The following is a 138,316-nucleotide window of genomic DNA, read 5'->3' as shown; positions in this document are numbered from 1 at the left end:
CCTGCACCAGCGGGTGCCCACAGCACCACGCAGGGCCACGCAGGGTCACTCGGCAAGAGGGAGAAGGTGGGAAGGGAAGACGCAGGGCCACGCTCTAAACCTGGGGTCCTCTGCTCCTCTCCGGTCCTCCCTCACCCACACAGCAGCAGTGCCATGGCTGGCCAGGGCCCCCAGACCACAAACCACCAAAGTCACCCCTCCACAGGGCCCAGAATCATCCACAGCCATGAGGAAGGAGAGCTCAGTCCCTCCCGAAGGACTCCACAGGACACCACCAGCCCTGCCAAGAAAACTCCACACTGCCACTGCAAAACCAAGGGACTGCAGGAAGGGCTGGCCTCTGGAGCTCTTTGTCTCTGGAGAAAGGCCAAGGACAGGTTGACACCCACCAAATCGGGGGGCTCGCACACATGCAAGCCACACTGCAGGGGCCCAAAGGACAGAGCAACCAAATCCAGTTTCGGAGCCAAAAAGGCAGGCGGCCTGCAGTGTGGCAGGCTGCCCTGCATCAGGCCTGGAAGGCCCTGCTAACTTTACGGGGTGCTGGGGTAGGCTTACACCCAGGCAGCCAGCTCGCCTACAGGACAGCCCCATGCCTGACAGCTGACCCCCCCCAAATGAGGGAGGGCCCGTAAACACCCGCTCTGACAGGCAGTGTCCTGGCTTCCAAGGCTGGCCCAGGCAGCTCGGGTTACTGTTTATATAATCTTCTAGGGCTGGGGCTTGACACAGCCAACGTGAGGGCAAGGTTATGAAAAATGCATGTCCCGGGCCTTTGCATTAAAAAAAAAAAAAAAAAATCCTACCGGCATTTTGTATGACTTGGTTTTAAGACCTCTCACACATCCATCTTGTGAAGCAACGGGCCCTGGAGGAACCACGAGGCCCCTGACGCACCCAGGCCCGGCAGCCCCACGTCGCACAGACCGGGGTCAGAAGCAGCCCCTCCAGCACCCCCAGCTGGGGCCCCCACACCTTTGGACTCCAGAGCGCCTGGAACACAGGGCCCCCACACTGCTGCCGCCCGTGCAGACCACCCGGGTGGGTACCGCCGGACTGACGGACACGCCCTCCAAGTGCCCACTCCTGCGCGTGGGCCCACACCGTGCCACACTTGACCGCCACACGCTGGGCGGCCCGACCTCGCCCGCACAGGCGGTGCCGCGCACAGAACGACACGCGCCGCTGCCCCCGAAGGCCGGACGCGCGGCCCCGCGCAGGAGCAGGGCTGCGCCCGGAGGCGCTCGCCCACCGCCCACCGCCCACCTGCGGCCAGCGCCCTCACCTGCAGCTCGCACCAGGCCACCTCCACCCAGGTTTCCGTGTCCAGCCCCTTGTAGACCGTCTTGAACGAGCCGCGGCCCAGTTCGATGTCGAACTTGAGGAAGCGGCCGTCCAGGGAGGTGGCCACGGCCTTGAGGTCGTCCTCGTCGTCGTCCTCCTCGGGCTCGTCCCGGCGGGGGCGCCCAGGCTCCGGCCTCGCCTCGGACGCCGCGGCGTCTTCGCGCCCCGCCGCCGCCGCCGCCGCCGCCTCGCGGGGGCCTCCGGAGGGCGCGGGCTCGGGGTCGGGGCCGGGCTCCCGCGCGCCCGCGGGCTGAGGGCCGGGGTCGGCGGGGGCGCCGGGCGGCGCGGCGGCCCCGGGAGCTGCAGGGGCGGCGGGGCGGCCGCGGGCGCGCTCGGCGATGAGGCGGCGTGTCTTGCAGAGCAGCAGCACCCGGCGCTGCAGCGGCTGCGGGGGCTGCGCGCTCGGCGCCTCGGCCGCCTCCAGGCCCGGCGGCTCCTCCTGGTCCGACTCCACCACGCTGCGCCGCAGGAAGCGCTGGGGCCCGGGCCGCGCCGCCCGCGCCCGCGGCACCGCCGCAGGCTCCGCCATGCCCGCGGGCCCCGCGCCGCGCCCGGCCTCCGTCAGCGCGCGGGGCCCGTCCCGGCGGCCGCCATCGCCGTCCATCTCTGCGGGCAAGGACACCGGCCCGCGTGAGCGCCGGCCCGCCGCACCTGCCCCGCCGCGGATGAGACAGCGTCGCCGGGGCCCGCGCCCCGCCCGCCCCCCACCCCCCGCCGCGGAGGGGCCTGCGGGACTGCCCCGGGGGAGGGGTCTGCAAACTGGCCCTGGAGGCCCCGGCTGGGGAAGGGAGGGGAGGGGAAGACGTCTGCTGGGGCTGCCCCTGCCCCCCCCCGGGGGCGGGCTGCGGTGGAGGCCGGGGGAGGGGCACTCGCGCCCCCCCTAGCCCCGGGAAAGGGGCCTGCCAGGCTGTCCCTGGGGTCCCCGGGACGGGCTCGCAGAGGGGACCGGGAGGTCGGAGAGAGGGAGGTACCGGCCAGGCGGCTGCTCCACAAAGGACGCGGCCCGGGGCGCAGGAGGGGCGCGCGGGGAGGGGGCTGCGGCGGCGCGGCGCGCACACAAAGGCGGCGGGCGGGGGGCTCGGCACTCACAGGGCGAGCGGGCGCCGTCCATGCCCGCGGCCCGGCGGCCGGGGCGGGAGAGGCGGGCGAGGCCGCGCTCCGGTGGCTGCGGTCCGGGGTCGGGGGCCGAGTCGCTCTCGGGGCCGGGGTCTTCGCTCCGGGCCGGGTAGCCGCGCTGCTCCCTCGGCCGGCCCGCTGCGGGGCCGCGCTCCCGCGTGCTGCTCCGGCTGCGTGCGGCTGTGCTCGGGCACCGGCTCCGACCCGGCGCGCGGGGAGGGCGGGGCCTCGGCTGCCCGCCCCCGGCTGGCGCGGAGGGGGGGGCGGGGCGGGGCGGGGCGGGGCCTGGCACGCCCACCTGGCCGTGGGCGCGCGCGGCCACCTGCGGGCCTGCTCGCAGCTGCGGGTCCCCGCCCCGGCCCCGCGGCGGCGGCGCTCCTGGCCCCCAGGCTCGGGAATGACCCGCAGGCTACTGTCTGCGGACGGTCCCGCGTGTCCCCCAGAGGAGGCACAGACTCACCTCCTCACCTGTCCCAGCAGGTGCGCTAGACCTCGCGGCCCTGTGCCAGGGCAGAATGGGCGGGCTAGAAGGCAAGGGCCCGGGGCCGGTGGTCCCCCCAACCCTCAGGAAGCAGCCGGAGACCCCAGCCCCAGGGCCAAACCTGGGAGGGGGTTGGAGTGTCCTTTCCCCCTGTCATTTCAGCAGGACCCGTCAGGACCTCGCCGCCAGGAGGGGGAGTACTGTGATCATCGTGCCCACTCTGCGGTTGAGCAAACGGAGGCCCTGAGATAGAAGTTATCTGCCCTAAATCCCGGAGCCTCTCTGACAGAGGCTGCCCTGGGATGCCAGTGGGTAGGGGCCTGCGGAGGCTTCCAGGAGCCCCTGGGCCCACAGTGTTCTTCGTCCCCCACCCCTGTCAGATGCCACCTATCCCTGGGAGCCTTGACCTCGTCCCCCTCTCCCTTTTCCTCTTCTAGACTCCCACGGAAAAGACCCTCTCTTGGGCATCTTGAAGCTTCTTGCTGGGAGGTGGCATATGGCAAAGACTTGAACTGCTAGTTTCTGAGCCCTGTGCCCTGGGAGGCCCTGAGCTCCTCCGTCCAGTCCCTGGCGACCCTGTGGCTGCAGTGAGGTCAGGGAGCAAAGACACGGGGAGGCAGCTGTTTCAGGGGAGATGCCCAGCGGCTCCCACCTTGGCGCTGCCGCTGGGACCGGCATGCCATCCAACACACGGGGTGCCCGTGGGCTCCAAGCCCCTGGCACAAACTAACTCATGGGACGTCACACCATCAGAGCCACGGGGGAGGTGTGCCGCACCTCAGTTACCCAGAGCGGCAGGACTTCCCAAGTGCCGGAGCCAGTCACGACCGATTCTCCAGCGCTGACAAGCCTTCCCAGCTCTGCTCAGTGACACCCTGTGGTGCTGGGAGCTTTTGCACCGTGGAAACGGGCAGATGCCACAGATCAGGACTTCTCCCCTCAGAGAATGGTTCCCCAGTGTGCTGGCGCTGGGCTGGGCAGGTGGTACATGCCTTCTGAATATACCCTCCAGTCGTCACATCTACCTTGTGTCCAGCCCAGAGCCCAGACAAAGACAACATCCAACACCAGCTCCACTGGCCTGAGACCCTGTGAGGCAGGGATCTGAGCACGACCTCCCAGGGTGGGGGCCGGCCAGGCTGAGGTGGGGCTGCTGAGGATCTTTCTGTCTGGAGCCTAGAGACCCCGAACCTTGCTCTGCCATTTGCATGACCTTGAGTGAGTCCTGCTGTAGCAAGTCTCAGTATCCCCTGCAGAACTGGCCTGGCCATCCTAGTTTGTCTACCTCAAAAGACTGCCAGTTCCTCCAAGACGCCATCAGTCCTGGAGGGCACCCAGAGTCCCAAGCCTGTTCGTGCTGGGCACACCCAGGCCTGTCCAAGGGAAAACTGAAAAGAGGTAGAACTAAGCCTGCTGTGGACAGACTCGAGGCAGTCTGGCCTCCTCCCTGCTTCCTGGGCCACAGTGGCAGCAAGCGAGCATCGTGCCCGTGTGGTGATGGAGGAGATGGCTGGACATTCACAGCATCGCCTGGAGGCTCTGTCCACCCCCAGCTGACAGATATGCACGGCATGGCAGCACCCCCACATTGCCTTCAGGGAGTGGGGAGAACCTGTCCCTGACTGAGGACTACATGCTCTCTGAGCCCTTAGGGGTGGCTTCAGGCAGCCATGCTTACGTCCCTCCAGTGACAGGGAGCTCAGTCCCTCTGCTGACTCATGACCATTGGAGTCCATGGCTAAGCAGCTAGTAGACAGGTCACAATCCTCTTTTGCAAGGACCCTCGGGCTGGGCTCAGGAGCAGGTCCTAGGATCCAGGAAGGACCAGACCTTGGGACCAGGGCTTTGCCAGGATCATGGTTGTTAGATTACTTGGCACCTCTGAGCCTCCTTGCCCAGCTCTGATGGGGAAAACAAGCACCCCTGTCTGCTCTGCTGGGTGTCCTGAGGCTCCCACAAGCCGGGGCTGCAGGACACTGTGCAAACTGCCTGGTCCCGGTGGGTGCTGGCAGTGTCTGTCCCCTGCCTGGATCCGCTGCCTCCATGGCTGTCAGGCCAAGGGGCATCATTACCTCCGTGCCATCGAGGAGTAGGTTGAGGCCCAGTACTGAGACTTTTCGACTTCAGTAGTTTGCTCAAGGCCACAGAACCGCAGCCAGTGCCCCTCCCCTCCACAGCTGTCAACTTGGCTCCCCAAGACTCCAGTGCCAGGGAGCCCTAAGTCCCCCCAGGTGTAGGCTGTCCCGGTGCCACAGCCTGGCCAGGCCAGTGGGGCCCTGAGGCTCACTTCCAGAGCCAGGACCCAAGCAGGCCACATGGCTGTGGCATCACACTGCTCTTCAGGAGACGGACATAATGGCGATGACCAAGGACTTCTGCGAGGGAGGGCAGGGTCTAGCCTTGCCCCCAGAGAGCCCATTGCCAGGTACTTTGGGGGTAGGTCTGCCTCTGAGTGGACTCCAGCAGGATGGAGGTCCTTGTGGTCCTGTGGAGGTCTAGGTGGTCTTGTGGTCAGGCACAGTGCAGCCAGGCCACCTCCCACTGTCCCCCCACCCAGGCCACAGCACAGGGAGGTGGCCCCTCACCACCAGGGGCTCCTCCAAACACCACAGACTCACTCAACAACTGTGTGGGGCCCGCCACAGGTGCAGGTGAGACCTCAGGGCCGGAGTGGGTCCTGTGGGGGCAGGGCAGACCTCTCAGGACCTGAAGGTAGGGTGTTGGGGGCAGGCAGGTGGGGTGGGAGTCATGTGGACCTCTGAGGCTGGGGCTCCTGGTCCCTGTGAAGTGCGTGTGGGCTGGGAGGGCAGAGGGTGGGGCCCCGCTGCCCTAGCCCCTCAGGAAAGCCTCCCCAATTCGATGGGGGATGTGAAGTTCTGTAACATAATCTCCATTTTTGTTCTTCTAATTAATATGATTCTATAACATTTCCTTTACACCCTAATTTTAAAATGTGGTTTAAAAAAAAAAAATAACAGTTTCATTGGAGGACACCCAGGGACTCCATCAGTTGAGCCTCCAGCTCTTGGTTTTGGCTCAGGTCATGATCTCAGGGTCCTGGGATCGAGCCTCGCGTCAGCCTCCGTGCTCAGCATGGAGTCTGCTCGAGATTCTCTCTCCCTCTCCCCTCCCCCTGCTCATGTGTGCAATCAATCAATCATAATTGCATTGGGATATAATTCACATTCCTGAAAATTCACTCTTCTAAAGTGCATAACTCTGTGGTCTTCAGTATATTCAGATGTTGCAACCACCACCACCATCTCGTTCCAGAACACCTTCACCCCCCAGAACAAGATGTCACTCCCCACCCCTATCTCTCAGCCCTGGGCAGCCAGGAATCTGCTGTCTGTGGATTTGCCTGTTCGGGACTTCTCATGTCCCCAGAGTCACGCAGCGCCAGGGCCTCTGTGACCAGCTGCTCTCCCTCAGCACGCCTCACTCCGCGCGGGTCAAAGGTGCATCATGCTCCGCTCCAAATAATATTCTGTCGTACGGTGACAGACAATGATTTTCTTAAGAGCTCGTAGTCAGGGGCGCCTGGGTGGCTCAGTTGTTAGCCGTCTGGCCTCGGCTCAGGTCCTGGTCCCAGGGTCCTGGGATCAAGCCCCGCATCGGGCTCCCTGCTCGGCAGGAAGCTTGCTTCTCCCTCTCCCACTCCCCCTGCTTGTGTTCCTCTCTTGCTGTGTCTCTCTCTGTCAAATAAATACAATCTTTAAAAAAAAAAAAAGCTCATAGTCATTATAGGAAATTTGTAAAACAGAAAAAGTGGAAATAGAAAATTTTAAGCTGTCCCTGTGTGCTACCAAGTAAGTGTGCACCCCCGGTCCCCGCGGCTGTCCACGCAGGAGACGTTCAGCAGGTGCCCATCACAGGAGCCCATCACCATTTGAACCTTTTTCCCCTATGCAGAGTTGCTATTATTTGATTTTCCTCAGGAAGTTTCACACCAAACGCTAGGTCACCTGGCCTGTTGAGTTCAGTCCAGAGAACAAGGCTTCAGACGTGCTGGGTCACACAGGCCTTGGAAACCTTCCCACCCGTGACCCCTCTGTCAGCACCTCTGTCTGTGAGGCCATGGAGCTCAGGCCCTGCTCTTGCAGCCTTTGTCCCCCGCCCGCTTCTGCCCAGCCCCAGGGGGACCCACAGCCCCCCTCGGCTGGGCGCTGTGGGTGTATGTGCAGGGGGGAGGTCAGAAGGGTTCTATCCGCATCTCCTGGATGTGCAGAGAGTGGTGCACAAAGATGTTCACTGACGGATAGTTTATCAAAGGCATTATGAATGCTGTAAATGTCCGGCAGCTGCAAATGGGCAGGTAGACTACATTCGACATGATCAAATAGGACAAAGCCTCTTAGATACTCTTCCTAGAGTGCTCTGACCCAGGAAGTGATAAGAGGTCATGCCCAGTGACGCAGCAGGAGGAGACCTGGAGGGAGCAGAGGGTGCTTCCGCTTTTGTGCATTTTCCTGCACGTGGGACGAGAGGTAGCTCCCCCTAACGTCTGCCAAGACTTTGGGAAAGGTGCCCGGACAGACGGAGGCATGCCCTGAAGGGGGGCTCGCAGAGGGCAGAGTCTGGAGGCGCTTCCTTCAACCCCTGGCACCGCCCACTGGCCGTGACCTTCAGCCCATCATGGGTGGATTGCTCTGAGCTGCAGCTTCTGTGTTAGTCCTCCCGGGGCTGGGGGTGGGGGGTGCTGGAGGAATCAGCTGAAGGACTGAAACGCGCTGGCTCTCCTCCGCTCTGGCCGGCTCCTGCCTGTGCGTCTCTCTCCTTGCCCGTGGGACCTGCCTGTGGAGACAGGAATAGCCCCTGATTCAGGAGGGCCGCCGGCTCCCCATTTCCACAGGCTTCCACAGAGTCTGTGCTCAGGGCCACAGAGCCGGTGGGAGGGGGCATGTGGAGGGAGCAGAGAGGAGGAGGGTGGGAAGCCAGGCAGACACATGTCTTGGCACTTGCCTGACAGGCTGGGCGGGGGTCCTCAGGTCAGAGCCCAAGCCACTGTCCAGGCCGGGCTCCGACCTGTGGCCAAGACACATTGTCCTGCCAACTGGGGCCAGGGCTCGCAGGGCTCTCTTCTGCCTAGAGTCTGCACTTGGCACTCAGCGGGCCCCATGCAAGCCCAGGGGGGGGCCACACACCCTCCGTGTGACCCACAGGAGGCTTTTTCCACCGGCTAGGGACTCGGGCTGTCTACCATGGGGTTTTCCAGCACACTCGGCGCTCACGGCAGCGCCTGTCCCTGGGAGGGCCTGTCCCTTCAGACTGAGAAGGCGCCCGGGTGACCTGAGGCGGCATCAAACACCTGCCAGGGCCACGGTGCTCCAGGTCTGGCCTGCCCCCCGGAAAACGGCCGCATCATGAGGGAGGCAGAGACAGAGGAGGAAGACGGAAAGGCGTCTTTCTCTACAGGATTTGCACGTGGGGAGGAACACAGCTTGGTCTAGGGTACATGGTTGCTGCGTTATTCACAGCCCCTGTGTTCTACGGAGTCGCTGCCAACACTGTGTTGGTGAACATCGAGCCACGGCCCTAGGTGAGACAGGGTCAGGGGTCTGTGACCGCCGGTCACAACATTTTTGTCAGATGGCTGATGCACAGCCTTGTGGATGTGTTTCTATCTAAGGATGCATTATTGAACATGGATTGTTGATTCAGTAACATCGAGCTCTGCCAACAGCACCACGTCTAGAGCCTGAGGGAAGCTTGTCCTCAGCACGTGTCCTCTTGCGCTTAGGAACGCTATGCAGCATGTCAGCACGATGCTTGGGCCATTTTATTTTATTTTATTTTATTTATTTTTTAAGATTTTATTTATTTGCGAGAGAGAGAATGAGAGTCAGAGAGCATGAGAGGGGGGAGGGTCAGAGGGAGAAGCAGACTCCCCGCTGAGCAGGGAGCCCGAAGCGGGACTCGATCCCAGGACTCCAGGATCATGACCTGAGCTGAAGGCAGTTGCTTAACCGACTGAGCCACCCAGGCGCCCCGCTTGGGCCATTTTAATCAGCAAAATCACCAACAAAAGGCACAAAAAGGGACACCTGGGTGGCTCGGTCGGTTAAGCATCTGCCTTTGGCTCAGGTTATGATCCCAGGGTCCTGGGATTGAGCCCCACATCGGGCTCCCTGCTCAGTGAGGAGCCTGCTTCTCCCTCTCCCTCTGCCTGCCATTCTGCCTACTTGTCTCTCTATCTCTGTCAAATAAATAAATAAAATCTTAAAAAAAAAAAAAAAGAGGCACAAAAATACAAAACACAAAACCTGATGCAAAAGAGATTGAGACCAGGACACTAGCTCGCAGCGGAGAGCTGGACCAGGGGGCAGAGCGTCACCTGTCGCACGCGGCTGGGGTCCCACGCAGCCCGGTTGACCGAGCCAGCTGCTTGCTGCGTTCATGGCTCTGTGCGCGTCCACAGGTGACCTGGGAGGTGAGGCGACTGTCGACTGTGGGTCAGAAATAAACTCGAGCGTGTAGGTAAGTTCACAAACACGGAATCCACAAATGCTGAGCGTGGGCTGCGTATAGGGAGAAACGGGTGAAGTCAGACGAGCCTCTGCCTGGCAAAAATCTCAAGGGAGAAAGACAAAGGACGCATTTCCTTAGGGCGTGAAGAGCTCCCACAACTCAGGAAGACCAACAACCCAGCAGAAAAACGGACGAGGGAGGTAAGAGACTTAATAGAACAAGGACACAAAAGCCTCATAAAATACGAAAAAAGTGCCACTCTGTTCAAATGAAGAGAACTGGCGATGGCGGCTGTAACCAGACCCTCATGACGCCATGTTCCAGCAGACAGGCGAGCCGCCGAGGAAGTCCGAGGGTGACGTGGGGCTGTGGGGACACCAGGCTGCCCTGGGCGCGAGGACCGTGTCCCCGGGAGTCTGCTCTGGAAAACGCACCTGAGCTTTCACACATTCGGGCTCAAGGACAGACAGGTCATCAGTGATGGCTTTTCTTTGCCTTCCCTCCCTGCAGCGGGGCTGCCCTGATTCCGTTTCTTCCACATCTCATTCCCTCTGATGTCTGAGGCATGAGGCCCATGGCTCTCGGCCTCTGAGACTTTCAGAATTGGGGGAGATGAGCTGTGTGCCCGGGTGTCCCCCCCTGGGGTCCCCGGAGGGCCCCCGGGGGAGACATCCGCCAGGCCCCACAGCTCACTCCTACCGAGGCCCGGGTGGGGTGCACCCCGTCCCCCTCACCGTGCAGGGCGAAGGCCTCACCGCCTCCCGCCCAGGGCCGCGGGTGAAGGGCGGCCTGGTACGCAGGAGGCGCTCTCTAACAGCTCCCTGCCTGCTGGAGCCCAGCGCTCGGCACACACCTGTGAGGGGAGCCGGTCGCGGCTGCAGCGGCCTGCTGGGCTGGCCGCATGTCTCTCTCTGCAGGGTTTTACGGGACCTGCTCCTCCAGGAACAAAGTCGTTGATCAATAAACCACAGCAGTGACCCTTTGATGAAACAATACTTAGTGGTCTTAGAATTGCCATTTTGCAAGAGAATTGTGCACCGATAGACGCTTTCTCGGCTTTAGAGAGACACGAGGTACTGCTGCTGTCCCCAGGGCACCAGCAGGCACTCCCAGTCTCCTGGGGGATGTCGGCGGCAGCATCATGGAGACGGCCAGGCCGGGACAAGCTCCGGAGCCCACGGGGTAAGGACGTGGGCGGGGTGCGCTGCACAGGGCTGTCCGCAGCTCTGGCCTATCTCTGTGGGGGGCTGGGGCCTGAAGCTGAGGGGTGTGGGCTGGTGCAGACGCCAGCAAGAGCAAAGCAGGCCCTTCGACTGAGGTTCGGAGAGGAAAAGGGAGACTCCAGCGCGCCCAGGGAGCAGGCTGCAGAACCAGGTTCAAAGGAGGCCCCTTCCCAGGTCAGAGGGAGCTTTCCATGAACGTCATCGGATGTGTGCACACGGGCCTCCAAACACAAGAGGAGCGGGGCACCAGAGGAGCTGGGTTTTAAAAACAAAGGTAAACTGACTGAATTTTAAAATATTCAGGAACGATGACAAGATAGGCATTTACTTGAGGAAAAGGGTTCGCAGGAGATATGAAAGGAAAGGGGTATTATCATTACATACAAAGAGCCTGAGGGGCACCCGGGTGGTGCCTTTGGTTAAGGGTCCACCTTTAACGTGGCGTCTTGGTTTCTGCTCAGGTCGTGATCTCAGAATCACGGGATCGAGCCCCACGTCAGGCTCCACGCTTTCCCTCTCCCTCCTTCTCTGCTTCCACTCCCACCATGCATGCATACACTCTCTCTTTAAAATAAATAAAGGGATGCCTGGGTGCCTCAGTCGTTAAGCATCTGCCTTCGGCTCAGGTCATGATCCCAGGGTCCTGGGATCGAGCCCCGCATCGGGCTCCCTGCTCAGCGGGAAGGCTCCTTCTCCCTCTCCCACTCCCCCTGCTTGTGTTCCCTCTCTCATTGTGTCTCTCTCTGTCAAATAAGTAAATAAAATCTTTAATAAAATAAAATTAATAAATACAATCTTTTAAGCATATATATATATACACACACATGCAAAGGGCTTGTGTGAGTCAGTATGGGTGGAAAGGGCCAAATTCCCCAAAGAAAGGAGAGCAGAGGACAAGCTCAGACGGAAGGTCCCGGACACATAAAACCATGGAGTGGTCTCACCAGGAACTGTCTCAGGGCAGGCGAGATGAGTCCCCATCTTCACGAGGAGGCTAGCGGTCCTCGTTTGAAGAACTAGGCCCCGTGCTATCAGCAAGTCAGGGAGCTGTGGGCCAGTCCGCTGGACCAGCCTTTCAGGAAAGCAATTTGGCAAAATCTCACTTACTCCTACTCTTGGAATTTCCCCGAGGCCCACGGTTGTTTAGCTCAGAGTTACTGAAAATGCCAACAGAGACACTGGAAACCACCGGGTTCCAGCAGGCGGGCCTGGGGAACCTCTGTCTCCTAAGCCACGGGGTCTGAGATCCTGCTCCCGACCCTGGCAGATGCTGGCCCCTGCACTCAGCCCCCGGGTCCCGGCACCGGAGAGCAGCACGGAAGCTCAAGGAAGGATCATGCAAGCAGCCGATGAAGGCATGATCTCATGTAAGAAAATACACCTGATTTCAGCCGTGGCTACTTCTGTTTGGGCGATTTACCTTTTCTTTCCTTTGTGTTTGTCCAACGGCGGCCATAGCTGGCCCACAGCTGTGCATTCACTGGGCCCTCTGGGCCGGCCCGAGTCAGCTGCTGGGTCAGAAGTCCACAATTGTAGTTGTGGTACATTTTGTCAGATCGCCCTCAGGAGAGGTTGTACCAATTTACACTCCCACCAGAGATGCAGACTTGCCCGCCGAGCATGTTAATTGCCTTTGGCATGGGGAGAGAAGCAGTATCCTGGTGAGGCTTTAATCTCCGTGTCTCCTAGTATGCGTGAGCTCAGCCTCTGCCCTCGGGTCCTGGGCTGCTCCACCGAGCACCTCTTTTCCGCAACCTGCCAGCACGGGGGCTGGGGCGTCTCCCTGGACCCTCTCTGAGCCCCGCCCTCTGGTTCTAGCACCTCCCTCACCCACGCAGGGCCTAAGCTGATGGGAGGCCACCTGTGCTGGGTGCATGAACCCACCGCGCTCTCCCCGGGTCCCACCAAGTGGGGTCTTGCCCCCAGACAGAGCCAGGGTGGTGGCCGTGAGGCCCCTGGGCTGCCCCAGGCCACACCTTGTCTGTGGGCACTGCCCCTTAGCTCGCCCCTCAGGCCTCCATTGTACGTGGTGTCATGGCACCGCCAACCCCGAGGTCACCGTGGGGGTGGCGGAGGGGACATCTGCAGGGCTTGCCATGGGCAGCCCAGGCTGGAACAAAGGAGGGTCAGTCCCTGAGGCTCCGCACAGCTACGACCCTGTGCCCGCCAGCCTCCCACAGGTCGTGCTGGGGCAGGACCCACTGTCAGCCTGGCCACGGCCACCGCCTCGATGCAGCTGTAGTAACGACTGCTGAGTCCACACCTGGTCCCCACCGGTCTGACCGCTGCCCGCTCATCATCACCAGGCAGGGTCTGCAGCCCGAACCACCTCCCCCAGCCCACCTTGAGGGTGGCCTGAAACGCAGATTCCTGGCCTCACCCCCAGACCATCTGACTCGTGGGTCTGGGGCAAGGGCCTTGGAATCTGCATTTCTGAAAATCCCCAGTAAGCCTGGGGGATCCCCAGTCTTGGGACCCAGACGACCTGTGGGCCCAGGAGCAGAAGGGAGAGGTTTCACCACAAAGTGTGTTGAATTTCCTATTGTGTAATCAGGCTACTTGTCAAAACATAAATAAGGTTTAAGCTTTAGAAAGAATTAGAATTAGCAGAATTAGGTATGTGCAGCATGATGGCTAAGTGCCCTCCGCTCTGCGCTCTCTTCCTCCTAATTCATAGAAACCTGGAGCTTTGCTTGGGAACATGGACGCCTAGAACAGAAAGGGCAACCCCCTCTTCCCTTACATTTAGCTATGGCCATGTGGCTCAGTTTGGGGCTTTGACGTGAGTGCACGTGTCCAGACACTTCCGAGAAGTGTCTTAGAGTGTAGGGTGGACTCTTTTTCTCTCGCCTTCCTTCCTGCTGGGTGGGATGCAAGCACAGTGGCTGGAACCCCAGCAGCAACCTCAGGCCACGAGGGGACGCTGTGTGCTGACGATGGCACGGCCCGGGACAGGAGGAGCCTGAGCTCCTGGCAGCCCTGCCTGCCTGCCTCGGGGCAGCCTCTATGGGATAAGAAAGAAACGTCTTCCTTGCTTAAACCACTGGTACTTTGGGGTCTCTGTCCCTCATAGTCACACTCAGCCCTGAGCAACACAGCATATAAAGTACGAGGCACAGTGCCCGGCCTGTTGATGGCGTCCCACTGAGGATCAGATCCAGATACTCAGCTGCAAATGGGTCAGGTAGAAGGGAGCCCAGGCCTGCAAACCTGGGAGCGGAGCCGAGGTAGAGAAGACCTCCCACTCCAGCGCCCCAGCCCTGGACCAGCTGCTGGTCATCGGCCCTTGGTCTCTGAAGGCCAGCACCCTAACAAGATGGCATGTGTCGACCCACACGCTTTTCTAACCATACACTTTGCCAATTGAATTAGATTTTCCTCTGGTTGGTATTGGAGGGAGTCTTCATTTCCTGACCATCTGCTGTTTGGGTGGCAGGAAAGTCCTCTGAGTGCCAGAGGAGAAGCATCCAGAGCTGCAAATGTTCCACGGATGCCCCAGGAGCAGACGGACCGGTGGCAGCGTTCCCAGGGAGGCCCCAGCAGCCACGCCGTGAGCAGGGGCACTCAGGGGCTGCCAGCCCAGGGCCAAGTCCTCACCCAGAGCCCTTCACTCCAGACGCTTGGAAAAGTAGGGAGGGTCAGCAGAGAGTGAAGGAGGTGTGTGTGTGAGCACACAATTCTGTGTGTGTGCACACACGTGTGAGCGTGTTTGTAAGAGCATGTACTGTGTGCATGCATGAGTGCAATTGTGTGTGAGCATATGCAGGTGTGTGAGCATGTAATTGTGTGTGCGCATGTGTATGTGCATGCGTGTGAGCATGTGAGTGTGTACATGTGTGTGATTGTGCATATTTTTTTGTGTGTGAGCATGTGACAGTGTGCATGAGAGAGGCTGCAATAGTGTGGGGGGAGGGAGCGAACAGCACTCACCCCTTGGGCCCTCCGTGGACAGCACAGCGCAGGCCGGCCCCAGGCGCCAGGCACGCTTGCTTGTTTGTTTGTCTTCTGAATCCTAGGAGCTGAGAGCTTTGGAGGTTCTGCCTCTGCTTTCCCATGTGGCCTCCCTGAGCTTCACCTCCCTGGCTCAGCACGAAGCCAATGCCCGGTCACAACCACCATTATCAACACCCATTGCGGTCATCCACAGATTGCGTCTCACACCCGTGACCACAACCGCGTTCTTCGCAGCAGCGGCAGCTCGCGTGCACAGTAGCCACAGAACGTTCCTCAGCCCGCAAGAGGCAGGACACTCTGACACCTGCCACAGCATGGTGGACACTGACACCTGCCACAGCATTGCGGACACGAGGCTGAGTGCCCGTCCCAGAAGGACAAGCACCGTGTGAGGTCCCTGGGGTCATCAAATCACACGGAGTGGATGGCAGGTGCCGGGGGGAGGGGGGTAGTGCTTAATGAGGACACAGTCTCAGTTGGTGAAGACGGAACATTCTGGAGACGGACAGGGAGGATGGCTGCACCGTGCGAACACACGTAAGGCCGCTGGATTGGACACCTAACAATGGTTAAGATGTTTTTCAAAAAATAGGTAGAGGGGCACCTGGTTGGCTCAGTCGGTGGAGTCTGACTCTTGATTTCAGCCCAGGTCATGATCTCAGGGTTGTGGGATTGAGCCCCATGTCGGGCTCCACACTCAGCAGGGAGTCTGCTTAACGTTCTCCCTCCCCTTTACCCCTCCCTCAATCTCTCTAAAATAAATAAGTAAATCTTAAAAAAAAAAGGTAGATATCCACATATAGATTAGATTAGATATGGATGTAGATTAGCCGTAGAGACATGATCTACGGCTAATCTATGTCCGTACATCAGTCTGCATCCAGTCAGGGACATTTAGGGGGACATTAGTACCATGAGTGAGCAAGTGCTGATAGGATGTAAGAAGCTGCAGGAAACCCTAGGGAGGAGGGAGCGCCAGCTTGGAAGGGACGGGTCTCCCTGGGGAGGGTGTAGCCGTCAGGGAAGTCTGGTTTGCACGCACCAGACCGGTCTGCAGCCACCACGGCGTAGGTGCTACGCCTGATGGCCGGACGCAGGGTGAGCCTAGAGTGGGGAACCGGGTCGAGAGGCCGCAGGGGGGCAGCACCAGGGGACACAACGGGCCCATGGCTGCGTGCCGGAAGTCCTCAGCCCACTCCGCAGACCCGCAGCGCCCTGCACTGGGAGAGCCTGACATCACGCTGGCTGAAGGAGAAGTGTCACCACAGGGCCGGCAGTGGAGGGTGTTCGGAGCTCAGAGACCGCAGGCAAGAGGGGCCTCCAGGACAGGGTGCCAAGAGACAGAATCATAAAACCTTCCGCTTATCCAAAGACACCATCAGGAAAATAGCAGACAGGGCGCAGACTCGGAAAAATACCCACAGGACCCGTGTCCCAGAAAGGACTTGTGAAAGTTAACGGAGGGGAGTGGGGCAGGGGGCCTCGCACCCACCGCCCACGCCAGGTACAGAAGGACCCTCAATGCCAGGAAAGGGGTGTAGCTCCTGGGGGGAACCCACCACCCCGGCAACCCAGCCAGCATGAAACCGCCATCGGGCAGAACTCCCGCTTCTCCCCAGCAACTGGCTTGCAAAACAGTGTCCTCCTTCTCCATAAAACAGCGCTCCTCTCGCTTATTTGTTGCACTAACCTATCCTATGGTTTTGCGGTAGCTTGCGTGTCCCAGATTGCAATTCTCTGCTATTCCCAAACGAATGGGTTTTTGCTGGTAAAATAATAGCAAGTTTTATTTTTCAGGTCAACACTACCCGGGGCCAGAGAAGACGCCCAACCACCCGAGGCTGGCGAGCAGGCAGGTGGTGGCCACAGAACCCGCTGACCTCCCTGCTTCCCTGCGGCCCTCGGGCTTGAGGGGTGTGGCTCCTGGATTTCCAGCTCTCTGCATGCTGAGCTCTCCGGGCTTTCTTCAGGATCTGTTTTAAGTCTTCTTTCTGAGAGTATTAGTTTGGTGTTTGGTCCCACTCCTTTTTGGAACCAAATGGAAATGTGCTGGCTTTGGTCAGATTTCTTTTGGAACAGACGATTCCTGTTCAAAGTGTGCTGTTTAGGGATTTTTCTCTTTGCTCTAGAGAAAAACCTCTAAGAAACTGATCCAAGTTGTCAAAATGCTTTGAGGGTGCCCCCCTTCCCCGGCCCTGAGATCCCGGCCAGTCTTATGTGTGAACACTGCAGGCTCTCCACATGCGCATTTCTAACTAAATGGACCAACTAAACCACAGGATTCTCTTTTATTTTAAAGATTTTATTTATTTATTTATTTATTTATTTGACAGAGAGAGAGAGAAAGAGCTCGCAAGCAGGGGAGGGGTAGAGGGAGAGGCAGACTTTGCTGAGCAGGGAGCCTGACATGTGTTCAATCCCAGGACACTGGGACGACCATGACCTGAGCTGAAGGCAGACATTTCACCGACTGAGCCACCCAGGCGCCCTAAACCACAAGATTTTAGAACTTCAATGGCCATTACAGGAACACGCATCTCCCCAAACTTTTCTCAAAGCCGAATCGGACAACCGCGGCTCTAAAGTTCTACCGGTATTTTCCAGCTTCCAAAAGTGGCCAGGAATCTAAAGCTCCCTCTCTGCAAAATACAATTTGTAGATGGAGGGACGCCTGGGTGGCTCAGTCAGTTAAGCATCTGACTCTTCATTTTGGCTCAGGTCATGACCTCAGGGTCATGGGATCAAGTCCCAAGTCAGGCTCTGCGCTCAGCGGGGAGTCTGCTTGAGATTTTCTCTCTCCCCCACTCTGTCCCTCCACTTGCAGGCTCTCTTCTCTCTCTCTAATAAATAAATACATTTTTTTAAAAAAGCAACAACAATTTGTACACTGAGGCGGACAAACAATCCAAAGAAGTCAAAATGGCTTCTGAGGCCCCTCCTCCACCCCTCTTTTCGGTTCCCACCCGTGGAGCCCCCTGCGTGCCATCCCTACCTCCCCTACACCCTCAGCTTCCCCATTCTGACTCTTAACCAACATCGCTTTTCCTCTGAGCCTCTCCCCACCCCCGCTAAACTCAAGTCTTCTGAGGATCCAAATGAACCCCAACTTTCTGATGCTCCCTGGACTTAGGCTGAATCCAGAGCCACAAAAAGTTTCCTAAAGTGACAAAGGACCCAGCTGGTCTGCTGAAGAATTAAAATAGTTATGCAAACTTACCAACCTGTTTTCTCAGATTTATATCAATTAGGCCACATGTTATTGGTGAGGACTGGGCAGAACACGGGATGAAACTAACTAACCTGAAAGAAATTTAGAGAAACAGACCCCTACCTGGGACCAGACGCAAGAACGCTTGCTGGAGATCTCCACCCAGCAATTACAGGAGCTCCTCCCAAGCCTGCTGATTGGAATAGGATTCAGGTTTGCCCACAAAATCCTGAGGCACCTGCTCATCACTATCACGATAGACTCCAAATGGTCTTTCTGTATGCTAATATTTTCACACACTGTTTGAAACCTGCATTGTCACATAAGAACATGAGTATTTTAAAATGTTATATAATATTCTATAGTATCACTTTAATAGGTGAAAAGTATTTTATTGTATGAATTAACTACAATTTTTTTAGCTAATATTCCGTTCTCACCTTGGACTTCTGAGTTGCTTCTACTTTAATACCATTGTAAGCATTTTTACCTGAAGTATTCTGATGTGTAATTTCAAATCTAATTCTTAGATATTAATTTCAATTTACATAACCACAAGCAACATATGAGTGCACATTTCCATACATCCTTACAAGCAATAGGTATGTTTTAAATGTGTTTATTTGGGGGGTAAGATTTGTAAAATTATGATAAATTATAGTCAACATTTAATGAACACTTTTTGTGGTGAGTACATATTTATCTTATATAGTCTCACAAAAACTTTGTAAATTAGTTACTAATTTTAATCCCAGTTTCACAAATTAGTAAATTGAGGCATAGAAAGGTAATACACATTGTCTAAGTCAACATGGCCAATAGAGTTGATTCCGTGATTAGAAGTATTTATTTATTACTATAAAATATCTTTTATATTGTAAGTCTTTGGTATTTCTTTTTCTTTCATGCATTATCTGTTCATTTCTTCTATATTTTCTTTTTTGTTTTTTCTTCTATATTTTCATTGGAATATTTGGCTTTATATTATTGACTTAAAATAACTTTTAATATCTAAAAATACCGACAATTTAACTGTCATATAGTTCCATGTTTTTCCCCCAGTTTATTTGCTGTTTTTCTATTTTGCTTATGACAGATGGTAGTTTGAAAGATTTTTAGTCAAAATCTTTCAGTCTTCTGTTTTTTCTTTTTTTATTGGAATAGAGATGACACACAACATTACCCTAGTTTCGGGTGTACAATATAGTGATCCAACAAGTCAATTTGTTAGGTTATGCTCACTGATTCCAAATCATCTTTAAAGAAAGTTCTGGTCTTCCTTTAGATGTTGAATCCAACCGGGTAGCACTTAACTCTATGTTTTTTAAGAGGCCAAACTGGGACCTTTCTCTTTTAGTTAATAGGACCAGCATGGAATGTGAAACTACGTCTGCCCCAGATTTAGTCAATTTGGCAAACTAGCTTGCTCGAATCCTGGATGAGTCACCTAAAACAAAGGCTGCTAAAATTCTCAATTTTCAGCTCTAGCAAATGGAGGCCCCCAAAACCAAATACCTCATGGTTTTTACTATTATTGCAAAGGGCCAAGACATTGGGGGAAAAACTGTTACCAATGTAAGTGCTCCAGGCACCTCTGACCCTCTGACCAAACTCGTCCAGTGTCCTCCTAATTCCCAGTGCTGGGGCTCCAAGGAACTCTTGGCTTTTCCCAATCCTCCCTCTTAATCCACCCAGAGAAACCACCCTCCAGACTGGGAGTGAATCTCTGTCTGTCAGTGCTCAGCCCCACCACCACGAAGCAGCCCGTGCCTCGGAGCACGAAAACAGCTCCCAGAGTAGGGTCTCTAATCAACCCAAACAGGTGCCTGTCCCTGAGCCCTGTCCCTTCTGTGCAGGCCCTTTGAGAGATACATGCCCTTTTCTCTTTAGTTCCTCTGCCCCTATTCACTTATTGGGCTGAGATCTCTTAGAAAAATTTCATGCTGGAATTTCTTCCTCCCCAAAGGGGGAAATCATTCTAGAATTTGACAGGAGTCATCAAAGTATCCAAAGAAGTAAATCAAATGGCCCTTCAACATGTTTTCTTTGCTCCATCTCTAAGCTAACCAGAGCTGATTCCAAAGACACTACTCATTATTCCCGATTAGATCAGCTGCCACCCTCCTTATGGGCAAAATCTCCACGGATATCGGCAGAATCCACAGTGCCTACCTTGCATGTCCCACCTGTTCAAAGCATAGTCCGGGGAAAACTGCACTGCTCCCAGACTCTGGACTGCCTTCAGGGCCCCTCCAGTTTGGCAAATGGATCTCCTGCAGCTTCCCTATCTCAGGGATAGAAACACATTTTAGTCGTGGCCTGTATGTTTGTCATTGGACAGAAGCTTTCCCTTCTAGACAGGCCACTGCTTCTTCTGTGGCTAAAATTCTGTGAGAAAGAGAATCCCTGCCTGGGGACCCCTCTCCAACTTCACAGCGATCGGGGAACCTGATCGAAGAACGTTGTCAGGTGCTTCGACAAATCTGTGCTGTTGGGCGGGTGTTACAACACTTGCACAGTGCACACCATCCTCAGTCCTCAGAGTTAGTCACGCTCACTGACGGCATCACGAAGTCTCAATTGGCAACATCTGTGGAGACCGTCCGCACACCTTGGCCAAAAGCACTGCTGTGGGTCCTTCTAAATCTCAGATCCACTCTCTTTGGAACTCCTGGACGCTCACCGCCCCTCCCCCCCAGAGAGTCCCAGGACATCCAGCCCGCGTGGCCCCTGCCTCCTCTGACCCGCAGCTGAAAAAGGGAGATCCAATTCGGTGTTCTCAAGGCCTAGCTGCTTCTATTAAAAAATAACCATGGTTTGGCAGAGCGATCTTTCCACAGTGCGCTCTCGGGGGGACGATGACCTGCATCGCCCCTTGTAACCTGGAGATTTCGTCTGTCGGAAAATATGCCTCCAGAAGGACTCTCTTCAACCTCACTGGAAAGTGCTGCCAAACTCCAGGGAATAGGCTCACGTGATTCACGTGAGACATGCAAAGAAAGCACCAAACCCTGACTGGCCCTGCATGCCATCTGGTGACCCCAAAGTACAGATTTCCCAGAATTGAAGCAGACGACATCTGACCAGACAGCTTTTCCTCGATGTCTGGACCAGGCCAGTACACCTTCTTCTCACTGTTTTCTTCTCTCTTGTAGGAAGACAAGACTGCTTTATCCAAGTCCTTGTGAAAGGGGGAAACTTCTTTTGAGTGTGTCTTTCAGAAACAGCCTCATTATGATCCTGGGACAGGTTCATTTTCACTTGCATTCTTCAAAGGGTTAGAAATTTCAGAATTCACAAAGCCTTCTTTCTTCTGAACAATTAACTGACTTTGGATTCTTATCCAAATTCATGGTCTCTGAGTTGGCAGGCGTACAGGCTGTTTATCCATAGCAGATTTGGTTCCAAACAGTTCTTTTGAGATAACAACACTGTTTTACAACGTCTTCAAAGTTGTGTTTTTGCAAAAAGTTCATCAGCCACTGTTTCATATTTATATCTACACAGTATCTTCCCAAACGTACTTGGTTAATTCTCCCAGCATGCTCTTGCAGTATCCACTAGTCAGCTTTCGTGGCTGCTTCAGGCAGAAACTTCCAGAAGGTATACAGGACTCCAGCTTTGCCCTTGTAAGGAGAACCTTTCCCCTCTAAGTCGGAATAAATGCCAATTAATATTTCAGTTGGCTCCTTTCAGACCTAGATTCCTGGTTTAGAACCATCACACAATTTGGAATTGTCATGTAAGTTCTTTTGTATAATTATCTTGAGTTTTGTATTTCATTGCCCGCCAAACCTGTATAAAAATGATGTACAATAAGGGGATGATCTCCAGTGCTTGCGATCTTGACAAATGTGGACAATGGAAGGGAAGTGCCTGAGAGTTTCTCCCTCCTGACCTTTCTCATTACTCCAATGGGCCTCCAATCTGTACAATTTCCCTCCAACGTGGGACATGACACCCAGGAAAGGTCCTTCCTGGAGCCAAGAGACAAAGGCCACTGAATTCGGAAAACCTCACTCTTGATCAGTGATGCTTTCAGAAAAAAAAAAATCTTGATCAAAAGGGGGAAACGTGGGGGCGCCAGGGTGGCTCAGTCGGTTAAGCATCTGCCTTCGGCTCAGGTTGTGATCCCGGGGTCCTGGGATCGAGCCCCTCATCGGGCTCCCTGCTCAGCGGGAAGCCTGCTTCTCCCTCTCCCACTCCCCCCTGCTTGTGTTCCCTCTTTCACCGTCTCTCTCTGTCAAATAAATAAATAAAATCTAAAAAAAAAAAGGTGGTGGGGGAATGTGAAAATTAGTAAAAGGAAACCTCGGTGAAGCAGAGCCCAGCGGCCAGCAGGGGGAGCTCTCACAGCGCACGGCCCTGTGTCCCCGCGTGTCCCCTCTCAGCGGGAGAGAACCCTCAACTGCAGGCCCCGACAGGGGGAGATGAGCTCTGCGTCTCCCACAGAAAACCCACCAGCCCTGCGGCTTAGCCCGTGAGGAACCGCCGCACCCTGAACTCCCGCTTCTCTCCAGTGGACTTTGATTCAAAACCACCCTCCCAACATCCTCCTTACTCACCATCAAATAATGTTCCTAGCCGGGGGTTTTGCCACAGCTTGCTGGTCCCAGATTGCCATTCTCCGCCATTCCTGAATAAATCCATTCTTTGTCTGGCAAAAGCACTTTTATTTAAGGTCAACAGGTAGATATGTATAATATATAAAGAACGCCTTAAAAAATCAAGGCTAAAAAGATGAATAACCCAAATTTTAAAATGAGCCAAAGACCTCTCTAATAAATAGATAGATGATAGATGGATGATAGATGGATAAAATGAGCCAAAGACTTGAATAGACTTCACCAGAAAAGACCCACGAGTGGCTCATGAGCACGCCCCAGTATCCTCAATGCCACCGATCACACGGGAAACGCTCGTTGAACCTCAGGGAGATGCTCTGCAAACCCACTGGAGGCCAGAAAATCTGCCAGAAACCCCCCAGTGTGGGGGTGGGGAGCAATGGCACTCGGGCTTCACTGGAAGAACACAGGCAGCCCCAGCCACAGCGGTCTGGCAGTTTCTGACACACTGAACAATCAAACCAGAAGTTCCACTCTGGTTGCCCAGGAGAAGTGAGAGCCTAGGTTTACACGAGTCCTCGCACGCGAGAGTGAAGAACAGCTTCATCCAGAAGGGCCCCAAACGGGCACTGGATATGCACGAGACGTTCATTTCCTGTGATTCTAGAACAGGCACCATGAGTCTGAACCATGGTGACCTCTGTAGCCAGGGAGAGGCCTTGCCTGACAGAACTTTCGGGGGGAAGACACCCTTCCAAGTGTTGACATTCCTGATGGTCCATGTATATGCTTCTCAAGATGGGTGTGAGTTACACAATTCAGCGCTGACCTCTGAGGCCCCGAGTGCCACAGCCCAGGCCTGGGACGGGCCTGTCGTGGTCTCACCACCCCCTGAGGGGGAAAGCTGGAGATGGTGAGAAGGTTTTTGCCTGGGGAGGGCCAGCAGCCCGTCGGATGAGCGGGTCAGGGATGGTGCCGTGGGACAGCAGGCCACTCAGCTGCCCAGCAGAAGGCCAGGGCTCCTGCCGCTCCCCTCTTTCTCAGCCAAGAAACTCCAGCGAGTCGAGGTGCAGGAGCAGAGCCTAGGCGCGTGGGCACACCTGGCCGTGGTTAACCTCAAACGTTGAACTGCCGGTTACTTTCCCACCTACAGATGGGTTTATTAGGGAAGGAGAGAGATTTACAGCCCAGGACAGTAAGCAGTGGTGAGACTGTAGACAAATCTGGGGAACAAGGGAGAGGTCCACTTTTTTAAGGAGAAAAGAGGTCGGTTGGGAAGGTGGTTATGAACTAAAAGTCCGTCGGAGGAAACCGGGCGTTCCAAGTGTGGTGGCTTCTCGTTGGCGGAGCTGTTGGTGGGTGAGGGAAGTATGCAAGGTCAAGTCCGTCTCTTCCGTTGGGTATGCAACTGACCACGAGCTAGGGCTGGGACCTCCCCTGCCAAACCTCCCCAACTCCATTTCTGTGGGATTTCCTGTTACTAATTTTTCTACTGTAAAGGAGATAGAGAGATGGGCTTTATTTGGGGTAATCCAGATAAAATTGAGGGGTTCGTTCCTAAAATCAAGAGGGAAAGAATGGGTACACAGTGGTAGTGTCTGCCCCGGGGACAACATATTCAGCCGAGGTGATCGGTCATGATTGGGTCAATTCTGTTCCCTAATTCCGTGCTTCTTTTGCAGCAAAGAATGGCCCTGGGACCTAAAAGGCAGTCTGCTGGGGACATTCTGGGCTTTTGCTTTCAGGAGAAATGGGAGCAGATACGGCTAGTGGCTCTTCCCTGTTTCTCCCTGGCCTACACACAGACACAATGCCTGGACCTGTGGCAGCCATGTTGTGATCGTGAGGCAGCAACCCTGCGGCGAAGGCACAAGCATCCCAAGCTACTGCCCAGACAACACTGAGCCTCTGGATGAGGCCTTGGCTGCCCAGGTCTGATCTAGTGATGGAAGGGGAGAAATCATATTTCTGTTACGTGACACTCCGTCATTCCTAACAGGTGGACGCTTTTAGCTTATAAACTTGTCTCGACAGCTGCCCGCAAGGACCAGTTCTGAGGCTTTGGTGAGAGCCTTGAGTTCCCTGGCCGCCACCTGGCTGCAGACCAGAGGGAAGGACACAGTTGCTGCCACAACCTGTAATGATGTCCTGACCACCTCCCTGACGCCCGGCTCCGGGGTGAGGGCCAGCACCTTCCCGCCCGGATGCCTCCGCGACCACAGGCTCGCGCGGCCCCCGGAACCCATCTCCCACGGGTCAGGGGCCTCCCTCCACTCGCGGCTGGGACGGGCCAGGACCCCAGCATGGGGGGGAGGTGGAAAAGGGTCATCTGCAGCCATTCTAATCAGAACATGTGTTTTAAGCAATTTCTGGAAAACGTGAATGGCAGAACAATTAATGCTGGAATTTTTACTAAAGTCCTAAGTGCATGTCGTTTAGACACCAGGGCAAGGGCAGGCCGACCTCGCAGTCCTTGCTTCCTGCCCCTCACCCCGGGGCAGCGCAAGGACCCCCCGCCTGACCCCCGTGGGCCCGGGTCACAGGAACCTGTCCCAGGACCACCCACAGGAGTCCCCATGTCCCTCGGGTCAGCACCACGTTACACACACACCCCAAGCCCGTCACTGCACGCCCAGTCTCTGGAGGAGCTCAGGGCCACCATGCACCTGGGCTATGTCAGAAGCAGGCGGGCAGCGGCTTCAAAGGGCAGCCACCCCACACAGGTGAGTGAGGGGGCATCAGGGGCGTCTCAGCGCCCCCGACTCCCTGACTTCCCTTCTCCCTGTCTCTCTCCTGTGTCTCTCGGTGTCTCCATCTCTCTCTGTCTCCATGCCTCCCTCCCTCCCCCCGCCCCCCCTTGTTCCCATCTTTCTCTGTGAAGCTTCACCAGACCTCTCCTCTTCCTCAGTGTCCATCTGTGACAGCCAACGCGGCCGTGGGGTGAGGCAGCGATCGTGTGTCCCCTCGCTGCTGGCTCCAGGTTAGAAGGACACCCGACTGGCCACTGACCCCGAGCACAGCGCCTGTAGCCTCTGGCCCGTCCGACACGGAGCCAGATGGACCATCCATCATCCATACGGATGAGGTGGACCTTGGCCCGGTGCCCACAGGTCTGGCTTCGTGCTGCTCCCGGGGAGCAGGCCGCAGCTTCCGGCTCCCGCCACGGCTGGCCCTCGTCGTTCTCGGGCCGCCTGGACCTGCTCTACTTTCCCACAGGCCCTGAGCCAAGGCCGAGCACCTCGGGGGATATTGGGCACACCACGGCCTGGCCACTGTCAGGCAGCTCCCGCTGCTGACGCCCGCGGCCCCCCCCGGCCCTCACTCCTGCCTGGGGCAGGTCAGCCACCGCGTCGCCTCCTCCACGGGAGGCACCCGCCACGGCCCCTGACCCCAGCACAGCGACTCTGGCCACCCCCTACCCACAAGCCTCTCTGAAGTCTGAGCTTTGCCGGTGGCCCTGGTCACGGCCTATGCCCCCGTCCCCATGAGCATGGCCTGTACCCGTGTGGAGCTGGGGACCCCCACCCTGGCAGGGGCCACCCCTCACAGCCACCACATGAGGGCACTCTGGGGACCTCTGGGCTTTCAAGCTGTCCCCTCCACCCACTGGCTCTACCACCCTGTGGGCCTCTGTTTTCTCGTCTATAAAATGGGATAATAGTATCTACAGCTGGGCTTCTTGGGAGGGCCACGTGAGGGCCAGCCCCTCCTACTCCAGGACACCTCTCACCAGGGTCACAGGTCAGTGCTCCTCAGCACCCAGGCTCGGGGAGGTGGCTCCAACATGGGATCTCCCCCACAAGGTTCAGAGAAGTGAGACCATGCCCTGAGGCCATATGGCCAGAGGGCCGAGGCCAGGCTTGAAGTGAGCTGGTCCGTCAGGCTCCCACTGTCCACCCTGACGACTAACTTGTGACCAGACCTCCCTCCTCCTGCCACCACAGCCAGGACAGGGCCTTCCCTGAAGGGTGCATGACAGACAGTGCATTCAAAGGGCTGTGGGCTGGGAGAGAGGCCACCATCAGAGGGTTCCTACTATTAACAGGAGGCCATGGGCATCACAGGGGCCCAAGGCATCATGGGGGGCCATGGGCATCCTGGATGACTGTGAGCATCATGGGGGGGTCTATGGGCATCATGGGGACATGGACGTCACGGGGGTGTGGGCATCACGGGGATGTGGACGTCACGGGGGTGTGGGCATCACGGGGATGTTGGCATTATGGGGATGTGAGCATCCTGGGGGTGCTGTGTGGATCATGGGGGGACCTGAGCATGACAGGGGTCTGTGGGCATCATGGCTACTGTGGCATCATGGGGATGTGGGCATCATGGGGCATCTGTGGACATCATGGGGCATCTCTGGGCATCCTGGGGGCTGTGGGCGTCATGGCGGAGCATGGGCATCATGGGGGAACATGGGCATCAGGGACCAGTGAGGGGGGAGATGTCCACAGCCTTACGTGGAGGTCTCATTTTGGGCTGAGTGGGCAGTGCCTAGGAGCCCAGGGAGACAGGACCAGGAACCTGGTGCTGTCTGAAGCGTCCCCTCTCCTGCCTGGCCTGTGTCCCCATGTGCATCCACACTCAGGGAAGCTTCGGGAGTGCTGGGAAGATGTCAACGGACAGGAGACAGTGAAGCCAATAGACATGCCTTCGATTAGGGGTCAAAACCACCAGCATCACCGTGTAGGTCTCTTATTCTGCCTTTTTTGTCTGGTTATGAGGTACTGTGGTTGGGAAGTACACACACAGAACCGTACGTGACAGATGGAGGAGGAGGCCAGCCGGCTTGCAAAGGGGCCATGTGCCCACTGGAAAAAGCATACAAGTCAGCAGAGGTAGAAGACCCCTTCCCGCCACCCTGACGAAACCTCGCTGAGCATGTCAGTGTTTCGGACATCACCGTTCACGTCACCGCAGTGGTATTACCTGCATCTGAAGTTCCTTGTGATTGCCTCTGGCAGACAGTGCTGAGTTTAAATCAGTACATTCCTGGCCACGTAGGTCCGGGTGTGATCACATGACTAACTCCACCGCTGGAAGGGAGAAGTGACCTGGCATTGCGCCGGAGAGTGCTGGGTCCCTGGGTGACCAGCAGGGAGCCCCCACCCACATCCGACGTGCATGAGTGAGAAACAAATCCTACCGGGTCCACTCCAAGATGCTGACACCACAGAGCAGCTTGGCCTCAGGACCAAAGTACGGTTTTACTTACCTATTGCTGTCAAACAAAGGGCCCTAAAGCTTAGTGGCTTAAAAACCGGTAATCATTCAGTGTCTCTAATAGTTTCTGTGGTCAAGAATCAGGAGCGAGTCTGCAGCGTGGCTCTAGCTCGGGGTCTCTCGTGAGGCTGTGGTCTCACCTGAAGGCTTGACAGGGCCGGGGACTCACTTCCAGGAGATTACCTCCCTGGGGGGCAGCTGGTGCCGGCTGCTGGCTGGGGGCCTCCGCTCCTGCCCACACCGGGCTCTCTGCAGCGCGGCCTGCGTGTCCTCAGCATGTGGGGGCGGCTCCCCCGGAGCAGGTGGCCCAGGAGGGAAGGGCAGAGCCACGGGCACCTTACATCCCGGCCTCAGAGGGCACCCAGCTCACTCCGCAACCGGTCACCAGTCACACAGGCCGCCTGGCTCGCGGGGGGAGGAGACTGCAGAAGGGCGTGACCCGGGATGTGAGGAGGCCGGGGCCATCTTAGGGGTGGGCAGCCCCTCCAGGAGGCCTCTAGCCTCTTGCTTTTCATAGCGCTCAGCGCCCCATCCCTCCTTTGTTTTGTCAGTATCCGGGGACCTCTGTTGGGGCAGGGCCCCAGCTTCCCTGTAATAATCTAGGGAATGGGCGTTCTGCGCCCTCACAGTCAATAGGTAACGTATGCCGTCCAGAAGGGCGCAGCCACTGCATGGCTCTGCCAGCCCACAGCAGACAATACAGATTGCCCACCCTCGGCCCTCAGGAATGAGCCCTGGTTTCATCCTGGGGGGGGGCAGTTTGCCCAGCCCACCCTGGAGCAAGGTGGAGCTGATGAAACGGAAGCAGAATAATATAGATTCATCTGCAAAGCTCCTTAAGGGGAAAGAGACAACTGGAAACCAGCCCCCTTTTGCCCCCTACACCTGCTTCTTGCACTGATGGTGGGATCTCCAGCAGCCATTTTGGGCCGTGAGGCTACTTTGAGGATGGAAACTCCACATTACACAAGGCAGAGAAGAAAAATCCCCAGTGAAACTGTGGAGGAGTCATCCTGGCCTTAGATTTCCTAATTCCAGGCTTGTTTCATGTGAGAGAAAAATCCTGTATTAGTTAAGTCTTTGAACTTTCTGTTAGTAGCAACTGAGCTACTTAGCCTCTTCAGAACATTACTAGCATTGGTTTTAGCACATTAAAGTTTTTAAAATTCTTTATAGGTATCAGATGGGACCTAATTGTTGCTTACTGGTGCATTTTTGGAGAGACATTATAGGCAGAAGGAGCAGCACAAGCAAAGCTTGTGAAGGGGGGGAGGGGGAGAGGAAGGGTAGCCATTTTCAGGGACACCTGAGTCTCTTCCTGGAGTGAGGCCACCTGCTATCATATTACCAAGAGCGCACGTCAGTGAGAGCATCAGGTGAGCTCTAAGTTCTCCGCATTCACGCCACAGGGGGTCACTGAGGCAGAGCGGAGTGACCGAACCACTTCCCCCTTTCCGTTCTCTCCCCCCCTCCCCCTCCCTCCCTCCCCCCACTCCCCCTCTCAGGGTCCCCTGCCCAGGACACAAAGAGGAACTCACCATGAATATGGACCAGGTCGCACAGCTCAGAGGAGCTGGGAAACTGACACTCTCCAAAGCGGAGAGCCCAGCCCTGCTGGCGCTCCGTGAAAGGCTATTTCTGTCCTCCCTGCGTTCAGACGGAGACACCGCATCTACTTCGATAAATGTCCCTTTGTGCTGGATGGGTTTCCATCGACTTGTGAGATGCCCTCAGGGAGAGCTGGCTGCATGCTGTCCTGGGCTCTGCCCAGCAACAGGCCTGCCAGGGCCGGGCCTGTTGCCAGCCTGGATGCACCAGAGCCAGGGACAGAACACGTGGCACTTTGGGGCGACTACCTAGAGACTGGAGCCTACCCAGAGACTGCAGCCTCTCAGCAGCGTGCACAGCATCCACGGGCTGGCCAGGCAGTCAGCCCCACGGATAGGCTAGCAGGTCACAAGCACGTCCAGGTTCTCAGACCTGCCTTGACTATGTGACTGGGGCCCCAGCCGTCGGGTGGCTCAGCCCCTGAGCAGTGGTGGGCCCAGGAGGAGCCCTTGGGGTGGGCCAGCCGCCCCCAGAGCCAGCCACCAGGGCACGCCTGCCTACCTGCTTCCTGGGCAAGCTGCTCTGCACCTCTCCTCAGGAAGGAGCCGCTGTGAAATAAAAATGGAATTTCTTAGCTCTGCAGCCCTTCTGATCAACCTTGGCAGATGGCAAGGGAAGAACTCACCGGCCAGATGGGTCCAAGGAAGCCTGGAAGAAGAGCTATGAGCCCAACATGTTCAGACCGAGAAGCACAGACCAGGTGTTCCAAAGGTGGGCAGATAGCAAAGGGCAGCCTGCTCCCGCCTGGCCCCCTGTTCTGCAGTTGTTCTTAGAAAAAGGTCCTCCAGGACCCCTGCTTGTCAATGACAAATCTTTTACCAGGAGGCAGGCAGCCTTGCCATCTGTTGGACCGAGTTTGCTCATCAACCAGGAGATGTGACCGGTGACAGGCTGGTCCTCAGGAACCCAGCTGCATGGAAACCATGCCGGCCGGCCCTGGGACCAGGACAGACCATCCGCGGGCCTCCTTCTCCCCCAAACTGATGCAGACTCATTCCTAACACACCACACTGACAAGCCTTGACTTTCCTGCACGGAGGGACATGTGCCCCGAGCTAAGTGATGATGAGTGACAGCATCTGTGTGAGGCCAAGGCGGGTGCTCAGAAGTGAGGCCCTCCCTTTCGGTGCCCCTCAGTCACATCCATGACTTGACTTAAATCCCCACCTTGGGGCTCAAACTGGGGTGCACAGACCAGCTGCACAGCCTCCCCGGGACTTGGGGGTGGGACAGAGAGCTGGGTCCCTCACTGGTTGTGACGCAGCCATAGAACCAGAGGCAGCACAGGTATCCTCTGCATGGGGGCCACATGGTGTTGGGCAGGCTTGTGAGCCTCAGGGCAGGTGGGGCAGGAGGGATCCATGCCTCCTGGGTCCAAAGCCCCTCCCCACCACAGCTCCTGGGGTATTTGCAGAGGTCTCCCCGAGGAGAGCAAAGCTGTGGTCAGCATGGGGTCTGAGGTGGGCCAGAGGAAAGGCCCTGAGTCAGCCAGACATGCCTGTGTGCCCCACCACGGCCTCGAGGTAGCTCCCAGCACCCATCTGGGGGTGCTGGGGTGGGCTCAGGGAGTCCTGGGTTCAAGTTTCCCTGCTGGGAGCCTCAGTTTCCCCATAGTAGAATGGGTGTTGCACACCAAGGCCCCAGCCCAGGTCCCTTAGCAACTCCTGCTAGTTCCATCCTTGGCCTCCTGGGGGTGGTGTCTCCACTTGGTCATAACCTATGGGATTCTGGTCATAAGCCATGGACCCCAGTGGCAGGAAGCATCCCGGAAGCTGCCCTGAGCCTCAGTGTATGAGCGCGGTGGGGGGTGGGGGTGTCCCTGGGAGGGGCAGGGAGAGACCTGGGCGTATCCGGAGTCTTCCTGGAGGAGGTGACCCCCAGACTTGGAGAATGAGAAGTCTCTGGCCCTAGGCTGGGCAAGCAGGGAAGGGAGGCTGAGGGTCGGGTGTGCCTGGGCCCCCCAGGTCCCTCGGCAACTGTTCTCTGACCTGGTTTACTAAGGAGGAGCCACTGCCTGCCCAGAGGACCTCCTCTCGGCCTGCAGTTGGGCCCTCAGCCCAGCCAGCTCCCTGGACTGGCCAGGGTCAGCCGCTGACCTTTAGGAAAGGTGGGAGGAAGCCAGACTAGACCTGACCTGCCAGCGATGTCTCTTCGCCAAACCACAGGCCACCTGCCCTGCTGGAACTCCAGACACACATCCTCACCCCGCGATCACCTGCAGCGCATCAGCTTGATGGCCCGAGTCAGCAGTTGATGTCAGGGCCAGGAAGTTGGAGCCCAGCAGCTCTGTCATTAGTGGTTTGCGGAGCACCGGCTGGACAGAGCCAGCTGGGCTGAGGGCTGCCTGCAGGTTGGACAAAGCACACATGGCTAGGGCATGCCCTGGGCAGCACAGGGCGTGGGCTAAGGGTCAGCAGCGCCTGGGGCTTTGTGTCTGGGAGGGAAGGGGCTGACAACATGCACCTAAATAAGCATGGTGCTTTCAGGAGCTGCCCCAGGGCACGGTGAGGGGGGCCGAGGGCCACTGCCAGATGGTCTGTGATCAGGTGAACAGGAAGGAGCCACCCACATGGAGGCCTGATCAGATGGGGTAAATGGGGAGCACAGAGGCCCTCAAGTATAGAGTCCATGGAATAAACAGAAGGGCAGAGGGGAAGCTGAAGGGAAGGGAGGGTGCAGGGGTCTCAACTGTTGGGGAACCAGGAGCAAGGACTTTTTCAAGAAGACTTCAGAGTTGGGGCGCCTGGGTGGCTCAGTGGGTTAAGTGTCTGCCTTCAGCTCAGGTCATGATCCCAGAGTCCTGGGGTTGAGTCCCGCATCGGGCTCCCTGCTCAGTGGGGAGTCTGCTTCTCTCTCTCCCTCTGCCTGCTCAGCTCATGTTTTCTCTCTCATGTTCTCTCTCTCTCATATAAATAAATAAATATTTTTAAAAAGAGAGAGAGATTTAAGCTGGCCAATGACATCATCTTCAAAATAGGATTGGGGGAGTGATTCAATCTATGTTCTGTGTTTAAAGAAGAAAATTTATTTATTAATGAAAAACAACACAATTTTAAAAAATATGATCTAAATCAGCAGTGAGTATCACAAACCCCCAAAATTATGGAAACCTCCAAATAAGATAGATTTTTTTTCCCTTATTCACACCCAAGAAGTCTTGAGGTGGGCAGCCCAGGGAAGGTGTGGGAGCCAAGCACCAGGAACACAGGCTCCTTCTGTCTTTAGCTCTGCTGTATGAGACTCCCAGGCCGAAGTTCCCCTCATGGGCCAGCGTGGCTGCTGGAGCTCTGGCCATTACATCTGTATTCCACCCAGCGGACAGGAGGAAGTAATAAAGAATGGCTCACCCCCTCCATTTCAGGACCCTTCCCTGATGTTGCACGCCCCCTTCCACTGCCAGAATGTAGCCACCCGGGCACCCCTAGCTGCAGGAGAGCCAGGAAACACAGCTTCTCTTCTAGGAAGCCATTTGCTGAGCTAAAAATCAGCAGTCTGTGACAGAGGGAGAAGGGAAGAACCGACAGTGAAGGTGACCATGGACCCTGCCACCTGGCTGCCCAGGACAAGGGCTTTGCTGGGTACAGATGCCTAGGGATGACAAGCAGAGTCAGCCCCACCCTGCTGGGGGGAGGGGTCGGGGCTTCAGGAGGAAGCCACCTGTCACTGCTCTCTCTCCGTGGTCCGAGGCGAGTCCCTCCAGGCCAGCCAGCCTGCCACCCACATGCTCTGTTAATGGCTAGCCAACATTCCAAAACATGGATGGCCGTAACTCAGTGTCTCTTCCATGGTGGACACTCCCTTCATCTGTGTCTGGGGTTCAGAGCCCTCTGAAGCCCGCTGCGTCTTACTGGGTGGCCTCGGCGGGTCACGTCTCGCTGGGGGACTGTGGGAGGTGGGGCAGACACCTGCGTGCGTGCCCACGTCACACTACCTGGCCTGTTACCATCCCTGCCTGGGCACGCCTGCGTGACCTTGGCACACGCCTCTCTTGTCTTTAAAGTGGGGGTGATGGCACAGCACCTCCTCATCGGCCTGGCTGTCTCCCTCTAACCTTCTGGACATAGAGTGGGGACTCCCACCTCCTGGCTCCGAGCCCCCATCTGGTGGGAGCTGTGGTCCCTGCAAGTACCTGACAGACGCACAGAGCCTGGGCCGCACAGAGCCGCTGCCGTGTCGCGGTCCCAGGGTGTGCCAGTTGCCGTCGGCTCTCCCTGACGGTGGGCATGTGCGGGCCGGACCGAGCACAGGCTCGCTCAGCTGGGGCGCCTGGGGCGTGCCAGGCCACATTTCCCCCACCGGCCCCTCCCTGCGTAAAACGGAAACACCGCCCACAGGGATCCGCGCCTCTCGGAGACAGAGGGGCCAGAGACCCTGAGACTGCCTAAGTCTCTTGTTCAGGAAACGTGGCCTGTCTGCACACACGTCCTCCCAGCCCACGGTGACGCACTGTGCTCTCCCCGTGGTAATGCGGGGACACAGCTCTGGGGGGTTGGGGGGTGGGCGAGGCCAGAGTCCCTCCCCACCAGGAGGGATGTTGCTCAGGTGTCCTGGGCTCTGCCCACCTGGGGCATGAAGCTGTCCCACTGCCCGGCTGAGTCATCACTGCTGGGGCCTGCTCCAGGTGATGGAGGCCGGCAGAAGCTCCACAGCCCCCACACGCCGGACACTGGCCTTGGTGTCAAACGGGCTGGGACGCTTCATCTTCACGGCATCCCCATCTGTCAGACAGAAGCGTGTCCCTAGCACACAGCTCTGTGGAGACGCTGTGTGCAGCTGTGTCTGAAGGTATGTGTGGCTTGGGCGTCCCCGCGTCTCTCTGCGGGAGCACGGCCAGCCCACCCCTCCCCGGCCCACCACCTCTCCGGGGACGCTCCCCATCATTACTTGTCCACAGACCCTCAGCTCAGTTCAGCATCCCGAACCCACCTCGGCCGCCCCTGCCGGTCTCTGCAGGAGGATTTGAAACCCTCTTGGTCTATGCTGGGAACAGTCTGGGAAACACACTTCCCAGGCAAATGAGGATGACACAACAGAGCCAGGAAGTCCCTCCCTGAGGGTACTCCAGGGAGGGCAGGCCTGGAGGGCAAGCCCCAGCTGTGGTCCCCGCCACGACCCCAGGAAGGTGAAATGTGGGGGGGCTACAAACCCAGGTGTAAATGCTGAATTGTTACAGCAGAATCCTTCCTGACTTCCTCCTTCTGGACGGAGCAGACGGGGAACCTCAGCTCTGAGCTGCCCTGGGGCCTGCAGGAGAAATGCTCTGGATGGCAGACCCAGCGCCACCCCCAGCCTTCTGCCCGCAGCCCCCACATGGCCCACCAAGACCCTCTCACCTGCCGAAGGGGCTGAGGCTCCCCGGGTCCTCTCCTCTCCCCACCCCTCCCCTCCCAGCCTCCCCTGCACCCTCAGGACCCTTTCTCTGGCCGCTCCAGGAGCTGGCGCCGCCCCTAGGTGGGGGGGGTGCTCCTGTGTGAAAGGTGTTAACATTTAAAACTCGGGGTTTCCAGCGGCGTGTTTGCAGTCAGGTATGGGCTCCGTGAGAAGAACTGCCCTCGGGTGCCGTGCCCATGCCCGCCCAGACCCCGGGGCACTGCACAGTGCCCACTCACAGGCGGGAGGCAGGACGGGGGGAGGGACAGAGGCACTGACCAGGTCCCCGAGCTTCAGTTCCCTCCGCCTCCCGCTGGGCCGCCGCGCCCTGGGACGGTCCCCGCCGCGGTGCCACCACCCAGCAGGTGATGCTGCCCCCCACACCAGGGAGGAGAAGAAGGCCAGCAGGAGGGCCCAGACCTGGTTTAGTGGAAGATCCCTTTTCTTGAGAAATACTCCAGGTGACTTGTGTTTTCCATGCCTTCGGTTTCACTTATAAAACTGCTCTCCCAGCAGGGGTGAGGCGTGGGGTTGGGGAGGGGAGGTCTCAGCCTGGAGTGTGGCCAGGACCCTGGGCAAGGCAGGCTCTGGGTTCTCAGTCCCACGGTGCCCACCTGCTGTCCATGCGGACCTGGGGGAGCGTTCCGTCTGCTGCTTAGACGGCCCACAACCATCCCAGGAGTTCTGAGCTCATCCTCCGGGGCCTCTCCCCAGCTGTGCCTCACTTTCCTCCCCTGCCAGGTGACGGGGAGAGCCCACTTCCCAAGGCTGTAAGACAAGCCATGCACCCGGCCGCAGGCAGGGCCGCCCCACAAGCTGCGGCCCCCTGGGTCTAGAACAGGGCCTGGCTTACAGTAGGCAACCCATGCTGACCAGGGTGAATGAACAAGCCTCCAGCTCAGCGACCTAACTTGCTGCTGCCTGACCTGGGGCACTGCTGCTGACCTTCTTTGATGTCAGTTTATGGGCAGGGCAAAAGATCAGCCCACAGGGCCTAAGAAGACCACTCCCCCGTCACAGATCGGGAAGCTGACACGGACAGGTCCAGCCACCTGCCCCAGCCCACCCAGCTAGATGGTTCAGGGTTATAGAGTCCGGTAGCCTGGCACCTGCTCGGCCCTGAGAAGGACCATGGCATGCCCCAGAGCCGCTGGTGGCCTAGCGCGCGCTGCACACTAGGGGTGCCCGGGGGGAGACATCAGTAGACACTGCGGCAGAAGTGGGAAGAAAACCAGCTGGGCCTGGCTGCGACCTCAGGGTCAGGACCAGAGGACACAGTGGCCGGGTACAAACCAGCCCCGGGAGGTAACGCCCGGCCCCTCCCGCCCCTGCGGCCCCTCCGCACCCGCCTGGCTTCGGATGCCTGGGAGCGGACCGCGTCATGCGGGCGCCCTGGGAAACTGGACCCGATTGAGCCAAGGGCTGGGGTAGCCGACGCGCTCTGGACACCCGCCGCGGCCCGCCCGGGCACGGGGCGCCACCCCAGGCACCGGGGCCTGCCTCCCGCCAGGGGGCACGGAGGCTGCGCCAACAGGGCGGGGGCCGGCACCAAGCGGGCCCAACCCGCGGCGTTGGCCCTCTGCCTCCCCCCACCTCCCGAGCGTGCGGGAGGCCAGGCTCAGAGGCTGGGGGGCCCAGGGTCAGGGAGCCCAGGGTGCGGGCCGGGCTTCCCGGCTTCGCGGCACCCGGAGAACCCCCACGCCGTGGCCGCGGCGCGCTCGCATTCCTGGCACGCCCAGCAGTTTGCGAAGTGGCCCGGGAAAGGCTGGCTCTTGGCCTCGTTTCACAGATTAAAAGTATCCACGACTGGGGCAGAGCGGACGTGCCAACGCCCGCGCGAGGCCCGGGCCTGGGGGGACCGCGCCGCCCCCGCTGTCCTCGCCGGAGCCCCCGGCGGTGGGGGGGGGGGGGTCTTGTGGGTCCCGCGGGCCCCCGCCCCTGCAGGGGGCGGAGTCCGGGCGCAGCGGGGCGGGCCGGGGGCGGAGTCCGAGGCGGGCCGGGGGCGGGCCGGGGGCGGGCGCGCAGCCGGGTCCCCGCGACCCCGGCGCGGGCGGCGCTCAGGCCCCGAGCGAGGCGCCTCTGGCGGCCGCACCATGGAATCGGGCCCCGAGGAGTACGAGCTCAACGGCGACTTGCGCCCTGGCTCGCCCGGCTCGCCGGACGCCTCGGTAAGCCCCGCTACGCTCGCGCCGCTGTACGATCTTGGCCGGTGCCCGCCCTCTCTGGGCCCCGCGCCCCCTGCTCCCCAGGCACCTACCTGGGGGCGCCGGCCGGCTGCGCGCCGCTTCCGCACTGCAGGGTGCTGGGGTCCCCGCGCCCCGTTCGTCCCGTGTCGTCGGTCCGAGCGGTGGCGCCGGGGCTCCGGCCACTCCGGCAGGGGCGAGGGTCCGGCTGGGAAGTGCCCACGCCGAGCCACGAGGTGGAGGGGCCTGGGCGCCACCTTCCCCCGCCTTCCGCGCGGGCCTCTAACTTCGGCCCCGGCATCTCCTCCCGCTGCTGCGCGCCGAGGCGCGCGGGATCCCAGCCTCCGGGCCCCACGCCAGCAGCGGGCAGACGGTTACGTCACCCGCCGTGTCCACCGCGACCGCACTGTCTGCTGCTTGCCCAGGTGGGGAACCTGGGGCGGCTGTGGCCCCCGCTCCTGTCCCCACCGCAGGCCCTGGGGCAGTGGTCCCGACTCCCACTTGAGGGGTGGTTGCGCCCCTCCGCCCCGGGGTCCTGTCCGGGGGTGCCATGCCTCCTTCCCAGGGCCCAGCACTTCCCCAGCGCCTCTGTTTGTGGTGCGGTCCTGGGCATGGCCCTCCGGTGACTTGTTGACTTTGAAAATTCTTTCACTTTCTGACCCCCCCTGGGGATGGGGGCAGGGATGGCCGTCTCTGCGCTGAGTGAACCAGACTGGGGCAGCGCTGCCCGAGTGTGGGAGGACATGTGGGGTGAGTGAGCCCCCCCGGGGGCAGGGGGAGGCCCCCCTGTGTGCAGGTGGCCCCATGCAGTAATCTTGTCATCCTTGCCTGTTTTTGGTGGAAACCTGCGGCTCAGCCTCCGTGCTGACCCATCAGTAAAGCTTGACAGCCCTGGGGTGGCACAGGACGTTTGTCCCTGGGTTGGTGGTGGGGAGGCCTGCACAGTGGGGACGGTGGCACCAGGTACAGCAAGACCGGAGTGGCGGGTGGCATGGCGGTGTAGGAAAGGGTGTCCCAGCAGAGAGGACTGCGACGGAAAGGCCCAAGGGCTGGACCACCAAGGAAGTCAGGGCTGGGGAGGAGGCGTGTGTGACAGGAGGTCAGGCCCCTCCGTGGCTCCGAGAGCCAGCGTGGTGGGCTGGGGGGGGGGGGTCTCCATTCACAGGCAGGGAGGCTCCAGGAAGGTGGGCAGCCTCAAGGCCGCTGCTCCCGCTGCCTGGGGCCGGGACCCCCTAACACCACTCCCTAGCCTCTGCCTTGCCTTCCCATCTTCAGAACCTGCCTTGCTGTGTTTTTGAGTCTGTGACTCTGTCTCAGTTTCTCATCCGTGACCTGGGGTGAGAGCGGTGTCTTTCTCCGAGAACATGGTGAGGACCACCATGGGCTAATGTGTGTGCTGGGCACACAGTAGTCACATTCCTGCCCGCCGTACAGGACCCGCTCCTGGAGAGGACTTTGGGGCAGCACTTCCCCTGTGGACGGGCACAGCCTTCCTTGCACGAGGGTCAGGGTGGGAAGAAAGTCTTGCTGGGGTCCTCAGATGTACCACCCGGAACAGGAGCGCTGGATGGCAGACTGGCTGGGCTAGGTTGGTCCTGTGTCCCCAGCGCACCGCTGGTGGTGGGAGGACTGACTGGGAGGCCCAGGTCCAGAGCCCCTGTCAGTCTCCGGACACCCGCTGCAGGCCATAGTGGGGCAGGTCGCTCACCTTCCAGGTGGCCTGGCTCAGGGAAGAGCCCGACAGCAGGTGAACCCCGCAGGTGCCCCCCGCACCTGTGTCCCCACGACTTCACGAGGCCGGGCTGTCCAGGTTCTCTGCAGGAGGGGCTTGCGGCTGGAGGCAGGAGGAATAGTAAACGTCAATTTTACTGTGAAAAATGGCCCTTGGCTGTGTCATGTCTGCTGCATCTTGGCGTGGAGACACCTGCCTTGGTCTGGCGGTGGCAGACACTGGGGTCACAGCCAGCTGAGGACACAGCAGGGAGGGAGCCAGACAAGGTGGAATGTGGCTCCTGGGCCACATCTGGGCTGTGCAGAGCTTAGCTGCCCCTGGGAAGTTCGCTCTTTTCCTCACTTCTGCTTTCCCGGCAGATCTCGAGACTGGCAGGGTCTTGGCCAAGTTCTGACATGGCTGTGGGGTCACTGCGGGCCAGTGCTGAGCCCACAGGAAGCAGGTCTGCCCAGCCCGTGGCCCAGCTGCTGCGGGAAATCCGCCCCCCTCCACAGGACTTCCTGCTGGGACACTGACGTGGATCCAGAGACTTCTCAGGGCAGGCACGCGCCTTGCGGCCTTCATGCCGCGTCTGAGCGGTGGGCTCTGGCCCACTCTGCTGGGTCAGGTGATGGACACCCAGGCCCTGCCAGACCCTTCTAGGTTCTCAGGTCCCTTCCCGGAAGGAAGGACTTCAAAGCTCCCACTGGTACTCACGGTGCCCCAGTAGAGGGGCCACGATCCGGAGTCCTGGGTCCTGCTCAGCTCACACGGCCATTTCCTGGGCTTGACCTTTCTCCTGTTACGGATTTTTTGTTACACATCTGTGCGGCTGGTTTGGGAGGCTGTGTGCCCTGGCTGGCTGTGCTCCAGCAGACCAGGGGCCTCCACACCTGCATTCGGTCCCATCTGCCCATTTTGCAGATGAGGGAACTGAGGCAAGGAACCCAGGTGTGGGATTCAGGGGTGTTAGAGAGAGGTGCGTGTGGAAGTGCCACCCTAGCTCCTAGCCGGGCAGCTGATGGATGTCGTGGATTTGGTGGGGGCCTAGGTCTCTCGTTCTGGAACCACGAAGGTGCCTCTGGGCAGGGGTTCTTGTCCCACACTCTTACGTGGGGTTTGGGGTCAGTGGCAGGCAGGGCAGGCAGGACCAGAGGGCATCCGTAACCGAAACACCTGGGTCCTGCAGGGGCTCAGTGGGCTCCGGCCTGGTCTCATCTCCCAGGGGAGCAGGATGCTGTGGTGGGCACCCCCATCTCCTCCCATCCAGGCCTGGGCTGGACTGCAGCATCCATTAAGCTGTGGCCAGAACCAGGTGCTTGGGTGCAGCAGATCCCAACCCCCTCCCCGTCTGAGCTGAGGACGCACAGCACAGTGGCCCTGGCCTAGGTGGCCTGAGCCCTGCTGGCTGCCCGTGAACAGCCACGCCAAGGCCCTCTGTCCACAGAAGGGGGCCTCCCTGCTCTCCTCTGGCTCCTTACCCACAAGGCGCCTTCCTGGCTTTTAGGGGGAAAAAACCCAGAACTCACCCAGCTCCTGGGACCACCACTGAGGTTTGGGGAAGTCCCGTGGCCCTGGGGACACATTAACCAGGGTGTTTGCTCCCTGCACTACTCAGGTCACGGGCAGAGGCCTCTGCAGGCGGTTCCCAACGTGGCTCCGGGAAGTCAGTCAGTTCAGGCCAAGGGCTCCTGCCGCCCTCCGACCCTACGCTGGTGGGCTTCCCAGAACCTTGGCCTCGCTGGGACTCAGCCGTCACCCAGGCCCTAAAGTCCCCCTGCCACTCCAAGCCTGTACTTGGGGGGCTGCTGGGCTGTGCTCTGCCCTGGGCAGCTCGCCTGAACCGCGGGCCCCCGCTCTGTGGAGAGGGAGGTTAATGCTCCCTCTCCGTTAGTGGGGAACTCTGTGGGCGCCAGAGCTTCCCAGAGTGCGGCCCGGGGCCTACAGATGGGGAGACCGAGGCCAGCCGCGGGGGAGCGTGTTGTCAAGGCTACATGGCCAGGCTGTGGTGAGCGGGGCGGGCTGGGCTCCCGCTGGCTCCCCCTATCACTGCACGGATTCAACAGGAAGCGGATGGTGGCATGGGCAGGAAGTGCCCTGCCCCAGGAGGGGCGCGTGGCCCGGGCCCTGGCTCGCCCCCTGGGGCTCTGAGGCAGCGGCCAGGTCCATCGGAACCTCACAGGTTGCATGCTCCTGGCCCTCTTGCACACATGGGAGACAGGCCCAGAGGGTGCTGACTGTCCTGAGGTCACACAGCTGGAGCCTAGGGGTGCCTCTGAGTGCACAGCGCCCACAGACTGGCCCTGACCCCAGCCCCCTCTGCAGGGGGCTTCTGAGCCTTGGGGCCTGGGTTCCAAGTGCAGCCCTCACTTGCTCTTGGCTTTGGACAAGGTGCTTCCTGTGCTAGCCTCAGTTTACCCACAGTGAGTGTGTGTGAGGACAGGGCTGGAGGGGTGCCCCGGAGGAGGACACCCAGCTGAAGGATGAGCAAGATAGTGAGCTGCGCCCGGGGTGGAGGAGAGCAGGGACACAGGGCGCTGAGGCGTCCTTCTGTATTCGAACGTGCGTGTCTTATAAAGGACTCAAACGGTCTAGAGGGGCTCAGAAGGGAAGAGAATTCCTCCTCCGCAGAGGCTGGCAGTTAGCCTACACGTGCGTGCGTGCGTGCGTGCACTGTGTACGTACACCTGTGCGTGTCCGTGTATGTGTGCACGTGCAGGTGTGCATCTGGTGTGTGCGCGCGTGCTGTGTACGTACACCTGTGCGTGTCCGTGTATGTGTGCACGTGCAGGTGTGCATCTGGTGTGTGCGCGCGTGCTGTGTACGTACACCTGTGCGTGTCCGTGTATGTGTGCACGTGCAGGTGTGCATCTGGTGTGTGCGCGCGTGCTGTGTACGTACACCTGTGCGTGTCCGTGTATGTGTGCACGTGCAGGTGTGCATCTGGTGTGCGCGCGCGTGCTGTGTACGTACACCTGTGTGTGTATGTGTGCACGTGCAGGTGTGCATCTGGTGTATGCACGTGTGTGCATGTGTGCTTGCTCATGCATGTGTGTGTGTGCTTGCGTGGTTATGTGTTTGTTCGTATGCCTATACACGTGTACCCGTACCCGTGTGTCCATGTGTGTGTGCGGCTGGCTCTTTTCCCCGGGACTGGGGACCGGATGAGCACTGTGGTGGCCTTGAGGGAAGCTGCTTGGGCGCTTCTGGTTTGTGGAACTTAGAGCACACGCCCAGCGCAGGCCAACACCCCGGGAAACCCGCCCCTCTGGAGGAGTGCTCACGGGACGAGGCGTGGCCAGCCCGGCAGCTTTGCAAGGGCAGACCTGGGGGACAGCCTGGTGCTGTGGGAGCCCAGGCCCTAGGTGGTGGGCTGCCTGTGCCCAGACCCCGGGGGGAGGAGGGGCTGTGCCCTGATGGGTGAGGCCTGGGGTGTGGCCCACCCAGCGGCGGTGCAGCTGGAGGCTCGGGGGAAGAGCGGTGGGGCCTGGCTGTGGGTGGAATATTCCAGAAGCAGTGCTGGGGGTTGGGTCCGAGGAGCTGCTTTCCCTGTGGGGCTTGGATCTGGAATTTTAAACCCAATGGATTTGCTACTTAGCTGCTGGTGCTAAGGAAGGCAAGGCAGGTCCCACGCCGCTGTTCGGCACGCCCAGCGGCCCTTCCTCCAGGGCATGTTATTCCAGATTACATTTACGTTTAACAAGACAGGCCGCCACAGCGAGCCCCCTCCCGCCCCCGCTCCTGGAGTTCAGGATTTTCCGGGGTGCGATTTCCAGCTGCAGAAAGTGGAGGGGCCTCTCCCTTGCTGGTTCGGCCCCTCCCTGGCAGCCTGCCCCCGGGCCTGCATCTTTCATGACAGTAGAAACATGAGCTCCCAAGTGCCCCAGGAGGCCGCAGTGCTGGGCCTGTGGACAAGGGGCTGGGGCTGAGGGGTGCGGGCTTGTCCTGCGGGCCTGGGGAGGGGCCGGCCAGCGGCAGCTGGGGGAGGCCTACTGAGGGAGGGGAGCCTTCTCCCGCCTCCCCCCACCTTGCAGCCCAGGAGAGAGGAGCTTCCTGGAGGCAGTGACCTCTGGGTGGGGCCTGGAGGGCGAGAGGAGTGGCCTGCGACCTGGCTCTGAGGCCCGGGCCGTTCCCAGGCAGAGGCGCAGGGAAGCCTGGACGGGAAGTGCCCCGTGCCGCGTGCCCGAGGCACTGTGGGGACAAACTTCATCACAGATACTGAGTAAAGGGCAGGAGGCAGCTTCCAGAGGGGTGGCCTGGGGGCCGCGAGGGTGTCGTGTGTGCGCATTCAGCTCCCGAGGCTCCAGGTGTTTACATCAATCATGTGGTTCAAAATTGTTTGTAAAAATAAAAATTGAAGAAGCAGCTGAGTTCAACTGTAGCCCCGCTTTGGTAGGCGTCTGGGTGAGCGTGCGGGGACCTGGACCGTCCCAGCAGGACGTGGCCTGCACCCGGGGGCGGAAGGCAGGCAGGGGCACCGGCGGGCGCGCAGGGAAGGCACCGGAGGGCCCCACCCCGGGCAGGATGGAGGCATTCTCGTCGCAAACCAGTGTGTGTGCTGAGGCCGTGGCTCCCCCAGGACCTGATTCCCGGGGTGGGTCCTGCAGGCCCCGCCAAGCCCCACACCCCTGCTGGTCCCAGGCTGACTACCCCTTCCCCGCAGCCATCCCGCTGGGGCCGGAACCGGCCCATCAACGTGAACCATTACGCTAACAAGAAGAGCGCAGCTGAGAGCATGCTGGACATCGCGCTGCTGATGGCCAACGCCTCCCAGCTGAAGGCCATCATCGAGCAGGGCCCCGCCTTCACCTTCTTCGTCCCCCTGGTGGTCCTCATCTCCATCTCCCTCGTGCTGCAGATTGGTGTGGGCGTGCTGCTCATCTTCCTTGGTGTGAGCCTGGGCGGGGCCCCCATGGGGGGAGGGCCCTGGGGCGGCCCCGCCCATGATCTGCTGGTTCTGCTTGCATACCCCCCGGGACAGGGTGCTCACCACCTGACAGGCCCCCATCAGCCATGCGGTCAGGATGTGGCTCCCCAGTGCGGCCCTCAGAGGGCCCCCCCATGTCTCTGCCCTTCCACCCACCCAAGCTGAGGATATAGAAAAACGTAACCCTCCAGTGGTGGTCCTGCCCCCGAGCTGAGGGTCAGGGCTCACCTCCACTGCTGGCTGTGTGACCTGGGGCAGGTACTTGACCCCGCAGGCCTCAGTTCCCCCACTTATAACGTGGGCGTAAGGACAGGGCCTTGGGTAGGCGTGAAGATCGCTAGACATCGCACACGGGCACTCAGAACGGGGCTTCCCTGTGTGCACTCAGCGCGTTGTGCCTTACAGTCCAGACCTGCGCCCCGGGTTGGCTCTTCGGCTCCGGCACCGGGCCACTCTGAGCTCCGTGCGTGGAGGAAGCAGGGCTGCAGGGCTGAGGCCACAGGCCCAGATCTCACCCCAAACGAGGCAGCGGGCCCAAGGGCTGCAGGGCCCCCGTGCAGTGTCTGCTCCCTTGTGCCCGCAGTTAGGTACGACCTCAACAATCCTGCCAAGCACGCCAAGCTGGACTTCCTCAACAACCTGGCCACCGGCCTGGTTTTCGTCATTGTCGTGGTCAATATCTTCATCACTGCCTTCGGCATCCAGAAGCCTGTGATGGACGTGGCTCCGCGGCAGTAGGGTTCAGGTGAGCCAGAAGGGCACGGCCCCTGCTGTCCACCGTGAGCAGACTTCTTGCCCAGCGTCTGTCCTGTCTGGGCCTCACAGGGTGGGCATGCCTGGCCATGTGCCCCCCATGCTCGTCCCCTGTCCTTGCTCAGAGAGGTGAGCACCCACCCAAGGTCACCTACTTGGGAGCAGGAGTTGCAGGGAGGCTGGGTGACCCCCGGGTGTCTCAAGGGCCAATGCAGAAGGTCAGCAGGTCCAGCGCGTCAGGTGTCCTGCATCTGGGGCCCTGGCCGGGGCTGCTCACCGCAGGTGCATCCGGCCTTGGGCCTGCCCCAGAGAAAGGGTGGGCACTGCTAGCCGTCTGCCCACCAGCACCCCCACCCCACCCCGGCAGATGATGAGGTGGGACCCTCAGCAGTGGCCCGGCTGGGAGTGTCCGTTCTGCCCACACCATGGCCGTCAGCCCCACCTGGGGTTCCACTCAGTGCCTGGCTGCTGGCCCTGGTTTATTGTCAAGTCCGACCCCCGTGGAACCTTCTGGATGCCAGCCTGCTCCCTTGCTCGGGGCATGGTGACCAAGCCATTTATTAATTGCCTGCTGTGTGCCCCAGACGCAGTCTGACCCTCCCTGATCATCAACCCACTGGCCTCTGCTCTCCAAGGCCCCCCTTTAAATCCTGACAGTGACCCAACCAGGGAAACTGAGGCTTGCCCAGGTCAGAATCAGGCCCTTCCACCTCTGGAGTTGTCGCGGGCTCGGGGCTCGAGTCTGGCCGCCAGAGCGGGACTGGAGGCCCTCACACCCCTCCTCTCCCTTCTTGGCAGATGTCCCCGGATCGCACCCGGCCATAGCCACCCAGATCCCGGAGCCACCTCCCCCCTGAGGCCCACCTCCCAGTGCGGGGCACTCCCGGCAACCGCAAGAGCCCAGGCGGGCCCCACTAGACTGTGTCCTGGGATGAGCCGCCCGTGGCTAGGCCACCCCAGGCCAGCGCGGGCCCTGCTCCGTCCTCGGCTGCCCCTCCCCCTGGAGCGTGCCCCAGGGGACAGAAGTGGGGAAGGGTCATGGCTGCCACAGACACACAGCAGCCCAAGGATGGGGGTGAGGGGACCCTGTTGGCCTTGGTCCCAGGACGTATCCGGAGGGACAAGGAGACCCCTGCCTCTACCAGTGCAACGAGCATCTGGGCTTTGAGGCCCCACGCTGGGGACCCATGGCATCTGTGCTTCCTGACCCAGGACGCGGGACTGCTGGCCCCAGCTGGCCACAGGCCCTGCACACACCTTCCACCAGCAGGGCCCCGAGCCCCCACATTTCTAAGCACCAATGACCAATAAAGCTGACGCGCCTCCTCCCCTCTCGGGCCTGGCCCTGCATTATGTCCCCAGGCCCCCCAGCCTGTGAGGGCCTCCCCACCCTGCCGGGCCGTCGTGGGGTCACAGTCCCAACCATGGGCGCCTTCTCGGGGACCGAGGGCTCACGCAGCTCCTTGGCGTCTGGCATGTCAGGGCACAGTTTTGAGGCAGAAACCGGGTTCTTGAAGCTCCGGTGCCTGGCATCTTTTTTTAATTGAGATGCACATTAGAGCTGCAGAAATGGCTCATCCCGTAGCCCCAGGATGACACCGCGCGTCCTTGTTCGATCTGTGAGGGGCAGCCACGGCCTGCAGCCCTGGAAGGGTTCTCCAGGGTGGCCGTGGCTCCCGTGAGGGACAGCACGCAGCACCGACTGCCAGAAGGGTCCGTGGGCGCCTCCGAGGTTGCCGACACGACCACACACAATGACCAGGTCAGAAAACCAGCCCGATCCAGCACTCTGGTCTACACTGCAGACCTGTGCGTGCGTTGTCAGGCAGCCGTGGACTCATAAGCAGGATAAACCCTGCATACCCCACCCATAGCTCTGGCTCCGGGGCGCAGGGGGGCACGTTCAGGAGGACTGGCCCCGGGTGCTGTGTCACGGCCACAGGAGGTCTACGGGTCCCCCATCAACTTTGGTGGCTTTTGGGGTCAGAAGCCAAGACCTGGACCCTCCTCTGAAGAGGTCAGGGGAAGGACGGTGTGCAGGATGACCTTGGGGAGCAGCCAGATGTCACTCCCATGTGTTGTCAGGGCACGTGGCCCACAATCCATGACCTCATGGAAAGTTACGGCACTCAGGTTTCCTTCAGTCTGCGTGCCCATGGGTCTCCCCTCTGCACCCGCAGCTCTGGCCCATGTGGGGTGCCCAGCGCTGCTGGTCAGGGACACCAGCTGGGCAGATACCAGCAAGGGCTTGTCCCCAAGGGTCCCCTTGCTGGCTGGAACCCCCTGCTCTCTCAGTCCACCCCTGCAACCTCCAAGGGCTGAGCCCTTGCTCTCTGCCCCCTTGGTCCCTCTTTCTCGACCCCCACTGGCCCCACCCCTCACATCCTTGATGTGGCAACACCCTCACCTGGTCCTCCGGGTGGGGTACCTTCCAGCTCCAAGGCCCTTCTGCCATCTGAACCTAGGGCAGCTCCAACACCCCATTCCTTAAAATGATCAGGTGACCCCTGGTCAGCTCCCACAAAGTGATCAATAAACAGAAGTGCTTGTGGGTAAGATGGGCCAGGCTTTGCTTTAAGACACTCCAGGAAAGGGGCGCCTGGGAGGCTCAGTCGTTTGAGTGTCCAACTCTTGATTTCGGCTCAGGTCATGGTCTCAGGGTCGTGGGATTGAGTCCTGTGGCAGGCTCCACACTGGGCATAAAGTCTGCTTGGGAATTTCCCTCTCCCTCTCTCTCTGCCCCTCCCCCCCCCAAATCAAACAAAACACTCCAAGAAAAAGCTTGGGGAAATGGATGAAACAAGGTGGAAAAGTGCTGGACCGCACGGGCCCCAGGGCAGCCCTCTGCTCTGGCGAGCAGCTCCAAGTCCTGCAAAGAGGGTTTGTAAAAGTGATCCATGTGTGGGACAAGGTCCGTGAAGAAGCATGAGGAGCAGGTGGGCAGAGGGTGGACACATGTCTCCAGTAGGGCTGACGAGCATGAGCCCCGCTGAGCAGGGGCAGATGCAGGGCTGCACGGCGGCCAGCCCTGGGGTCTGGTGGCGCGAAGGTCTCAAACTCGGGAATGGCCCTGGGGCTGGAGCTTAGCCCAGCCCTCTGGCTGCTGGCTTCCGTAGGCGTGTCTCCCCTTCACTGACTTGGCTTTTGACAGAAAGCGGGGTGGGGGGGCGGGGGGGGGTCCGGCTCACATCTGTGACCTGTCCCCACAACCTGGCCCTCCTGTCAGCCCATCCTGTCTCCCTTGCCCCTCTCTCCCTCGGCCACCCCCCCATGTCCGGGCAGCCTGGTCCCCTGGCCCAGTCCTGCCCAGGGTCTGAAGCAGGTGGACGCCGCCCTGCACCACGCCCCTGGGGTTGTGCCCACAGTGGCCTGTGGCCAGTGATGTGGGCTGGCCGGTAGTCACATGGGGAGCGCGAGGGACATGGCCAACAGATGGCCTAGCTCTTCCTTTGACCAGGACAGGAAATATGTCAGCACACGCCACAGGGGTGAACCCCAGATGACTGGACTGAGCCCCGGGGGTCACCAAGCCAGGCTGGCCTTCACAGGTGCTGGGGGCACTGGGGACAGAGAGATGGTGGGCGGGTCTGTGCGTCCCAGACCCGAGAGTCCGCTGTCCTCAGGTGCCCCCCACCTCCCCACCACCAGCTCCCAGGCCCAAGCCTCGGCAGCCACTCCGGCCCCCTGACCCTTCAGATGTGTTTCCACCTCAGGACCTTGGTATGTGGGCCGATAACCAGGGTCGGGCTCAGCTCTGAGGTCCTCCTGTAGGTCCTTCCGACCCTCTCCACTGGTCACTGTCACCCTAGGTCATTTGGGTTTACTCTGCCTTTGTGGCATCAGCATCCACGGCGTACCCCCAGGCCCATGTCTGAGCCCTGCCCACCCCTGCCGTGCCTGGCTCAAGGCCAGGGCTGCCCCCAGAGAGGGAGGGTCCTACCTGCCCGGCTCCTGAGGGTCGACGCCACCACCTGTGTCCTGTGTCCTTGGCACCATGTCTGGCATACAGTTGGCGGTCAGTAAATGTCTGCTGCAGACCTACTCACTCGTCCACCTGAGCCAGGCCCTGCGAGTGCGTCAGAAAACTGGGGCCAACGGAGCCCTGCGGGGCGGGGGGTGGGGCGGACCATGGCCCTGCGAGCTAGACAGGGGCCTGAGGGGCCAGATGTGCTTGCGGAGATGGAGGGCCGCCTGGGGGAGCGAGCGGAGGGGTGTGCTTAACCGGAGAGAGCTGATGGCTGGGCTAGGACGACGGGCTGGTAGGTGAGCGGTGGAGGGTAGGTAACAGACGGTAGGGGTGGACGGGTCATCCCCGGGCCGCGCGGGCAGCGTCCCCACGTGAGGAAGCAGCTCTGCGCTGTAGGCCAAGGCCGCCCGCTGTCCCTCCCAGGAACCTCCTGGGTCTACTCAGGCGGCGGGTCCCCGTCCCTGGCGCTCCTCCCCACTGTCCACCCTTCAAGGCCCTGGCGCCACTGACCTGGGAGAAGGAAGGACTGGGGCAGCCCAGGGGCCCGAGGCAGTGGGGCTGCGTGAGGCTGCGACCAGGTGGGTGCTGTTGGCTCCTCCCCACACCAGGCGGCCAGCCGCCATTGCCTTCCTCCCCTGCTCGGGCGCTTCCTCTCCCACCTGACTTGAATTGAGTTGAATTGAATTCCGCTTTTCTCTAGGATTACTTTTAAAAATCAGGGAGCTAAAGGTTTTGATGTTTTGTTTCTCTTTCTCTCAAGTATTGATGTAAGGGGACGTGTGTGGGGTCTGAGGAAGCTGCCCCAGGGCAGCAGTACCCCCCCCCACATCCAGCCCAGCCCCTCAGCGGGGGGACGGGGCCTGGCCCCTTCCAGGCAACGTAAGAATCAGGGTCCCAGCTGCCACCTGGCTGGTGCTGAGGGACCTTCATCCCATCTGTGTGACAGTGGGTCCCAGGGCCCATCCCGCAGGAGGCCAATCTAGGGGTTGTCAGGCCTGGTGTTGAACAGAGCTTTTGGGGGGCAGGGGGAAAACCGGACCCTGCTGAGCCCATCGAAGAACGCTGACCCAGGGGAACTGGAGATGACAACCCCGGATCCAGCAGTGTCAGCACCTTCACCCGGTCACTGCACCTGCAGTCAGCACCACCCTCTCCCGGGAGGGAGCGCTGTGTTGTGCAAGATGCAGCTGCCATTTCCTGCTCCACAAACACCAGGCTGTGTCCTCACCCGGCCCTAACCACATGGCCCTAACCACATCCGCCCAAGCAAAGGCATCTAGAGCCCAAAATCCTTCCACCAGGAGACCCCTTCTTCACCAACACTCTCCATCACACCCTCCTCACACCTCCTCAACCTCCTACATTCTCCTCCACCTCCTCAACTTCCTCACACCTCCTCATGTACTCCTCACACCTCACATCCCCCTTAACTTCCTCACACCTCTTCATGTCTTCATATACTCCTCAAGCTCCCCATACCCTCCTCGCACCTCCTCATATACTCCTCATACCTCCTCATGTACTCCTCACACCTCATGTACTCCTCACACCGCATGTCCTCCTCACACCTCCTCATGTACTCCTCACACATGTACTCCTCACACCTCCTCATGTACTCCTCCCACCGCATGTCCTCCTCACACCTCCTCATGTACTCCTCCCACCGCGTGTCCTCCTCACACCTCCTCATGTACTCCTCACACCTCCTCATATACTCCTCACACCTCATGTCCTCCTCACACCTCCTCATGTACTCCTCACACCGCATGTCCTCCTCACACCTCCTCATGTACTCCTCACACCTCCTCATATACTCCTCACACCGCATGTCCTCCTCACACCTCATGTACTCCTCACACCTCCTCATGGACTCCTCCCACCGCATGTCCTCCTCACACCTCCTCATGGACTCCTCCCACCGCATGTCCTCCTCACACCTCCTCATGGACTCCTCCCACCGCATGTCCTCCTCACACCTCCTCATGGACTCCTCCCACCGCATGTCCTCCTCACACCTCCTCATGTACTCCTCACACCTCCTCATATACTCCTCACACCGCATGTCCTCCTCACACCTCATGTACTCCTCACACCTCCTCATGGACTCCTCCCACCGCATGTCCTCCTCACACCTCCTCATGGACTCCTCCCACCGCATGTCCTCCTCACACCTCCTCATGGACTCCTCCCACCGCATGTCCTCCTCACACCTCCTCATGGACTCCTCCCACCGCATGTCCTCCTCACACCTCCTCATGGACTCCTCCCACCGCATATCCTCCTCACACCTCCTCATGGACTCCTCCCACCGCATGTCCTCCTCACACCTCCTCATGGACTCCTCCCACCGCATGTCCTCCTCACACCTCCTCATGGACTCCTCCCACCGCATGTCCTCCTCACACCGCATGTCCTCCTCACACCTCATGTACTCCTCCCACCGCATGTCCTCCTCACACCTCCTCATGGACTCCTCACACCGCATGTCCTCCTCACACCTCATATACTCCTCACACCTCCTCATGGACTCCTCCCACCGCATGTCCTCCTCACACCTCCTCATGGACTCCTCCCACCGCATGTCCTCCTCACACCTCCTCATGTACTCCTCCCACCGCATGTCCTCCTCACACCGCATGTCCTCCTCACACCTCATGTACTCCTCCCACCGCATGTCCTCCTCACACCTCCTCATGGACTCCTCCCACCGCATGTCCTCCTCACACCTCCTCATGGACCCCTCCCACCGCATGTCCTCCTCACACCTCCTCATGGACTCCTCACACCGCATGTCCTCCTCACACCTCCTCATGGACTCCTCACACCGCATGTCCTCCTCACACCTCATATACTCCTCACACCTCCTCATGGACTCCTCCCACCGCATGTCCTCCTCACACCTCCTCATGGACTCCTCCCACCGCATGTCCTCCTCACACCTCATATACTCCTCACACCTCCTCATGTACTCCTCACACCTCCTCATATACTCCTCCCACCGCATGTCCTCCTCACACCTCCTCATGGACTCCTCCCACCGCATGTCCTCCTCACACCTCCTCATGTCCTCCTCACACCTCCTCATGTACTCCTCAGACCGCATGTCCTCCTCACACCTCCTCATGTCCTCCTCACACCGCATGTCCTCCTCCCACTGCATGTCCTCCTCACACCTCCTCATGTACTCCTCCCACCGCATGTCCTCCTCACACCTCCTCGTGGACTCCTCCCACCGCATGTCCTCCTCACACCGCATGTCTTCCTCACACCTCCTCATGTACTCCTCCCACCGCATGTCCTCCTCACACCTCCTCATGTACTCCTCACACCTCATATATTCCTCACACCTCCTCATATACTCCTCACACCGCATGTCCTCCTCACACCTCCTCATGTCCTCCTCACACCTCCTCATGTACTCCTCACACCGCATGTCCTCCTCACACCTCATATACTCCTCACACCTCCTCATGTACTCCTCCCACCACATGTCCTCCTCACACCTCCTCATGGACTCCTCCCACCGCATGTCCTCCTCACACCTCCTCATGGACTCCTCCCACCGCATGTCCTCCTCACACCTCATATACTCCTCACACCTCCTCATGGACTCCTCCCACCGCATGTCCTCCTCACACCTCCTCATGTCCTCCTCACACCTCCTCATGGACTCCTCCCACCGCATGTCCTCCTCACACCTCCTCATGGACTCCTCCCACCTCATGTCCTCCTCACACCTCATATACTCCTCACACCTCCTCATGTACTCCTCCCACCGCATGTCCTCCTCACACCTGCTCATGTACTCCTCCCACCGCATGTCCTCCTCACACCTCATGTACTCCTCCCACCGCATGTCCTCCTCACACCTCCTCATGGACTCCTCCCACCGCATGTCCTCCTCACACCTCATATACTCCTCACACCTCCTCATGTACTCCTCCCACCGCATGTCCTCCTCACACCTGCTCATGTACTCCTCCCACCGCATGTCCTCCTCACACCTCATGTACTCCTCCCACCGCATGTCCTCCTCACACCTACTCATGGACTCCTCCCACCGCATGTCCTCCTCACACCTCCTCATGGACTCCTCCCACCGCATGTCCTCCTCACACCTCATATACTCCTCACACCTCCTCATGTACTCCTCCCACCGCATGTCCTCCTCACACCTCCTCATGTACTCCTCACACCTCATGTCCTCCTCACACCGCATGTCCTCCTCACACCTCCTCATGTACTCCTCCCACCGCATATCCTCCTCACACCTCCTCATGTACTCCTCCCACCGCATGTCCTCCTCACACCTCCTCATGGACTCCTCCCACCGCATGTCCTCCTCACACCTCCTCATGTACTCCTCCCACCGCATGTCCTCCTCATACCTCCTCATGTACTCCTCCCACCGCATGTCCTCCTCACACCTCATATACACCTCACAACTCCTCATGTACTCCTCACACCGCATGTCCTCCTCACACCTCCTCATGTCCTCCTCACACCTCCTCATGTACTCCTCCCACCGCATGTCCTCCTCACACCTCATATACTCCTCACACCTCCTCATGGACTCCTCCCACCGCATGTCCTCCTCACACCTCCTCATGGACTCCTCCCACCGCATGTCCTCCTCACACCTCCTCATGGACTCCTCCCACCGCATGTCCTCCTCACACCTCCTCATGGACTCCTCCCACCGCATGTCCTCCTCACACCTCCTCATGGACTCCTCCCACCGCATGTCCTCCTCACACCGCATGTCCTCCTCACACCTCCTCATGGACTCCTCCCACCGCATGTCCTCCTCACACCTCCTCATGGACTCCTCCCACCGCATGTCCTCCTCACACCTCCTCATGTCCTCCTCACACCTCCTCATGGACTCCTCCCACCGCATGTCCTCCTCACACCTCATATACTCCTCACACCTCCTCATGTACTCCTCCCACCGCATGTCCTCCTCACACCTCCTCATGGACTCCTCCCACCGCATGTCCTCCTCACACCTCCTCATGGACTCCTCCCACCGCATGTCCTCCTCACACCTCATATACTCCTCACACCTCCTCATGTACTCCTCCCACCGCATGTCCTCCTCACACCTCCTCATGTCCTCCTCACACCTCCTCATGGACTCCTCCCACCGCATGTCCTCCTCACACCTCATATACTCCTCACACCTCCTCATGTACTCCTCCCACCGCATGTCCTCCTCACACCTCCTCATGTCCTCCTCACACCTCCTCATGGACTCCTCCCACCTCATGTCCTCCTCACACCTCATATACTCGTCACACCTCCTCATGTACTCCTCACACCGCATGTCCTCCTCACACCTCCTCATGTACTCCTCACACCGCATGTCCTCCTCACACCTCCTCATGGACTCCTCCCACCGCATGTCCTCCTCACACCTCCTCATGTACTCCTCACACCGCATGTCCTCCTCACACCTCCTCATGTACTCCTCACACCGCATGTCCTCCTCACACCGCATGTCCTCCTCACACCTCCTCATGTACTCCTCACACCGCATGTCCTCCTCACACCTCCTCATGTCCTCCTCACACCTCCTCATGTACTCCTCCCACCGCATGTCCTCCTCACACCTCATATACTCCACACACCTCCTCATGTACTCCTCCCACCGCATGTCCTCCTCACACCTCCTCATGTACTCCTCCCACCGCATGTCCTCCTCACACCTCCTCATGGACTCCTCCCACCGCATGTCCTCCTCACACCTCCTCATGGACTCCTCCCACCGCATGTCCTCCTCACACCTCCTCATGTCCTCCTCCCACCGCATGTCCTCCTCACACCTCCTCATGGACTCCTCCCACCGCATGTCCTCCTCACACCTCCTCATGTACTCCTCACACCTCCTCATGTACTCCTCCCACCGCATGTCCTCCTCACACCTCCTCATGTACTCCTCCCACCGCATGTCCTCCTCACACCGCATGTCCTCCTCACACCTCATGTACTCCTCCCACCGCATGTCCTCCTCACACCTCCTCATGGACTCCTCCCACCGCATGTCCTCCTCACACCTCCTCATGGACTCCTCCCACCGCATGTCCTCCTCACACCTCCTCATGTACTCCTCCCACCGCATGTCCTCCTCACACCTCCTCATGTACTCCTCACACCGCATGTCCTCCTCACACCTCATGTACTCCTCACACCTCATGTACTCCTCACACCTCATATACTCCTCACACCTCCTCATATACTCCTCACACCGCATGTCCTCCTCACACCTCCTCATGTACTCCTCACACCTCCTCATGTACTCCTCACACCGCATGTCCTCCTCACACCTCCTCATGTACTCCTCACACCTCCTCATGTCCTCCTCACACCGCATGTCCTCCTCACACCTCCTCATGTACTCCTCACACCTCCTCATGTACTCCTCACACTGCATGTCCTCCTCACACCTCCTCATGTACTCCTCACACCGCATGTCCTCCTCACACCTCCTCATGTACTCCTCACACCGCATGTCCTCCTCACACCTCCTCATGTCCTCCTCACACCGCATGTCCTCCTCACACCTCCTCATGTACTCCTCACACCTCCTCATGTACTCCTCACACCGCATGTCCTCCTCACACCTCCTCATGTACTCCTCACACCGCATGTCCTCCTCACACCTCCTCATGTACTCCTCACACTGCATGTCCTCCTCACACCTCCTCATGTACTCCTCACACCTCATATACTCCTCACACCTCCTCACACTTCCTCACACCTCCTCCCACCTGCTTCCACCGCCTCACACCTCCAACACACTCTTTGCACCCCCTCATATGCTCTTCATGTCTCCTCACACCCTTCTTTCACCTCCTCATATATTCCTCACATGCCCTCACACCCCGTCATATCAGCTCACACTTCTTCACACCTCCACACACCCTCCTCACACCTCCTCACATGTCATTTCACTGTCCCTAACCATCCTCACGCCCCTGTCACGTATCTAATCTTGGGAACCGTTTTCCACCCCAGGCAGCCTCTCCCAGCTCCTGCACTCTTCTCGAGTGCGAATGGATCCCAGTAACCAGGATAAGGACCTATTCTTGTTACTGTAGCATTTGGAAGGGCTTCCTGGAGGAGGTAACATTTTACCTAAGTCTGAAAGTTAAACCCCTGCGGCTTTAGGAAAGAAGTTCCAGGTGTGGGCGCAGCACGGGAAAGGTGCTCAGGCATGGATTATGAATGGTTCCAGTTGTAGATGTGTGGAGTTGAGGGTACAGGGACAAAAGGTGAGGGCCCAGAGCAGCTGGGGCAGGGAGAGCAGGGGAGGTTGTGACCTGCGGTGCCTTTCATGCCCCGACGGACCACCACAGCTCACCAGCCGGGCCTGGAGACCTGGGGCAGGCACTGACCACCCCTTTCTCAGGGGAAGGAACCCCACCATGGGGCCCGAAGGAGTGGAGGCCTTACAGGTCTCAGGTGGCAGACAGCAGCAGGACCTGCCCCGCCACTGGCCCGCTGGGCCTGTCTCTGGGATGTGTCTTCAAAGGCGCTGTCTTGGTTCGGGGGGCTTATCCATACATTTACTGCAGGAGGCTGGGAGTCTGAGATGCAGACATCAGCAGATTTGGTGTGTGGTGAGAACTGGCTTCCTCTTCTCACTATCCTCACATGACAGGCTCCCTGGAGTCTCTTTTATAAGGTCACTAATCCCATCTTGGGTTCCACCCTCACGGCTTAATTAACCCCCAAAGGCCCTACCTCCTACCACCATCACCGTGGGGCTTAGGTTTCAATATGGTGGATTTTGGAGGGACACAAATGTTCAGAACAGGGCAGGTGTTACCAGCTGAGGTAAAATTATCACTCCGGAAAACTCTTTTCACCTCCTGGGGGCCAGCCGTGTCTGCACCTTCATGCCGTGGCCTAATTTACTTTTACCTGGGTGTCTTTAGCTGGGAGCATCCAGCACCTTTACCCAGGTGTCTCTGTCACCTTCAGCAGGGTGTGTCTGTCACCTTTTCCCAGCTGTGTCAGAGAGTGGGACAAACATGGAGAACACCCCACGGTGCCTGCCCAGGAAGAAATTTACCCTGGGAATTGGTATCTCGGCCCCTCATGATGGGTGGAGTGGCTGCAGACCAGGCAAGACGTGCCTGGCTGAGCCTCAGGGGTCTGCTGGCCTCCAGAACCTCTGCGCCCCCCCCCCCGCGAGTCCGAGTCCAGAGCGGGTGCAGGGACCCGGCCGCTGGTGTGGTGGGCCAGTGGGAAGGCGGCCTCCAGTCCAGCCTCCGCAGTGATGGGAGCCATTCGCATGGGGACCTGGCTGCAAGGGATCTGAAATGCAGTACGTCTTTCCAGGCCTGGTCAGGCCCTGGAAGGGGGACTGCTGGGGAATGGGCAGGCTCGCAGATCCCTCACCTGGGCCTTGAGCAAGGTCAAGAGGACCTCTGTGTGGGGCCAAGCTGTGGGCTCCATTCAGCCCAGCGGCTCAGGGTGGCCCTTGCGTCCCTCACAGCTGAGTGCAAGCAACTGTGCTTGCTCCACCCGACGGGGTGTCCCAGAGGGAAATATGCATCTGATGCACCTTCCCACAGACTGGTAAATTCATGGAGAGAGTTCTGGCGAACCGCATGGAACTGAGCAGTGCTGTCCCAGGCCTGCTCAAGGAGTTCTCCCAGGACTGTTTCCATGATACACATGGGCAAACCGCGGCTCCACCTGTGGAGCCGCACCAGGGCCTGCAACACAGCGGTGGCGAGCGAGTGGTAGGCCATGCGGGCCCGCGGCATCCAGGCGTGCCAGAGGCTGCTGCCCAGCTCTCCCTCACCCTGGCCCTCACTTGTCCGCCTGGGCACAGGAATGAGTGAATTAGTCCCTGAGCTGGCCGCGGGGGGGTGGGACACCATGCCCTGGAGCTGCTTCCTTGGCCCCGTGCCCTGCCACCCTGAGACCTGGGAGCCCTGTCATTCCTGGAGGCAGCCAGCCCTGGCATCTCCAGAAACTTCCTGTGGAAAAATGCAAACTCATGGTGATTCTTGGGTTGACAAATATGCTTCTGTTTCCCCAAAAGGAGGCTGTCGGGGGAGGAGCTGACAGGGAGGCAATCGGGAGAGGGACCGCAGGGAACCAGCCTGGTGCGTGTGTCTGTGAGTGTGTGCGTGTGCGGGGAGGGCAGGTGGAAGCCCCATCTTGGCGGCTGTAATGAAAATGGCGGCGCCCAGAGGGATGTGGTGCTGTGAGGTCCTGCTTGCAGGCGGCTGGCACGCACGCACGGCCCAGTACTGGGGACTTGGTGGGCTTACAGGGCCCTCAGGACCGTGGTGCTGGATGCCAAAGGTAGGGCACCAGGCCCTCTTGAACTTGCACACTTACCCTCCCGTGTCCACGAGGGAAGTTTCCACATTGGGATCCTGAGCCGGAGGCTGGCAGGTGAGACAGGGGTGGAGACACCCTGGCTGAGGGGACAGGCCTATGGCCCCAAGACAATGAGAAGCCTGGTGCAGTCAAACTCTAGGATGCTGAGCAGGAAGACGTGATGAGCCAGAGGCCAGGATCTCAGATGGCACAATGACGTTTTTCATCTCTAAAAGTTCTAGTAGGTTCTGTGGACTGTTTTACTCCCAGTCTCTGCCTGGAATCTGGGACAAGATCTTGTGCTCATTTCCAGGCTCTGATTGCAGTTGTATCCATCGGACCCACCCCGGACCCACTAAGCCCAGGTCGTCACCTCCCAGTGGGGAGGGGCTCCATTCCCAGGACAGGGCCCAGCAAGGCCAGGCAGGGCCCAGGACCTCGGTGTCCACTCTGGTGACTGGATGGGGACACATCATGGAAAGGGAATGAGGACAGTGGTGAAGCTTGGACCGCCTCACATGCTGGGTCCCCCTTCTCCTGGCCAAGTAACCTCTGCTTCCTCCTTAGGAAAGGAGGGGTGCAGCCCCCACGTGCTGGGACCACTGGGTGGAAGGAAGTGAACACACGCGGGCACTGGGGCTTCTTGGGGTATGCAGCCGGTGCCCTTGGTGTCCCGGGGTAGTGCCCCCACCCAGCCTTCCTACCTGGGCTGGGGCTGGTGGCTGGGTAGGGCCAGGGTATGGGCAGGGACGGGTGTGGGGGCACACGACACACCAAGCAGGGACGGCAGAGGGGCTCAGTGTGGGAGGGGAGTGCCCTGGAGGGAAGCTGTGGGAAGGGGCAGTGAAGGGAGAGCAGGGAACACATGGGGGAGACAGTGAGGCATGGGGTGTGTGGGGGGTGGGCGCTGAGGGGCAGCCGGGGCTGGGAGGGCAGCCTGAGCAGGACCTGGGCCCCAGGCTGTTTGTGGGACACCAGGTGCCCTCAGGGTCAGAATCATCTAGAAAACACTCCTGAGAAAAAGGACAAGACTCCAACATTTAATATTGTTGAGTACCTTTGTCAGGTGAAGGTAACTTTCTTAAAAAAGTATAAATAGTGAAAAACAAGCCTTTAGAAAAGAAGTGGCGGGCCCCCAGGCGGGCAGGCGGGGGCGTCAGAGCCTTCCCAGGTCGTCTGTGAGGAAGGCCAGCAGGAAGCGGCTGACGTGCCTGTCAACGATGATGGGGGAGAAGCCCAGGACACGCCGGGCCCCCCGCAGCACCTTGAGGTCTGGAAGAGAAGGTGGTCTCAGAAACCGCCACCAACGTTCTCAGCCCCATGCATCACCAAGCCCCACAGCCGAGGGACATGGGGTGTCCCTGCCAAGCAGGCCTGCCCGGCGCTGGCTCCCCACGCACGGCTGCCACAGGCCCGGCGTGGCAGGAAAGGGACGGCAGCTGCCACGCTGGGCCATGGGCCTCCCGTCCATTTGTCAGGGCTGAGCCGTGGAGGGGCCAGAGGTGGGTGCTCTGCTCCAGGCCCCACACAGGATGGGGCTTTCTAACCCCAGAGCCCAGCTGCGCCCGCCTCCCATCAGGGGCTGTCATTCCCTGCCCCCCTGGGGGTGGAGGGCTTAAGAACCGGAGCCCCACATTCCCTCTTCTTCCTGTGCCCTGCAAGGTGGGCCCTGCCACTGTCCCACTGTGCAGGCAAGGAAACTGAGGCACAGGGAGGCCAGGGGACTCGGTGCTCGAGCCTGGTCAGGCAGCACCCACCTGGAGGGCCGCAGTAGACGAGGAGCGCCAGCCCCGCGGCCAGGCCAAGGCAGGCCAGGAAGGCCACAGGCCCTGGGAAGAAAGGGGGCACGTGAGCAAGTGGCTGTCTAAGCCTGGAGGACGGGGCGCCCCAGCAAGCACCCTGGGGCCCGTGCAATGGGAAGCCAGGACCAAGCCTGACTTGGAAAGGAGCAGCCCCTGAGGCAGAGACGGAACCCTGGGGGGGGAATGGGGTGAGGGTCGAGGAGGCGGTTACCCCTGTCACTGAGCTCGCGGCCCACGGTGCCTGAGTCTAGCTCTGTGCAATCTGAGTTCTCTGGAAACAAAATCACAGGGCTCGGTTAGTGGTGGGCGGGCCAGAGGAAGGGGGTTGCCCCGCCCAAAGGAAACCAAGGGCCTGCTCAGGCTTCTTCCCACCAACCCTGGGGGCCCCCAGGCTGGGTGGGACCAGGCTGTATGGGCACCCAGCCTTCTGGGCTGGGCTTGGGGGAGTCAGCACCAGAGAGGGGACCCTGGGACCAGCCTCATGGAACCCTGAGTTTTGGGTTTCCTTCTGTTCACTCCCTGAGACCCTGAGGGCCGTGGGGTGGGGGCAATTGTTCCCTGCAGATGCAGTCACCAAATGCAGCATGAACACCCGCCTGTCCCAAGTCTGATGTCCACAGGAGGGCAGGGAGCGTGTTCTCCCCAGAACTTCTCATCCAGCCACCTGCTGATGGCCCAAGAGCCTGGAAGGTGCGTGACTCCCAGCCAGGCTGTGGGGCCCCCCAGTGGCTGGTATGACGTGCTGGTCCTGGGCTAGAGCTCAGGATCCAGTTCTGCTGCCCGCCCTCAGGTCAGGGACACCAGCCCTCAGTCCCAGCTGAGCGTCCTGGGGTGAGCGGGTGAGCCACCCTGTCCCTCAGGCCTCCAGCTTCACATCAGAGGATTGAGGGACAGCAGCGCCTCCTCCAGGGGACCAGGGCACAGAGGCCTCGGGACTGAGCCGCCATCCCCGCCTATGCCTCCCCTATCCCCAAGCCAGCAGCAGAGGGTCCCTTGGGACTCACACATCTCCTGAGCACTCAAGCAAGACGCTATACACTAAACGCACGTGCCTTGGACCAGCCATCTGTGCCCGAGACTGTTCTACAGAAACACCCACACTGCAGGGATCCCCCCGGGCATCCTCAGTTGTGGGGGCAACCTCGGCTTCTCCATGGGGATACAGTTTGCTCAAGGCTGGTACAGCCGTGAGCCGCCCCCACATAAGCCTAAGGATTCCCAGTGTGCTAGGCTAGAGAGGAGGGCAGAGCCTCGCGCACAAGATACTACCTTCTGTGTACAGACTGGCCCAAGAGAGACAGAGACAATGATCTCTGCATCTGAAACACTCCCTCCTCTCTCCGGGGGCCACTGCGGAGACGGCCCTGGGTGAGGGGCCGGGCACACTTACGCGGGGCGAGCCGGCTGGGCAGGCGACTGTGCAGGGGCTGGGCATGGATGTACAGGGCCCGGTAGAACTCCCGGCAGTCCCGCTCGCCGCTCTTCTGCAGATGGCCCAGGAGGTCACAGAGCCGCACACGCAGGGACGCCTTGGGGTTCCGGAACTGGGGGTGGAAAGGGTGCAGGGGAAGGTCAGGCTCAAGGGGCAGGACACGGCGGCTGGGGGGCTCAGAACACTCAAAGGAGGCAGCAACTGACCAGCCCAGACCACCCAGGGCCACAGCCCACCCACGCTGCAGTCACAGCACAGTCACTGGTCCCTCCCTGTGGAGGCCAGATAGCATCAAGGAGGAGAGTGGCAACATTATTCCAACTGTTAGAAGCTGACGGCTTGCTGTGTGACTTTGGCGAGCCACTTCACCCACTATGACTCTGTTTTCACTTGTAAAAAGAATATAATAAACCCAAGTGGTAGGGTCGGTACAGGGAATCAATGAGGTGATAGCGTAAGTGATAACTTCCAGTACTTTACAGTCTACAGGCATGTGATTCAAGTTTTTTAAAAACCAAGGGTTAAGGAGTGCCTGGGTGGCTCAGTCAGTTAAGCGTCTGCCTTTGGCTCAGGTCATGATCCCAGGGTCCTGGGATAGAGCCCCACATTGGACTCCCTGCTCGGCGGAGAGTATGCTTCTCCCTCCGCCTGCCGCTTCCTCGGCTTGTGCTCTCTCCCTCTCTCTCTGACAAATAAATAAATAAAATCTTTATAAAAACAAAAAATAGAAACCAAGGGTTAAGCAGAAAAAAAACAAGCTCTTTTGATGTGTTTGATGGAGAAATGTGTGGTTCTAAAGGTCAGTGAACTGGGCTCTTGCTTGGATCCCTGGAACCTGGAAGCTGTGGCCTGGTGCTGCCACCTGGTGGCAGCATACCATTCCACTTGGAACCAGAATTGAACCAGAAACTGCAAAGGCAAAGACAAGCATATGGCAGGAGCCACGGAAACTATGAGGAACGGAATATTGTGGGTGTGTATATACAGGAGTCTCCTTTTTTTTTATATAAACGTCTGAAACTTTTAAAATTCAAATTTGTACACAATATATTAGACTTTTAATTACAATAATAAGGTAAAAATTTTACCCATGCTTTTTAACTTACTGTATACTTTTAAACTTAAGCTTCGGAGCCAGTAGCAGGGCCCAGGTAGATTTTGGCTGTCCCCAGGAAAGGCCCCAAAGCCTGTGGACAGCCCTGCACCAGCAGTGGGAGCTGCAGCTCCAAGAGCAGGACTCAGTCACCCAGCTGGAGGGGAGCCCCGCACCCCAAAGCCCTGGCACTGAGGGGGGAGCAGAGAAAGGGCGGCACAGGCAAGGTGCACCCACTCTCCCTTGGTTTCCCCAAATGTCTGTCCATTTTCGAACTTTTGTAAGAGGCAGGGGCAAAGCCGTGTGGCACTGGGGTGGAGCCTGGCCAGCAGCCCCGCTCCTCCCCAGCTCCCCACACCACTCCCAGGCCTGTCATGTGTGCGGGCACACTGTCCTGTCTCCTGGGGTGCTCCTGGCATCTCTGGAGGGCTGCCAGCAGGCCCCGATGACATAGGAAGAGACTGAGGCTCACAGAACTGATGTTCTGGGCCCAACATCACTGCAAGGAGCTGGGCTTTCACCTCTGAGCTGTCCTGCCCTGCCCCCAACCCTACTTCCTCCCAGCCCAGGGGGGGAAGGGACCCATGGGAGACATGCCAGCCCCCTCCCCATTACCTTCTCTGCATCCTTGTTGCTGAGGATCTGAGGGTAGTAGCGGTTCAGCTGGAGGATGATCCTGTCCACCTGCTGCTCACTGAGGCTTCCATGGCCCATCAGGAAAGGTGTGTCCTGGACCAGGCGGTCACAGTAGGTCTGCTCTGAAACAGCAGAGCACGGAGGCCATGAGCCAGCACAGCTGGGGTGGGGGGTGGGGCAGCAGGTTCCCCACACCACACACAGCGTGGCCCCCAGGCCCCCTGGAGGCACATCAGCTGTGAGCTCCCAGACAACTGCTGACATCCCACCTGTGTGGGCTACGCACAGCCGGACGCCCCTTGGCAGGCTCACTGCAGAAGACAGAGAGGCCAAGTGCGCTGTTCCACGGGGAAGGGCCCGGGCAGCCTAGAGAAGGCCTGACCCTGCAGCTCCCACAGCAGTTCTCACAGGGGCAGAAGCGCAGGGCTTAGGGGGGGCCCGCACTGGTGTGGCCACGGACACGCCATGCCTGCAAGGCCCCGAGAAGCCACCACCACAGCAGAGCTACATGCCCCCCCACGGGCCAGGATGCTTTTCCCTTCGTTGCTTCTTTCAGGACCATCATTAAAGCCTCACTGTGCACCTGCTTTCCCATTAAGAATGTTCTTTAGGATGACAGGCCTCTAAAGACCAGGGAGGGTTAGTGGTTGTTGGGAGGCCCGGGATCCCCAAGGCAGAGTCCTGATTCCACAGCATCAACTACCTGAACAGGTGCACCGCCCTCCCCACCTGTGGCAGCCGATGGACGGGGTGGGGGGGCACAGCTACATAGGAGGAGACTGTTTGTATGTGACTGGAATTAACTCGCTATCCATTCAATTAGACGGTTACGACTTTAGGATGTTATGCATAATTCTTATGGTAACCACAAAGAAAATACCCACGGAATACAGACAAAAGGAAATCAAAATGTGTTACTAAAGAAAGTCAAACAAACATGAAAGAAGGCAGTAGTGAAGGACAAAAAATCTGTAAGACATCAGAAAACAAATAGCAAAAAGGCAGAAACGAGTTATTCATTATCAGTAATTACAGTAATTACTTTAAATGTAAACAGATTAAAGACACAGACTGGCAAAATGGATTTGTGAGGGGAGCCTGGGTGGCTCAGTGATTAAGCGTCTGCCTTCGGCTCAGGTCATGGTCCCAGGGTCCTGGGATCGATCCCTGCATCGGGCTCCCTGCTCAGCGGGAAGCCTGCTTCTCCCTCTCCCACTCCCCCTCTTGTGTTCCCTCTCTTGCTATCTCTCTCTCTCTCTCTGTCAAATAAATAAATAAAATCTAAAATAAATAATACATAAACACATAAATAAATAAAAATAAAAAAGGGGTCATCATGTGGGAACAAGTAGGGTCTTCTCCCTGACTTCCGCCATGGGCCGACTCAATAGACCATGTCTTCCTCATCTCTCTCTCCCATTGCCACCTCGTCCTGGCTGGTCTTTGCCCCTCAAAACTATGAATTTCTAACCTCTGAATCCTTCCAGGCCCTGAAAGGCTACCTGGAAGACGGACTCATCAGTAGTCTCACTGTGGTGAGGGAAACTGAGGCATGGCAAAGAGATACAGTACCTGCCTAAGACCACAGCCAGCTAGGGCGTGAAGATGGTGGCTGGACCCACTCATGGTTTTGTGGAACCGCTGACACCCAGACTTCCCACTTGTCTAATTATTACACTCATTAACCTACAATTAGCTGCATCAAGTCTGTTCCTGGCCTGGCCCCAGGCTGTTCCGCGCAGTGCTGCCTCTGCAGTGAGTGCACAGGGCAGGCACACAGTAGGCACTCACTAAAGAGTTCTGGAATGAATGCATGTAGGTCCAAGGCCCACGCCCAGGGCTACCCGTGGACTGCAGCCAGCACACTGTAGCGGCTTCCCCTGCTGCAGCCACTAGCGAGCTGGAGTCTTACGCAGCAAGCATGAGTCACCTGGCACAGTGGCACAGCCTGGGGCTGAAGGTTTCTGGTGGCTGGAAGCTGTGCACGCAAATCACACCCAGATGGCCACACCCAGGAATGAAAAAGTGCAGGAAAGGACAGGACTTTGGTCCCAGGTCCTGACTGATAGTCCCAGAGAGTTTTTACAGGATAGAGGAGAATGCTCTGCCCCAAAACCCAGCAGGACTGTGCTAGCTTCTTTTGCCAAGCCCCACTTACCTCACCTTCTTGCCCAGCTGGTGCCAAGCCCACAGACCCCCCAACCCCTTACCACCCCCTGGCACTCAAGGCCCGATGGGAGCTGCCCCACCTGTCCTCACCCCAGGCCCCTGAGCCGTCCTGCAGAGCAGCCCCAACGGCACCATACTGCCTGGGACCCCTGCCCAAGGATAAGAACAGCTGTGCTGTGGTTCCTCCCCGGCTAAGTGGTGCTGAGCTCACTGTCCTCCCCCGAAGAGGCCTTGCTGAGTACCCCTGGCTCCTGTCCCTCCCAGAATCCCCTCCTGTTTCAGGGCCAGACCTGGCCTCGGGTGCGGAGTTGAGAGGGCTCTCTCCCCAGCACACCACAAGGTTCCACAGCAATAGGAACAGCTGTAGTGACACCTGGCCAGCACTGGCCCTAGGCAGACACATCGGGTCCAAATGCTCATCCTGCAGCCTGTCATGGAGACCCCAGAACCCGCACAAGGCCGGCGCCCGGTCAGTGCACAGGGACAGTGAGCCAGGGACCTCATGCCTGCAGCCCTGCAAAACTGTCCATTTGACCCTCCCGGGCCTGCACTCTCTGGGCCTCAGGCCCCCATCCCAAGAGCGAAGGGCTGTGACTGGAGGGATCTCTAGAGGCCGGGCACTCAGACTTGGCCGTGAGAAAGGGGCAGGTGGGGAGGCTCCCACAGGACCTTGAGGGGGCCTGGGCAGGACGCAGGCCAAGTTCTGCCTCTGCCACTGACCATCGGGCGGCTTGGGGCTTGGCACCTGTCCAGCCTGAGCCTTCATGTCCTCTTCCGCACAGAGAGGATACCCTACAGCAATTCTGGGTGCGAGCCCCCTGGCTGGGGGCCAAGCCCACAGTAGGCGCTAGTAAATGGAAAGGGTTCAGGAAGATGACGGGCATGGGAGGCAGCCAGGCTCTCTTCCGACGTAGGCTGCGACACTGTGGTCCCAGGAGACACTAGGTTCCAGCCCCTGAAATCCTATTTGTGTGACTCCAGCGGGCACGGGGGAGGGAACAGGGGCTTGGGGACCACCCCTTGAGGTGGAAGAGTGGGGCCGTTGGGAACGAGATGTGCGGCAAAAACAGCATTCCCTGATCATGCTGTCGCAGGGTCCGTCGCCAACCATCACCACCCCCGGCTGTCTGCCCCGTGGAAGATGCACAGAGCAAGGTGGCCGTGCTCAGCCGGGGCCAGGACGGAGTGGGTTCTCCAGTCCAAACAGGCTCCGGGGGGACGACCGGCGGCCCCATCCTGGGAAAAGACGCTGGAGGGGGTAGGGGCGCCCGCGGGACTGAGTCTGGGTCCCCGGCTCCCCAGGGCTTGTCCCGGGACACAACAGAGCCCTACCGGAACGCGGCCCTCTGGACGTCAGGTGGCGGAGGCTGGAGAGGCTGCAGCTCCTCACAGAAGCGCAGGAGGAATCTGTCAGTCCACCTCCCCAACCACAGGCGCGCTCCAGCCCCGCCCCCGCGGACCTCCCAGGCCCCGACCACGGCCCCCGGCCTGTCCGCCCGCCGACCGGGAGGCGGTCACGGACCAAGGCCACTCGGCTGCGGCCGCAGGCAGCTGCGGCTGGGGCAACATCGGGGCACCGGACCCTGGGGCCCACCGCGGCCGCGCGCCCGGCCCGGGTGGGCAGGCAGGACCCCCGCCCGGCCCGCGCTCACCTGTCATGGCGGCGGCACGGCGCGCGCCCGGCCGGGCCCGGCCCGTCCCCCTGTCGCCGTCCACGGGTCAGGTTGTCGGTCCGCCGCCGCCCGACTCGGTTAGCCCCGCCCCTTCCCGGTAGGCCCCGCCCCCTCGGCAGGCCTCGCTTCGGCGCCGGCGGCGTCGCCGCGGCAGCCCTAACCCGCCCTCACTCAGTCCGCCCTTTCCCGTTATGCTCCGCCCCCAGCGTCGGCGGCGTCGCCTCAAGGGCCCTAAGCCCCGCCCCCCTTAGAACCCCGCCTCCTCCGGCGGCGGCTACGGCGTCGTCAGGAGTCATTGCCCCCGCCCCTCGCTGCGACCCGCCCATCCCGGAGGCTCCTGGCGCCTCTCCGCCAATGCCCCGCTCCAACCCCCCGCCCTCACTGAGCCCCACCCTCGCTGACGTCTGTTACGTCACCGCAATAGTCCTGAACCACGCCCCTCACTGGGCTCCGCCCCCGCCTGCTACGGAGCCCTCTGGAGTCTCGAGCTTTGTTCGCACCAGCGTAGGGTACTGGGTTCTCATTAAGTCCTTAGCTCCGCCCCTCACTGAGTCCCGCCCCGGCGTTCTTTTCCAGGGCTCTAAACTCCGCCCTAAGTATAGCCCCGCCCCTTCCGGCGACGGCTGGGGCGCAGCCTCAGCCCTGAGCCCCGCCCCCAGCCCTGGCGCACCCTCCGTAATAGCCGACGCTCACCTCCTGGCCCCGCCCACGGGGGCCCCGCCCCGCGATGGCTCCGCCCATGCTGGCCCCAACCCCACACTTGTTCCTTCGGTGAGCAGGTGGCTCAGCGCGGCTGGGCACAGTCTGCGGCCCCGCCCCGCACCACCATGCCCCGCTCCCGGAATGAGGAAACTGAGGCTCTGAGAGAGTAAGTGACTTACCCAAGGTCACGCAGGTCAGGCTGTAGGAGGTACAGGGGAGAAGCCAGACCTAACCGTGTCACCTGAGTGGAGCAAGCCTCTCTTGAGGACACCAGCCTGGCAGTGACCCTGACTAGGAGGTCTTGCCTTGCCTAAGCTGTTTCTCTAGCTGTAAAATGGGTGACCTCAGGCGGCTGTCTCCTCCCCGCTTAGGAAGCCGCAGCCCCACGGGGACTGAGCTCTGCTCCCAACTGCGAGATGGAGAGCTGGCAGGGAAGGAACGCGGGGCCTTCACAAGCGGACAGGGCTTGGGTCTTACCTGGGGCCCTCTGACTGTGCTGGCCTCCCCCCATCCCTGGCTCTAATCTGCCATGCGGGGCCTGACCCAGAGTTCACGTCACCAACCCCTCCCCAAGGCCCACGCGTCCGCCTGCCTGTGCCTCAGCTGTCCCCTGTAAAACAGGGCCAGGACTGCCCATCACGGGTGCGTGTGCTGGGGGCAGCCAGGGAATGGATTGGAAATCCCAAAACTCTTGGGCCTGGTTTTGGCGGTCACTGAACGGGAGCTGCCCAAACACTGGGAGCGAATTCCGCCGGGCTTCCCTCGGAGGCCCAGGCGGAGGGATTGCAGGGGCAGGGCCCCCTGGGGCAGGAGGGTCACGGGCGCCGCCTGGGGTCCCTCTGGCCTCTCGCTGGCCTGTGCGCTAGGGCGCGCCCCAACCAGCTCCGGGCCCCGGGTGCTCCCTCCCACAGGGGCCTCCCAGTGGAATGCGGCCTGACCCCCTTTATTCCGCTTTCTGCACACTGTCATGGCTCCTAGCGTTTACCTCTGGTTGTTTCTCCCTCTAGAAGTAATCTCAGCGCCATAAGGGCGGGGTATGGATGGGACTGCAGGGTTTCCCAAGCGCTCCCCACCTTCAGCGAGCGCCAACCGGTGGCCCGCATTCCACCTTCACATCACTTCCCCTACGGGATGAGCAGGGTTACCAAGGCTCAAAGCATCGGAGTCCTGGCAGGCCAAGCCTCCCAGGTGCAGGATTCGCTTCAAGGGCCCCACACCCAGTGCGCATGGCCCCATGCCTCTGTGCCCTCCGGATGTGCCCTTCAGGCGAGCTGGGTGGAAGTGTGTGGAGGGGCTGGGGTCTACCAGCCCTGTCCCCACCCCGAGGGCAGCTGGTGGCCGCAGCTCCCCAGGTCAAAGGGCTGGCCAGACGCTCCTCTCCTGGCTGGGGGCGCAGTGTCCCCCGCGCCTGCCCACTCCTGCACCCACCAGTTGCAAAGTGAGCACTCAGGCCGGCAGGACAATGGTCCTGGGCCGCTCTGCTGAGCACTGAGGGTCTCACACAGCAGACCGGATCGACCTGTGTGGGCTTTGCGGAGCTAACTGAAGATCCCCACCTGTCCCTGGACCTCAGGGATGCACTGGCCCTGCCCCCCTCCACCCCCCCCAACTCCACTTCCACATCAGACATTTGCTTCTTTTGAATTCTGTCACTGTGGCATGATTTATGTGATCAGAAAGTAAATACAATTTTAAATTGGGCAGGGGAAGCCCACCCCAGGTGGTGTCTGCACCTGCTACCCACTTCTCATTCAGGCCTCTTCTCAGCCCCTGCCCCAACAGCTAGGCAAAGTCACAAGACAAACAAGAAGTAGGGATGCTGGCAGCTCCTCACTCGGAGGGCTCATCTGCATAATTAATAAGGTCCTAGAAGTCAAGAAGAAGGGGGTCAACACTCCTGTATTCAGTGAAGGAGGAAGCAGCCTTGCGGGGCCGCTCAATTCTGACCATGACAAGAATTTCATGTTTCATGGATCCAAGTGGCACAATCCAAGATCCTGATCAAACCCTGTGTGGGCCCGGCAGTGGGGAAGGCCCCACACCACCGCAGGGCACCTCCCCGGGCTCCTGGTCCTGTCCCCCAGCACTTCCCGCTGTCTCCCCACTAGAATGTCAGCTCCTAAGGACAGGGCCACACCGGGTCATGGTGCCAGGCATCCAGTACCTGCTCCAAAAATGCACTTAAAGCCTGACTATATGAGCTGAAGAAAGAGGGGCTGGAGGCAGGAGGGGCGTGGGGTGCCATGGGCTGAGGGTTGGCCTATGTGGCTGAAGCTGACTGTGCAAAGGGACAGTGGTGGGTGATGAGGGGGCCTGAGTGCTCAGGAGGAGCAAGGACGTTCTCATCCCACATTCTCACACCACCAAGGCCCACCATTCATTCCTTCACTCTCTCATTCATTCAACACACGTCTCCTGAACACCTCCCGCGTGCCCAACCCAGAGCTAGATTATTACAGGGAAGCTGGGGCCCTGCCCCAACAGAGGTCCCCGGATACTGACAAAACAAAGGAGGGATGGGGCGCTGAGCGCTATGAAAAGCAAGAGGCTAGAGGCCTCCTGGAGGGGCTGCCCACCCCTAAGATGGCCCCGCCCTCCTCACATCCCGGGTCACGCCCTTCTGCAGTCTCCTCCCCCCGCGAGCCAGGCGGCCTGTGTGACTGGTGACCGGTTGCGGAGTGAGCTGGGTGCCCTCTGAGGCCGGGATGTAAGGTGCCCGTGGCTCTGCCCTTCCCTCCTGGGCCACCTGCTCCGGGGGAGCCGCCCCCACATGCTGAGGACACGCAGGCCGCGCTGCAGAGAGCCCGGTGTGGGCAGGAGCGGAGGCCCCCAGCCAGCAGCCGGCACCAGCTGCCCCCCAGGGAGGTAATCTCCTGGAAGTGAGTCCCCGGCCCCGTCAAGCCTTCAGGTGAGACCACAGCCTCATGAGGGACCCCGAGCCAGAACCACGCTGCCAAACCCCACCTGAAACAGAGCGGTAACAAGTGATTATTGTTTTTGAGCCACTACGTTTTGGGGTCATTGGTCACGTGGCAGGACACAAGGAATGCACCGGACATCGGAGCAGGCGCCTGGCTGAAGTGAGGGAGGGCTGCACACGATAGGGGAAGAGGATCATGCAGGAGCCCGGGCACAGATGACCTGAGCTTGGGAGACAGTCTGTGTGGCCGCAGTGGACTCAGCACCAGCAGTGAGGTCAGGGGGTGACGGGCGTGTGAGGCAGGGTCACACAAGCCAGAGCCCACAGTCTGAGGCTGAGAGGAGGGTGTGCTGAGCTCCAAACGGCTGCCTCCCCTTGCAGGCACCCCCAAACCCTGATAGCAGGCCTCCCACCACCCCATCCTGACAAGCGCTAGGGCTGCAGAGGGCCTGAAGAGAGACAGGGAGAACTCAGAGCCTCGGCGGACTTGCTCAAGCCCCATAAGGAAGGGCCGTTTGCGACAGCATCGTCGTCCCCCTCTGGGATCAAGGCCGCAGGGCAGCCTGTCATGGAACTGCTTTGACAAGACTGGGGTTGGGCAGCTGTGGGTTGGGGGGACACCAGGATGGCTTTGAAGGTGTCCACCCCTGCCTGGTCCTCCTGCCACGCAGAAGGGGAGTCCAGCCGCCCCCCTCGGTAGGTGGAAAGCAGCGGCCGTGACCCGGCATGACTTCCCAGGCCCCTGAACGGCAAGGCTTGCACTCAGGACTCTCATCATGGACACCGGCTACCAGGGTCAGCGACACCCAGGCCACGGAGACGACCACCACCAGCGAGGCCTCTGCCAACGGCTGTGGCTCCTGGCTGTGTGCACCGGCGGGCCTCCACGTGGCCCGGTGCCAGCCCCTGGCCAGCTGCTCTGCCCAGCAGAGCCTGCAAGCCCGGAGCGATAAGGGAGCTGTTTCACACCTCGAGGAAAACCTGCTTGACGTTCTGTTACAGAGACATCGGAAATCGAGACAGCGATTTTTACCTTCGTTTTTCCAGTGTTAGAATTGTTTATTTCACACCCCTCTCCCCTCGTGGCTACTTGCAGGGAACAGATGCAGCGACCCAGCCGGGTCCCTGCTCCCTCTCCACAATGCAAAATGAGATTTGCTAAAACGTCCCCCAGTCTTTTTAAAGGAGCCAGCTGGCGGGGGCGGGGGTGCTGCATGTTGTTCCAGAACCTCAGTGGTGGCTGCAAGGGTGCCGATCTATGACAGCTGCTCCAGCTGGGCTCCCCTGGGACGGGACACCCCTCTGGAGTCCCCAGCTCCGCTCCCTGAGGGATCCCTAAATCCGGAAGCTGGTTTCACTGACCCATCGCAAGCTGGACACAGGTCGAGATGTAGGTGGCTGGGTGGTGGGGTGGGCCTGGTCCTCCCCGTGTGGAGGGCAGCCTCCGGACTCTGCCTCAGTCACCCCGGGACGTAGGCCATGTGCTGTCTGGACATTCCTGCAGTGGGCCAGGAGGCAGGCGGGGCACCCCCCAGGTCCGCTGTGTGCACCATCACCTGGGCATGGGGTGAGCCCGCAGGACAACTGGTGGTCCAGGGGTCCTTGTCCATGCTGCGGGCCACGCCAGCCAGCTCTCTGGTGCCCTCACCCAGGTCCCTGCAGGAAGAAAAAGCAAGGCTTGGGAGAAGAGCAGGGACCCGGTATAACCTTGACCCCATGACGGGCCCATGGGGCCTGGCCTTCCGTGGGCTTGGGGCAGGCTCAGAACTGCCCTGAGCCTGAGGAGGTCCCTCCACTGGTGCCCCTGCCTGGGCCTCAGACCCCGCACCTGTACGAGGTACATGGTCCAAGAAGCAGCATGCCCACCTTCCAAGGTGGGAAGGGACTTCTTGGGGTGGTGCTGAGGAAGGGGGCTCACTCAGAGTGTGCATAAACCCCAGGGGCCAGACTTCCTTGCCTGGCCTGGTTGCCCCGGGCAGAGAAGGGACACAGGGGTCCTAGGAATGTCTAGGAAGACACCCTTGCTCCTGTCAGGCTGTCCTCTGGTGGTCTGGGCCCAGATCGCCCACTGTCTGCATCTTCAGTTCCCTTGGGCATGCCACCCCAACCCACAAAGGAACCCATTCTGCAGGCTGGTGAGACCCTGCCCCCACCCACCGGGCCCCTCTCCTGCACACACTGGCCACTGCTCCCTGCAGCCTGTGCACCACCCCCAGCTTAAGATGCTGTCTCTCTCCTACCCCCACAATGCAGGCTCTCCCAGTCTGTTCACCTCAGGCATCACCTCCTCCAGGAAGGCCCCCCCGATCTCTGCTCCCACCCACACCTAATTCTCAGAAAAGCTCTAGGAAATAGTAGGAATTAAGAAGTTATCCCTTAGTTCAACGAGTAAATGAATCAATTAATTAATTAGTGGAGAGGAAAGACTGCTTAGCAGGCAAGTCTATGGACAGCCTTAGTTCAAACCCAGCTTTACACTTAGTAGTTGTGTGTGATTCTGGACAGCCTTCTTAAAATGGGATGAAAACAGCGCACCCCCCACCCCCCAAGGTTAGAAGAGTGTCTGGCATGGTGAGAGAGCCAGGAAGCATCCAGGAAGCAGAGGCAAGGTCAAGGGCACACCCCACCTCCTAGAGACGATTTTACCACCCGCAGTGGGAGCCACCAGGCACCGGGGCCTTGCCCAGGAGGGCACATACGAGAGGCAGCCATTCCTCCCCCACTGCACCGGCGTGCTCCCCAGCCGGGACACAGGACAGTCTGTCACAGGTCTGTAACCAGAAGGCGCCACCGGCAGGGAGTGACCAAAAAGCTCTGAAACCTGCCGAGGGGATATGGCTTTTGGAGAAGGGGATGCGCTAGCCAAGACCGTGTAGCACGGCTGGAGCTAGAAGGAAGGCTCTTGCAGCGGGTGGGTGAGGTCCTCTTGCACAGGCTCACAGAGCCCCCAGAACTGACCGGTCAGCAGCCGGTCACTCAGCAGAGGAGCCCACAATAAAGCCAGCAATGCCAGCGGCACCAAAGGTGTGGGGGATGCTCTTCCTCAGCGTTAACCGAGGCGGTGCCCGTGAGCGGGAAGCCGGCACCCGCTGAGTAAGCAAGCGGACAACAGATCAGGACACTCGGAGACAGGACCCAGCTGTGCTCTGGGAGAAAGAACGTGCAGAGAAAAGCATCCAGACAATTTGGCCCCAACAGGCCATTTCTAGGATAGCCCCAAATGTCGTCTTGGAAAAGAAAAACCACTCGATGTAAGCAGACATTCACCCAAACATGAGTGCAGTGGGTGGAGCATTTGGGGTGAAGCCCGGGGGGCCTCAGGTGCCAGGGCAACATGGCGTGGCACGGCGGTGGAAAGGGCTCAAGGCAGCGTCTCTGCTGAACCACCGTGATGTACGCCTACTGCGTGACCTAAGGTGCATCTGGAGCTCCAGGGAGGGGACAGGAAATTGATCCCTTCCCACAAGCACAGCACGTGGCACGCAGACACAGGACCAGACAGCCATGCCCAGCCCACGTGCGGCGCCACCTCCTGAGCCTCAGTGTCCTCATGTGTGCCTCAGGCAAAAGAGCAGGAAGAACGGTGATGGCTGGCACTCACAGGGCCCTCCCCCCGGCCCAGCCCAGCACTACTGAGACCCTCGCTGTTGGAGAGAAGACACTAAGGGCTGAGCAGCCAGAATGCAGCATGGCCATCAGGTGGAAGCGGGCAGAGGGAAAGGGCAGCCAGCCCTGTTTCTGAGTGCTGCCCTCCACCCCTTCCTTGGAGGAGCAGCAGGCCCTGGGCCACAGCACGGGAAGCACTGGAGGTACGTGCTGAAAGCAGGTAGGATTAGGGCATGGGGCGGCTCCCGCCAAGCAAGGGTTGGAGCCCGGGGACAGAGACCATGAGCATGGCAGGTGGGCAGGAGGCCCATTACACTATTCCCTCTGCTTCTGTCACCCCCAGGGCAATAACTGGTTCCGGCTGGAACATCCCTGGACCCCGAGGCCACAGGTCAGAGGTCGTAGGGGCAGCAGAGTGGCCCCTCGCAGAGACCCCAGTCTGCGTGCCCATGGGGTGCCAGCCCGACCGGTGTCTGTGATCCGCACCCGCGCCGCCACGGGGCACCTTGCAGAGAAGCAGCCCGAGTGTGGCCGTGAGGAAGCCTGGCGGCCCAGGACACGGTCTCTGTGGGACCACAGGCCCAGAGCCCGCAAAAGGCAATGCCACCAAAGACAAACGGCTGTGCCATTTACGGCACACAGAGGCCCCAGCCGCCGGTGCCACTTGTCATCGGGGTCAGAGGGCACATGCTCAAAGCTAGCGACACTGGGAGGTGCTCTCTCTGCAGCCCACGTGCCGCCTCGACTGGACTCCCTGAGTCAGAGAACGGGACGTAAGAGAACGACCTTATAACGGCTCAGAAAGTGTGTGCACATGTGCAGGAAGTGTGAGAGACAGGACAGGGAGAGACAGCGAGCCCTGCGGGGTCCTCGGGAAGGGAGCTCACGTCTCTGCAGGTTTGAATTCCCAGGATAAAGGCCTCAGGTGCGGGGCCTGGACCCAGGGCTAGAAGGACCACCGGCCGCCGGCGCAGGGGTGAGACCTGAGGCCCAGGTGAGCCAGAGCAGCGCGTGGGGTGGCAGTGTCCTCACCGGGCCAGCCCCCCCGGCCTCGCCCCGGTGCCCCCCTCGCCGCCCCCATGCGCACGTGGTAAAACTGTAGTTGTCATGTGCCTGGCCAGGCCAGACCCCCGGCTCCCTGCTGCCGCCACTGTTGCTGTTGTTCAGGCCCTTGAGGCCAAGGTAGGCCGCCGGCACCGTCTCCAAGTCCCCGGCTCTCAGCTGGAGCCACAGCTGGGTCGCCCTGGGGAGAGATCGGGGAAGGACGCTCAGAACACCAAAACCTCTGCGGGGCGGCTCTGCTGCTGTGGCCAGAAGCTCTAGAGATGGATGGCGCCAATGGAAGCCGAACACTGAGCTCCGAATCACACACTCACACAGGGTGAAGATGGCAGCTTGCACGTTGTAAATATTTTATAGTAAGAAACATACAGAAAAAGCTACGTTACAGTGAAGAAGGAAAGTGGTGGTGGGTCAGCCTTCCAGCCGCCGGCAAAAACTCACCATCGCCGGTCAGCCCTGCTCGCCTGGCACAGTGGGGCGCAAGCCGCAAGCTGGCCCAGACTGAGGGAGAACCAGACCAGCCCCGCGTGCACAGCCCGGTCAGGAAAGATCTTCCACGGCCATGAGGCTCCGTGAGCCGCGGGATGCCGAGACCCCGGATGCCACGGGGCAGCGCCTGTAGCTCAGCTCCCGGAGTAGCCAGGGCAGCCCCCGCGTCCCCACACACCCGCAGGAGGCCCCAGCACAGACAGCAGGTGCCTGTGTAGAGCCTCTGTCCTCAGCTCCGGCAGCAGGGAGGGGTAGAGGCCACAGGGGCCAGCGTACCTGTCGGATGGCTGCTCACTCCTCTTCATGCACTTCATGAGGCAGCAGGTGAAGAAGGCCATGGACATGAGCAGGATGATGGCGCAGCTGACGATGGAGGCGATCACAGCCACCTTGAAGCCAAAGGTCTCGTACGGCGGCACGGCTGCAGGAGACACAAGGCCACCTCCTGTGTGGGGCTTGCCGAGGCCCTCGGCAAGCCCCATCCCATTGCGGGGGAAGGCAGGGAGCTGGTGGTGGGGGCAAAGTTCTGTGCAGAGTGTTGTCGGGGTGGGGTTATCAGGGAACACTGCCCTCTAAGAAAGGGGTGTTCGGGCAGGGTTTTAGAGGGTGTGTAGGAGTTCACAGCGGCACACTGGAAACAGCTCTGACAGCGAGGTCAGTGGTGGTCCCTGGTTCCCACACACTGAAGCCTGGGCCCCAGATGCCTGCACACAGCCCATGGCATGCTTCCACAAGGTCACAAGCCGGCACAACCCTCTCGGAGCCTATGGGCCGTCTCAGGTGACTTTCCGGAAGGGCTCAAAGGCTAGGTGACTTTCGGGAAGGGCTCAAAGGCTGGGGGGAGCAGGCCTCACATTTGCACACGGGGGTCACTGAAGACCACTCGGCGACACTGCCCTTCCAGGCACAGGTCAGGAGGCCGGACCCAACCATCTGGTGGCCTGAGGGGCAGTGGAACACGATGACGGTCCCCACAGAAGTGCCATTGCCACGGAGGACTTGGAGGGTGCCCCGCGGGGGTGGCCACACACGTGTGCACGTGCCTAGGAAAGAAAAGAGGAGAGATGGCGTGAGGACCCATCCTGGTGGGCGGAGGGTGGGCAGGAGCCCTGCCAGCCACGTGACGCTCCAGAGAAGGTCCCATGGCCCAGACTACTGGGCGTGGCAGCCATCTGGCCAGTGGCCCAGAGATAGACACAGAGCGGATCCCCCAAAGTAAGCGAACTCTAGAGGTTCCAAAGACCACGGTGTTGAACTTTGTGTCAGAAGACAATAAAGGCAAATTCAGGCGACCCTTGAACACAGTTTGAACGGCTCGGGTCCACTTGACACGGGACTTTTTACAGGACAGAACTGTCCGCGTATTTCCCTTACTTGCGACTTTCCCAATGTTGTTTGCTTCTCTCCCGCTCCCTTTATTGTAAGAACACAGTACATAACACATCTAACACACCAGCTATGTGTCTAGTGACTGTTGGTGTGATCGGTGAGGCTTCGGTCACCAGGAGCCAGCAGTGGTAAAGTTTTGGGGGAGTCTGAAGTTATACCTGAATAGCAGCTGCGTGGGTGTCAGCGCCCCTGACCCCTTGTGATGTTCAAGGCTCAACGGCACATAATTAGCATCTAAGCATAGCTCTGAAGGCGGAGTCCAGAAAAAAGGGAGGGAGACGTGGACAGTGTGAAGAGTAAACAGAAAACTTCCAATAATGGAAGAAACAGGGAAAGATATTTGGAGAACAGAGGACAAAGGTTCAACCCGTGTGTGATCGCACACACCCACACAAACGGAACATCCCTGTGAACAGGAACGGCTGATGCGGGATGCAGCCCCTCACAGAGGAAATGCAAGGAGCCGAGCGCAGGAAAGAACACTAGTCCTCGCAGTGCTGGGGAGAGCTAGTCTTCCCCCCTCACGCTGCTAAAAAGGAAGAGAAAAAAGATCTGGGGCGAAGGTCCTGAGGCTGGAAACGCCCGCTCTGGGACTCAGCGGGTGGGTGCAGATCCAAACCTCCCTGGACAAGTCTGGGAAAATGTTAAGAGCCTTGTGTTGTGTGTATCATCCAAGAATTTAGCCAAAGGAAAGAGGACGAATCTGCAGCCAGGATTTCTATACCAGGATGTTCACTCCCAAGCGTAAGCAGAAGAGTGGAGGGTTGGAAACCACCATGTGCCCTGCTGTGGAGCCGGGACAGGGAATCCAGGCACATCCTGGCAACAAATGCCACCATGCTGGCCTACGTGAGGGCACAGAGACAGGCTGAATGAAGCAGCAATCACAGCACTTGTATAAAATAACCACAACGACAATAGCTGGCACTTCCCTGGAGCCTACTGCGTGTGGGACGCTGAACCCACACCTTACATGCATTAACACATCAATCTGCACAGCACCTTCCTGGGGAGCTGCCATTCTCCCCGCCTGACAGGTCAGCAAACCGAGGCACAGAGTGGTTAAGTCACTTCCCGAGGTCACAGGGCAGGGATTCAGAACCAGGCAAGGTGTCTCCAGGCCAGCTTCTCAACACACACGTGTGCACACAGACACACATGTGCAGAGACACACATGTATGCAAGATACACATGTATGCAAGACAAACACATGCACACACAGTACACACAGATACACACGTGCAGAGACACACACGTGCACACACGGTGTGCACAGATACATGTGTGCAAGACACACACATGCACACACGTGCACAGGCAGAGACACACATGTGCCCAGAGACACACGTGCACACACATACATGTACACACAGACACACATGCGTGCAGAGACACACATGCACAAACATATGTGTGCACAGACACGTATGTGCTCAGAGACACACATGTGCACAAACACACGTGCGCGGACGTGCATGCCCACAGACACACATGTGCGCACAGAGACACACATACACAAACATGCATGTGCACAGACGTGCATACACAGACATGTATGTGCCCAGAGACACACGTGCACACAGAGACACACATGCACAAACATACATGTGCACACAGACACACATGCACCCAGCCACATATCCTTTGTGTCCAGCTTCTCTGCTCAGGACAATGCCCGGGGGAGGCGCCAGGCATGACGTTCTGTGGTCCACTTGGCATGCTATGACCCGCCAAGCTCCTCCACTCCCCAGCCTGCTCATCACGTGGCTTTCCCCGTGTTCTGACTTTAGCACCAGGCCTTCCTCCTTCACTTGCTCCAGCCCCAAAACTTAGAGCCCTCCCTGACTCTTTTTCTCAATCCACGGCTAATTCACCAGCAAACCCTGTGGACTGTGCTTTTAAAATCTATACCCAGGACATCTGCAGGGAGCTGGAGTGCCCCCCCTCAGCACCCCACTTCACACAGGCTGTAAGGGCAGAGCACACCCAGGATGGGCCAGGGCAGTGGCTGTTTCTCAGAAGGACCACAGCTGCACACGCACACACCCCACACAGTGTGTCACATGTCTGCGCATAACCAGCCCCCTGCAGGGGAAGGCCAGGCCACCCGTTGTCACGCTGTGAGGGCGAGGCTGCGAAGGGGGCAGTGGCCTGAGCATCGGCCCTGTGTGGGGCAGAGCCAGGCCTCCCCCCTCGCCAGGAAAACAGCAGGAGCGTGGCTGCCTGACCCCTGGCTGTGCACAGTGATCTTGAGGGACGGTGCCTGGCTGTGCTCTGCCAGGCTGCAAGTGCTCAGCCCTACCGGGAACCTGGAGGGGGGCCCACAGGCTGCAATGTGGAGGAAAATGTGAGCCGGGGGCCTTATGCTTTGTGCACTTTGTGGGGGGGTGCTGACTCCCGGATCAGCTCAGACGACACTGGGCACCTAATGGGTGCTTTGTGCCCGTGAGCAGGGCAGTCCCTCACTCCCTCACAGATGGGGAAACTGAGGCACAGCAAGGCTGGACAGTGCTGGGCCTCCCCATGTGCAGGTGTCCATCACCAGCGTCACCACCACCACCAGCAATGCAGCTCTCATAGAATGTTCCGGTCAGAAAGGATCCTCACTCCTGGCCTGGAGCAGCACTCATAAGCACCCCAGAGGACAGCGGGGAGGAGTACTTATTCCCACTTTTCTGCGAGGACACCGAGCTTGCGGAGGTGGCGGATGCCACCGGGAGGGGCCCGGAAGTAACGCAGCAGCATAGCAGGGGGTGTCTCCACACTTACGCATCAACAACAGGGTCCAAAGTCACAACAGAAAAGTACGGGTCAATCAGAACAGAAAAACAAATGTCTTAAGAACCAGGGGCAGGGCAATGAGTTAAAAAAAGATAAAAGGCATTCACATTGGAAAGGAAGAAGCAAAACTTCACCATCCAATGACATGATCTTGGATCTAGAAAAATCCCCAGGAATCTAGTAAAAACCTGCAGAAAGTAATAAGCAATTCCCACAGGGCCGCAGGAGACAAGACCGACACATGGAAATCCGTCGTATTTCAGCACAGCGGCCGTGAACAGCCTGGATGTGAGGCGGAGACGGCAATCCCACTTACTTACATAGGATAAACTGAACAAAAGAAGGGCAAAACTTAAACCCTGGAAACTCTAAGACATTGTTGGCGGAAATAAAGGTCCTGAACAAAGGGGAAGCCGCCCGCCCCTGTGGACCGGGAGATGGACTCCGAGGGGACCGACGCCGGCCTCCGCTCACCTGCACACACAACACGGCCTCTACCGGAGTACCGGCTGCCGCCCCTCCAGAAACCAACAGGCCAGTCCCAAAATTCACAAAGACTTGCAGATGGAGTCCACACAAAAACTATCTTGAAAAAGAACAAAGTTGGAGGACTCACAGTTTCCTATTTCACAACTTTCCGCAAAGCTACAGTGACAAAGGGACAGACATCGAGGCCAATGGCGCAGAACTGAGAGCCCAGAAATAAACTCATATTTACAGCGAAGCAAGTTTCGAAAAGCGTTCCAAGACAACTCAGTGGAACGGGAACAGTGCTCCTGCAACCGGTGCCGGGACGATACCCACGTGCTCAGTAGAGCCGGCTCTCTGCTCACACCGTACACGAACTAACATGCAGTGACTCACAGACCTAAATATAAGAGCTAACTCTGAGAAGGCAGAGGGATAAATCTTCCTGACCTTGGATCAGGCAATGATTTCTCAGATATGACACCAAAAGACAAACAACAAAAGCGAAAAACAGATAAACGAGACTTGATCGAAATGAAAAACGTTTGTGCTTCAAAGGACAGGATCGAGAAGTAAAAAGACAAGCCCCGGAGCCCGAGAGAACGTTTGCCAATCACACCTCTGGTAAGGGGATTGTATTCAGAATGCAAAAATTATGATTAAGTTTTTTAAAGACTTTATTTATTTACTTCTCAGAGAGAGAGAGAGAGAGACAGAGAGAGAGAGAGAGAGCACAAGCAGGGGGAGGGGCAGAGGGAGAAGCAGACTCCCCGCGGAGCAGGGAGCCCGATGCGGGGCTCGATCCCAGGACTCTGAGATCATGACCTGAGCCGAAGGCAGACGCCCAACCAACCGAGCCACCCAGGCGCCCCTAAAAAATTATTATACTGAATTATAAAAGGGAACCAAATTTAAAAATGGGCAAAGGATCTGGATGGACATTTCTCTAAAGATAGACCAGTGGCCCATGGAAAGATGCTCAGCACCCTTCGCCTTCAGGAAAGCGCTAATCAGGTCAGGGAGGGACTGCATCACATCCACAAGCACCCGTACATGAGACAGAGGGTGACAGGTGTAGCAGGGATGTGCAGAACCCGGAGCCTCGCGCGCGGCAGGCGGAAAGGTAGCGGGCGGCGGCCCTGGCAGGTACCCAGCGCTCACACGGAGAGTCAGCGCGTGATGCCGCAACGCCCCGCCCGGCTACCGAACGGAGAGATGAAAACGCATCCCCCCAGACTTGTACACACATGTTCCCGGCAGCGTTATTCACAACAGCCGAAACGGAGAAACCGCCCTCGTGTCCGCCAACTGATGAACGGATAAATGGCATATGGTACAAGCCACACTTGGAATATCAAAGGAGAGAGGCACTGACCTACCGTGTGGCCAAGCGGCCACAAAACCTCACGTGGTCTGACTGCATTTCTGTGAACCACCCGGAAGAGGCCAATCCTCAGAAGGAAAGCGGATTAGCCAGGGGCGGGGAAGAGACGGCTACGGCATGCACGGCTTCTTTCTGGGGTGATGAAAGTGTTCTAAAGCGGACCGTGGTGAGGGCTGCCCAGATCTGCAAATGTACCGTGAGCCACCAAGCTGCACACATTAAATATCGTGTACTTCAAATGGGTGAATCATATGGAATATGAATTACATCTCAATAAAGCTCCTACACAATTTCAAGAAAATACTTCTGTCAGTCAAAGAAATGCAAATTTAAAATGCGAGGTATTGTTTTTGGCCTGTTAGCTTGGCCAATATTAAAAAGACTAGCCTACCAGGGTGGGCAGGGGGTGGAAGGGCGCGGACACAGCACCTGCCCTGTGCCCTGACCTGGACGCTTCCCACTCACGCTCACTGGCCTGGGGCTACCCAGAGGGATGCACACTCTGAATCCAGAGTCAGCTCTTAACTGACCAAGCTCTGCCCCGAAGACGGCCATGGGGGAGGGAATCAATGTAGTCACGAATGAATGGAAGGATGCCCAGAGTCAGCGGCCCCCACCAGGATCCCTGGACCTGGACTCATGCTGACCTTCCGGGCAGGGCAGTTTGGAACCGGGTAGATAGAGCGCGGCAGCCACAGGCCAGCCACGTGGCCCCTTCTGCAGAGTCACCGGGCCCCAACACTTCCCAGACCCCAATTTAGAGCTGTCACTTCTGCATTCTTGTGTGGCTCAGCAGCTTCCTTCAGTACCACCCAGCATGGCCCTCGGCGAGGGGAGGGGGCTGAGCCCTGGGGGTGTTCGCAGCGGTCTGCCCAGCCTCCCGGTCTGTACAGCTAGAACTTTCTCAAGAAGGCCAGGTGCCCCAGGGATGGAGCCGCTGATGAAAGGTCCAGGGTCAGGGTCAAGCTGGAAGACGTGGTAACAAATCCCTTCAACTCTGCGACATGTCCGGCATGTCTGAGACAAGCCGGGGAGAGCACCCGAGCAAGCGTCACTGCTGCATGTAACCGGGTGGTCCGCTCTGCCCTCCAGGGCCCAGCCCAGACCCCTACCCCTCGGGCTCTGCCGGCCCCAGGAAGCAGGCAGCAAGCCAACTCTGCACCCGCCCCACCCCGCCCGACCAGCTGGGTGACCCCATCACTCCACTGCTCTGGGCCTGGGACCCACCTGTAGGTGCAGCAGCGGACCAGGGGCCGGGGGGCCTGCCTCAGACAGCATAGCCCCAGCAGGGAAACCACCACTGCCATCTTGGACACAGCGCGCCCTGGCGTGTGCACAGGGTGGGGGGAGGGCCTGTGTCAACAGTCACATCCTGTGCTGTGGCCAGTTCCGGGGCCAGGATGCCCATCCTCGGTTTCACCACCTGGTAGTGCTCCTCCCCAAGTGCTCAGAGCCGTGAAGGTGGGAGATATGGGGCGTCAGAGGTGGGGAAGGGGCTGCGCTGACCTGCAGACCCTCCATGGCACACCCCCAATGCAAGACAGGAAAAAGGATGTGGGGCTCACCCTGTGAACACGCCGTGAGGCTCCGAGACTGAGAGCAGTCCTGGCCCCCTCCCCAGCCCTGTGGCCTCAGACTCTGCATTTCCTGGCAGTGAGGGGAGCTCGTACCCCTCAGAGACGGGGAGCCGCACCACCAGCACAAGTGTGCTGCTTGAACACTTAAAAACACAGGCCTGAGGAAATAATCCTGGCAAGTGAGGGGTGGGTGAGAAGCCCTGCCCACAGCCTGTCCTGCAGAGGAGGCCAGGCTGGGAGCTCAGGCCCCCATAATCCCAGAGCCTGGACGGGAGGCGGAGGACGAGCAGGAGGGTGCTCCTGCTCTGTGGGAATGTGCCCAGCCCCCAACCTCAGGGCCTCTCCACAGGGTCAGACTCTGCTCCGTCTTCCGGACCCAGGTCCTCGCTCAGACTCTAGGTCCCCATCTGCAAAACGGGGTGACCTGCCCCCAGGCTCACGGAGAAGAGGAGGACCACCCCACGGAAACCTTAGAACTGCGCCTGGAGCTCAGAAACTGTCCCCTGGGAGGGGGCTTACTGCCTCATCCTGACCCTCTAGTCCATGGCACCCAAGACACCTCCACCTGCCACCCTCCCAGCCCCAGGCTCCTACAGGGTCTCCTGCATCCCTTCCCTGGCTGAGCCCATTTTCCAGCCAAGGAAGCTGAGGCCCACCATGTCTACCCAAGGCCCCAGGGTGTCCACTGGCAGGGTCCCCACAAGACTTCCCACAGGACTCGCAACACACAGCCAGGGACAGGGCAGGGAGGTGGCACGTGCCAAAGGGTTACTGGGGATTCAGACACACCTACCAAGACCCCCGCCCAGAGACGTCCTGAGGAGTCACCAAGGCCTGGTGGCTGGGCCAGCTGGCTCCAGCAGCCGTGTCCCCGAGACACTGTAAACTCAGCCTCTGCTCACACCCTCACTGACCCCTCCCCAGCCCAGAGACCCCCGGGCCCGCTCACTGGCCCGCCAGCAGCCCCTCCCTTGATGTCTAAGAGGCAAATGCCATCTTTTCCCGTCCCTCAGATGCCCAGCGGCCCCTGGACGACCCTCTTGCCTGCGACTGGCCCAGTCATTGGACGCTGCACCCCCAGCCCTTCTCTGTCTGGACCAACACGCCCCTCAGCCTTTGCTGCATTGTTCCTCAGGCCCTTTATGGCACCTCTCCCTGTCTCTTTTTTGCTATGCCCAAATATATCTTAAAGGAGGAAAAACACTGTGAATGCATTTGTTGCAAAGAAGACACAAACCCAAACCAAACCCTGTGGGCTCCCTGGACAGTGAAGGGCAGACCTGCCCTCGAATGGCCGCATCTCCACCCGACCCCCCCCTCGCACACTGAGGGGAGCAGAGCCTGACTCGGGTGCTTCCCCAGCCCAGCCCGCATGGCCAGCAGGGTGAAGGACAAGCCTCTCTTGTTAATCTTTTATCTGGAACCTTGGACCACAGGCCTCTGCCCCTCCCATCCTCCTTCCTGGAGACCACGCTGCCCTCAAACCCTGACCTCACCCTCGGGGGCCCCAGGTAAATAAGTTACCTTTCCCACTTCTGCCAAAGGAACACTGGAGACGGGGGAGGCAGGCCGCAGGGACAGCCTATTGTGGGCCTGGGTCTCTGTACCACTGGGGGGTTGCTTCTTGCTCTGAGTCTGTTTCCCCCAGTTGGAAAGGGAAACCTGAGGAGGAGAGTTTAAAAGGGTGACCTGCACACACACAGGTGTTCTATGGAGGGTGGGACCCCCCACGACCCCAGCAGGGGGGCAGCCATATGTGGGAGGCCCACAGCCCTGGCTGTGTGTCCTCAGGCAAGACACTCGCCCTCTCGGGTCGCATCTCCTTTCCCCGTGGAGGGCGGGCCCGGACCTCGGCCAGGGTAGAGACTGGGTCACCCAGGGACTCCCCTGGCGGCTGGCAGGTCAGCTCACACCAGCGGAATACAGTCTTCCAGAGCAGAGCCAGGCTGATTCCCACCCTCTCAGGGGAGAACATCAAGGCTCTGCCCGCACCTGGAAGGAGGGCGAGCTGGCCTCGGGGGAATAGAGGCCACATTTGGATTCCCACGGCCCACGGCGCGCCCTGAGCCTCAGTCTCTCCTCTGTGAAGGAGAGGGCGCAGGTCAGCTGTACGGCAGGGCCGCAGGAGTGCCGCCCAGGGCACACCCTCGCCATCCTGGGTCCTCCTGCTGCCCCCTTCCCAGGCCCCTCTTTCAAGGCCTTCCAGAAGGTTGGGGGGGGGGTCACCTCCAGCTGCTGGAACCCTGTGTTCCTCCTACCAGGCTGCGTTCCTACACAATCTCCCCCATCAGGGAGTTGCTGGAGCTGCCCTGGGACCAGGGCCAGAGCCAGCGGGGACCTGTGGGCAGTGGAAGGGTGGCCTCCGTGGTGGGCTGAGGACCCAGTCAGCCACTCAACATCATTTAAGCCCTTGCTCTGAGCCAGCCTCCCCCACCGGCCCTTCACCAGCCACACATGGGCGATGGGGGAAGAACGTGGACCCCAGGACGCAGCTGGACTTCAACACCTGCCCTCAGGAAAGCAGAGTAATGTGTCCGTTCTACGACTGCAGGAAAAACACCCCCTACTGCTATGTTTTAGGGAGTGCCAAAGTGTCTCCGAAAGACCCCCACACACATCCCTTCACAACCCCACAGGGACAAGAGGGCACCTATTTCAGAGCTCAAGAGACCGGGGTCATGGGGCAGGGGAGTGGTGGAGTCTGGATGGACATGTTACCCGGTAGCAGAATGACCATGGCCAGGGTGGGTGCACAGGCCCCCCCTGACTCCGCCTGGCCTGTCCGCAAGCCAGGGGGCAGGTATACAGTGTCCACCACTTAGCACATGGGGAAACTGAGGCCAGAGGCAGAGGGGGGCTTCCAACCCAAATGCTGGAGAAGGACTCAAGGACTGGGAGCGCCCCCTCCCCAGGGCTCAGGTCTGGGAGAAGGCTGAGCTGTAGCTGATCAGAAGCAGGGACTGGCCCCTGAGAGCCCTCCCCACGCTGAGTTCTCAGCGGTCTTTTGTATGCAAACATCAGGGCCCGCCATCCCTGTCCTAGGCTCCGCTTGGCAAGTCCCTCCTTCTCCTGGTCAACATCCAGCTCCCCAGGCTGTGCTGCAACACAGCCACAGGGTCCTCAGGAACAGGAGCAAAGCACCGAATTCGGGAGGGGGTGGGGTGGGAGGGAGTCAAGGAAAATAAACCCACCCCACCCAGCCAGGGGCAGGTCTCAGCTCCTGCTTGCGAAGCTGAGCACCTCTGCTCTGCTGGCAACTTACCTCCTCGGGCCTCAGTTTCCCCATTTGAGAAGGAGCTGCCCACCAGTCCCTCCCCCCCCGCCCCCAGCGTGGCAGGTGTCATTGTTTTAGGCCTGAATGGCTGTCCCCAGGGGCTGTGACCTGGGCCAGCCTGCTCCACCAGGTCCACCTTCCACGTGTGCGAAGAGCCCAATCCTGCCCCTGGCCTGGGGCGCAGGTGTGCAGAGACCCTCAGGCTCAAGGGGGAGGGGGGGCGTCCACTAAAGTGAGGCCCTGGGACATCTGGTTCTGCTTCTACAAGGGTTAGGCGTTAGACGCATTCATGCAGCAAAGCCAGCTTTCAAACCCGGGCCTTCGGAGGAGTGTCCTACACCCCAGCCAAAACACGGCGGTGAACCCTCATCAAAACCCTCTCGAAATCAGTCACAAAGTAAGCTAACTGCCCGCCCACCCTCCTCCCGGAGACCCCGGGCCTCATCCCGGGCCTGGCAGCCGCGGGACCTCCGGCAGTCTCTCTCTCCAGGCTCAGTTTCCCCACCTGTGAAGTGGGGTTGGGGGGCCAGCCAGGAGCACGGCCCCGCAAAGGCAGGCCGGTTCCCCACGTCCGCCGCACCGACTTCCCCTGCACCTAGCCGGCCGCGCCGGCGGAGAGGGCACCGCACCGGGAGAGGGCGCGCACCTGGGCGGGTGGGCGGCTGGGCGCCGGCGCCTGGTTTCGGACCGCCTGCAGCCGGGCTTCGGCTCTGCTGGGGTGCCGGCTGGGCCGGCCGAGAGGGTCGGGGAGGCTCGTTCTTGGGCGGCTGCCCGGCTGGGGGCCGTCCCGGACCCGGTTGTGCGCCCCTTCTCCCGGCTGTGTGCTCTCTTGCCCCCACCGCTGTGCGCACCCCCTCCCCGCCTCCGCCGTGCCGCCCGCCTCTCAGCTTCCCTGTCGGTGAAATGGGTGCAGAGCCCCGCTCGTGGCCCGCAGCCCCAGCGCTCACCTGTGCGGTTCCCCGGGGCGGGCTCCGCGTCCCCTGCGCGCTCCCCCGGCCTCGCCCTGCGGCGAGGGGTCGCGGCCGCCCCGGGCATCCCTGCGCTCGGCGGCGCTCTGCGGGGACTGCGGGGCCCGAGCCCTTGGGGCGGGGCAGCCCTGGACACGCCCTCCAGGGGCCCCGCCCCTTGGGTCTGGGGGCGGGGCCGGCCCCGCGGGAGCCCCAACCCCCAAGGGGCCAAGCTGGCTGTGCAGGAAGTCTCGCTCCACGGCCTTGCACGGGCTTTGCCCTCGGCTCCCGCCCCTGCGAACACCCCGGTCCCCCAGGCCAGGTGTCTTCCGTGAGGGGCACATGGGGACCCCACCTGTGTCACCGTAGGCCAGGCCCTCTGAGCTAGGGGTCCTAGGTCTTCACTAAGGAACTCCGGGTGCTGGGAGCAGATTCAGACCCCTGGGCTCTGGCTGTGCCCCCCCTACACACCCGGGGGACCTGCCCTCTCCTGGCCCGCCCCCTCCAGCTCGACTCCCTTGGGTCGTGGTACCGGCCTGGGTCCGGAGCTGCGGCCCGCCCCTTCCTCTCCCAAACGCCGCCCAACCCAGGCGCCGCGCCCCGCACCACCCTGGCAACCGCCCAGGGGGGCTCTCCTACCATTGACACAGGAGCTGAGGCGGCTCTGGGTGGCTCAGGGCCGCTGCTGAGTAGGCTTGTCGCCCTGCCTAGCAGAGGGAAGCTTCCTTAGCAGAGAGAACAGCAGATGCAAAGGTCCTGAGGTTGGAATATTTTGGAAGCTTGAGGAACAGCCAGAAGTCTGGTGGCTGGCTCAGGAAGTCTGGGAAGGTGGCCCAGATTGAGAGGACTGGCTCTGGAGGCCCTGGCAGGTGGCAGCCAAGAGGTGAGTGTTCTCCTGGGACCACAGAGTAGCGTTCCAGCAGAGCAGTCCCCCCCCACCTGCTTTCCTAGTTCAGTAGAATACGTGAGGGGCATGCCCCTATCCTGGGGGGGTTGCTTTCACCCCATAATATCTGCTCCCCACTTCAGAGCGGTGAACCACACATGACGAGTTTCTTCGATTCCCTTGACCAAGCAGGTCTTTCCCATTTGCCACATTGGGAAGCCAGGTGAGTCCACAGGGTTCCCTCCAGACCGTGCTAGGGGCCTGGAGCCCCAGAATTCCCTTCCAAATGCCCCCCAGCCCATCTCCAGGGATGCACACAGGGCTGGGGGGGGGAGGCGGGATGGCTTCCAGAAGCCCAAAATGCAGAATTGAGCCTGGTCACTTAGGGTGTGTATGTTTTCTGGGGCTGCTGTAACAAGATCCCACGGGCTGAGTGCCTTAGGATAACAGCAATGTGCTCTTGGGGTCCCAGGGGCCTGAAGTCTAAGATCAGGTGTCAGCAGAGCCGCCCCTCCAAGGGTGCCAGGAAGGATCTGTTCCAGGCCTCTCTCCAGCTTCCCACAGTTCCTTGGCTTGTGGCAGCATCATTCCAGACTTCACACAGCTGGCTGTCCCTTTGTAGGTTTCTTTCTCTGTGCCCAAATTTCCCCTCTTCTGTAGGAACACTAGTCTTACTGGATTATTGTCAGCCTTTTGACCTCACTGTAACTTGGTCACCTGGAGAAAGATGCTGTCTCCAAACTGCATGTTCTGGGGTGCTGGGAGTTAGGACTCCTGCACTTGAATTTTGGGGGTGGGGTGGGCACAGTTCAGCCATAACAGATGGTATCAAGGTCGGAGACAGACATTTTTCTTAGTGTGTGGCTTGGTTGTGTGTTCTGGGTGTTCAAGCATGTGGTGCTGGACAGCTAGGGGTGGCCGAGGACCTCTGCCACATCCCATGGGAAACCATGTACCTCGTCACGGCCCAGGGCACCCACTTGCCACAAAAGCCATCTCCACAAGCAGGAGGCACTGGGGCTCTGGGGTTGGTTCTAGAAGTGAGTCCATGGCTGATAGGAGCCACGAGCTAGGCTGCCCCGTCCACCGTTTCTGGGGCCTCTTGGAGAGCCCAGCAACACTAACTGTGTGCAGGGAGGGAAACTGAGGCCCAGGAGGGAAGGCACTTAGCCCACCTCAGATGACCAACTGCCTGGACCACCCTCACCCTGCCCCGACACCTCATCCCCCCATCTGGGGCGGGGATCGTGTCTCTAACGGTCTTCTCCCATGCCACGGGCCTTAATGTTCTCATCTGAGGGACAGAGAAGGCCTGTGTGGCCACCTCTGTGGCACAGCTCACGGATCATGTCACAGCCTCCGTGGTGTCAGGAGGGTTTCTTTTCCTCTGCTGCTGCCCCTGCTTGTGCTCTCTCTCTCTCTGGCAAATAAATAAATAAAAATCTTTTTAAAAAAATAAATTTTAAAAAAAGATGGTAAGAGTTAAGGAAGCAATGTGGCCTCACAGGCTTGCCTTTTTTTTTTTTAATTAAAAGCAATTTTTAATAAAGTAATCTGAGCTTGTAGCTCCAATGAGCTCAATGTGTGGGGAGCACTTTTCCCACAATGGCACCCTCGTGCACACGGGCCCTCCAGCTGCCCCACAGGAAGGCGGCAGCCTGGTCCCCTTCTGCAGGTGAGCCCCTGCCTGGAGCCTGCTGCCTGCCAGGGCCCAGCTCTCACTGCCTGGCTGTCCTCCCCGGCCAGTGGCCTGCACACGCCAGCTTGCCTGGGCCCTCAAGAGGGAGAGCGGTGGGTCCCCCAGGTGACATCGAGCTGCTGCCCACAGGTTCACAATGACAGGGATGATGGAGCAAGGCACCTGGGGGGAGACAGGCCTCAGGACCATGTGCTTCCCCGGAGGGTGAAAGCAGGTGATGGATGCACAGACTAGATCCCATCAGCCCCTCGTGGGCGCCAGGAGCTGGGACACAGCGGGCACGGGAGGGACACGGCCTGACGGGCTCCTCTGTCCCCACCGCTGGGCTGCAGGTCACTGTTTGCTGTCCCTTGACTGTTCTTTGTGCCATCTGAGGTTTGCAATAAGCATGAATCCGTTCTCTGATCAGAAAACAGGAAACTAGTAAAACGTTTAAGGTTAGGACACCTATAAAGGATTGCACGCATTCACAGGACAGTCTGGATCCCACTGTGAAAAGATGTGGGAGACCCTCGTTTACAGATAGGGAAACTGAGGCACAGGGAAGGGGACTGTCCCATCCACAGCCACACACCACGATGAGAGGGTTCTGGGCCCTGCCGGGGGTGGAGGCTTGTCTTCACAGCGCCCAGTGCTCCTGGGCAAGCCGAGCAGTAGCAAGTGCACAGGAGGGTCAAGGGCAATCCAGGGGCTTAGCGCTCATGAGCCGGCTAAGCTTCTTTGAGGCCTGCACCTGCCCAGTGAGTCTCCAGTCACCAGAGAAGTGTGAGAGCCTGTCCCCCTACCAGGGGCTCCCAGCTGGCCTCCCAGCACAGGCCCAGTGCCCAGGGGCCCCCACCAGGCCCCCTTGTCGCCCTGTGGGTGGCCTTGGACAAGCCCCGCCCCTTTCTGGCCGCCAGTCTGGTCCCCACCTCACCCAAGCCACGCCTGCCAATGCTCAGAGCTCTCCTGCAGGCACCTCGGGGGCCCAGGCCTGGGGAGGCCCTTCTGGGGCCTCTTATTGAGCAGCCCCTCACGAGGCCTGGGAGTCTGCCCAAGGCCATCCAAATGGACAGATCAGAGCAGTGCTGGGAGGGCTCTCATTTCACAGACGGGGACACTGGGGCTGGGAGGGAAGGGTCTGCCCCTACAACACAGCTCCTCCCGGACCTTCACGCCAAGGCCCAGTGGCCAGGGACTGACTGGCTCTCTGTACCTCGGTTTGCCTACCTGCATAATGAGTGCACCAGCACTCCTCCTACCTGGGCTGAAAGGCTGACTAGATGGGCGGTGCCTCTAAGCATGTCCAGCATGGCAGGCCCACAGTCGGGGCCGTAGGAGAGGCTCCGTGTCACCTCCAGAGAAGCAGGTCTGCTGGACAGCAGAGTGGTAAGGGGCTGCGCACCCGCTCTTGCCCCCTTACTCTCTGTGGCGACAGCCATGCTTTCCAGTGACCATCTCAAGCACTTGGCTGTCTTCATTTTATGGGTGAGAAACAGGCTGAGGCCTGTGAGCCACACAGTTTGCTTAGGGGCTGCCCTAGTCGGCTACAAGAGACAGAAACCCAGCATCAGCCCGGGCGCGATGGTAAGGACTTCTGAGAGAGGCCCCTGCGGGAGGTCCCTGGGCAAGTGGGAAGAACAGCAGACCTTCTCCATCCTGGGAATCCGACCGTCCGCGGCTCCCTCCCCCAGCACGGCTCCTCCCTCCCACTTTGTGGGAAAAGTTACTGATACTCAAGCAGGCCACGTCCCAACAAAGCCGCCCTGCCTCACGCACCCCTCCTCAGCATCGCCTTGTGCCAGTCCGGTCCCCAGCCCCTGGCGCCCCGGCACGGAGACACCTGTACTCCCCGTGGCGTGTGCTGCTCCTGACCACGGCGGCCACCAGCCCCCCTTGTGTCCCTGGGGCTTGGCCGGGAGGGAGAGAGGCCACGCTCCAGTTACCTCCAGACCAGAGTGGCTCCACACCACGCCGCGTCAGCGTCCTGAGGCCGCCGCAGCAAAGTGCTTAGGACCGCAGGAGGGCACTTGCTGTTCCTTGTCTGGGGCCGCGCTGGTGCCGTGTCTGCCTCTGCCCTCCCCTCTGAGCATCTTCTCCCTCTTCCTACAGGGACACCCGTCACGGGGACCTCCTCCTCTTAACTACATCCCCAAAGATCTTATTTCCAAATTATGTCCGTTCTGACATTTCGGGTGGACATGGATTTTGGAGGCACACTATTCAACCCACCAGTCTGTCCTCTGACCCTGTCAAAAGTCACTTTGGTCTCGTGTTCAGAATATATCCTCCCCAACCCCGCCGCTCCCAGGTCTTAACCCATTCCAAAAGGGAGATGGAGAACGGACGGAAGGAGGGAGCCGCTGGTCCCAAGCGAGTCTGAAGCCCGGCGGAGCGGGCGGCAGAGACTTCAGGGCCTGAGAATAATCCTCTGTGGCCCGATGCTCCATCCTCCGGGCACGTGGCGGCGGCCCTGCTCTCTGGGGCCCTGGGCACCCCACCGGGGTTCATGACACCAGATAAGAGGCCCCATGGGCCTCGCCTGGGACCCCACCTCTGCCCCTGCGCTGGGCTTGTGGGTCACACCCCCAATCTCTCCAGCAACAGGTGTTCCCACAGCACCTTCGGTGTCTCTTCAGACCTAATTTAACAATCTGGGCAGGTTCGTTCCCTTTTGCCCAACAGCCCCCCCCCCCCCCAGGTTTTACCACAAGCAGCTTCGCTTGGAAATGTCCTCAGGTAAACATCCAAGCTCGTCCCTTACGATGTCTCCTTTGCGCTCAACCCGAGAGCACGGTTCAGCCCGGTCTCTCCCACCCTCACTTCCCCTGAGCCTTCCTCGTCCCTATTTCTACTGAGGAGCTCTTGGAGGACATCGAGGCATTTTCCGTCACGTGCCCCAAACTCGTCTGTTCCCAGCTCCACAGCCACTCCCGCTGTCCAGCCTTTCTGGGCACAAAATTGGCCCTGGGTCACTGGAGACGTACAAAGTGGCACAAAGTTGCCAACAACAGAAGTTAGACTCATCAGAACAACAGAAATGTATCCTCTCTCGGTTCTGGAGGCCGGGACCCCAGGGTCAAGTGTGGGCAGGGCCTCACTCCCTCTGGAGGTGCGGGGCAGGGCCCTCCTGCGCCTTCCGCCGCTGCTCGCTCTGCCATCTCCAGATCTCCACCACGTTCAGCTGCACCACGCCGCCGAGCTGTCAACGTAGCCGCCCCAGAATGTCCTCTCCTCTTGTCATACAGACCCCATTATGGGCTTAGGGTCTCCTCCATCCTTAACTAGCAACATCTGCAAAGACCTTATTGCAAATAATGTCACATTTTGAGGTTCCAGGTGGACATGGATTTGCAGGGAAACCATTCAACCTGAGACACATATGTGGGCTTGTTTCCCTTCTCCATCTTATTCTCCCCTCACTACAGTTTTCCTAGGTGGCCCCCCAAATAAATTCCTTGCATTCAACCAGTGTACCAAGATGTCACTGAGAACCTCACCTGACACGGCCCCCCACTCTGAGCTCCCGAGGACCCACAAAAGACAAGCCCTCCCATGCTGAGCTGTCGTGTACCCCTGTGGGTGGGTGAGAATGGTGGCCCCTTCCCGCAAGCTTTTGGGAGGACATGGGAGAGAATGCTGGGGGCTCTGGGCTGAAGGCCACATGCACTTCCTGCTCTGGGGAGTAGGGGTCCTTGGGAGTGACCCCAGTATTTTTCTTGAAGTGGATGTGCTGCTCAGTTGTCAGCAGTGGTCCTGGTGCCCCTGGGGCGGATGTCGTTTTGGGAGTGTCATTTGCTTCTCTGGGTCTTGACAAGGCCCAGGGAGGCCGAGCCCCCTGTCAAGGGTGGAGACTTGCCTCACAGCAGTGAGCTGGCCTTGGCGGGAAAGGGGACAGTCTGTCCGTCCCAGGGACACTGCCAGCCCGCATTCAGGTGGGGAGACAGGGCCAAGGCAGGACATGGTGGAGGCCGCATGCTCGTCCCTACAGACGGTGGCTGTGGGGTGGGGCGGGCAGCGGTGAGCAGGAAATCTCACTCCATGTGCTTTGTTCTCACACAGCTGCTTTGGAGGAAGGCAGAGATGTGTCTGTTCCCCAGTCCTGGTTTGGCCATCTGGCCCCCACACCGCCAAAGGCTGAGGGCCATCAGGACCAGCCCTGACCAGGGACGAGGGAGGAGGGAGGTGGTCTGCGATGCTCCCACCAGGGGTGCCAACAAGGCTTGGAGGCCTGAGCACACAGGGCCGGAGAGGGGAGCCTGCAGGCTGCACCAGTGCCATCGGCCAGGGGCCCCATCAGTGCTCTGCATCCACACAGGCAGGCACCAGGCCCAGAAGTCCAGCCAGCCAGCGGGGCTGGGCCGGGCCTGGCAGGCCTTGGAGTCAGCAGGGCGGAGGAGGCTAGTTTCCCAGGATGGAATGTGCAGAATGTCGGGTGGGCACCTGGCTACGCCCCACGACGTGTCCTGGTGCCGCCCACCTCCTTGGGCCCTCAGTTTCCTCCTCATAAATCGGGAGCAGCGGTGGGTGTGAGGCTGTTTGGCCCAGGAGCAGCCGGCCTTTCGTCACAGCTGACTGCTTCCGGAACACTGGGAGCCCCTGGGACCCCTCAGACTCTCCTGGGGACCACGCGGAACCCCTCAGGACCACGAGGAGCCTCTTAGGGGTCACGGCCGCGTCATCTGGGGAAGATGGAGATGCTGGGGTGACAGGTGGACAGGCCTGGTGCGAATCCCTCTGGAGCACCCGAGAACAGTGTCCCCGAGCCTTTACCACAGCTGTTGGCTGATAGAGAGCACCTGCTACGAGCCAGGCCCCTCTGTGGGTTCTGCGTCCTGCCCTGGGAGCCTCTGCGCTACATGGGGGGCAGAGGTTCAACAACAGGGCACATACGTACCCGAGCAAACAGCAGAGAGGCTGATGCACAGGCACATCCAGCAGGGTCTCAAAAAGACCAGTGGGAGGTGGGAAGGAGGTGGGTCCGGTGCTGGGGCCAGGGGGCCTGGGTGTGAGGTGTGGGGGGCAAAATGAGGCCGGATGCGTGCAAGGACCAGGGTCTGCAGGGCGCTGTCTGACCCCGTGCCAGAAATCCACAGGAGGCATGCCCGCTGTGCCCGTTGTGCCCGTTGCATTAACAGGTGGATGAAGAGTGAAAGAATGACCGCTGGCTGAGCCCCTGGCTTGCTGTGTGACCTGGGGCAAGTGTATCTCCCTCTCTGGGCCTGTTTCTCTACAGCAAAGACACCTCTGAGCAGTAATTCTTCTCAGCAAGTGGCTGGCTCCTTCCGCTTTCCAGGACCGCGGGGGAGGCCACCAGCACCCGCTCTGGGCCTCGTGAGGATGCGTGTTCTGGCAGTGGGGTGGTCAGCAGGCCCTGGAACCCTCGACGGGAGCCCGGGCTCTGAGCACCATGCAGGTGGTGGAGAGGCCCCTGTGCGCTCACCTCTCCCTTTGTCCTCCACTCCTCCTCCCGTGGAAACCGCTCAGGCAGACCCCTCACTGCCACCACGGCCCCTGGGCCTGGCATCAGGCTGGGCAGGTGGGCACTGCAGACCCCATCCCGTCCGCCCGTCAGGACCCCAGGGCCTCCTTCCCCGCAGGAATGGCCTCCTGTGCCTGCAGGGTGGGGGCTGCTGGTGGGACGAGGAGGAAGCCGGCAGAGAGGCTGAGAGCCCCTGCCCTCCGTGGGTGGGCAGGAGCCCAGGCCCTGGGGCCGCACACTCTGCAGAAGTCCTCTCTCCGACAGCCGCAAGCCGCAGCCTCTGACTTGCCCATCACAGGCTCTTCCTAGAGACCTGCTGGGCGTCCGGGCCCATCTCCATCTGCACGCTGACCGACCCCGCGGCAGCCAGCCAGGCCCGTTCACACTCCCAAGTCCACCCCACGGCCCCTGCCTCTCAGACCAGCGCCAGCCCTTTGGGCTGGGGAGACCTGGCGCCAGGACCTGCGACCCCGCCCACTCTGCTGGCCCCTCGTGGCCCTGCCCTAGGCCTGGGCGCTCTTCCTGCAACACCTGCCCGGGAGGGTGGTCTCCCAGGGCCCTCCCCTCCTCTGACCGCTCCTCCCACACCCAGGCACCACTCCCCACACTGCAGGAAATGCGGCTCCACGCGGAGGGAACTCCTTCCCTCACAGCCTCAAGGCCCGGTCCAAAACGGGCAGCGGGGCCATGCCTCCCGGTCCTGCTGCAGCCCCAGGCTGTGGCGCCCATGCTGGCCCCCGGGCTCTCCCGTGGACTGCGGCGCACTCTGCAGGGGGCAGCACGCCTGCTTCAGGGCTGCCCCGCAAGGGCAGGGCCCACCTGAGGTCACCATGGGAACCTGCGTGTGGAGACCCCAGGCTGCTGGGCAGGACAGGGCCCAGAGAACTCACTGGGGGGCCGGCCAGGAGGACCCCAGGTGGGCACCTGCTTTGGGGGGCCTAGTGTCACCTCCAACCCCAGTGGAGCGTCGCCATACCCAGCGGGTCCGTCCCGGCTGCTCCCTCTGTCTGGAGTTCTGGGACCCGCGGGACCTCCTCTGACTCATTTCCTCAGCTGTCAAGTGGGAACGCCCCGGACAGGGCGCCCCTGAGAAGAGCCCAGTAGGCCTGTGGACACAGGAGGTGCTCAGTGAACACAGAAAGCAAAGGTCGGAGGAGAAGGGACTGGCCCAGGGAGAGGGGCCAGCTGGGCCTGGGTGCTTCACTGCCTCCCCCACCCACAGCAGTGGAACCTGCCCCCGCAGACTTAGCTGTGCCCTCACCCTCTCCCCGGCCTGACCATTGGCCGGCCCACCTTGGGGCCCCTGCCCTGAGGCTGTGCCCGGCTGCTGGCTCCCAGCCTTTATTTTCGCAGACCAGCACCGCCCACCGCGGGCCAGGGGACACAGACACAGATCTCGGGCCCATGTGGTGCAGGGGCAGGCCTCTGCTGGCCTCCACGGAGTTTCTCAGGGAGGTCCTGCAGGGATGCCCCTGGCGACCACTGGCCCCTCCAAACAGGGAGGCGGGCTGTGGGTCCAGGAGGCAGCAGAGGAGGGAGGTGGAGTCCGGGGCCAGTCACAGTTCGGCTCACGCGGTACAGACGGCATGGGGCGGGCGGCTGGGAGGACGATCATGGCCGCAGACCTCCACCAGGGGTCCCCCGGCACCCCCAGGACGTTCCTTCTGCCTTCCGGAGCTGGGTGCCCCACACTGGACCGTCTGCCTGCACCCCGCTCCAGGCCACGCCGCTGGGGCTCTTCGTGGACACATGCTGGGTGCGTGTTTCTTCTGCTTCAGAGAGGTCCCTCCAGGGTTAAGTGTCCTGTGGCCTGTCCGCCCCCAGCAGTCTGGGAGCCCTGCATGCCAGTACACAGCCTCCAACACCACCTCCCGGGTGGGCACAGGCCCTGCTGGGGTGGCCACAGAGCTGGGACAGCTGGCTGAGGCTCAGCTCATGGGGCCGCCAGGCCTGGGTCCCCGCGGGCAGCCGCGCTCAGGGCGTCCAGCCACTGCTGCCGCAGGTCCGCTGACAGGGTGCTCAGGTACAAGGACCGCTGGGCCTGCTGTAGCCGCCACACATGCCTGGTGTCCGGCCCCTCCACGGGGTCCAACACGCTCACCGTGCAGCCAGAGAGGGGGATGGTGCGTGGCGGCCAGCTGTCCTGCAGTGAGGGAGAGCTGGGTCAACACCCTGGCCTCTGCAGTCCTGGCCCACGGAACACTCTTTCCCGTGGGTAGGCAGCAGAGGGGTGACTCTGAGCAGCCAGGGAAACCGAGGCCCCAGGATCACAGAAGCCTGAACAGGGTTGGCCCCAGGCAGCGTGGCCCAGGCCCGTCTGGGCACCATGGGCCTCAGGCTCCGGGCTGTGTGAATCGGGGCACACCCCGCAGCACGACCCCAGGGGCAGGTGGGGGACACACCTGGCTGTCTCCCTGCAGGTGCAGCACCAGCTCCAGGGGGTCTGATGCTGGGATGGTGGCCCACACCTCGCTCCAGGCCACACCGTTATCCGACACCTGCAGGGAGCTGCAGAACAGGCTGGGCTGGTGCTCCACAGCCGCTGGCTTCTGGAGACAAAAAAGGAGGGTCAGGGGCAGCCTTGCTGCAGGTGTCACCCTCATGGACGGGGGGCAGGCCTTGCCTCCTGGGAACATGCTGGACAAGAGCCTGGGCCAGCCTGACCCACCCCAGGGTCACTACAAGGCCTCTGGGTATCAGGCTGGACCCTCTAGTGGACTGAGACTATGAGTGGCGCAGGGCCAGAAATAAGGAAAAAATAGGGAAAAATGGAAAAGCTGGAACCAGGGTGTGGCTCACAGGGAAGGGCTGTGTTTCAGTTGAACACACACACCAGGCACCTACCACGTGAGCGCACACACGGCAAACACGCGCACCAGGCACATAACACGTGCGTGCACACATGGCAAACAAACGTGCACCACACACACCACCCTCACCACGCACCTACCACGTGTGCACACACACCGTGAACACGCGCACCACACACCTAGCACGTGCACGCACACACACCACGCACCTACCTCATGTGCACACACCGTGAACACGCGCACCACACCTAGCACGTGCACGCACGCACACCGTGAACACGCGCACCACACACCTAGCACGTGCATGCACACACACCATGCACCTACCATGTGGGCACACACACCGTGAACACACGCACCACACACCTAGCATGAGCATGCACACATACAATCTGACCTGGCACAAGGGAAACCAGCTCTGGGAGCACAGTCTGCAGAGGCTGCCAGGGACAGGGCCCCTGTCAGGAGGTTCACAGCATCTGGCCTGCCTACCTCTGTGCTGTGCTTGGGCTCCTCGGGTGCCGCCTCGGGGCTGGGGCTCTCGGGTACTGCCTGCTGCGTCAGGAAACACTCTCGGCAGACGCGGCTCTGCCTGCCATTTTCCGACTTGAACTCGGAGCACTTCCCACAAATGACCTGCAAAGCAGAGAGCACCTGTGAGCCCACCTCCTGGGGACAGAAGACCGTCTGGAAGAGGCTGAAGGGGCCGCAGGGCCAGGAGGGACATAGCATATGGAGGGGAAGGACTTCTCTGCAGGAGCCTCGTCAGAGGACAGGGACCCCAGTGCTGGCCATCCAGGACTTGCCTCCTCTCCTGGAGGGACCCGGGGTCTGCGTGTACGGAAAGAAGACTGGGAAGACGCTCTAGGCGCATGGAATGATGCTCCACATCACTAATCATCAGGGAAACGCAAACCAAAGCCACAGTGAGATCACCTGACACCTGGCAGGATGGCTAGTACCCAAAACACAGACGATAAGCGTTGGTGAGGACGTGGAGGAACCAACCCCTTGCGCATTGTTTGTGTGACTGCAAGATGGCAGAGCTGCTGTGGAAAAGATATCCATTCCCCACAAAACACTGAAAATAGAGTTACACCCTATGATTTAGCAATTTCCATGATTTCTACTGGATTTCTAGTTCTAGTTCTACGTGTGGTTGGACTCCTGAGTGGATGGATGGATGATGACCCACCCACTCACCCATCCATCCACACCCATCCATCACCCAACTATCCATTCACTTGAGGACTCATCCATTTATGTCTCCTTCCCCCAGTGTTTCAAGGTTTCATGCAAGGGCATGACAATGAACACCACACCCAGCACAGTCTGCTGGTGCCTTTTGGAAAACCAGTTCTAAGGCAGTTCTGTGCCAAGAGCCACCTAACATAAATTCCATTTTAATAACCTAACCTAGAAATATTTGAATCAACAAGAGTCCTTTTACCAGGAATAACCTTCCCTTTCAATATCAAGCTCAGAAGCCCATCCTAAAGAGAAAGGGTTTTGGGGGACTCTGTGAGGAGAAATGGAGATGGTGATCACCTGGGGTGCCAGCTGAAGGTGGTCCCACATCCCACAGGCCCACTCAACCTTCAGCACCCTTGGCGCACCTGGATCAAAGTGGCAGGAGGGAGCTCCCCCCATGGCTGCACCCCACAGCTCCCCAACCCCCACCTCCTCACAGGGCAGGAGGTCACTCTCACCCCCTTCCTCCCAGGCCACCCAGCGCTGAGCTCTGAGGTTCCAAATCTGGCACTTTCTCAACCACAACAGTGTTGGTCAGACACTGGAGCTGGCCAGAGAAAGGGAGTTAGCATCACCTTCAGACGGGGTGGCGCCTGTCTGCTCATGATGGGGGGAGGCTGCACGGAGCTGTGCCCACCCACACTCACCGCCCCACACAGCTTGCACCGATGCTTCCTCTTGGTGATGGAGTTGAAAGTCTCGCCACAGCTCCTGCAGCCCTGCTTCTCCTTGTCGCGCCTGGTCTTAGCGGACCCTCTCCTGGGCTCGAGCTACGGGAGACAAGTGTGCAGGGGCAGCTCACTGAGCACACGTGCTGCGCATGCAGAGCAAAACGCAGAAGGGAACAAAGCTGGGGTGTCGTCACCTCAGCCCCTGCCCAGCCCTGCTCCCCAGGCTGCCCTGTGGTCACCGTCACACACGCCGAGGGCCTAAGTGGGTCTGGAGCTCTGCCTGGACCAACCTGGCCTACGGGGAGGCCAGCGACAACCTGGTGGGTCTGAAGAGACGGGGCCCAGAGCCTGCACCGGGGAACGGTCTGCCCAGCCTGGTGTGGCCGGCTCCGTGGCCCCGAGGCTCGGGGGCTGCCCTGGGCCCGACTGAGCGCTTGAGGGGCGGGTTGGGGCTGCGCTCCCCTCCACCTCCACCAAGCTGTCTGGCCCTCCCACCCAGGAGCTGACAAGGGGAACAACAGGAAGTCAGGAAACTCAATGTGGTTTGCGTTCAGAGAGCTTAAGCAAGCTTTAGGACAAGTCACGAGAACACTGCAAATGCCTTTCGACAAGCTGGGCCAGGTCGGCAGGAACCTCAGACCCCTTGCAGAGAGGGGGCGGGCTGGGAGGGCGAGAGGAGGGCTCCCTTTCCTTCATCTTCTTAGTCTTTACAAACAAGTGCTGATTTCCCTCTTTGTCAAACACGCATTAACTCTGATGCGTCCCAAACTGAGGGAGCAGCCGGGGCACGCCAGGCGGAGTCGAGGCCACAAGGGGGACGCGGTTTAAAGCTGGCCCTGGTGCAGCTCGGGGAGAAGGACCCGGCGGCAGAGAGCTCAGGCAGAGAACCGAGTTTCTGCCACGAAGGGGATGGAGGAGCAGAGAGACGAGACGGGGAAGCACAACCAGACGCTCCTGCTCGCCGTTTGCGGCCAGAGTAACCTTCTACCAGTTGTTCGACAAGAACATCTTGCAAAAGAGGAAGAAAGGCGGTAAACAAGTAGAAAGCAGACTGGACTCCGGACCCCTCGCCGCCACCCAGCCGCACCGCGGGCAGTACTGTGGAAGCTGGCCGGGGAGTGGGGGGGCTGCGTGCTGTGCCCCCGGCCCCCTGCCCCAGTGATGCCACTTGTGTCCAGGACCCCAGCCCCACGGAGGCAAGGGCTTTCACATGAGCAGGGGCAGGCGGGAGCAGGTGCAGCACGAGGCTTCGGTGGGGGCTCAGCGGGGTCGCCGGCTGAGCCTCGGTTTCCCCATCTGGGGAGGAGTTGTACAAGGTGGGGGACAGCCCCCAGGCCCTGCCCTGCCCCTCATCAACCATGAGACCACGGATGATGGTCTCCTCTCTGAGCCTCAGTGTCCCCACCTGTACAGTGGGGCTAGCTCATCACAGCACGTGGATCCTGACTGACTTCGCCAAGCTCCCCTTACATCCCCACTCCTCTCCACCCGCCTCGGGGCCCCTCTCCTGGAGACCACCTCAGGACTCTCAGGGCCAGACATGGGAGGGGAGCTGCCTGGGGCCCGGGGTGCAGGGCAGGGAAGGAGAGACGAGGGGAACGCGACCATCCTTGAGGCCTGCCATGGCCCAGCAGCCCCCACCTACCCTCCACCATCCCTCAGGGTGGCCCCACGGTCCCTGCCTTCCAGGTGAGGACCCCAGGGGCCTGGGAGGTGGGAGTGGTCAGCAGCGGGGCGGATGAGCCCAAGGGCAGAGTCCAGAATCACTGATGCCAGGCGGCCACGGGGGCGTCCCGGGGGGACAGGGGCAGGACAAGAGCCGGAAGAGAGCACTGGCCCGTGAGGGCTGAAGGAGGCGGCTGTGTTGGGGCTGGGGCGTGAGGCCAAGTTCACCACCTGCAGGCCAGCAGGACAGAGGGCATCCAGCAGGGCGGCTCAGGATGGAGGCTGAGGGACAGCAACCGAGCGGAGCCCTGCACCAGCTCCCTCAGTGCTGTGGACTGTAGCCCAGCATGTCCACTCTGGATGCTGCTCCAGCCCGGGCCGTGCAGGCTACCGACACGGGGGTCAGCAGCCCACCCGCACAGCCTGGATGGGTCTTCTTGGCTCAGCATACTCCCTTTCTGGACAGGTTATCAGACACACAGATGAGAAGGGGTGCTCAGGCTTTGTTTGGATGCTGGGACATCGAAAGGGTCAAGTCCTCAGACAGGTACAGAACCGCGGCATCTGCGAGTCTCCACCCAAAGCACCCAATGTGCTGGGGCGCGGGAGGTGGTCTCTGCCAAGGGCAGGGGTCTGATTCACGCAGGTGTTTTCAGTTCCACAGCACACAAGTAGGAGAAGCATTCAGGTAAGAATCAGGCCCCAAGGGTGGCTTGACAACCAGCCTCTGATGGCACCTCCCGGTTGGCCCTGGGTCCTGCAGGCTGTGGACAAAGGCCCTGTCCAGCCCTTCTGCTCCTTGTGAGCAGCTCTGTCCAGAGCTCAGGAGGGCGGGCTTGGGGTGGAAGGGCAGCACTAGCTTTGTGCACCCCCAGGTCATGGCCAGCTGGTGGGGTGGGGCTTGGCTCGGCATCTTACAGGGGTGCACACATCCCCCCACAGGTCTGAGCCCCAGGAAGCCTCTCTGTGAAGAGTTACATGACCTCTGCATGCAGAGCACACAAGGCTTGAGCCACCTTGCGAAACTTCCTGGCCTGGGCTGAGCTACTCTTAGGAAAGGGGTGCTTGTGGAACCGTTTGAGGACACCAGGGCTCAGGGAACGAGACCAGCAGCCATGTGGGGGCTTACCTTCCTCTCTAAGTGTGCTAAGAAAAGGCTTAAATCTATGGCAAGGATAAGTCTTTTGGTGTCAGAATGAAAACTCATTTTTGAGCACCTTCCACAAACGCACACTGAGCAGGTCTCAGTCAGGTCCTGTACGGCCAGACCTTCGCCCACACTGAGCAGACCCAGGTCCAACAACAGCTCTGCTCGCAGCACACACTGGTGAGAAAAGCACGGGGCCACCGTCTGTTGCTGTGTGTGTTGTGGGTTCTGGGTAGGTGCAAAGGCCCTGGGGCAGGGTGGAGCAAGAGGAGGGAGGGCCAGGAGGCTGAGGAAGCCGCCCAGGGGTTTCACGGGCTGTGACAGGCCCAGCCCTCCCCCACTGCCCATGCCGCTTCCATGCAGCTTGCTTCAATGACACTAATTACTGGGGACCGCATTCCACTCCCCAGAACTGTGAGGCAGCTGCGCCGCTTAAATAAGGGGCTTCCTCCTGTCCTTTGGCCCTACACCCATCATGCCCTCCGAATGCTCCATCCTTCCCTGGGGCTCAAAGCTTCTCAAGGTGTTCCCAGCGCCTGGTAGCCCGAGGACATGGGCTGGGGGCCCGGGTTCTGCTCTCGTAAGGAGCAGGTGCTGCAGCATCTGGGTGCATGTGTCCCACCCACCAGCACGGGCCACGGTGGGAGACGAACGTATGCTTACTAAAAATTCAGCCCATGCCAGGAGCCCTGCCCCCTATGGCCAAGGAGACAATGGCCGCCCCCAGAAAGCCCTTTCCAGGGCCCCCTTCCCAGCACGGGGTTTGGAGCAGAAGCTGGAGCTGCCCAGCAAGCCTCTCTCTAAGGCTACCCAGAACAACGACCAACCCACAAGGGCGGCACAACCTCACTGGGCAGACTCTGGGCCTCGGTGTTCAGTTCGGGAGGCTCATTAGCAGCTCTAGGCTGTCCGAGGGGCAGCACCAGCTGGGGGACGGGGGCCTGGGAGGTGGGGAGAGGCTGGGAGGCCGGAGAGCACGGGGGCCTCAGGAGCGAACCCCTGTCTGGGGCTCAGGCTGGGGCTCGGGCAGACAGCCCCAGTGTGGGCCTCCAGCCCTTCCCCACCAGCCTGTCCAGGAGCGTCCCCTGGCACTTTGCAGGGGCCACACCCCCTGGAGTCTCGGGGCACGACTGTCAGCAGGGCTCACGGCCGGTGGGCCAGTGGTCAATAACCATGCCCCCCTGTACTGGACGCTCCCGATGGGCAGGCACACACACTCAGCCTCCGACCTAACCCCACACAGATGGCAGAGAGGAGGGGCCCCAGCACGTCCACGGCCTGCCCCTGGTGAGGGGACATGGACGCTGGCTGCCCAGCCCCCTCCCTGCCTGCACTGCCCCAGGTGGAGAGAAGGTGAGCAGACGTGCATGGGGGTCTCGGGTACCACCGCCCTCCTGGGCCTGCAGCGAGGACCTCCCTCCATCCTCCTGGGCCCGAGGTGGGTCAGACACCGCCTCTGGGAAGCCTTCCCTGAGAGTACCCCTGCCTGTCCTCCCAACCCCCAGGGCCAGGAGGCTGACCCTTCCTCTTTGGATGGCCCAGCTGCCTCAGGATCAGGCACCACCTTGAGTCATTTTAATCACGTACTTTCCACATGAGGTAAAGGGCACAACTGCGTGACCTCCACCCAGCTGACCTAACAGACGCCTGGGTCCCAGGAGGCTCCCCCAGCCCCTCTCAACCTGGCCAGAGGCTATCACTGTGGGGACAGGTCACATGGGGGTGGCTCGCCCCTGGACCTCACCCCGGAGGGCTCCCCGGTCTGACCCCTACCCTGGAGGGCTCTCCGGTCTGACCCCCGCCCCGGAGGGCACCCTGGTCTGACCTCACCCTCTACTGCCTGCCCTTGCCGAAGCTGGGGGCTCACTCACCCCTGCAGCACCCCCTCCACCGCTGGCTGCCACCACAGGCTCCTCCAAGCTGGTGCCCACCACCTGGAGGGAACAGAGACGGCCGGCAGGAGTGGGGGCCTCTGGCCACGGACAGCATCCCCCAGCCCTTCCGTCTGACCACAGGGTCAGGAGAAAGGAAATCGGGCCCAGGGTTTGCTGTGACTCTGGGGAGGAGCTCCTCCCTGGCCCAGTGTGGGACGCCCCGGAGGCCAGCAGCCCCCCTTCCCCGCGACATCAGGCCACCCTCAGGAGGCGGCCCTGGGTTCTAGCTCCAACCTCAGGCCTTCTGGGGGTGGGGGCCGCCTGGTTCCTTGGGTACCACTTTAACCACAGGGATGGCTCTGAGTCCACAAGGCCTCTGTTCAAGGCAGCCTGGGAGGAATGCAAACTTTTTTTCTAAAATATATTCAGAAAGCGAGAAAAACAGAATAGATTTGATGCAAACATTAAGTGGCCAATAAGGCCGTGGGGAGGGCCAGCCAGGCCTGGTGCAGGGGACATGGGGTCGCTAGGCTGGGCTAGGCTGGGCATCCTTGGTTTCAAGGGTGCCTGTGGCGGGAGGTGGGAGTGAGGGACCCTTACTCTGAAGGGATGGGCGGTTGTGCCCACAGGAGGGGGCTACAGCCCCAGGGGGCCCCCAATGGGCAGCTGCAGCTGACTTCCCCCACCTGGCCCTGGGCAAGGACCCTGCCTCCTGGCTCCCCTCAGCCCCAGGGTGGCTCCGTATGGGGACAAGGGAGCTGCCCCCTGCTAAGATCCCAGCCCTACCTCACACACTGCTTCATGCAGTGCATTCTTCCTGCCTGCCCCTCGTGAGGCCTGGCCCCCATGTCAGTGCTCAGCAAAGGACAGAGAGCGCTGCCCACCTGCCAGCCCCTGGTCCTTGGCACAGGGAGAGATGCCAGCCCTTCTGCAAGGGGCCTGGGGCACATCCCCTCCAGGTCCCTCCCTTGCCCCTAGGTCGCTGTGCTCACAGGGGAATCTGGAGCGAGGGAGGGGTCCTCCTCCTGGCCGAAGGAGCCACTGAAGGCCTTGAAGGTCTGGCTGTTCTGCTTGTGCCTCTCGATGGTGGCCTCGATGACCTGAGACAGAAACCACAGAGAACAAGGGCCCTCAGCGAGCTTGTCCTGGAGGGCAAAGACCAGCGCGCCTCTGTCCCCACGGACAGGCCCTGTGGTCATGCACGTCCCTTACCGACCGGACACAGGTCCCAGGCCCACCCCGCATGAGGCTGGTGCCCTCCCACGGCGTTCCAGGCTGCCGCAGATGCTTCCCGGACACTCTGTGCGGGTTTGCGGACACGGTTCCGTTTCCTGCATTGGCATGTCCCCGTCTGTTTGAATTTCTTTTCTCTCTCCTTGCGCAAATTTCTATTCTATGAGTTCTGGAAGCCGCAAGGCCTTCCCAGTTAGTGCTATACCAGGCTCCTTGCCTCAGCCTCTGCTCTGACCTTTGCCCTCATGGGCTTTGGTCTCTGTTCCCTGCGTCCCCCACTGCAGCTGGTCCCGAGCCAAGTCTGCTCTGGCTACCCCAGGACAATGACCACCTCCCTGCCTGGCTACCTCTGGAAGCACAGGTCCCACCCTCTGACCAACTGCTCGTCCTATGTAACCGCTGCTTCAGCTGGCTGGCGGTGGGGAGAGGGTGATGGTCCCCTTGGGCCCTCCAGGGAGCGCAGATCCAGCCCCGGGGTGAGGGTCCCTCCCTGCTTGCCGGCCCACAGCCCTTCGCGTTGGCTTATTTACTGGGGTGCTGCACAACTGAACAGACTGAAAAGCTGGTTGCATCTGAAGGTACTTAGGGTACTTCATCCCTTTAAGGCGGATGGACAGGTAGGCAACGCCTGGGGGGTCACAGGGCCACTCCATCCCTTGCTCCAGCATGAAATGGCCATACTGCACAAGAATTTGGTCATCTGATTACTTTAAAATTTTAGGAGCTTCACCTGAATCCATTCTTTTTTCTCCTCTTCCGTCCTGTGAAAACAAACACAGTATCTTATTAACCCGGTCTTAAACACCATTAACCACCACACTCCTCTCAATCCTGGGGCACATGCCCGAGCTGCTCACAGACTCCACGTGCAGCTCAAGGCCTGGAAGACCATCCTTGAGTGCTCTGGTACACTGTGGGCAGGCGTGTCCAGGTGGACTCAGGTGTGGGGTCAAGTGTGTCCACGTAGGGTCAAGTGTGATCAGGTGGGGCAGGTGCGGAGTCAAGTGTGATCAGGTGGGGCAGGTGTAGTCAAGTGTGCCCAGGTGAGGTCAGGTGTGGTCTGCAGACCCCTCTGCTGTGGATGTAAAATCAATACCTCCCTGGACCACAACAAGTCTTACAAAGATCCCACATCACTGGTGGAAATGAGAGACAGGGTCTCCCACACACTCCCCCCAGTGAGTGCACAAGCCTGTCACACACTGCAGGGGGTGTGACAATGGCCCCCAAAACTTAAAGCAGATGTGCTACCTACCCTCTGAGCAACAGCTCTACCTCAGGAATCTTTCTGACGGACAGAAGGACTAATACGCACAAAACGGGTGTGAGGATTATGCTTGCAGCACCTTTTCCCACAGCAACCCGGAAGGAGCCTGGGTGCCTGTGAGCAGGAACTGGTAGGTGATTGTGATGGAGAATTACGCTGCTTCTGGAAACGGGCCTTGGCTATGGGATGATTTCTGGCACATTAAATGAAGAAAGCAAGAAGCAGAACAGGCTATACGGTAAACAGCCGTGTGTGATTTTAAAACTCGGGACACGTTCGTACACGCAGAAATTTGGGAAGGACACCTCAGAGGTGATTAAGAACGTCTGCTGGTGGGGGGAAGAGGAAGGCAGAGGCTCAATTTTCATCAAGTTCACTTTAGAACGGGTACATTTTAAACCACAAATAAGAAAATAAGATGAACCAAAAACAACACAACACAACACAAAATTATCGTGTTTAGAAAAGGAAGCCATCAGCTAAAACGTCAGCTCATAGCAGCAGATGCGGGGATGGCCGCCTGTACCGAGTCTGCAGCTCCAGGGACCGTCTCCTTCCCGTTATGATGAATGTGTGGGCTGCATTTGGCTTGACGATATCCTGCACCTAGAGGCCCAAGGGCCAAGGACAAAACAAAACAACCGGTTGTTTAGCGGGCCCTGAGCGGCAGCCCCGTGCTCTCAGACACGGAGATCTTTCTTGAGGAGGCAGCCAAGCCCTCCCACCTGCAGGGCTTCCCAGCAAGGCGGCCACCAGCCCTGGACAAACGGAAGCTTTGTCACCGTGGCACCTGAAGGCCCCTGAGAGAGGAATGGGAATCTTAAAAGGGCCACGAGGCTCTGTACCTCGCTGCAGGGGTCTCTGATCCACCAGCCCCTGTGATGGGAAGCCTCCCCTGATCCCCGACTCCCCACCCCCAAGACACTTGGCTGGACGGATGTGGCCCTCAGGTCCCCCACTGTCAGCACCACAGCCCGGCTGTAGGGAGATGGGGGCCCAGCCAGAATCTGGGATGGGGCCTCACAGCAGGAATTTCCCAAATGCCCCAGAGTTGAGAGCTTCTGTGTTAGCACGTCTAGTTACCTATCCACCGCTAATTTCTTACCTAAAAACACCTACAAGAATGATTTCTTCTAACAATGACAAAAAACATTTTTTTCCACAGTTTTTACTTTTAATGGTGTTTCTTAAGCTGGGGCTCAAAAATTTCAAAGTAAGAAGTATTTTTCTTGTATCACTAAGGCAAACCTTCCCATTTTAAAGCTGAGTACTTGATTTAGTCAGTACTTGTAAAGCGGTGGTTAATTCAGAGCCCTCCCCACAGGAGAGAGGGTAGATTCCAGCTCTGCGGACCCTGTGCAGGAGACACCGAGAGGCTCAGGAGGTGAGGGACGGCAAGGACAACATGTCATCTGGACCCTGGGCCTGCGGAACCTCCTCTGGACTCCAAGACGGCCCAGGAGAGGAGAGCGCACGGACCAGGGGACCAGGAACTGGGCAGGGAGGGCACCCTGTCCGCTTTCACCCCAGGCTTCGCCTTTGGGTTTGTAAATGGGGCTCTAAGCACCAACCTCACAAGGACAGAGGTTGGCCCGGACTCCAGTGCTGTCCTTTGTCCTGCAAGCACAGAGCAGCAGTGCCCAGGCAGGTGGGCCAAGCAGAGGAAAAGGATGCTGCCCACACCACGCACAATGCCAGGCTGAGTGGCGCTCAGAAATGCTCAGGCCACATGTGCGTCACAGACAGAACCGAAGCTCGAAAAGTGGGTGGCAGGCCAGGTGCACAGTGGTGACCACCCTCCAGCAGCCAGAGCTCAGTGTCCCCACCCTGTCCAGCGCCCTGCCAGGGGAGCAGATGACAGGGAAGGGCTCACCCACCTGGAGGCCCGAAATGTCCATTTTCTCCCGGACACTGAACTTCTGGCCCATGAGCCGCAGTTTGGGCACACAGTAAAGAATCATGCTGTTGAACTGAAATCAGGAGAGGTACAGGGTGAGGGGTGCCAGGAGGCCCGACAGAGAGGAGGCAGGGCATGGCTCTGCAGCTGGGCTGGGCAGGGCGTGGCTCCGTGGGGAAGGGCGTGGCTCTGTGACGAAGGGCGTGGCGTTGCGGGGGCGTGGCTCAGGGAAGGGCTTCGCAGATAGGGCTGGGCGCGGCTCTGTAGTGAAGGGCGCGGCGGGGAGGGTGGGGGCGTGGCTCTGTGGTGAAGGGCGTGGCGGGGGCGTCGCTCTGTAGTGAAGGGCGTGGCGGGGAGGGCGGGGGCGCGAAGCCGGGGGCGGGGCCTGACCAGGAAGAGGTGGCGGTCCTGCGCAGTGCCGTTCTTGGCCGACAGCTTCTGGATGGGGCCCTCCTTGATCAGCTCGTTGGCGGGGTTGACGATGTCCTCCTCCCCACCCAGTCGCTCGTACACCTCCAGGAGCTTGTGCATTTTCTCCTGTGAGACAGACAAGCCTTAGGCCCGCGGCGGCCTCGGGGGTACCCGGGGGTGAGGGGAACCCCGCCCTGCAAGCGTGGCCCGTTATCAGGGAACCAGGATGGGGCGGCGAGCAGGTGTGCTGCAGGTGGCAAGGAGCCCACCCTGAGGGGAGGCCTCAGGCTCTGTCCACATCCCTCAGAGAGGGAAACCCCTGGGGGTTCCCCCAAACGTCCACAGGCTCCACGGGAGCTCATGACCACGGAGTTTCAAGAGGCAGTTCTATGGCTTCCATCAGATTTAGTCGTGGGGAGGTGGAAAGGGAAATTTGACAGGACCCAGAGTGAACCATGACCTGTCTGGGTTGCAGTGGACACCCCACCGTGGGCCAGATCTCAGGCTGGTCTGTCCCAGGGGCCCCAGAGCAAACCTGGGGACAGGCAGCTAAGGAAGACACGGGACTGGACCACACGTGGCAACGGTCGTGCTAAAGTGAGCGGCTGCCTCTCGTTTCTCACGTTTGAGAGACGTGGGGTCAAACATTTCACTTTTCTTCCTCTCAAAAAACAACAATGCCCGTGTGAAAATGAACAGGTCTCAAGATTGGGAGACACTGGGGCTGGGTGGGGACTGTGGCAGCCTAGAGAAGGGCTGAGGGCACAGGCTGCAGGGCGGGGCTTACAAGGTTTCCCAGTAAAGCCAGGTGTTTGGATTCTCCTGTGAACCGCGCTGATCTGTAATTCTGGGCGAGGACTTAGAAATTCTGCCAAGGCACTGTGCAGGCCACACAAGGGACAGAGCCACCTGGGTCACCACAGGGCATGGGCTCCCGGAGAGCTCCCCCATCCGCAGACCCCCATCCGCAGACTTCGGAGGTGTTACATCAACAGGGGATGCCATCCCCTCCACCTCTGCGCTGTGTCTGGAGGTGGGGCCCTCGGGAGGGGAAGTTTAGACGAGGTCACAGTCTTGGGGGTGGGGACCCCACAGTGGGGTCGCAGCACTGACGGGACACCAGCAAGCACACTCTGCCTGCCGCGTGCAGATGCAGGAGGAGGCCCCACCCACATGCCAGGGACAGAAGTTGCTGGTACCCTGCTGTGAGATCCACACTGTGGCGTGAGCCCGTCTGTGGGATCTCGTTCCAGCAGCTGGAGCTGGCTGAGACGGAGCCTTAGAGCTAGTAACGGGCAGGCCTGTCTGGCTCGCAGCGGAGCCCCTGTCCACGGCTGGGGTGCCTGTGGTGGGGCCCTCGGGCATCCTCCAGGAGCCCCACACTCACCATTTTCCGAATGGCGGCATTGGAGTGGTTGGCAGCGGTGGAGATGAGCTCCAAGGACCCTGCAGAAGGAAGACGTGGAACCGGGCTGTGGGGTGCCTGCTGGCCTCGCCAGGGGCTGCCCTGCTCCCACCCTTCCCGGTGGGTGTCTGGGGCTGCTCACGAGGCCTGACCCAGGCAGAGGTGGGGCCCCGCAGACACAGTCCACTTGGTGAGGGGGTCTGCTGGGGCTGGCACCCTACTCCCCATGCTGCACCCCCAGCCCCACGAGGTCCTTCCTGGGGCCTGAGCTCTGCCAGCATCCAGCAGCCCCCTCCCCAGAACCAGGGTCCTCCCCTCACACGGCAGTGGGGGTGAGGCGGTTTTCCCCTCGCAGTTACTTCCGGAGATGTGCCTGGGGGGCACTTGGCGATCTGCCCCACTCTGTCCCTGTCCCTCTCTCTCCTCTCTCTCTGTGGGTTTCCAGCAGGGGCCCCAGCTCCCACTGCCCAGCAGCCCCGTGGCCTGGCGGCAGCTAGACTCACTTTCTGCATCCTTCCGGTCGGGGGCGTCTCCTGGGAGCCTCTTCAGATAGTCCTTGAGCAGCAACTCATAGCGTGGGACCCTCTGCACGGGCTCCAGCATGTGGTGCTGCAGCGTCAGGTTCCCGCACACCTCCTGCTTCTGTGGGGAGACAGGCAGCCCGTGGCACCTGCAGACAAACGTGTGGGCGCCCCACCCCGTTTCTGGCCTCCACGGCACCTGCACCCTGCTGACTACAGACCACATTACAGCAGAGTAAACCAAGGCTTGGAGAGACTGAACAACGGAGCAAGGACCCAGACACCCCGTGCTGGCTTTTATACAGGTCCTCGCAGGAGAAAACTAGTCCTTGCGCAACGACTTTCCTCATGGATAACCCCCCCCACCGCACGTTCACTCACTCGCTCACTTGCTTGGGTGCTAGAGGCTGGGCCTCTTCCCTCCCTGGACATCAGGAGCTCTCCCAACAGGGGGACCGGTGGCCTAGAAGCCACTCTGAGGGGCTGCATGCTCTGATGTAAGTGTGACCCTGAGTGCAGGCAGGGGTGGGCGCTCAGCACTGCTCACAGGCTCCCCAGGCCCTTGGCCACTGCACCAGCTCCGTGCTGTCCTGCTGGGGACCCTGCCCTTGCTGCCTGCCTCCTCTTCCTGCAGGTGCCCCGGCACGTGCTCCTTGGTTGAGACCCTCCTGCCTTCCCCCGCGTCTGCTGGGGGGGGAGGGTACGCTGTCCCCCGCTTCTCCCCCCCTGCCACCCGTGCCACTCAGGGCCCACAACGGAACAGCCTCCAGCTCGAAGGACACGACAGGGCCAGAGAAGGCCAGTCTGCAGCTATCACAGAAACAATGCTTCCCGGGGAGAATTATCAGGGGTGACCAGGAACAGGATATTCATGGAATTCCAAAGTATCTCCCTGCAAGAAACTTCCTAGGACTGTGGGGCACACCACGGGGTGGGCACATGCTTCCTGGGAGAAGAAACCATGATGCACCTCGTGCTCTAGCGGGAGTGCACAACCCCCACACCTGCACCTGCCTACGCCTCCAGCCTCCTGGTGCTCGGGCCAGTGGTGGATGCAGGCAGCGCGAGCTCCCGGTTCCTGCTGGTCACTCAGGGCTGTGGGTCAGCCACAGGCACAGCCAGGGAATCTGGAGGGGGCGATCCGTGTGCACAGCTGGGGCAGGCCCAGACCAGGGGTGAGGGTGCTGGGGGGAGGAAGGACTCGGCATCGGAACTGTCCTCTCTGGGCAGGGATGGGTTGCTGAGGGATGCAGGAGGCATCTAGGACTCCACATTAGGAAGTCAGGGGTGACCCGATGGCCACAGGATCTGGGAGAAATGCAGAAGGCTATCGAGGAATGCATGTATGTGTGAATGCACGCGTGCACACACGTGTATGTATGGTGTGTGCACAGACGCACCATGTGATGTTCAAGCGCAGCACTTAGGGTATACGGGATGTTGCAACAAGAGGCTAACTATTCACAAAAAGAAAACTGGACTCTTACCTCACACCACAATCCACGTGGAAACTATTCTGGAATAGCAAGTCTAATTTTTTTTAAATGAAACTGTATCAGTAGAAGAAAACATTATCTAATCGTGGGATAGAAAATGCATTTATAAGCATTACTTTGAAGATTTTTAAAAGCGTTATTTTATTAAAAAACTGGTGAACGTGGGCGCCTGGGTGGCTCACTCAGTTAAGAGTCTGCCTTTGGCTCAGGTCATCCCTGGGATCGAGTCCCATGTCGGGCTCCCTGCTTGAAGGGAAGCCTGCTTCTCCCTCTCCCTCTGCCCCCCCCCCCGCTTGTGCTCTCTGACAAATCTTTTAAAAAAAAATCTTAAAAAAAAAAGAAAAAGACCTCACTTTAAAAAAAAAAACAGAACTGGTGCATGTGGCTATTTAAAAAACCAAAAATTTTGTTTGGGAAACATCATAAATAAAATTAAAAAATAAAAGATCAACAGGGAAAATAACTTGTAAGATACAGGACAGATAACAAAAGATGTTCTTAACATATAAAAACCCTGCAAATTGATAAGGAAAAGCAACACTGAAGAGACAATAAAGGGCTGTCTGCAGGAAGAGAGAAAGAAGGGGGACACGCAGGTCCCCACAGGCCTGGTGGCCAGGGAGGCACCTCGGAGGCGGGAGTCGCAGTCGGCCCAACAGTGAGGACACAGGTGACACACCCTCCCGTGAAATGACAAGGATTTGTGTCCCAAGTGACTCAGCAGAGCTGGACATGCACCATGGCGTCACCAAACTTCCCCGCGCTCGAGCAGGACCGCAGCGCGTGCCGTGCAGCCGGCCGGGCCACCTACCTGGATGCCGTGGACAACGTCCTTGAACACCGGCGAGCGCTGGGTCCAGGTGCTCACCAGCTCCACGGCCCGGTCAAAGTTCTTGACGTACTCGCCGTACATCTTGAGGAATGGGGCCAGCTTCTGCAGGATGTCCCCGAGCCGGGGGTTCGTGTCCCTTTGTTGGGGAGAGAGGTCATCAGAGAAACAGCTCGGGCCAGGGTGGGACAGGGACATCCCCCAGAATCCATGGGGCAGCGGCCCAACTCCCAGCGCTGTGTGATGGTGGGCAAACCGGTCACCCTCTCTGAGCCTTACTTTCCTCCCCTGTATCGTTGGGGGGGGGGGCGGGGAACCATGTGTTACACGGAGGTAAACGGGAGGACCACATGGGCCCTCGTGCGGGCACAGGACCGCTGCTCCAGGCCAGGGGTGCCAGTGGTGATGCGACCACTCAAATGACAGGCCGCGCATTAGAGAGAATCCGTGAGGGCCCATGTTACCCCCTAGAGGAGGCAATTTCAGGAACAACGGGACAAGCGATGCTGGCAACGTCACGGGAAAGCAGCAGGTTAATAGCAAAATCAGTGTGGACAGGGATTTGAGAATACATTTCAAGAAGCATAAAATATACCAATAGTTTTTAGACCTTGGAACCACAGTTCTAAGGGGAAGTGACCCTAAAGACATCATCAGAAAGCAAGCGAGCATGTACACAAAGCCATGGTGGCAGCATCATGAGAACGTGCTCTGGCGGACGTCCCCGGAAGGCAGGCTGCCAGCGAAGGCAAGTGGGCAAGCCTTCTTCCTGGGCTCCTTCCCTGCAGTCTGTGCATGAGGAGTCTCTCGGAGCCTTGAGAAGAAAACCCATTTTTAGCAAGTGTGGACAGAAGGTCAATCGGGCCCTGGGCTGTAATCAGTGGCCTTGGGGACACAGTATAACCTGCTCTGCAGGGGGAGGCTGCTCCTCATGAAGACCCACAAAGCGACAGGGACCCTCACTGGGCCGGGCAAGAGAAGGCACGCCCGCTAGTCAAGGCTCCTGGCCTCTGTGCCCTCACTTGCGTGGCTGCAGCTGGAGAATGGGCTCTTAACGCCCCCAATGCCCCGGAGACCCACGCTCCGGCTCAAAGTCAGGCCGGAGAAGAGAGGGAAAAAGCACTGGGGCAGTGGGGGAAGCACGTATCATGAACAATGGCGGGGGGAGGGCCACGCCTGTGATGTTTTATTATCCTGACGCCCAGTAGGGCGGGTCCCCCGGAGAACGAGCAGACGCGGCCGAGGGACAGCACACCCCTGGGGGCAGCCGGAGGATCCACGGTGCCCTGGGAAGGGGAAAGTCTCTTCTTAAAGCAAATGTGCAGTAGACCCGGGCGGGGGGTGGAATACCGCTGCTACCTCTGTTTACTTGCTGTTTGGTGTGCGGATCCCACAGAGTCTGAGCGGGTATTAAAGTCGCTCTGATGTGCAGACGGAGAAGCTAAGGCGTGGGGACACTGCGGGTCCGGGTTGGCCAGGACCCTGCAGGGAAGGAGCCAGGGCCTGTCTCTCAGGCACACGGACTCCGACTGAGAGGCTGCTGGCCACGAGAATGCCACACAGCTGCGAACGGAGTCGCTGGGAACCAGGAGCCGCACTCACCACTCCTGTGTGATCCGCGTCTGCAGCTCGGGGAGAAGGAAGTGCCCGTGGAAGCGAGAGATGGAGGAGATGTTGGAGAAGATGCCTGTGGTGACCTCCGAAGGGATGCCAGCTTCCGTCAGCTGGGTGCAGAAAACCTGGGGGTGCAGAGGCCCAGGAGCGGGCGCTGAGGGAGGGGCTGCTGCCGCTGCCTTCACGCAGGGGGCTCGGGAGAGGCTGCCACGGAATCCTGTTTTCTTCCTTTTTTTTTTTTTTTTAAGATTTTTATCTACTTATTTGGTGGAGAGAGACACAGCGAGAGAGGGAACACAAGCAGGGGGAGTGGGAGAGGGGGAAGCAGGCTCTCCGCTGAGCAGGGAGCCCGATGCGGGGCTCGATCCCAGGACCCCGGGATCACGACCTGAGCCGAAGGCAGACGCTCAACGACTGAGCCGCCCAGGTGCCCCCGGCCTCCTGTTTTCTTAACGAACCTCAGCTTCATCAGATGGGCTCAAACCTACGGTTTTAAAGCAAGCTCCCTTGCAGCTAGGGACCGCGGCTGAGGCAGACACAGTCCTCTGCTGACGGGGACAGACCGTCCTGCCTCCGCCCACCTCTCAGGGGAACCGGAGGGTCCCGATTCCCCTTCTCCGCTCTGTGAGCTACAAACAGAAGCAACACCTGGCAGAACTCTGGGTCCGCCGGAGGTTTACTTCCTGTGCTCCTAAACCCCGGGCTGCTACCAGGACAGCAAGATTTCCAGAGGCCATTTACATGCTCAGATAATGCAAATGCCAAGAAGAACCCCACCCCCCCGCCTCCCCACCGCCCAGGTGACAGGACAGGACCTTCACCCCAGAGCCCCAGGCTCAGACAGCAAAAAAGAGTTTCTGGAGGAGACTCACAGTCGCCTGAGTTTTAGTGTGAAGTCACTCATACTCCGGCTGGAAGGCCTAGCCAGCGCTAAGAGACAGGGACTTTGCCTCTGACACTGGCAGCGCACAAAGGCGGGATCCCACCCTGGGGGCTACCTGGTCTAGCAGGTGCAGCCGCTGCACGTAGGTCTCCTCGGTGTGCAGGAGCTCCTGGGCGATGTGGAGCAGCTTCTGGGGCTCAGAGCACTGCAGAGAGAAGAAACACGGTGCCCTGGGGAGGCGGGGTCTGACACTGGGGGCCATCAGGGGACCTGGGGGCCGGAGGAGGCCACTAGCACTGGGGCAGGGGGCTCAGCTCTCACAGATGGACTTTTCGGGGAGGTTTCTGGGGAAGGCACAACAGTTCCTGCCAACCCCCCAGCCAAAAGCTTTGCATCCCAGAGACAACTCTGCCCCCTCCCGAGACCTTGACCACACAGCAGCCACATCAAAATATTCTGTGGCCTGCTATCAGCAAGATGGCTGACTAGAAAGCTACAGGCCCCCCCTTTCCCCAGAGACATGGCACCAACAACACACAGACCACAATCCCTCCATGAGAACTCCAGAGAAGAGCTGAGAAGCTACCGCCCCGAAGCACAGTAAAACCAAGAGGGGATTCCAGCAAACGGGACACCCGGCAACAACCGGCATGCCCTTTGGTCGCCCTCCCCCAGGCACCATAGCATGGCCCACGGGAGAACGTAGTCCCTCCGCTGGAGGGCCCCGTTCAGGACAGAAATGAGGCGGTGAGCCGCGCATCCAGCGCCCTGGCTGGTCTGGGGGCCGCCCGAGGAACTGCTGGCTCCTGTCTGCCGGACTGGGGACGTCACCCGTGCCAGAGTTTTGAAAGCCCTAGAAACAGAGGCTAGCTGCGCCTGCGAGAGAAGGCTCTAAGTTTAAGGTGTTTTATGTAATTTCAATAGTAACCACAAGGAAAATATCTACTGAATATACACAAAAGGAAACGACAAGAGAATCAAAACATACCATTACAAAAATTCAATGAAAAATAAGGCAGGCTGTAAGAAAGGGACAAAAAAGCCATAAGATATGCAGAAAACAATCATCGAAATGGCAACCGTCCCTCGCCTAAAATTAATATAATATCATTTCTTACTTTTAATTTCTCTATGCTTGATAAAAGATAAAATAAAAAGATACATATGTCCTTTTGCTTTAGGTATATCTCTTACAAGAAACACATCATTGGATTTTAATTTTTAACCCAATATGAGAGTACTGTTCTTTTAACAGGGGACTTTACCACATTTTTTGGGTCATTATTGATATATTTAGCCTTAACCTCTTTCATCTTGCCTTAAAAACTTTTTTCCAAGTTTGCTTGTTATTGTTAGGGTGATGTATGGAATTGTCAAATTACTATAGTGTACACCCAAAACTAAAATAACACTGTATGTTAACTAACTGGAATTGAAATGAAAACTTCAAAAAAAAAATGACAACTGTCCCTCCCTATCAGTAATTACTTTAAATGTAAACGGATTAAACTCCCTAATCAAAAGACAGGATTGGCAGAATGGATTTAAAAACTAGCATCCAACTACCTGCTGCGCACAAGACACTCACTTCAGATTTAAGGACACACACAAGCTGGAAGTGGAAGGGGAAAGATCCAGCATGCAAACAGAGATCAAACGAGAGTAGCAATGGGTACACTGGTATCAGAGAAACAAGACTGTAAGTAAGAAACCGCTACCAGATACAACGAGTTACACCATATGATGATAAAAGGACCATCTCTTGGAGAAGACAGAACAATTACAAATACTTGGGTACCGGGGCGCCTCACAGGCTCCATCCGGAGAGTGTGGGACTCTTGATGTCGGGGTCATGAGTTCGAGCCCTATGTTGGGTATAGAGAGGACTTAAATTAATAAAAAACTTTTAAAAGTTCAAGCAAGTATTTATGCACCAAACCTTGTAAGTCCTAAATATAGGAAGCAAACTTTGAAGCAGCAGCATGGTACCGGCCAGGACATGCAGACAGAGTGTCAGTAAGGAACAGAGGGTGTGAACAGACACACAGACACAGACCCCTCCACCCAACAACAGGAGAAGGCACATTCTTCTCAAGTGCACACAGAAGAGTCTGCAGGACGGTCTGCATATCAGCCTCCCAAACAAGCATTAACAAACTTCAGGTTGAAACCATATAAGGTATCTTTCCCAATCTCAATAGAATGAAACTAGAAATAAATAGCACAAGAAAAACTGGGAAACCCAGTGATAGGTAGAAATTAAACAACTCTTCAAGAATGGTGGAAGAAGTCACAGAGGAAATTAGAAAAATAGCTTGAAACAAACACCAAACACCAAAACTTATGGGACGTAGCAAAGGCCACTCAGAGGAACGTTCATAGCCGTAAATGTGTGTGTGAAAAAGGAAGAAAGATCTCAAATCAATGAGGTAACTTCACACTTCAAGAGATTAGAAAAAGCACACACTAAACCCAAAGCAGTCAGAAGGAAGGAAATAACAGAGATCAGAGATAAATGAAACAGAGAACAGAAAAACAATGGAAAAAATCAACAGAACAGAGTTGTTTTTTGGAAGGATCAACAAAATTCACACACCCTTAACTAAATTAAGAAATAGAGAAGTCTCAAATAAGTAATATTAGAAATAAAAGAGGAAATAGTACAACCGACATCACAGAAATGAAAAGGATCAAGAAAGACTGATGTGAACAATTATGTTCCAAAAAAATGGACAGCCCAGATCAACGGATAAATTCCTAGAAACACACCAGGACTGAAAACATGAAGAAACAGGAAATGTGAATGACCAACAATGAGTAAATGCACTGAATAAGCAATAAAAAAACTTCCCAGCAAAGAAAAGCCCAGGACCAGATGGCTTCACTAGAAAATTAATACCAATCTTTCTCAAATGCTTCCAAAACACTGAAGAGGAGCCAACACCTCTAAGTGCCACCCTGATGCCAGAGCAGGCAGAGACCCTACAAGGACGCTGCAGACGGAAAGCCCTGGCGCAGACTGACACCAGCAAACCTGACTCAACAGTACAGATGAGGACCGGACACCATGACCAAAGGAGGTTATTCAGGGCCTCAACACATGATGAGAAACCCTCATGATGACCCGAATCGACGCAGAAGCAGCATCTGACAAGATTCACTGTCCCTCTGTGACAAAAACAGCAGTAGCTGGGACTTCCTCCGCATGACAAAGGCTGACTTCCCGCCACCTGGGTGGGGGACGAAGGCACAGGGCCCCGGGGCTCCAGGTGCACACCTCACCCCGAGGGCCAGGACGGGCCAGTGCCCACGGAGCCGACAGACAGACCCAGAAGTGTCGGCATCTCTGCATTACAGACACGAGGGCTTGGGCCTTCCCCCAGAGCCTGTGTGGGCAGGAGCGGAGCAGGCCTGGGGTGTGCACTTGCCCCCAACCACCTGGGAGATGGGGGCAGCCAGCTGAGCTTCCCCCCGCCCCCCCCAACCCTGGGAGCACACCTCGAGAGCCACGGGTGGTGTGGCTCGCAGTAACCACATCACTCAGTTTCTATGTGGTAGGATGTCTGCACATCTTGTGTTCTTGTTGACCCAAATGGTGTGCTTTTCACGCAAACCAGCCTCCGCAGAACCACCCCAGCCCCTCCGTGGGCTCTCACAGGCTCCCCTGCCCTGGTCACCCAGGACCAGGTGCCACACATCTGGGACAGCTTCTGTGCAGGCAATCCTAAAGCTGCTCACCCTGCTTCACCTGCTCCTTCCCACAGAGACCACAACACAGGCTCTCGCGCACATTTCCACCCTCCGCTTCCTGACTCACTCTGGTCCTTCACAGGTGGCCCCGGGGCCTGGCCTGCCCCTCCTCCTAGGAACGGTAAGTAACAAACTATCTTTTCATGACAGTTGTCCCCTGATCTATTGGTGTTACCATACCCAAATAATAACAAAACCTAGCTTCAAACACGCCCCGCCCTCCGAAGTTGGCTCACAACAGTGCGGGCACGAGGCTGCCCTTGGCCCACCCTTCACCCGCCAGGCCTGTCTTGTCGCCAGTACTGTGTCCACCGGGCCAGTAGATCTGGCATCTCCTGTGCTGCTCGTGGGACCCGGTCACTTACACCACTCTCCCTGCACAGGCGGTGTCTCTGAGCCAGGGGCCCCTGGCTTCATTTCCTCATCCCCACACATCCCAGTGCAGAGCTCAGAGCCCAAGATGCTGTCAGGATGCACATGGGCTCTCGCACAGCAGACCCGCCATGCCATGGGCACAGCTGCTTCCTGGGGCGTCTGCTCGGGGCTCCGTTCCCACCCCTGCCACGCCCCATGGTGACCCTCGGTTCCCCGTTCATAACACAGGAGCTCTGCAAGGTGGGCAGCCAGCCCTGGCAAAGGATGTGCTGGTGGCTCCGTGAGCAGCCTACCACCATGGCCCCAGGGGTGGGGTCCCTGTTCCCGTTTGGACACAGAACCTAGGCCTGGGAGTGAGGTCACCACCTGAGGTGCTGGGGCCCCTGCCCTCCCTGCCGACCCATCGCCGGGCCTCTCTGACCTCACAACCCCTCAGAAAAGCCCCTGCCACCCCAAGACGCGAGGGCGGCCTACCTTGGCCGGGTCCGCAGGGGCCTCCGGGGGGGTGTTCTCGGGGTCAGGCTCCTCACCGCTACCTTCGCCCACGTCGCTATCGGCCGCCTCCTGCAGGGCCTTGCCTTCTGGGGCTGCGTCTAGGTGTGGCCCCAGGACTGCGGGGCCCCGGCCTGCCTCGCTGCCCTCCTCACAGGGGAACTGGTCGCTAGCCATGCTGCAGGATGGACTGTCGATCCCACTGTCCCGGTTGGGGAGTTTAGCAGCACCGTTCAGCTCCCCCGAAGGGCCTGTGCCTGCGGGGCCATTCCCTGCAGCAGCTGGGCTGCCAGGGCTCCTGGGGTCAGGGTCCTTGCTGTGGGCTCTAGGCCCGAGTGGCAGTGCTCGCAGCTTCCCTGGGTCTGCCCTCGGGAGCTCCAGGGAGGAATAGCCAGGCCCAGAGTTCGGCTCCCCCAGGGCAGCGACAGGGGCCTGGGCTGTTGATGAGCCCCCTCCTGACTCCATCCTCACAGCTAAGCTGCCTGAGCTCCGTGGGGAGCTGGCCGGGGGGCTGCCTGTGGGGGGAAATGAGCAGGGTCAGTGCCAGCCAGGCTTGGACCACCCCTGCACGCAGCCCAGAGCGCAGCCCCCAGGCATGTCCCCCCAGAGAAGGGCGGAGGTGGGAGCGGACCGTGTGCGAACAGCCCACACGGCTCCAGCTGGGTCCTGTCCAGACAGGCTTTGGGGAATGGCAAATGGAAAGCATTTTAAAAATAAATTTCTTCTGTTTAAAAAAAAAAAAAAAGGAAAGAAGGAAGGAAAAGAGACAGAGAAAGAGAAGGAAACAGGGAGGAAAGGAGGAGGGAAGGAATCCCACAGCGTGAAGCCACCTGCCGCTCGACATATTTAAACTACACGCACAAGAGTAGCCATCGTGAGCGTGGCGGGTCAGGTCAGCTGGGTGCTCTGCTCTGCTCCCTGGGGTGTGGTTCTGAGGGCCCCTCCGCATCACTGTGGCCCGCACCATCCAGACCCTCCCCGGGCCAGGGAGGCCAAGGCTTTGCCCCAGATTCCCAGCCCCCACAAAGCTTCCTGGAGCTGCTTGTTGCCTTCCCTGCCCCCCCTCCTGGACGCCGTCGCAGAGGAGAGGCGAGTGAGGAATCGTGGGAGGGGTGAGGGGGACGGAGCCAGGGAAGATCGACATTCCCCAGAACCTTCCTTTGACCCCACTCACCTGACGCCCAGGTCTCCAGGGAGGGCTCTGCTCTTGGCTCCCTGCCGGCCACGCTCGGGGTCTGGGTTGGCTGCCTCAGGCTGTGAGCATGAGCGGGGCTGGGAGGTCGGCTGAAAATCTCCTTCCGGTCCAGCAGGTTTGAAACAGGGGTCCTGAAACAACAGGATAGGAGCATGAAAGCTGCCTTCTTCACCGCACCTGCAGGGGCCAGGTGCCAGACCAGCTCCAAAGGCAGAGAGTGGAAGGGCAGCTCTGTGGCCCCGCCCAGCGTGGCCAGCCCTGGACAGGTCATGGGCCGCAGGCAGACGGAGCTCGTGGCCTCCTGCCTGAGTGCAGGGGCAGCTCTGAGTGCCCAGCCCGAAACTCCAGGCCAGAACTGACCATCCCCGCCTGGAGCGCCCATGCCAGGGAGGTAGGGACCCACCCGTTGTGTAGACGGCCAGGGGGCACCTCCCAGCCACACCCAAGCACCCTCCTGACACCTGCACACACAGGCACCCAGGGCTCACACCCACGATCACCCAGCGGCCCACAGCTCCAGCACACACTCCCCTCCAGGCTGAAGAGCCATCCCTGGACACACAGCTCTCCCTCACTCTCACACAGAGCCATAAACGTGTCCAGAGCCTGCCCCTCGGTGCCTCGCAGGCGGGAAGACCTCCAGGCAGAGAGCGGGAAGCACTGCTGCCACACTGGAACTGCTGAGCCGAAGAGGCCCTGGCTCCGCCTGTGACGCCTGGACACGCCGCACAGCCGGCTTGCCATGTGGCCAAACTGCCCCGGGGAGGACCTCTCCCTAAGTGCCGGCAAAGCCGGAGCAGGGTGCACACGCATCGCGGCCCCTGCCATGTTCCTGACGGGCTTAACGGGGAGAAATAAGAAGGGCTCCAAACAGAAAGGACGTGCTTTTCTGCATTCCTTTCATAGCACAAGAGATAAACCCGGGTTCCCTGCCCAGCACGCAGACATGACACAGCCCTGCAAACGCGCCGGTGGAATGCCGGCCACGCGCTCAGCCTCTGTGTGTCCAGTGTGGCCTCTGGACGCAGGTGGAACCTCTGCAACCCCACCTCAGGGTGCCCGCTTCTGGTTGCCCTCTGCCAGGCAGTGAAGCACAACGCCCCCAACAGGTGAAAACTGGTGCAGTGCGCCCTCAGTCGCCGCAATTCCTGCAGGGACAGGGCCTCGCATGGACCCGAGGGACAGTGCAGGAGACCAAGCAGGAGGAGATCACGGGGCAGAGCACTGGAAGGAGAGCCCCTTCAGGGGGCAGAGGCTCCCCACAGGGAGCTCTGCTCAGGTCCCAGGACGCCCACCCGTTTACTAGCAGCATCACTGCTTCCCCGAACAGTGCTCTGAGCCGTGACGAGAGCTCGAGCCAGGGCAGTCGTGCATGCGTCCACAGATGCGGACACACACCTCCAGCTTCCAGAGGTGAAAGCCCCCAAGTGTGAGCTTGAGGCCTGCAGGAGGGGGACTTGTAGACGCTGTAGAAGATGAGCAGGTCTAGGGGGAGAGGGGGACAGCAACAGAAACCATCCACACTGAAGCGCACACAGAGAGCGACGTGAGCAAACGTCCTGCAGCACAACATACATGTAGCTGGAGTCCCAGAAGGGGAACGGGCAGGAGGTGTCTGCAGAATAACGACCACCATGGTGAATCCTAACAAACACCAAGGAAGATGATACACAAACGTCTCCAGGACACTGAGCGATGGCTCCGGAGAGACCTGTGCACAGCGGAAGCCGACGGGCAGAAGACAAGGGACACACCTGCCTTTCCGTCTACACAGAGTTCCAGGAGACACACATGAACCTGTGGTCTGGGACGATGCACGGGCTCTTGCCGTCGTGACTGGGGAGACCGTCTCACGGGTACGCACGCATGTTGAGACATCAGGTTTGCACCGTGCACACGCACGGTCCACCGTGTCAGTATACCTCACAGATGACGATGCCTCCGACTTGAGCCAACTTGGCAAGTCGATGCTCCCCAAGTGCCATCTTTTTTTAAGTTTTCATTTATTTATTTGAGAGAGAGCACGGCGAGAGAGCAATTGCACAAAAGCAGGGGGAGCAGCAGAGGGAGAGGGAGAAGCAGGCTCCCCACTGAGCTGGGAGCCGGACGCGGGACTCAATCCCAGGCCCTGAGATCATGACTGGAAGGCACACACTTCACTAAAGTGAAGCCACCCAGGCGCCCCCCAAGTGCCACTTTTACAGAAGGGACAGGGGTCGGGCCGAGCACAGGTGGCAGGCCCGCAGCCTGGGGAGGCTCCAGCAGCCCTGGTGCCCACCTGGTCATTCCTATCCGGAGGAGTGGGGTGCACCCTTCCCCTGGAGACCTGTGAGCCATGACCACCTCGTCTTCCAAGGGCAGCAGAACCAGCTCAGCCAGACAGGAAAGCCCAAAGCTCAACACAAAGATGTCCCACAGGGAGCCGAGTGTGGGGTACAACAGTGGAGACCACCGCCCCCAGTCTGATTCAGGAAGCCGCGGGATGCAGCCCATGGCCTTGCTCACCGCGGGACTGGTCTCCCCGCTGCCTTTCCACGTCCAAGGTCAGCACCAGAGAAGGCCAGCCCAGGTCCCACCTGCCCTCCACACTGCACAGGGGAGCAGGGGCTCTGGGGAGGGAACACACGTACGCACACGTGCCCACACCTACACACGTGCTTCCGTACCACACACACGTGTGTGCACACATGCACCACGTGCCAGGAGCTGTTCTCAGCACCTCTGTACACTCGCTCACTCACAGACACCAAGGTGGGTGATGTTCTGTGTTTCAGATGAGGAAGCCAAGGCTGACCCTGGCCATGCTGGCCTGGAGAACCAGCCCCTGGACTCTGGGCTGGGCTCCAGGCTCATTCTGACACATCCAGGGCCAGGGTGGGGGTGGGTGCGAGCACAGGAGGAGCCACAGAGCTGTCGTCAGCCATCTCTCTCTGGCCCTGGCTCTCGCCTTAGAGACGCTGAGCCCTCAGCTGAATGAGGCTGGCTCCTGCCAACCCCAGGAGACTCCGCCAGGGCCCGGAGCCCCGGACACCTTAGGCCGCTACCACCCAGCATCAAAGCCCCAGCACCGAGCCTGGGGGAGGTTCAGGCGCTGGAGAAGGATGGAGAAATTAAATGCGCAAGGCGCTGTGGACCACTTACGTGGCTCTGGAGCTCTGGCACTGCCCGGTGGCTGCCCAAGACAGGCATGGACGGTCCTGCACATGGGCCACAGGGCCGAGCACTACCCAGCCCCACCTGCTGCTAGATGTTCCCTCTTCGGGAGCAACACGGGCACCCGGCTAGAGCCCCCGCCATCCCCGTCTCTTGCCGCCTGGCACCTAGCATCCTGTCTGCTCCCTACTGACAGCAGCTACCTCTGGTTGGCCTCTGAAACTGTCCCACCTGACCGGCACCAGCCCCAGGATTGTTTGAGATGACGATGCTTAGTGGGGCTGCTCTCTCCCCCACCAAGCTCGGTGGTTGCTCACATGCAGCAGGTCACCTGAACAAGTCTGAAAATACACAGGGAGGTCCCTGTGCCACCACACCTGCACACAGGTCCACGCAGGGAGACGAGGCTGCAGAACCCATGAGGCCATGTAGCAGTAACCAGAGCTGCTTCGCTCCAGGGTCAGGCTCTGGAAGCACAGCCCTTCTCCTGGGGCCTCAGCCTGGGGTCTCCATCCTGTCCGCTGAGCACACAGAGATTGGCACAGACGGTGGGGTACCACGTGCTCTGGGATGCTGTTGGGGTCAGTGAGACCTGGGGCCGGGGCCTGCAGGGCAAGCTGAGCACGGAGAAAAGGAGACAGATCAACAGGGCACCGTCCCTGTGTGCTGGGACGCCCTTCTCAGCTCATACCATCGCTTAAAGTTATCGTGCTTTCAAATGCTGTTCGAGTGACACGTCCTTTTTAGAAAACTTAGAAGTTCCAGAAAAACAAAAAGGAAATAAAAGCTCCCTGTCCCTGTGGCACTGGGATGCCTAAGTAGGCAGTGGCCTGTGGGCTGAATGGCCCAGTGGTGGCTCCTAGGGGGGCTGCAGGTTTTCTTAGAGATGCTGCTTTTGTTCCAATACAGAATTCCAACACCTGGTCCTCAAGAACGCTTTCCTCCCAGGAGAACTGCAAGCAGAGAATTGAACAGATACGTGCGCGCCCGTGACCACAACCGCGTTCTTCGCAGCAGCGGCAGCTCGCGTGCACAGTAGCCACAGAACGTTCCTCAGCCCGCAAGAGGCAGGACACTCTGACACCTGCCACAGCATGGACAGGCCTTGCGGACACGAGGCTGAGTGCCCGTCCCAGAAGGACAAGCACCGTGTGAGGTCCCTGGAGTCATCAAATCACACGGAGTGGATGGCAGGTGCCGGGGGAGGGGGGTAGTGCTTAATGAGGACACAGTCTCAGTTGGTGAAGACGGAACATTCTGGAGACGGACAGGGAGGATGGCTGCACTGTGCGAACACACGTAAGGCCGCTGGACAAAGTGGTTTGGATGACAAATTTTATGTCACGTGTACTTTACCACAGAAAAACAGCTTTAGGAAAAGAACGTGTTTTAGAAAATTCTCATCAGAAGCTGTGTGAATGAGGGCTAAGACAACAGTGATTCAAACGCCTAGAACTTATGGCCTGCCTGGGTCCTGGCCTAGACTCGCACACCCCCAGAAACCCCTGGGCGCCCCCGCAGACACGCGGCTGTGGCGAGGGCCTGGCCCAGACCCCGCGCTGCCTGAAAACCTCCTGACCTGCTGCTACTTATACCGCCCCGGCCCTGCTGCCCTGCCCTCCAGACACCCGGCCCGGGGGGAGGGGGGTTGCTGACACAGATGGGGGGGCGGGGGGCCCTGACACAGATGGGGGAGGGGGCTGCCGACACAGACCCAGAGGGAACAGACTGCGTCCAAGCTCCACCAGGCTCCCCCCATGTGGCCCCCACCGAGTGAACAAGGGCCTCATGGGGCTTCCTGTGTGGATCCAGGGAGATGGTCGTGCATCGTGCTGCTGGCCTGAGGCTCGGCGCCAGTGATGGGCTGCTACCACTTACCAGCTGGGCCTCCGGGGACAAGTTGCGCTTGACGATCCTCAGTTTTCTCCTCTGTAAAACGGACATAACTGCCCTGCAAAGTTCCCAAAGCCTGAGGCGGCGCACAGCACTGGACCCCACCCGGCCACATCCTATGTGTTTGGCAGCCCAGCAAACATACACGGCCAGAACAGCTTGCCAGGCTGATGGGCTTCGGCCACTGACGCAGCCTAAAGCTCCCAGGGCCCTGTCACCGGCTCCATCCTGCAGGACTTGCTGAGGCCATGCCAGGGCACAGTACCGATGATGTGTGCCCAAAGCTAGCTTAACAGAAGCTCCCAGACAGCAAGCCCGGAAATGCACTGGGTCCCGCGCAAGGAGCCACGACAGAAGAGCTGGCGCAGGCTCATGGGACCACATGACACGCAGAACACATGGCACGTGGGTGCACAGCACGCAGGTACACTGCACGCAGGAACCATGTGCACGGGGCTCCACGACACATGGGACGCGCGGGCATGGGGCCGCACGGCGCACAGATGCACACTACGCAGGAGCACAGCACACAGGACGCATGCACACGGGGCCGCACGACACGCAGGACGCACACGCACGGGGACGCACGGCACGCAGGTGCCCAGTACTCGGGTGCACAGGACGCACACGCACAGGGCCGCACAGCACGCAAGACGCACGCGCACGGGGCCACACGGCACGCAGGTGCACTGCACACAGGACGCACGTGCGGACCCCGTGGGCTTGCAAAACCGACCACCTGAGCTGCTTCCGCTTAATCTTTTCACTTATACATAATGTTCTTCTTTTCCTTCCTAGTTTTATTTTCTACTATTAACACTCGCATTCTCGTGTGCTTTATTTGTATGTCCCCTTCTGTTTTTGTTTCGCTGTCGTCCGGGGCTGTAACTACAGACACCAAATCACTGTGCGTTGTGGTGGAGCACAGACCGGTCCCCACGCAGCAACCAGCTGTGCAGCAGAACAAGCTGCGTCTGGGCGGGCCCGCGAAGCTCTGGAGCCCTGATGGTGACCTAGTGTCGGACCCGCGTGCACAGAGCAGAGGTCCTAGGCCGACCTCAGGCACCCCGGGCTCCCCATGCTATGTCTGAGACATTCACCATAAGACCTAGTGAAACGAACAGACGAGAACCTTCCAAAAGCTTCCCACTGCACGGAGATCCTGACCACGCTCCCGGGGCCACCCTGTGTGCGTGCAGCCTGGCCCCACTCACTCCAGGGGTCAATGCCGCTGGGGATGGGGGAGGCTCCGCACGGACACCCCCCACACCCCCCATCACTCTCACTGCTGCCCTGGGACCCCCGCCTGGGGTCATTCTCACTGCCGCCCCAGGGGGGAGGCCTCCCCACGAGGACAGGTCTCATCTGACTGCACGGTGACCTGCCAGGTTATTGTGCAAAAGGGAGACCAGGCAGCAGGTTCACTCTCCCAAAGCCACACACTCGTGGGGGCTAGAGCATCACATCCTGGGTGCACATGCACTTCATGGGGGTCCACTGGAGCCCCCAGAGCCGACGGGAAAGGTCAGTCACTGCCCACCTCACTGGATGCCTACGTGGTGACCAATCATCACCACCATACCTGTGATCCCAGACGGAGGGAACAGAGTCCCAGGGGAAGGAACAGAGTCCCAGGCGGAGGGAAAAGCATCCCAGACAGAGGGAGCAGGGCAAAGGAGAATCAGCCCAGCCATCTGGAGAAGTGTACCTGGAGACTGAGGAGGTAGAACATAGGGGTTGGAGCCAGGATGGGTCTCCCAGCCGTGGGCAGCCAGGGGACCGTGCAGGTGAGTGATGCTCCATTCAGGGCTGGTTTCACGTGTCCTACAGTCTGACTTCCACACTCACCCCCTTTACTGAGGTGCCTCACTCTCCTCATCTGTCAGTGGGGGTCATGAGAACCCACTTGGGACAGGTATGGAGGATGTGGGGAGGCCGGTGCTCCCAGCAGCTGCACCACTGTCACTGTTCGGAGTCCAAGGACATCCCCATCCCTGGGCTCTCGAGGGGCTCAGGGCAGCAAAGCCCCACACGTCAAGGCCTCCATTAGCCCCCCATCTGAGCTCTGGCCTTCACAGACCAACTGAAGGTCAGGCCTCTGTGGGTCAGAGCACACAGTCCTGTCCAGCTTCGGGGGCCCCTGAACTTTTGGAGGTGCTGGCCTTTGTGGGGAGACAGACATCAAAGCCAAGGAGGGGAACCAGGGCCTCTGGCCTGCAAACACCCAGCTGGAGACAAACCACTTCCTCCCCGCGTACCCGACCCCGCCCGGCCCCAGCGAGCTGTCAGGCTCTGAAGGTGTAAGTGGGGCCCAGCTGGGCAGCATGCAGGCCAAGGCCCAGGGCTCCCGATGTCTCCTCTCTTTTAGGAGTAGCCAAGTGCTCAACCAGTTGCCTGCAAGCCCTGAGGGTCCCAGGAGCCAGGTGCTCTGAGTACAGCCGCGCCCCTGACCACACCCCCGCTCTGCACAAACACGGCACCGTCTGGCTCCACCCCGCTGCCTTCCGGACGTTCCCCCCCAGGAGTCGGCGCCTGGAGTCGGCAGGGTGGGCATCCCAGGGTGTCCTCCTCCGCAGTCGCACCACCACAGCCAAGCCCCATCGGTGTCTAAACTGCATCAGATTGCCGAGGAACCTTCCAGAGCCACACATTTTGTGAGAAGGCCTACCCTCCTAGGGACTGCGTGGACCACTCACCCTTCCTCGGCCCAGGTAAAGGAAGACCCGCATTGCCCAGGGCCTCGGGGACAGGTGCGCAGGCTTGGCCCATGTGGGGGTCACCCTGACCCGGGTCAGCCTCAGACCCCGGCCCCTCCTGGGCTCAGTTCATCTTAGCAAGAGTCTGAGGCGCCCCAGACAACACCCAGTGCTGTCCCGGCTGATGGCACGCTTGCTGCAGGCTGTGCCCACAACACGCTGGCTCTTCACAAATCAAGCCAGGGGTACCCCAGGAGCCAAAGGAGCACAGACACACCACTCACCCACCGCCACATGGCTTCCTGCCTGGAAGCCACCAACCCCCAGCTGCTCCTGCTCTCAACCCCCTCATCCCCAAAAGTGCCCCTTGCAGGAGCTGCACAGGCCCTGGGGGCCACTGAAGACCCCCGAGCTGGCACCACTCACCTGCTGTCCCGGGAGGGCGCACTTCTGCCCAGGGCTGACTTCAGGTTGCAGCAAAACACAACTTCCTTTTGCGGGTTTTGCAATACGGGTCACCAGAGACGGTGCCTTCGCATTTCCGCATCGTCACACGCCCAAGTTCACCGGTTCCCCAGCTGCCTCCTCTGTGAAAATACAGCCCAGGCGGGCTGGAGAGCTGTCCAGGCCCACCGAGAGCCTCTGCACCACGGCCTGTGGCGGTTTAACGGCGCCCTGAGCCGTCCCAGGGTGGAGCCTTCCCCCTCCACCTCGCCTCATGGGCTTCTGGGCACAGACCTGCGGGTACCCGACACCGGGACCCTCAGGGGGTCCAGCAGGCCTGAGCAGGCCCGGGGACCCTCAGAGGAGCACCCTTGTCACGGGGCAGCTCGGCGACCCCAGGAGAAAGTAAATGCACGGAGACGTGGAATCCCACAGAGCTTAGAGCGTGAGCTCTGCATGCGTTCCAGCAGTGGCTTGTTCGTCCCGCCCTGCACGCTTCTTGAGACACAAACGGATTTCTTTGAGCCTTGGTGTCCTCGTTGCTGGCAGGGGGTCACCGTGGAGCCCCCCCCCCCAGGGGCGGCGCCTCGCAGCCAGGGAACACGCGAGCGTGAGGAAGTGGGCACAGGGCGGCCAACAAGGGCGTTTCTCCAGCCCACGCGGACCCGCCGCGCGCATGCCCAGAGCGCACCGCGGCGGCTGCCCACGCACTCCCCAGGGCTGTCCGCCCAGCAGGGTCACTCCCGTGCTCAGTTGTTGGTGGGGGGGGGGGGTGGTCAGGCTGCAGACACTACCGTCTTTCCCTCCAGATAGTCCTCCTTTTAGCCCAGGATTTGAGGAAGTCTGTGAGGAAGGGGCTGGCTGACCGGTCAGTGGTAGCGCCGTGCACACCGACACAGGTGCGCCTCCCTCCAGGCGCGGGAAGACCCAGGTGAGCTCGCATGGTGCCTACCGTCCGGCCCCCAGCCGCCGCTGAGGACCAGCGCTGCCCCACCCAGCAGGTGACAGGACGGTGGCCCCTGTCTCAGAGGCATTTGGGCTCACACCCCGGCTCTCGGGCTGAGAACCTCAGAGCCTCAGGTCCTCTGCCATAAAATGGAAAGGAGACGGGGCGCACAGAGTTTTTGTGAGGAACGAGGGCGTGGCCTGTGGCGGGAGGAGGGGCCCCCCAGGCGCCAAGAGCAGCACCTGCCACCTTCCCCAGCACGGCCCTTGCCTGCTGACACCTCCGAGCCAGGAGACCCCAGAGGGACAGAGCCCTGTTGCACAGAAATGGCCTACGGAGGCAGGGCTGCGTTCGGGCAGCAGCCCAGGTGTCACGACCCAAAGGTGATGGGCAAAAAGTGGAGTGGGGTGCAGCCTGGCTGGAATGCATCAGGCGGGGCACCTCTCGGCCTGGGGGGCGGCACCATCCAACAAAAGGAACGCACTAGCCCTCGTGTTTCATCGGATAGAATATTAAGCAGCATACCATGGCCCCTCGTGGCTCTTTCATCGGCACTTCCTTGAGCTCAAGAGCGTGGGACAGTGGTACGGCTTCCACTTTCTCCTAGGGAGTGGAATGAGCACGTGGGCTGGCTCCCGGCAGCAGGCAGGGCCACCAGAGCCATGTGCCTCCTCCAGCCCTGGCCCCTCATTAAACACATTGAGAATTAATGTGTTTATTTCTTTGTAAACAAAACATGTCAGGATAACCAGATTCTCGGGCCACCTTGGTGGCTCAGTCGTTAAGCGTCTGCCTTTGGCTCAGGTCATGATCCCGGGGTCCTGGGATCGAGCCCCACATTGGGCTCCCTGCTCGGCAGGAAACCTGCTTTTCCCTCTCCCACTCCCCCTGCTTGTGTTCCCTCTCTCGCTGTGTCTCTCTCTGTCAAATAAATAAAATCTTAAAAAAAAAAAAAAAAAGATAACCAGATTCTCTCTCCTGCCTTTTAGGAGAATTCTGGGCACAAACAACATTAACATTCAGTGTTTACTGAACACGTTGTGGCACCGCAGTTCGGATCCGACATTCTGTAGTCTGGTATTCTGCCAGGCTCACTTCTGGACAGATGGAGTCCGCTATGTGGGCACGGACACTGGGAGAAGGAGCCCTCTGCACTGTCTTTGCAACTTGTCTGCACATCTAGAATTAGTCCAAAATCAAAGGCTTTTAAGTTCAACATTTAGTGTTTCCGTGGTTGGAGCAATCCTGCTGTGGGACCACGAGCCACGTTGCTTCTCTAGAATCTTGTTTCTTCCAGCATTTCACGTCCTGAAAAGCTCCCTTGCTCCTCGGTGGTCATGGAGGCAGCACGAGGGACAAAGGATGGTAAAGACAGTCACCAGACACAGAGCAGTCTGTCTGATGTTTACATGTGTGGAGCTGCCTCGACTCAACCCACCCTTGGTTTTGTGGCAAAATGGCTTGGTTTTGTGTTTTTAAGATTCAGATGGCTGGCCCCCATTGGATGAGTCACCTCCATTATTGAGTCTGGGTGAGGGGTGAGGGATGAGTGGGCTGTGGAATGATCCAGAAACTGATAGCTCAGGGCAAAGTTCAGGAACAGCCCGCTCAGGGAAAAGGAAATGTCAGTGGCCCGCACACACGTGATGAGACAGCTACAGCCCACACCCAAGTACCTTCTCTCCCCATCAGGTTAGCAGAGAGCCCTCCACATGATGGGGGGGGACAGAAGCGGACATTTGCCCTTTGACCCAGCACTCGCCACTCCAGAAATCGGTGCTGGCTGTACCCGCACAGGTGCACAGCAGCAAGGTGCCAGGTGGTTCCTGTGCCAGGGCAGGTAAGAGCAAGGCTGGAAACACCAAGGCCCACCTTGAGAGCCCCGGTGGGTCGACCCCGTGGTCCCCTCCAAGTGCAGAGAAACCCCTGTCTGATGGGTGGAGTGGCCAGACCTCCTCATGGGCAGACACAGACAGTCATTAGGACAGGATGGCCACCTGGCTGCCAGATGTTCTAGTTGTGAGCTCTGTAAACTCTTAAAAACGGTTCTGGGAAAACATGCCTGCCTCTCTACGCAGGGGAACCACAAACAGGGCAAATTGTTGACGCTTGATAAGTGAATTCCTGCATCTTTTCCGTAAGTTTGAAAAACTTAAAGAGCTGTTTAAGATGACTGTCTTACGGATGCAGACAGGATGAGAGTGAAAGCTCTCTCAGATCTTTTTGGTTCTTCAACCACGTAACCATACTGTCTATTTTTCAATTTAATAATTTTCATACGACCATGGTAACAAACACAAATTTTAAAATTCCACTTCTTCTCATGGTTTGTCCCTATGGCAAAGGTGGCACAGAGCCAAGACTCAGGCTGGTGCTCCATAGGCAAGCACAGAGGAGCAGAGGGAGCACGGGGAGGAGGAGGCTGGGAGGGAGCACGGAGAGCAGAGGCGACCGGGGAGGGAGCGCACGGCTATACCCCAGAGAAGAAGGAAGGCCTGAAAAGGAGCCAGCAGTGTTTGGGGAGCACCCCCGTCCCCGCACCTGTGGACAGCGATCGGGAGCCTGGATGGAGACAGAGCCGACACTAGCCGCTCCAGCCCCGCCCCTGCCACGGCCCCTCCCTGCGTCCGGCCTCCGTCCCCAGTCCAGCTGTATTTGTCGTGGGGAGAACCGGAGATGTGAGTGTCTGGCAATGGAGAACTGCTCCACAGCATGGGTAGGGAGTCTCTCTGATAAGTACAATGACTTAATTCATTAAGTAAGATAATTACTATAATAACAAATCACATTAAATTACAGTAAGACGGGCGCCTGAGTGGCTCAGATGGTTAAGCGTCTGCCTTCGGCTCAGGTCATGATCCCAGGGTCCTGGGATCGAGTCCCGCACTGGGCTCCCTGCTCCTTGGGAGCCTGCTTCTCCCTCTGCCTCTCTCTCTCTCTCTCTCTGTCTCTCTGTCTCTCATGAATAAATAAAATCTTTAAAAAAAAATTACAATAAGATAGGTGGTGTCACACAGGGGAAGAGAGAGGTATCAGTGGAACAGAACGGGGAGTCCAGATGTGCAATCACATGCACGCGGCGGCCGGGTTTTGGCGAAGGTGCTGGGGCTCGGGGCTGGGAAAGGAAAGCCCCCGGAGAGTGTGCTGCCGCCAGTGGACCAACGTGAACAGGTGAGCCTTGACCGTCTCACACACACACACAAACACAGCTGGAACGAAGCGCAGTGAGTGAGACTGCGCTCACTCTCTGAGTGAGACTCTAGAGCTTCCAAAAACGCATAGGTGGAACGCCCACGCCCTGGAGGCCGGCAGATGTCTCAGGCCTAAAAGCCACAGGAAAGACACTTGATAAACCGAACTTCATCATCATGAGAAACGTGTGCTCATCCAGAGGCCCCATGAAGAAGATGAAAGGGAGAGCCGAGGGCAGGAAGGAAATGTTTGTGATACTCTCTCTCTGACAGAGGACTTATGCACAGAATATATAAAAATATAAAAATTTCCTACAAATCAATAAAGAAAAAGACAAATAATCCAATAAAACAAATTGAGGAATAGACTAGACCAGGCACTTGACTTTAAAAAGTTATCTGAATGGACAGTGAGCACCCAGGGAAGCGCTCCATGGCACCTGCATGACGGAAATGTAAGCTAAAGCCTCGGTGAGACTCCACCACGCCCCTCACATGGGGGCAAGGACGCGGGGCAAGCAGGAGTCTGTGACACAGTGCCAACCGAAGTGTAAAATCGTACGACTGCTCTGGAAAACCGCTCCTCATTTTCCCACGAAGTTGAGCATACACCTGCCTATGATCCAGCAGTTCCACTCCCGGGGATCTCCCCAGGAGAAGGGAAAACATCTGTCCACACACAGACCTGGTCACCATGTCCGTTGCAACCTGATTCATCATAAATCAGAACTGGAAATGAGCCAGATGTCCACCGACTGGAGAATGAATCAGCGAAGCGTGCAACCATGTATCAGCGAGATGTGGGTGGATCTCGCAAGAAGCCAGGTGCAAAAGGCTGCTCTGGATGAAGTTAAAGAACGGGCAGAACCAGCACGGGAATTTGGAGCAGCATCACCTCTGCAGCTCTGGGGCGGGGGTATTGGTCTGGCCCGGCTACTGTGACAAAAATCCATAGAAACCACAGTGGAAATGCATTCTGTCCCAGTCCTCAGGGCAGAAGTCTGAGATCCAGGTGAGGGCAGGGCAGGTTTCCCCTGAGGCCTCTCTCCCGGCCTGGGAGATGGGCCACCTCCTCCCCCCCACCACCACTCCCCCGCATCCTCACGTGGCCGTCCCTCTGGGCATGTCTGTCCTCACCTCCTCCTCTTATAAGGACACCAGTCACACTGGGTTAGAGCCCTACCTATGGCCTCATTTTAACTAATTACCTCTTTAAGGGTTCAATCTCTAAATGGGGTCACACTCTGAGACACCGAGGTTTAGGATCTCAGCATACGAGTTTTGGGGGACACAATTCATCCCATAACACCACTTAAGGATGGGAACAGGCAAGGACATCACTGTTCTTGCTCGTCGGAGTGGTGGATGTTCCAGCCACGCAATAAGGCAAGGCGAGGAATGAAAACGCACGCAGAGCAAATGGAAGGAATAAAAGTGTCCAAATTTGCAGATGACATGATTGTCTACAAAGAAAATCCCGAGAATCTACAAAAGCACTGTTAGAACTAACAAGTGAGTTTGGCAGGTCACAGACACAAAATCAATTCACAAAAATCACCTGAATGTTTATACAATGAACACACAGACACCAAATCTAAAAGACATGATGCAGGGGCGCCTGGGTGGCTCAGTCGTTGGGCGCCTGCCTTCGGCTCAGGTCATGGTCCCAGGGTCCTGGGATCGAGACCCGCATCGGGCTCCCTGCTCCACGGGAAGCCTGCTTCTCCCTCTCCCACTTCCCCTGCTTGTGTTCCCTCTCTCACTGTGTCTCTCTCTGTCAAATAAATAAATAAAATCTTAAAAAAAAATAAAAAAATAAAAGACATGATGCCATTCACACTAAAAAAAAAAAAAAGGCTCAAATGTAAATCCAAGAAAACATTTACTAAACTTGTATGCTGAAAACTGTAACATGCTGGCGAAGAAATAAAATTCTAAAAAAAGAGGCATATTGTGTTTATGGACTGACGACATGACAGAAAGATGTCATTTTTCTCACAAATGATCTATGAGTTGATTTCAGTTTCTATCAAAGTCCCAGCAAGGCTTTTTGTCGATGTCAGACGAGCCCATTCCAGAATCTACGGGGAGAGCACAGGCCCCAGGGCCTCTAGGCAGCTGTGATCAGGAGGGACCATGCCTCTGTCACCACAGCAAAGGGGACTGGGTGGTGCTGGGGGGACAGACCCAGGGCTCAACGGGGTACAACAGGGATCCAGCAGGAGCCCCACCAAGGAGGGGGGTGGTTGCCAAAGGTGCAAACGGAGGAAAAACAGCCTTTCCACGATGGCGTTGGGGCGGTGGGACATCCGCCGGCAAACAAGGAGCCCGACCTAAACCGCACGCCTGATACGGACACCAGCTCAAAACGGATCATGGATTTAAACGCAAAATGTGAACTAGGAAACCTCAAGAAAAAATAGGAAACAACTTGTGGAATCTGGGGCTAGGTGGGGTGTTTAGATTGGACACCAAGAGCATGATCCGTCACAGGACAGACAATAGATGTGAGCCCATCCCACGGGGGACTGCGCCCACCCCTGCCCGGTCCGCAGCCATAGAGAAGGACGCCAGTGTTGTCCAGGATGTGCTGACCCTGGGCCACTCAGACGCGGCACACAAAGGCGACAGCCACTGTGGGAACAGCCGGGCAGAGTGTTTTAGGACACGTTCGACCACACCCCGGAACACAGCAGGGGACCCGGCGTCCGTCCCACAGAAGGGCAGCCTGCATTCACAGAGGCCCACATGCCGGCCACTGGGTTGGCCTTCGAGGGGTGCAGGATCAAACGGGGCCCGTCCGCACCCCGGACACATTCAGCACTCGAGAGGAAGGGATCCAGACACATCAGTCTGGGTGAGTCTCCTGAGATTAACGCCGACTGAAAAAGCCAGTTGGAAAAAGTTGCGAATTCCACTTGCTGAGCATTCTCGAAATGACACAAGTGTACGCATGGGGCGCAGGTTAGCAAGTGGCGGGGGCATGGGAGGGATCCTGGGCGGCTGCGTGGTGCAGACCTCCCAGCTGTGGCAGGCGCTCCACAGTTCTGCCCGACGTCACCGCTGGGGGAGGCTAGGCAAAGGGTACGTGCCATCTCCGCAGTATTCCTCACAGCTGTGTGTGAACCTGCAGTTACTTATTGCAAAATAAAAAGCTGCATTTTTTGAGTCCCTTGACTGTTAAGAGAAGCAATGAGCTATCCAGGGAAACACAGCAGTTCCTGGAATCCTGAGCATAACCAGAAGTAGAGGTGGCCGAGACCCCCAGGCCTCGTAGCTCCCCCACAAGACCCGGCACACCCCGCCTGCCTCGCTCTCCTCCCTCACCGTGCATGCCCCGCTCGGGGGCACAGGCTGGCCAGTGCTCCCCTCCCCACGCCATCTGGACCTGGCCTCGCAGCCCCTGCATCCTCACAGACACGGAGTGAACGAGGAGCAGCCGCAGGGCCACCCCTTTTCCCCGTTTCCAGAAGGGGAAGCCGTGTTTCAGGAGGTGAGGTAGGAGCGGGCGGAGGCCACGGCCAAGACGGCTGGCCACCAGCACAGGGCACGCGGGGCAGCCCAGGGGCGCAGAGCCATGCAAGTCCCATTACCGACGAGGACACCGGGGTTCAGGGACGCCCGGAGCCTCACGCAGTCAGTCAGTGGCCATGCTGAGCAGCCACTGCGCATGCTCTGAAAGCAGCTCCCCGAGAGGGAGGCATGTGAGGACCACAGGGTAGCCTGCCCTCCCCCTGCACGCAGCCCTTCTGCTCATGGCTCACGGGGCCGCGGGGCGCTGGGGGCACCCGTCAGGCCAGGGTGGGACGGTGCCCAGTGCTAACATCTTCTCCACGAGCTGGGCGGGGAGCAAATGGCCGGGTGGGAGGTGGGGTGGGACCCAGCGGGCTTTGGATGGGGGCCCCTGGACACCCACCCTCAGACAAGACCCAGGAAAGGAGCAGGGCCTGGCTGCGGACGCACTGTGACCACTGACCTTCCAGCTCTGGGCCTGAGCTTCTGGGGCTGTTCGCTTTCCTCTCCATGCTTCTCAGTAATATACAGATTTTTACAAAGAACGTTTATTATATTTGCAATTGGGAGAAAAGTCAACCTATTTTAAAATAAGACGATAACATCTCCTTCATGGCTCATTTGGGATTCCAAGCCTCCAGCAGCTGCCTCAGAGCCAGCTGTCTCCATGTCTGTTTATATATGGAAAATTTAATTTCTACTTAGCTGTCCTACATTTCTCTGAGGAAAAATGTGGTTAAGAAACCCAAAAGGAAGGGACACGGAGTGCAGTTTTGCTTTCTGAAAACACACTTGTGC

General features: G+C 59.3%; 6 protein-coding genes and 1 long non-coding RNA gene across 12 annotated transcripts in view; 2 read left to right on the top strand and 5 right to left on the bottom strand.

The window, feature by feature from the left end:
* The window catches only part of WNK2 (WNK lysine deficient protein kinase 2), a 130,067-nt gene extending 128,119 nt beyond the window's left edge, over positions 1-1,948 (bottom strand). The window contains exon 1 of the mRNA XM_088019204.1: positions 1,286-1,948. Within this exon, the coding sequence (XP_087875330.1) occupies positions 1,286-1,948 (663 nt within the window). The remainder of the gene's footprint in view (positions 1-1,285) is intronic.
* PTPDC1 (protein tyrosine phosphatase domain containing 1) overlaps positions 1-20,183 on the bottom strand; it is a gene marked incomplete in the record, with an annotated part of 669,594 nt that extends 649,411 nt beyond the window's left edge. The window contains 1 exon segment of the mRNA XM_088018957.1: positions 20,034-20,183.
* Positions 20,184-36,593: 16,410 nt separating this feature from the next.
* On the top strand, positions 36,594-46,693 carry NINJ1 (ninjurin 1). Its single transcript, XM_028093064.2, has 4 exons — positions 36,594-36,731; positions 43,121-43,346; positions 43,968-44,129; positions 44,936-46,693. Exons 1-3 carry the CDS (start codon positions 36,657-36,659, stop codon positions 44,120-44,122), a joined length of 456 nt encoding a protein of 151 aa, XP_027948865.1. The 5' UTR covers positions 36,594-36,656; the 3' UTR covers positions 44,123-44,129; positions 44,936-46,693.
* An 11,772-nt stretch (positions 46,694-58,465) lies between these two features.
* On the bottom strand, positions 58,466-66,438 carry CARD19 (caspase recruitment domain family member 19). Of its 3 annotated transcripts, XM_028093081.2 has the most exons (6): positions 66,231-66,435; positions 62,389-62,531; positions 60,639-60,792; positions 59,460-59,519; positions 59,204-59,275; positions 58,466-58,718 (listed from the first exon to the last, which is right to left on the bottom strand). In XM_028093081.2, exons 1-6 carry the CDS (start codon positions 66,235-66,237, stop codon positions 58,603-58,605), a joined length of 552 nt encoding a protein of 183 aa, XP_027948882.1. In that variant the 5' UTR covers positions 66,238-66,435; the 3' UTR covers positions 58,466-58,602. The 3 variants fall into 3 exon arrangements, with proteins under 3 accessions (XP_027948882.1, XP_027948883.1, XP_027948884.1); XM_028093082.2 differs by lacking the exon at positions 59,460-59,519 and having other exon boundaries at positions 66,231-66,438; XM_028093083.2 differs by lacking the exon at positions 59,204-59,275 and having other exon boundaries at positions 66,231-66,436.
* A 4,473-nt stretch (positions 66,439-70,911) lies between these two features.
* SUSD3 (sushi domain containing 3) lies at positions 70,912-86,975 on the bottom strand. The gene is made up of 5 exons (XM_028093057.2): positions 86,851-86,975; positions 75,885-76,073; positions 75,307-75,451; positions 74,567-74,722; positions 70,912-71,529 (listed from the first exon to the last, which is right to left on the bottom strand). The coding sequence occupies exons 1-5, from the start codon at positions 86,936-86,938 to the stop codon at positions 71,334-71,336; spliced, it is 774 nt and encodes a 257-aa protein (XP_027948858.2). The 5' UTR covers positions 86,939-86,975; the 3' UTR covers positions 70,912-71,333.
* A 9,246-nt stretch (positions 86,976-96,221) lies between these two features.
* On the bottom strand, positions 96,222-129,933 carry FGD3 (FYVE, RhoGEF and PH domain containing 3). Of its 4 annotated transcripts, XM_088018768.1 has the most exons (19): positions 129,851-129,933; positions 121,662-121,813; positions 120,470-121,002; positions 115,986-116,075; positions 114,976-115,112; positions 114,733-114,855; positions 113,356-113,512; positions 111,031-111,169; positions 110,510-110,568; positions 109,102-109,248; positions 108,692-108,784; positions 107,341-107,420; positions 106,278-106,308; positions 105,307-105,414; positions 104,312-104,374; positions 99,605-99,727; positions 98,199-98,342; positions 97,299-97,445; positions 96,222-97,039 (listed from the first exon to the last, which is right to left on the bottom strand). In XM_088018768.1, the coding sequence occupies exons 3-19, from the start codon at positions 120,950-120,952 to the stop codon at positions 96,830-96,832; spliced, it is 2,334 nt and encodes a 777-aa protein (XP_087874894.1). In that variant the 5' UTR covers positions 120,953-121,002; positions 121,662-121,813; positions 129,851-129,933; the 3' UTR covers positions 96,222-96,829. The 4 variants fall into 4 exon arrangements, with proteins under 4 accessions (XP_087874894.1, XP_027948847.2, XP_087874893.1 ...); XM_028093046.2 differs by lacking the exon at positions 114,733-114,855; XM_088018767.1 differs by lacking the exons at positions 104,312-104,374; positions 129,851-129,933 and having other exon boundaries at positions 121,662-121,746.
* Positions 129,018-133,616, top strand: LOC114200752 (uncharacterized). Its single transcript, XR_003607514.2, has 2 exons — positions 129,018-129,439; positions 131,804-133,616. It is a non-coding gene; the product is annotated as an uncharacterized LOC114200752 (long non-coding RNA).
* Positions 133,617-138,316: the final 4,700 nt, after the last annotated feature.

This window comes from Eumetopias jubatus, unplaced genomic scaffold, assembly GCF_037043125.1.
Source record: "Eumetopias jubatus isolate StellerSeaLion01/CBP00866 unplaced genomic scaffold, mEumJub1_p1.0 scaffold_15, whole genome shotgun sequence".
In the NCBI taxonomy this organism is placed as follows: domain Eukaryota; kingdom Metazoa; phylum Chordata; class Mammalia; order Carnivora; family Otariidae; genus Eumetopias; species Eumetopias jubatus.
The sequence above is the reverse complement of the archived record's forward strand: the minus strand, read 5'-3'. Positions and strand labels throughout refer to the sequence as shown.

What these genes read in the sequence shown, in the direction of transcription:
- CARD19 (XM_028093081.2), bottom strand. An exon ending in GCCCAGCCGGCTCGCCCCGC is followed by an intron (nt 59,520 to 60,638) that starts GTAAGTGTGCCC and finishes TTTTGTTTCCAG; the next exon opens with AGAACTCAGATTGCACAGAG. An exon ending in CCGCGAGCTCAGTGACAGGG is followed by an intron (nt 59,276 to 59,459) that starts GTAACCGCCTCC and finishes CTTTCTTCCCAG; the next exon opens with GGCCTGTGGCCTTCCTGGCC.
- FGD3 (XM_088018768.1), bottom strand. Translation starts at nt 120,952, where the DNA reads ATGGAGTCAGGAGGGGGCTCATCAACAGCCCAGGCCCCTGTCGCTGCC. An exon ending in ACGCGGATCACACAGGAGTG is followed by an intron (nt 114,856 to 114,975) that starts GTGAGTGCGGCT and finishes CCTTCCCTGCAG; the next exon opens with GGTCCTGGCCAACCCGGACC. An exon ending in GGTGCAAGCTGTGTGGGGCG is followed by an intron (nt 98,343 to 99,604) that starts GTGAGTGTGGGT and finishes TCTGCTTTGCAG; the next exon opens with GTCATTTGTGGGAAGTGCTC.
- SUSD3 (XM_028093057.2), bottom strand. Translation starts at nt 86,938, where the DNA reads ATGCCCGGGGCGGCCGCGACCCCTCGCCGCAGGGCGAGGCCGGGGGAG. An exon ending in CGCCCCGGGGAACCGCACAG is followed by an intron (nt 76,074 to 86,850) that starts GTGAGCGCTGGG and finishes TTTCTTTCCTAG; the next exon opens with GCACGTGCACACGTGTGTGG. An exon ending in GACAACTACAGTTTTACCAC is followed by an intron (nt 71,530 to 74,566) that starts GTGCGCATGGGG and finishes TTCTTCCTGCAG; the next exon opens with GGACCTGGGTGAGGGCACCA.
- NINJ1 (XM_028093064.2), top strand. Translation starts at nt 36,657, where the DNA reads ATGGAATCGGGCCCCGAGGAGTACGAGCTCAACGGCGACTTGCGCCCT. An exon ending in CCGGCTCGCCGGACGCCTCG is followed by an intron (nt 36,732 to 43,120) that starts GTAAGCCCCGCT and finishes CCTTCCCCGCAG; the next exon opens with CCATCCCGCTGGGGCCGGAA. An exon ending in CGTGCTGCTCATCTTCCTTG is followed by an intron (nt 43,347 to 43,967) that starts GTGTGAGCCTGG and finishes TTGTGCCCGCAG; the next exon opens with TTAGGTACGACCTCAACAAT.